Source organism: Monodon monoceros, unplaced genomic scaffold (genome assembly GCF_005190385.1).
Source record: "Monodon monoceros isolate NGI ecotype Baffin Bay Population unplaced genomic scaffold, NGI_Narwhal_1 Super_Scaffold_19, whole genome shotgun sequence".
Classification (NCBI taxonomy): Eukaryota; Metazoa; Chordata; class Mammalia; order Artiodactyla; family Monodontidae; genus Monodon; species Monodon monoceros.
Window position 1 is genome coordinate 25,808,122 of NW_021703775.1, and position 144,179 is coordinate 25,952,300.

At 42.3% G+C, this 144,179-nt stretch overlaps 4 protein-coding genes across 19 annotated transcripts in view; all 4 read right to left on the reverse strand.

Annotated features, from left to right (window-relative positions):
- Positions 1-14,276: 14,276 nt before the first annotated feature.
- On the reverse strand, positions 14,277-50,175 carry DGUOK (deoxyguanosine kinase). Of its 12 annotated transcripts, XM_029232317.1 has the most exons (8): positions 49,811-49,885; positions 37,962-38,074; positions 25,782-25,923; positions 24,993-25,180; positions 21,354-21,501; positions 15,661-15,776; positions 14,963-15,062; positions 14,277-14,517 (listed from the first exon to the last, which is right to left on the reverse strand). In XM_029232317.1, exons 4-8 carry the CDS (start codon positions 25,142-25,144, stop codon positions 14,491-14,493), a joined length of 543 nt encoding a protein of 180 aa, XP_029088150.1. In that variant the 5' UTR covers positions 25,145-25,180; positions 25,782-25,923; positions 37,962-38,074; positions 49,811-49,885; the 3' UTR covers positions 14,277-14,490. The 12 variants fall into 12 exon arrangements, 6 of the variants coding, with proteins under 6 accessions (XP_029088150.1, XP_029088147.1, XP_029088149.1 ...); XR_003794944.1 differs by lacking the exons at positions 25,782-25,923; positions 49,811-49,885 and adding an exon at positions 49,957-50,175 and having other exon boundaries at positions 15,160-15,776; XR_003794946.1 differs by lacking the exons at positions 25,782-25,923; positions 49,811-49,885 and adding exons at positions 16,090-20,896; positions 49,957-50,175 and having other exon boundaries at positions 14,963-15,776.
- A 7,266-nt stretch (positions 50,176-57,441) lies between these two features.
- ACTG2 (actin gamma 2, smooth muscle) lies at positions 57,442-84,375 on the reverse strand. Of its 3 annotated transcripts, none has more exons than XM_029232352.1 (9): positions 84,348-84,375; positions 74,662-74,831; positions 74,124-74,252; positions 68,414-68,524; positions 65,844-65,928; positions 62,999-63,160; positions 61,998-62,189; positions 60,083-60,264; positions 57,442-57,663 (listed from the first exon to the last, which is right to left on the reverse strand). In XM_029232352.1, the coding sequence occupies exons 2-9, from the start codon at positions 74,785-74,787 to the stop codon at positions 57,520-57,522; spliced, it is 1,131 nt and encodes a 376-aa protein (XP_029088185.1). In that variant the 5' UTR covers positions 74,788-74,831; positions 84,348-84,375; the 3' UTR covers positions 57,442-57,519. The 3 variants fall into 3 exon arrangements, with proteins under 3 accessions (XP_029088185.1, XP_029088186.1, XP_029088188.1); XM_029232353.1 differs by having other exon boundaries at positions 84,178-84,355; XM_029232355.1 differs by having other exon boundaries at positions 57,621-57,753.
- A 9,070-nt stretch (positions 84,376-93,445) lies between these two features.
- Positions 93,446-93,779, reverse strand: LOC114900876 (60S ribosomal protein L36a-like). Its single transcript, XM_029232385.1, has one exon. It carries the CDS (start codon positions 93,775-93,777, stop codon positions 93,457-93,459), a length of 321 nt encoding a protein of 106 aa, XP_029088218.1. The 5' UTR covers positions 93,778-93,779; the 3' UTR covers positions 93,446-93,456.
- A 25,977-nt stretch (positions 93,780-119,756) lies between these two features.
- The window catches only part of STAMBP (STAM binding protein), a 34,074-nt gene continuing 9,651 nt past the window's right edge, over positions 119,757-144,179 (reverse strand). Inside the window, exons 3-10 of one of the 3 annotated variants that reach the window (XM_029232279.1) lie at positions 132,169-132,244; positions 131,761-131,856; positions 130,265-130,628; positions 129,095-129,219; positions 128,074-128,211; positions 122,588-122,700; positions 121,922-122,021; positions 119,757-120,417 (exon numbers count right to left, since the gene is read on the reverse strand). In XM_029232279.1, coding sequence (XP_029088112.1) covers positions 120,361-120,417; positions 121,922-122,021; positions 122,588-122,700; positions 128,074-128,211; positions 129,095-129,219; positions 130,265-130,628; positions 131,761-131,856; positions 132,169-132,244 — 1,069 coding nt within the window. In that variant the 3' untranslated portion in view covers positions 119,757-120,360. The remainder of the gene's footprint in view (positions 120,418-121,921; positions 122,022-122,587; positions 122,701-128,073; positions 128,212-129,094; positions 129,220-130,264; positions 130,629-131,760; positions 131,857-132,168; positions 132,245-144,179) is intronic. The other 2 variants (XM_029232280.1, XM_029232281.1) reach the window with 2 other exon arrangements.

Genomic DNA, 144,179 nt, shown 5'->3' on the forward strand with positions numbered 1-144,179 from the left:
GTGGACCATATCTTTAAACATCTTTTATGTCTTCATATTAAAATAGTGCTTTTGAGGGCTTCCCTGGTGGCGCAGTGGATGAGAGTCCGCCTGCCGATGCAGGGGACGCGGGTTCGTGCCCCGGTCCGGGAGGATCCCGCATGCCGCAGAGCGGCTGGGCCCGTGAGCCATGGCCGCTGAGCCTGCGCGTCCGGAGCCCGTGCTCCGCAACGGGAGAGGCCGCAACAGTGAGAGGCCCGCGTACCACAAAAAAAAAAAAAGTTTCTGTTCTTAAAATAGTGCTTTTGAAAAATATTTGGTAATATTGGAAAATATTTACCTTATGAATTAAAAAGAAAATAATCAGTATATATTGTATTATCCACAATTTGTAAGTCAGTATGCACAAAGATTGGAAGGGAATACATAAAAATACTAATAATGGGTCTGTGGATGATTTTTGTTCTTTATACCTTTCTTCTAAAATTTCTACAATAAATGGATATAATTCTTATAACTGAGAAATAGAAAATTGTTTTTGAAAACAGGCAAGTGGAACATTTATGCCTTAAAGCAGGTCCTCGAGAGAGCAGGAAGCAAGTAATAATGATTAACAGAATGGTTTTGACTTTGCACACTGGAGCCACCCTAAAGAACTTAAAGAAGCCATTCCTGGGCCCCACCCTCGGAGATCCGTGCTGGGCAGGGGCCAGGGCATTATGCCCTTGGCAATATCTAGTCACTCTTGGGTGGGGGTATAATGTGCAGCTAGGCTGGGATGTGTTTGCACGAGCCATCACAAGTTTCCCCAGGAGTCTAGGCCATTGTGGTCTGGCAGAGGAGGAACTGCAGGACCTGATTTCAAGCCCCAAGTGGCCTCTCTAGCTGTGTGCTTTAGGTGAGTCATTTAACTGCACTTCAGTCTATCTGTAAAATGGGAATATGTAATGCAAGATTTGGGGTGTGGCTTCAAGGAGAGGATGAATGAGAAAGCGCTGTGTGAAATAGAAAGCATATAGAATGTGCTGGGGTTTTTTGCGGTACGCAGGCCTCCCACTGTTGTGGCCTCTCCGGTTGCGGAGCACAGGCTCCGGATGCACAGGCTCAGCAGCCATGGCTCACGGGCCCAGCCGCTCCGCAGCAGGTGGGATCTTCCCGGACCGGGGCACGAACCCGTGTCCCCTGCATCGGCAGGCGGACTCTCAACCACTGCGCCACCAGGGAAGCCTTGAATGTGCTGTTTTTGAGAACCTGGAAACTTAGATGATAGCAACTGTCTTTGATCAATGAAATATCCTTGGCAACTTGGGAACCCATGCAAATAAACAGGTTTGTTTCTAAGCTGTGTCAGTCTTGTAATTTGATTTGATTCGGAGATCCTGTAGGCAGGTGCTGTCAAATGTAGATGCCTGGGGCAGTCCTAGCCTGAGGGCTCATGGGCAGTGGACAGCAGCCAATAGATCTGAGTTGGTTCAGACCACTCGGTCATCTTGCTTTGAAAGGTGTCTGGCCTCTGGAAGCCAAAACTTTGTTCTCATGAAAATGTGCCTTTGCATGCTACACAAACACCCCAGAATGTCTACTTCTTCTTTTTTAAAAAAAAATAAAAACAACAACAAAAATATTTATTTATTTGGCAGCGCTGGGTCTTAGTTGTGGCACGCGGGATCTAGTTCCCTGACCAGGGATCGAACTCAGGCCCCCTGCACTGAGAGTGTGGAGTCTTAACCACTGGACCACCAGGGAAGTCCCCAGAGTGTCTACTTCTAAATAAATGTTCTTATCTAAATCATCTCCTTGGGAGATTGTGTGGCCATTGCTTAAAATGTCTTAGTAATTCCTCTTTTGAGATTGCCTTTGTCTAAGCTACATTATTTTCTGAGTATTTTCGATCGGTGAATTCATTCTCCATCCTTTGAAGAGAAGCTTAATTTTAGAAAGCAGCCAGAAATATCTTTCAGAACCAAACCTGACAAGTTAGATGGTATTCAAGCCTAGGTTAGACGTTTTATTTTTTAAGCGAAGAGGTCCTTTGTAAGGTACACATGTGTGTCTGTCTTGCTACCCAGTGTATTCCCAGCACCCTGCACAGCACCTGGGGCCTTGAGTGGTGAACAGAACCTGGTTCTCTACTGGGACCCAGATACTGGCTCAAAAGGTAAGTCTGGAAAAGTTTTTGAACAAAGCAGCCTGTTTGGGAGTAATCATTTCTAGCTTGTATGTTGACCAGAAATCTGTCTCTTTCTTTTGGTGTACACCTTGTGCATTTGACTGCGGAGAAGATGATGCAGTTCCTTCCCCTTATTGGGGCTAATACTGGATTGAGTCTCCTAAGACAACACCAATCAGCAACACTGGACAAATCCAGGCATTTCTGGAATTATTTTTCATGCCAACCCAATCCACAAAACATGCAAACATGGTATTGTCCACAAGGACAATACCCAAAACATAATTCACTTTTTCACACAAGAATTTCAAGACACTGACATTAATCCAAGTTAAGACTTGCAAATGAGCCGAGGTCCACAGCTCCAGGCACTAATGAATTTGAGGAGTACACAGTTAAGCAGCTCCTAGCCAGGACTGAGAGCATCCACATGCGAGTCAAAACTCCTGGGTTGATTCTGCTCAGCTGTTAACTAGCTGTGTGTCTGAGGCGCCGGGGCCGGGGGTGGGGGTGGGGGCGGGATTTCACACCTCTCCCCTTGTTCTTTATCCATACAGTGATCTCACACTCTTAAAGCCATCAGTCCTAAGAACAATGAAGGCGGACAGGAAGCAAGGAGAGCAGGTTGTTAACAGAAGGCATCCCGCTGGCGGCCGTGGAGGGAAAGCAAGGTGCTGCTGAAGGAGCGGAGACTCGGGGGGCAGCAGGAACCAGTCTCAGCTGAGACGAGGTCCCTGCTCTGAAGGAAAAAGAAAGCCAAAGACAGAGCTCAACTGCTCCTGGCAATGGAACCGTTTCCAAGAAGGGAACACAGAGGTCATCTGAGGTCAAGTTCAGGGCACGCAGCCAGCAGCCAGGCGGGAAGGAAGTTGCAACGAATGCCCGCCTGCTCTCCCAGCCCTTCGCCTTCTGAGCACAAGTCCCGCGCCAGCCCCTTTGCCAGGGCGCCCCGGGGACTTCAGAGGCTCCTTCCAGACCCCGGCCTTCTGGCTCTGGCCTCGCGGACGCAACCCGCGTGGAGGCGCCGCGGAGAAGCAGGTAGAGTCAGCGAGTCGTTGTGAGCGCTGGGTCGGCGCCGGCCCGGCGTGCCTCGGCCGCTCCGAGCGCTCAACTGCAAACCTTCGAGCCTTCTTCGTCCACTGCCGCCCTCCTCTAGCGTCACGGCCTCCCCTGCCTTAGGCACACAGGACTTTTTCTTAGCTCCCTGGCTTTGCTCTTGGTGTTTACCCCAAAGCTCTGGAAATCCTGCTATCATTTAATGCCCAGCTCGAATGCCATGTGACCCATGAAGCTCCCGTAGGCGGAAGTAGCACCTGTTACCATGTGTCCTGCGTCACACTTAGGGTCATGTTGTCTCTCTCCATTTGGGACCACATTGTATCCATTCGTAACCATCGCATCATGTCTCTTCCTTCCTTGGCCCGTGCTGCCCAGCTGCCTGCACGTCCTTGCCGTTCTGCCGCCATCACACCCCTCACCTCGTCCTTCAAGGCTCAGCTCAGAGACAGACTGTGAAGGACTTTCCCACTCTTACCACCGCTCCACCCAGACAGACATGCTGGCTCCAATTTTTGATCAGCTACTTCTGTGCCCAGAAGTTTATCTCCAGTATTTCTAATCCTTGGAACACTCTTGCAAAGTAGGTGCAGAGTTTATTTCACTTTCAGAGGTAAGAATAGAAGCTCAGAGAGGTTAAGAGTGCCCGCGTTGCACTGCTGGCTAGTGTGGTGCAGCCAGGATTGGAACCTAGGCTTGTCTTACACCAAACCCAAGCCTTCCATCCATTCCATGTGACTTCTTCATTCATAGGGCAAATATTTTGAACATAAGACTGTAAGGACCTTGAAGATTATCTTTGTTTTCAATGCAGGAAACCTAAGGTATCAAGACTTGCCCAAGGTGACACAGTTTCTCCCTACATGCTTTTATCATTCCTCATCTGTCAACTTCAGGTGGTCCCTAGTACCAGGTAACATTCCCTGGGGTCCCCATTTGCAAGCCATCTGACACAACTGCCCTGTAGCAGGGCCCCAAATTAGGCAAGAGAGAATGTTGCAATACCCTCAGAGCCACAGCTGTACATAATGATAAAATCCCCAACGACAGTCACTTTGAGTTTCTTTCTTGCGTAAAAGAAGTCTGAGGAGGGCAATCCACAGCTGCTAATGCAGTTTTACCAAGTCAAGCCCCGGGCTGCTGCTTTCTTCTGCAATTCCCTCCTCAAGGGGCACTCATGGTCCCCAGTGGCTCCAGGTTCACCCGGGGCAGTGGTGCTGCCAGCAGAATCCAAGGGCTCACTGCCCATCTTCTATTTCTGCCATTTACTCTACGGGTCACACAATCACATAATCTAGTCCAGAGGTAGATAAGCTGCTCAGAGCCTAGCTGGGAGCTGGCCTGGGACTTGGCAAGTATGTAGCATGCAGCTGCGAGCATAAGGGGTAAGGGTGTAGGGGACATTTCATTGCTTAGTCCAAGGGGCCCTTCTTTTTCTTTTTTTAAAAAATTTATTTATTTATATTTATTTTTGGCTGTGTTGGGTCTTCGTTTCTGTGCGAGGGCTTTCTCTAGTTGTGGCAAGCGGGGGCCACTCTTCATCGCGGTGCGCGGGCCTCTCACTGTCGCGGCCTCTCTTGTTGCGGAGCACAGGCTCCAGATGCGCAGGCTCAGTAGTTGTGGCTCACGGGCCTAGTTGCTCCGCGGCATGTGGGATCTTCCCAGACCAGGGCTCGAACCCCTGTCCTCTGCATTGGCAGGCAGATTCTCAACCACTGCGCCACCAGGGAAGCCCCAAGGGGCCCTTCTTAAGCTCAGCCTACTTCTTTCCATTTGTTTAATATTTATCGAGCTCCTCACTCGTATGTGCCAGACACTGGAGAGACAAAGAGGAATAAGACTCATTCTGAGCCTAATAAAGAGACAAAGAAATAGATCTTTTTAATGCTATGTGGCAAGTGCAACAATAAGATATATGCCAAAGGCACTCAACAGGAACACAATGACGGGCACCTGACCCAGCTGTGGGGGCGAGGCAGTCAGCAAAGGCTTCTTGAAGAGGGTGCTTGCTGATGAAACAGATATGAGACATATTAGGAGGGCTGTTACTAGCCTCAGATGATTGCCTGGATATTGGGGATGAGTGAGAGGAGGAATCAGACGCTCCCGGTGGCTGCAGGAATGATAGGAGAACATTGAACGCTGGATCTTCTCGCAGATGCCCAGTGCTTTCTTGCCTCAGAGCAGGTGGTCGCTTCCCCAGTGTTGCCTTTTCCATCGCTGCTCACAAAGATGTGAATTTGGGCCCTTCTCACTTTCAGGGTTTTAACCCAGGTACTCTCAGGAGGTGAAGTCCCCCTGACTCTGACCTAGTGAATCAAATATAGGAGCACGGTCTGCACCATGCAACCTCCAGGCCAGACCCAGCTGGAGTTTCCCAAGTGTCACCTGAGCCCGCTGGTGACTAGTGGAAACTTTGGCTCTAGAAAATCCATCTGTAGTGAACATCTCCCACTGTGTGAAGGACCACTGTGTTGGCAGTAGAGCCCACCTCCCACAGTGAAGATGAACTCAGATACTGTTTTTCTCAGACTCCCTTGCAGCTACTTGGCATGTCAAGGGCACGTGGCCTAGATTCTAGGAGTCAGCTATCCCTACCAGAGTCAGGTCTCTGAGAACTTTCTGTGACAGCAACAGTTGCAGGGGGGGGGTCACATTCTCACCACAGCTGTGGTGGACCCTTTGGGGCCTTGCAGATGACGGGCCCTGGGGCTTCATCACGTTGCTTCTCATTGCAGTTTCGGACCATGATGGAGTCTTTGGCTGTCATCAGTCCAGCAGGGGGTGAGGCTAGGGTAAATGTGGGGACCAGGAGAGCACTGCTTGGTTCAGAAGACAGCGAGTTCAGAGGACCGTTGAGCTGGAACAGAGGGTTCTTTCACAGGGGCAGGGGAAGATGAGGCTGGAGGACCCCAAAAGCCCAGTTAAGGAACCTAGTCATCATCTTGCAAGAGGCACTGACATTTTTGAAAAATGAACTTTTATTTGGGAATAATTTTGGATTTACAGAAAAGTTTCAAAAATGGCACGGAGAGTTTCCATATATCCCTCACCCAGTTTTCCCTAGTGCTAACATCTTAACATTATATGGTACATTTGTTAAAACTAAGAAGCTGACATCGGTACATTACTGTTACCCAAACTCCAGACTTGAGTTGGATTTCACTAGTTTTTCCACTAATATCTTTTTTCTATTCCAGGATCCAATCCAGGATACCACTCTGCATGTAGACAGCAACCTTTTTAAAGGAGAATATTAACGTTATTAAAGGTGTTTTAGGAGAACCACCTGATACCAATGGACAGGTTGGTCCAGGAACTGGGATAGGAAGGCACTTGTAAAGGCATTCCAGAACCTTCGAACTTCCAAATACACCCCACTGCCCAGCATCTGAAGGGGCTCACCACCTTGAAGATGCAGGTCCTGCTCAGGGCCCCAGGGGGCCAAAGGTATATTTAGGATACACCTGGGAGCCAAAAAAAAGAAAAAGAAAAACTCCTTCCTCTGGAATTCTCTGGGGGTCCAGTGGTTAGGACTCTGCACTTTCACTGCCAAGGGCCCAGTTTCAATCCCTGGTTGGGGAACTAAGATCCTGCAAGCTGAGTGGTGTGGCAAAAAAAAAAAAAAAGATACACCTGGGAGCCTCCACCCAGCAGTGCTGGTAAGCTAGAAGGTCTTCCTACCCAGGCAACAAAAGCAGGCTGGTAAACCCAGACAGGCAGCCAAAGAAGTACGTGCTTGCCCTCTTTTCTGAAAGTCTAGACTTGTCTCCCTTACAAGTCAGTTTGATGTGGAAAGAGAACAGGCTCTACAGGGGCTCAGGATGGACCAGGGTTTAAGTCGTGGCTCCATCACTTACTGATAGACCATGTGTGAGTTACTGAACTTCTCTGAGCTGCAGTTTCCTCACTGATAAAAACTGGAATATTAAACTTCCTTCATAAGATTCTTGAGAGGATTGATTAACATTTACACAGTGTTCGTGAGGGGCTGGCACACATACAATAGACATTCAATAATCGGCTCCCTTTGACAACACGAGGGTGGGGTCTGGACCTGTAATTTTCTTGCATATCCTCAAAGTGCGTGATATGGAGCTCACACACCCAGTGACCTGAGAAAGGGCAGATCATGACTCCAGTTACAACAGTCATTTATTTAGCAAGTCTCTGTTAGTCACTCACTAAATATCAATAAATAGATACATGTCAGGCACTGTGCTAAGTGACTAAGATGGTCTGTGTTGAGAATGGCAAAGCCCAGGAGGGAGAGGTGCCTCCAGACAACTTTCTTCAGGTCTGATACATAGTTTAATAAGCAGAGGGTCCAAGGCACAAAGCCTGGATGCTTGTGTGAGGGGAGAGGGAAGAGCCTCACACAGAGAGGAGGAGCACACTTGGGAATGGCAGAATAAGTAGGTCTTCCAGTTAAAAAAGAGTGGGGAAAAGGTGAGAGGGAGGGAGAGAAAAGCATCGCATTATGCGGGAAACACAGGTTGTATTCTGGAACCTAGGTTAGTCTTGTGGGTTTATGGAATGAGTGGTGGGAGGTGAGGTTATAAAAACATGGCAGCTGGGATACTTCCACACGGGAAGGGCTGAGGGGCAGCTATCTGGTGGCAGGGGTGTGTCCTGAGACCCGACCTGAAGCTGTTCTTTTGCAGAGCAACCACATGTCTTTAATTCATGGTCTATTTGAGGTATCTCAGGAAAGAGACGATTAGTGGTAATAGTGATGGGCGGGCTTTGGCCGGGGCTTGGCCGGTGAGTGGGCGTTCCAGCCACTCCTGGCTTTGGCCGCCCATACCGAGAAGAGAGCCCTGTGAGCGCCATGACACAGCAGGTAGAGTGAATGAATGCTGGCGAGTCAACCACAATATCCACTACACCTGCAACTAGAGAAACAAAGTGAGGTGCAGAGAAGATTTGAGAGATTTCAGAGATGAAAAGGTAGACTTTGGTGAAAAAGGAGGGGACAATGAGAGCTGGAGGGGCAAAGACGGCTCCAAAGCTTCTAGTGAGCCAACTGGGCAAATGGAGAAGCAGGAGAAACAGACTTTGCCGGCTGAGGTGGGGGTGGGGTTGAGAACTCTGTCTTGTACACACTGAGCATAAGGGATGTCCAGGTAATGACATCCAGAGGTCAATATAGCTGTAGCTTTAAAAGTCATCTTCCTGTCTGTGCTTTGCTTCAAAATCATCTGAGAATGGTGGGTAGGCTATAGATGAAACAAAATTGGCTATGAGTAGATAACTGAAGTGGGTGAAAAAGTAAAAATTAGCTCATGTTCAGGGGAAGAAAAAGCTGCCCTGCCATTCGTCAGGCTGGGAGGACAGACATAGGTTAGGCTAGCTACAAAGTTACTATGAAACAATATTCCTCCTAAGGGCACACTGCAGCTAAAGTATCATAACCACCCCCTTTTTTGTGTGACTACTGCTTTCCGACTCACTGGGAAACCTTGTTCTCTAAAATCATAGACCATCAGAAACTTCGCTGTTTGAAATTTTATCAGTAAAAATGAATCACTCTTCTGTTGCCAGGAGGATCTAAGTCACTTTGATACAGGGAAGCAGTCGTTTTTTGTTTTTTTTCTTTTCTTTTCTTTTTTGGCCTTACCACATGGCTTGCGGGATTTTAGTTCCCCAACCAGGAATCGTACCCATGCCCCCAGCAGTGAAAGCGCGGAGTCCTAACCACTGGACTGCCAGGGAATTCCCAGGGAAGCAGTCTTGATTTGCAAACCAGGTTCAGAGCTTCAGATAAGGGGCTTCTGAGCACAACATTCCATGTTTATCTTAACTTTGCACTTTCTAAGGAAATGAACCTTTCCTTAGTGCAGTTCAGACCAGATGTTGACTCCTGCTTTGCGTTGAGCCTATCAAAACATTGCTTCATTTAAAATTTACCAAAATTCTATCCTTACCCTAAGTCCTATAACTCTCTCTTTGCCTGTTTGGTGAGACACCCATAGCTTCTCTGGTATGTGGTCTCCTTCATTTCAATGAGTTAATAAATCTGATTTTTGTCAAAATACAGGTCTGTTCCCAGTGATCTTAGGCTGATTGATTATGACATGAGCAACAGGGATATGGGAGTTCTCTGTACTATTCTCTACGCTATTGCAAATGATCCACATTTTCCATAACATCTCCAAGTTTTTAAAAGTCCTCACCCCATGTTAATAGTGCACACCTTGACAGTGTTTGAGATTTGTGCAAGGCAAAATGCTTGCCCCATGCCAGAAAAAGTCCACAACCTAATCTCTGGCACCGTGAATGTTACTTTACTAGCAAAAGGGACTTTGCAGATGTAGTTAAGGTTAAAGACCTTGAAATGGGAGAGTATTCTGGATTCTCCAGCTGAGCCCAGTGTAATCAAGTGGGCCCTTAAAAGCAAAGAACCTTTCCTGGCCGTGGTCAGAGAGAGATGTGATGATGGAAGGGTCAGAGATGCAACATTGAAGAGGAAGGGACCACAAGCCAAGGAATGTGGGCAGCATCTAGAAGACAAAAAAGGTAAGGGAACAAATTTTCCTCTAGAACCCCCAGAAAGGAACACAGCCATGTTGATAATTTGATTTTAATCCAATGAGACCCATGGTAGAGTTCTGACTTACAAAACTGTGAGATAATAAGTCTGTACTGCTTTAAGTCACCTTTATGGTAATTTGATATGGCAACAATAGAAAACAAATACAAGACCACAAACAAGAGGAGTGAGTAAAGACAGAAGTGAGCCAAGGGTGCCTGGGGCAACACCAACACTTTAGAGGAGAGGAAACAAAGGTGAGTTAGCCAAGGAGACAGAAAGGGAGACACCAAGTAGTGGAAAAGCCAGAAGAGACCAACAAAGGAACGAGTTCCAAGAAGGAGAAAGTAGGGACTTCCCTGGTGGTCCAGTGGCTAAGACTCCATGCTCCCAATGCAGGGGTCGGGTACAATCCCTGGTCTGGGAACTAGATCTCACATGCTGCAACTAAGAGTTCGCATTCCGCAACTAAAGATCCCACATGCCACAACGAAGATCCCGTGTGCCGCAACTAATGCCCGGCACAGCTAAATAAATAAACACTAAAATAAAAAAATTAAAAAAAAAAAAAAAAAAGGAGAAAGTGGTCCAGAGATTTAAACTGCCTACTCTTTAAAGTGAGGGCTGAAGAAGCTTAGTCTTTCAATTTTAAAATACATGTTATTTTATTGCTTCATTTTCCCAGTGATTCTCGCATTTGTATATAAAACAGCCTCTTTCACCTGAAACTTCACCTTCTCCTTTCATGTTAAAAGTCTGAGAGTTTGAGAACTTTCACAGCCTCAATCCACGTTATAAACCCATTAAGGTAATTATTCTGGTTCTAGAACAGCAGGTTTTACCACATCGTAAGCCGGAAAGAAATGTGGCTGTTTTAATGTGTTAATCCCAGTTATCTGACTCCGGGGGACCGTCTAATCCAAGACTGAGAACAGCCCACCCAGACTGGCCTGCCAGTGCAGACCTAATCTCCATACTTAAACACTTCACCCAGGCCTACCTCCACCCCCATCCTTAAAGTCCCAAACTACGTCTCATTAAATACGTACTCTCTCTCGCCAGACCAGCTCAGCTACCAATTTGGAAAATGGCAAATTATTTCACCCAGGTGAGACTGTTGATAGCTTTGACTATCTTAGAGAACAGTTACATTCTAAAGGCAATATTTACAAATGGAAAGAAACGCTGAATCTGTAGATTTTCAGACTTTAGAAGACTAAGTGGAGAATGTGGAAAGGAGGATATTCTTAAGTGATAAGCTCATTAACCTCATCAAGTTTTGACAGTCTGGGCCTAATGCCTCATTCTCACATGAAGGCCTTGGCACACAACATTTTTCTCTGCCTAAATACCCCACTCATTCTTCAGAATTCAGAATAGATGTCACTTTTGCAGGGGGACTATCCCAGATTATGTTGGCTCCTCCTGTTATAGGCCCCCACGGTACACCTGTACATCTTTTGAAACAGTCACTACACCTGCAATACTTGTTCAGTGTCTATCACCCTCTCCATTAGATGACAAGTTCTGTGAGGTGAGGACAAGGTCTGCCTTCTGTTGTGTTCACTGTTATCTCCTTGGTCCCTAGCATATGGCAGAGAGTCAAATATTTGTTGATGATTGAATAAATGAATGAAGGGTGGGGGCCTAGTGCTCTTACTCTGGGTTTACAGGTGATTTCTACATTAGTGGTTCCTGGAAACTTAAATGGGAATGAAACATTCAGGCCCCTCAAAGCTAAAGGACCAAAACCATTGAGTTTCCAAAACACACCTAATACCCTGTGTTCATCCCTGGTCTTGTCCAAAGCCTGAAGCAGCAAATAAACACAAGAACAAGTGGGACAGATTTTCAACATGTCTTTTCTACAAATGGTGTTGGAATAACTGGATATACACATGCAAAAGAATGACGTGGAATCCCTTCCTTACACTCTACACAAAAATTAACTCAAAATGGATCACATAGAGCTTCCCTGGTGGCGCAGTGGTTGAGAGTCCGCCTGCCGATGCAGGGGACATGGGTTCGTGCCCGGTCCGGGAAGATCCCACATGCCGCGGAGCGGCTGGGCCTGTGAGCCATGGCCGCTGAGCCTGTGCGTCTGGAACCTGTGCTCCGCAACGGGAGAGGCCACAACAGTGAGAGGCCCGCGTACCGCAAAAAAAAAAAAAAAAAAAAAAGGATCACAGACCTAATGTAAGAGCTAAAACTGTACAACTCTTAGAAGAAAACATAGGAGATGTTTGTGACCCTGGGTTATTCAAAACTTTCTTAGACATGGTGCCAAGATAAGTGACAAGAATAAATTTGACTTCAACAAGATAAAAAACTTTTGTGCTTCAAAGGACACTATCAAAATGAAAATACAACCCACAGAATGGGAGAAAATATGTGTAAATCATATACATAATAAGGACTTGTATCCAGAATATATACCCTTACAACTCAACAATAAAAAGCCAAATAACAGAATTGGAAAAAATGGACAAAGGATTTGAATAGACATTTTTTTCCAAAGAAGATATACAAATGACCAATAAGCACATGAAAAGTTTTGCTCAACAAAGTTAGCCATTAAGGGAATGTAAATCAAAGCCACAATGAGATACGCCTTCACTCCTCCTATTAGGATGGTTATAATCAAAATGATAGATGGCAAGGATGTGGAGAAAGTGGAACACTCATACATTGCTGGAGGGAATGTAACATGGAATTCTGGAAGTTTAGCAGTTCCTCAAACAGTTAACGTGGAGTTATCATTTGACCCAATAATTCCGTTCCTCGGTATATACCCAAGAGCAATGAAAACATACGTCCACACAAAAACCTGTATATGAATTTTCATAGCAGTGTTAATAGTCAAAAAATGGAATCCACATGTGCATGAATGGATGACTAGATGAACAAAATGTGGTATATTCACAAAACGAAATATTTAGTCATAAAAAGGAATGAAGTACTGATACGTGTTACAACTTGGATGAAGCCTGAAAACCTTAAAATGAAAGAAGCCAGTCACAAAAGGCCACATAGTATGTGATTCCATTTATATGAAATGTCCAGAATAGGCCAATCAGTAGAGATAGAAAGTAGACTGGTGATTGCCCAGGGTGGGGCGCATGTGGGTGGGGATTGTGGGGGAGTGACAGCAGCTGGTGTGGCATTTCTTCTGAGGGTGATGAAAACATTCTAGAATTGATTGTGGCGATGGTTGCAGGACCCTATGACTATACTAAAAACTACTGAATTGTACACTTTAAATGGGTGAATTGTATGGTATGTGAATTACATCTCAGTAAAGCTGTTAACATTTTCTTACGCAGGATAGGGGCTTCCCTGGTGGCGCAGTGGTTAAGAATCCGCCTGCCAATGCAGGGGACACGGGTTCGAGCCCTGGTCCGGGAAGATCCCACATGCTGTGGAGCAACTAAGCCCGTGCGCCACAACTACTGAGCCTGCTCTCTAGAGCTCGTGCGCCATAACTACTGAGTCCATGCTCTAGAGAGCCCGCGAGCCACAACTACTGAAGCCCACGCACCTACAGCCTGTGCGCCGCAACAAGAGAAGCCACCACAATGAGAAGTCCGCGCACCACAACAAAGAGTAGCCCCCGCGCACAGCAATGAAGACCCAAGGCAGCCAAAAATAAATTAAAAAAAAATTTTTTTTTAAAGTAGGATAAAGAAATGCCATGCGATTTCAAAACATCCCACAGTTGTTAGAAACCAGTCTCACACTCGTTTTCCCGAGCATCAAGGGAAACACAGGTTTCTGTCTCCTGGGACACTCTGGGTCCCAAGCTCATTCATTTTCCTGCGGGCCTGTGCAACTGTCAAGGGCTCAGTGCAGGAATTCCAATCCCGGTGAATCGTGGATCTGCAGTCTTCTTTCAATGAAGCGCTTCCATTCTATAGAGCCATGTATTTTTCTCTCTTAACAATAAACTGTCCTTGAAGCTTGAAGTGCAGCACAAAAAATTATTTTCTTTCTTTCCAGCATAGACAGATTCACTCCATTAAGGTCACCTGAAACTCACCGGGTCAGGTGTTCGGAGCAGGCCAGAGTGCCAGGACGGCCGAACCCTCAATATCATGCTGAGCTTTTAGGCTCACGGTCTGTCCTCTCCCTCCTTCCCTCCCTTTCTTTCATCCAGGTTCTTCAGCTCTAAGGCAAAGGTCTAAATCCCCACCCCATGCCCCAAACCAAGAGTGCTGGATGGGAAGAGACAGAGGAGCTTCCTGGAGTTTGGGCTCCATTTCCTGGCTCTGGGGACTCACACTTGGGCATCCACCCACTCCTGAGTCACTTTACTTCCCTCCTTCATGCCTAAGGCAGAGCTTGGTTAGGGGTCCTAGAAGCAGTTCCCGCCCTGGCATGTCAGAAGGAGCCAGTGAACACACAGGGAAGTCTGGCTGGTGAAGGATTCAAGAAGAAGAAAAGCAAAGACTTTTCTCACGTGAAAATGGCCAGTCTAGAGGGGAGCTCAGAGCAGGCACCAGTAGACACACGCTGAAATAAATGAACAACTGGATAGCAAAATCCACAAAAATGTAGACTTTATTTAAGAAGTCCTTGAGATATAAAGGAAGACAAAGGCAGGGTTCAAGGGTAATAGAAACCTAACCCCTGAATGTCAGAGCACTCTAGGTGTAAAAGGAGATGGGAGTGGGGATGGGAAGGTGGGTGACTTGGTATTCTTCTGGCTTCAAAAAGTCAGAGAGCCCAGATCACAGCTAGAACATCCTGGTACTGGTTATAGATTCTTTACAAAGGTGTTTACCTGTGGGAAAGAGAAAAACCAAAAGTTAATTTCACATTTTCAGGAGACCACACAATAGTCCATCCATAATGCATACGTAGCCAAGCCCATGAGTTTTTGTGAGGAAGGGAAAGTAGGTATGGAAAGGAAATGTGACCTGCCCAGGGTCCTACAGTATCAAGTGGCAGAGCTGGATAGAATCCAGAAGTCTCATTTCCCTAGTTCTAGAATACCTTAGAGGAGGGAGTCAGCTGGAAAGCACATATTACAAGTCAAGTATTTAACAGTTATTGGCCCAAAATATTAGAGAATAGGGATTATATTACTAACTTCTACAAGGCCCCACAGGCTTTGGAGTGTGAAATGCCATTTGAGGCACAATGCACAGGGCCCATACTGAAGTCTGAAGCAATAAAAGTGCAAAAAAGGAAATCTACTAGAAAGCAGGAGTTAAGGTCTTCCCCACCCTCTTCATGAGCGCTTCTTGTTTGGTTACTTCTTCAGAAAAATCATCGTTGACATCCAGTACCAGCACTGGGATGTTCAGCAGAGCCTCAGAGCAGAGCCTATAAGAAGCACGGACATTTAGGGAACAGAAAAAAGATGGCAGGTTTCACACACTCACCAGTCTTCATAATTCAGAACAGACCTAAGGTCACATACCTTCTTAAGGAAATTTCATGTAAACAGTAGTTTAAAAAAAGAATTCCATAAAGTTGGCTGGGAAGATGGGGCTGAAATTCCTCTTTGGTCTTGAGACTGATACTGAAGGTCAGAGCCTCAAACATTTTAAATGGACACCACACCAAGCCTGAAGGGAGGAAAGGCTGAAACTAGGAATGTCAACTTAGTACACTGACAATTTCTCCAAAACGTTTCAGCCCTTTACCCTGAGCCAACTATGTCATCATAATCAATCACCATGGTCAGCCAGGGAGTGTCAGAAACAAAAAAGCTGGAGAAATAGAATCGAATCAAAAGTTTATTGGAATATATAGATTATATCCAATATTAAATTTCTGACTTGGATAATGCTTGACAATTCCAACCGCTTCCAGCACATTCTGAACCTGCTTAAGGGGCTGCATGTTGAACTTCCTGTATTTTAATGACCGGCTGCAGGAAGGCAGGCCTCTGTCCACTGCTGCTCTCTTCTCCACTTACGGGGTTGTTTTGCGGACAAGCCAGGCTTCATGCTGAGCATGAAGCTGCTCAAGATACGCCAACTCAATTCCTTTCTCCTCTTCCCTGGCCCTCAGGTGTAGTCTCTTCAAACAAACCTGAAAGACAATCCCCAGGATCTGCTGAGCAATTTGGTTATTTCAGCTGTTACAAAAGCTGGGGTGCTCTCAGACCCACTTGCCATGTCTATCCTGGGCACTAGCACTACGACTTTGCTTCTGCTGCCTTGTTTTTTTTATTCAATCACAGGTTAATAACAAACATCATCTACCCTGGGAACCTGGAATTAACCTTTTTTTCCCTCCTCCCAGCCGCATCCAGGAAGTCGCCGAATTCTCTTTAATCTCTCTTCAGCTGGCTCTCACCTTGCCTCTCTCACCTCTGCCCTGGTCAGGCCTCATCATCTCTCACCTGGACTACGAGCAAGCGCCTTCTGGCTCCCTGCCTCCCGGAAGCGGTGAAGCATGTGGAAAGAGCACAGGCCCTAAAGTCTCAAAGTCCAGGGTTAAATTCCCGTCTTCACCAGGCAGCAGCGGGGCAAGCTTTGAGGGCTTCCATTTCCTCCCCCTTCATCAATCCCACGGGTCGCTGTGAAGATTTACAGAGGGAGCCCATCAAGTTCCTGGCAAATGCTGTCTTTCCTCCCAGTTTTCCTGCTCAGTCCACCCTTCCAGAGTATTGCAATATACACTTGTCCCTCAGTATCTGTGGTAAGGGGGGGTTGGTTCCAGGACCCCCTGAGGATACAAATATCCAAGGCTGCTCAAGTCCCTTATGTGTATGAAATGACAGTGGGCTCTCCACATCAGTGGGGTCTGTGTCTGCAGATATGGAGGGTTGACTGTAGCGGTATCACTCTCCTTGCTTAAAACACCTCACAGGGTCCTTATCGCCTTCAGCCCGGATTCAAGGAAGTATGAGGAACATCATATTTACCAAAGGGTAAGTAATTTGAAACATCTCTTTCGTATCATATCAAACACTCACTCCGGGGCACAATGCAAATTCTGCATAGGTCAAAGGTAAAGAAGTAAAAAAAAGTGAGGCTTGAGACTAACTCTCCATCCTCCACTCCTTCCAGAGTGTGCATAATTTCACTCTGATCAGAAAGTTTGAAGCACAATGGCTCAGGGAATGTCAGCTTCTCCTTTACTGGTCATACAAGGCCATTCCCAGAGTCTGGCCACCCCTCCTAACTCTCCACTTTCAACTTCCTTAGCTCCTTCCTCCCTTGGACCCACGGCTTCAGCCAGATTTGACCTCCTTGAAAGATCAAGCTCTTTCACATCTCAAAACTTTTGCTCTGAATGTTTGCTTTGCCTGAATTGCCTTCCTTCCTCTCTCTCCCTGGCAAATGCTTTATTATTCAATGTCACCTGTCCTGGGAAGAACAAGTAGATTAACCCACTGATTTAGGACTTCTCTCTTTCAAACATTTAAACTTTATTCCCAAATGTAAACTTTATCCCCAAACGTAGGGTACAATAGCCCTAAAGACGCAGAGTCTTTGCTGTTTCCCTCTTGTCCCATCTTTCCTCTAAGGAAAGAAAATCATATAAACACATTTCATTTACGATCTTATGTCCAACTTTTCAAACTGATTAACACAGATCTAACATGTTGATATTTTTAGCACTTATCCCTTTTCATCTCTTTCCCCTGAATTAAGAACTGCTCTAAACTTAGATGAAGTCCTTGTCCTAGGGATTCTATAATCTAGTTAGATAACAAGTAAAACGACATACACAAAATAGCAAATCAAGTGCTGAACTGGGAGGTTTGGATCTTAAGTGCGGCGGTCAGATAAGGGAGGCAGCAGTTGGGCTTAGGCAGTCAGAGGCGCTTCCCGGAAGAGGCGGGGCTCTGCCTTTATCTCTGGTACCAGCTTACTCAGCACCACTCTGCGAGCCAGGCGCTACACTAGGCCCTGGACAAACACAGACCCCCGGTGGTATTTCAGCTGTATCAGGTGACAGAGGGAGGTCTGCACAGGGTGCTCTAAGGGCACAGTGACTGGGGGAGACCCAGGAGGCAGGCCGGAGTCCGTCTGGTTCAGGGCTGAGCGCAGGGCCTGGTAGAGCAGGTGGTCAATAAATATTTGTTGCACATACTCACTGAACGTTTTCATTTCTGACCTAGTCTACCTCTATCGGCCTTTTGCTCCTACTTGACTCTTTTCCATTTCTGCTTTCCTTCGCTCTGAACCTCCTCTTTCTCCTTCGGTCATCCTGCCCCTACTGGCATCCTCATCACTGACTGCTTCCAGACGTCTCCCCTTGTTCCCCTGCCTGCCCATCACACAGCTTTACACCACTGACTTCCTGATACCCAGTTCTCCGCCCCACTGATGACAGATGTTAGTGACTTGTTGTATACTTTCAGAAAGATTCACGCATTTCACATTCTTAACCCCACCTTTTAAAAAAAAAACCCATACATATAAAAGGTCTCCTACCACGCACTTAGTTCTTATTTTTCTTTACTTAACAATATGTCTTGAAGATTGTTACATGTCAGTATAGTACTTTCTAGTTCTTTTTCATGACTTCAGAATTGATCAGTGCATGGATGGAGCATAATCTATTCAACCGGTCCCTACTGATGACTACTGGGTTGTTTACAATAACTTGCTATTGTAAACAATGTTGCCTTGCACATGAACCACTTTGCCTATGTGGGAGCATATTTATGGAGTAAATTCCAAGGAGCTTGATTAATAGGTCAAAAGTATGTGCACTGCTAGTATACGCTGCCAAACTGCCTCCTTAGAGGCTGACCAATTCACATTCCTGCCAGCAAGGTAGCTTCAGGATTTCTAAATATAGCAAAGCTACCTAGTTTTCCTGAGAGAAAAATATTATCAGAATTAATGAAAATGCGTATTTTTTAGAATGTGGCTTTATGGTTTCAATTATACACAGGGCAGAGCAATTCTTTTTATAAAAGCTATAATTATTCATTCATTGCTGGCAGGCAAACATTGATGCTAAAGTCTCTCCTGCTAAACTGGGCTATCATTTCCCTTTGCACTGTTAATTTGCTTAATAGAGCAAACTTTTCTTCCCTCCAGAAGCCTAGGTAAACTTCTATTTTGAGCATTTGGCATAATTGTTGCTTTACTGATATGGCTACAAGTTCTTTAAAGAAAAAAAAAACCTGTGCAGACAGTGCTTTCGTCTGGTCCCTCTTTACCTCAGTCCTCATGGGGAGGACATACTGAATGTGAATAGGAAAGGCAGTGCCGCTGGAAATGGCAGCTGCCCCTTCATTCCCCTGCCCGCCGCATCCTCACCGCCGGAAGAGCTGCTGTTCGGACTGCTTGAAGTCAGAGACAGCAACTGGACGGTGGCTGCTAGTGGGTCTGGCCGCTGCGCTTCTCAAGCCCAGCATCCAGGTGCCACTTGTTCCCAGGCCTTTGCAGCACGCTGTGTCCGGACTGCAAACACGGCCTGGCTCTTGGAGGCACACGGGCCAGCTGCACTCTCTCTTCCCGATTCCATGGGGCACTGAGGCCCAGCCGTTTCTCTTCTGATTTTTTACTGTTGGCTCGCTTGCTTTTTACAATTTAGGGGAGAGTAGGTGGGAAGGAGCAAAAGGCCCTACTTGAGCCCATCCCTCGAGCTCTAAACGTAGCATCTGCCAGGGGATTGAGCACTTGCACAGCTTTCTACACAGAGATGTTTTCACTTCTGTTGGGCTCTCTCTTAGATATAGTTCCCTCTGAGTCTCACAGAAGAGGTCAGTGGTGACTTCAGGGGAAGGATATCGACATTCCTGGTTCCTGGCTCTAATGCCATCAAAATAGCACCAGAATCCCCAATCAATATCAAAATGAATAAGCCATTTTTTTCTACCATCAAGTTGCAGTAATCCTTCAACCCTTATTCTACCCCAGCTGAAATACCTCAGTTCGTCTCTCCAAAAAGATGTATCAGCCACACCATAAAAATAACAGTCACCACCACCACGGTCATCATCATTGTCTCTTCTCACAAAGTCATTCCAAGTACACAAAGAAGTGAGGAAGACGTTCTTCCTTCCCTTGCTGGGTCCCAGTGTCCCAGCAGGTTAGGTTAGGTTAGGTTAGGTTAGGAGCCAGGAAAAGGCTAGGTCAGTACTTTCAATTCTTCTCTTAATGCTTAGCCCCTCAACCTACTTCTGCTTTCAACTATCCATCCCATGAACTCCTACTGGAAACCTGTCACCTCTTCAAAATCCAACCACGATCTTCACTCAGTTCAAGTCCACAATGCTCTTACTCATCCATGAGCCCTCCTGGGGGCCAGGATTTTCCTCTCACCCTGAACCCTACACTCAGCTACTTCAAACCATCCTTTTGGCAGGGGTCTCCTTTTCCCCTAATCACTGACACCAATCCCTGCCCCTACAGTACAGTCACCCTCATAATTGGCCTCTTCTATTCCTGCTCCCAGGCAATGAAGACTACTGTGCAAGAAGTCATAAATACGCAAGGCAGCTACTTTCAGCTTCATTATTTTCACAGAAGGTTCTCAGCCCTCTGGCTTCACTGCATCTCTAGCTAAGTTTCACTTTAAACCTGAGACCCTATTTACTTCCGTGTAATCTCTTTATTTCCTCCTATGATCTAGCTTCTGCCTCACAATCTTCAGAAGCTCCTGACACAAAGAGCCCCAATACCTGCTCCCTGTCACACCCAAGGCATTCAAACTGGTCAGGCCCTTCCATCCGGTCCTCTCATCTCTGGCTCCTGTGAGCCTGTGCAACTGGGGCTCTCCCACCCATTTTCTGATCAGTCAATCTTCTCTCAGCCTTCCCCCTTCCACAAGACTCAGTCCTGTCTCTAAAAGCACGGCCTCTAGCCTGAAGGGAGCTTTCCCTCCTAAGATAATGTGGTATATCTGGCATTTGACTGTATGTCAGATATTTGTCTAAAAAGGGGAGAACAACACATCCCTCAAAAAATAACCCCTGCCTTGACTCCCACTCCAGAAGAGCCCTTAGAGATCACTAGCCTGAGACACTGGATTTGACAGACAAGGACCCCTCTGGGGAAAGGTTTCCAGGGCCTGAGCACGGTCACTGCCTGTTGGCAGAGCTAAGGACCACTGCTGTCTCCAGAGACTCCAGTGCTGCTGCCATAACATCACCCTACTGTGTGCTGGGCTGGCTCCACGGTCCAAGTCAGAGGGTCATGGGATGCAACTTCCACAGTCCATCTTGCCTTACCAGTGGCACCCTTAAGGTTCAAAAGGAGACTATAAATTAGGATGGTATCAGGATGAGGTGAGGAAACACTTTTCCTCCTCCTGACATGCTATTCAGGAAACCATCAAGACCATCACAGACTCTGATGACCCAGTTAGAGGGAAGGAAAAGCTGAGGCAACTGGCTACGAGTTAGCTGATCAGAGGGTCGAACCTGCAGACCCTGGTGATAAACATAAAGCCCAATTTTCTCTATGTGGTTGCTACATCAAGAAGGACACTTTCTACGCACAGTCATTGGCTTTAGCACTCTGCCCAGAAAGCCTGTGGGTGCTCACGCTAGGATGGGAGGGTACTCATCCACTGCTCTCCGTGCTCCAGGTAATACCCACAATCGACTTTCTCCAACTGGAAAATCAGGGGCTCAGAGAACATCAGCTCTTAAGTTTCATATGGCCCTAAAGTCTAAGGCTTTAAATTCTGTGTTACCTGGGGAGCAGCCTGGAGGTAGATGAAGCCATGTAATCTGAGCCGGCTGGCAAACTCCTGCAGGAGAAAATAATGCCAGTCCTGATAGATATGCCATTCGATGTCACTGAGGGAACCATTTTCAAAAAGAGTCTTTGCAAAGATATACCTGATTGGAAATGTAAGTAGGATGGGGAGAGGGGAGGAGAATGGGAAATGGAATGAAAGGCCAAAGAAAGAGAGAAGCAAAAAAAAAAAAAATCAATAACTTGTTCCATGTCTGTCCAAACCACTTAACCTTTCTAGCACCTCATCAATCTTCTTTTTCTTTTTCTTTTTTAACTGAAGTATAGTTGACACTTAACCTTTCTAGTTCCTCACCCATCTTTAAGAAATCTGAATTCTTCACCTATGTCTCTCCCTCCTTGCTCAACACTAAGATGAGAATAGAATTTAGACTTTAGAGGCCAAAATCACAGTTCTCTGGATGGATTAATCCACTGGAAGAAAAGGAACACTGAAAGAGAATATCATTGGTCGCTAACAATTTTCCCTGCTGGAAACCAGTCAAAACACATAGCAAATGGTGCATGTAAACTCAAACTTGCATGTAAACTCAAACTTTTAAGATTTCCTTATTACTACTGCAAGTAAACCCCCAAACAAAAAGCCAATCTAGTATAAAGCACCCACCACTTTTAATTTAAGGACTCAAGCCTTCTGAGTCTCCAGGCTACTGAGCCAACCTTTTGCCTACTTGAGAAGTAGAGCAGGAAATGTATTGAAATGGTGTCACCTATGGAGCAGTAAATGCACTTCCTACTAACTGCAGTATTACCAAGAAAGCAGACTCTCCTCCAAAGCAAGCACATATAAGCTCTTGCTTCCTCCGCCTCTGAGCTTCTAATCCAGATACAAGAAAGCTAAATCTAAAAATCAAACTAGTTTTGCCCCTTGCTTACTTCTATAACTAAAGGAGGATCTGGTGAATAGGAAATAAGAGTTAACTAGAAACCATCATGTCAGGAGGGTCAGTTCTGCTTTCAAACCTCAGGCATCTTGATACAAAACACAATTTACATCCTGAACAATGAACTCCAGTTTCTAAGGCAACGCTCAGCAACTGGCTACTTCTGGGAAAATGAAATTCAGAATCCTTATCTATGAATGGCTCAGGGAAGTATACACCGCAAGGCTGCGAGTGTTGCAATAAGAGAATGGCTTGCAGAGTCACACTCCTGAGTCTGGCCTGGCTTCAAAATTCACTAGCTGTGTCACCAGGGGCAAGACATCAAACTCTCAGCCTGCTTCTTCCTCTGTACAAAGATAACAGTTGAACGTAACTCACAGAGTTGTGAGGACTGTACGTAATACTTACAAGGTGCTTACAAGAGTGACTGGCACATAGTACTCAAGACACGTTAGCTGTCACTGTAACTACTTCATCATTAGGCTATGAAGGCACTAATTTGGGAGCTCCAGAAGTCAACTCTTCCAGTCTGGAATGGCTTAGCTACAGCCTAGCTGAAGGCAACAAAGAGGTGAATTTCTAATTCAGTATCTTAAAAATGTTTTCAGCTTCTTCACAGGTAACATGGAAATTAAGATCTTATAAAGAGAAAGTAAATATCTGTTAATAAGTCCTCGCCTTTTTTGAAGATGAGCACTTCTTTATTTCTCCAGAGCTGGTGGTGAAGGGGCAAGAGGGCATAGAAGGCCGTGGTGCTGACTGCTGAGGGGAGGGAACCCTGCAGCCCGAATGCAGGGGCTGCAGGGAAGAACCAGCTTAAGGACCTAGGCGTAAAGTTCCCTGCTCTAAAACCACATGCTATTATTTTCTTTCAACTCAAACAGAAAAGATTTAGATTTCTCCCTCCTTGTCATCCACTCTCCCAAACAAGCCATGTTCCTCCTTTGGAACACATATAACACACATGAGCACACGTGCAGTCTCAAAGTTCCCTGTTAGACTAAGGTCACCATGAAGGCAGGGACTGGGTCTGCTCTGCTTACTGCTGCTGTCCAGTGCCTAAACATAGGCGGCATTCAACAAATCTGTGCTGAGCAAATGAATAAATGGATAAATGTCTAAAGGAGTGGAAGTCCCAAGGTCTTGTACCTTCTAAACAAAGTATTTCTATTTTTAAGGAGTCTCTCACATGTCTATCTCACTAAAGGGCTGGAAATCAAAAGACTGATGGTAGGGACTTCCCTGGCGGTCCAGTGGTTAAGACTCAGAGCTTCCACTGCAGGGGACACGGGTTCGATCCCTGGTCAGGGAATTAAGATCCCACATGCTGCACAGCGAGGCCAAAAAAAAAAAAAGATGGTGAATGTTTCCAAGCAGGTAGTAATATGTAATTCATCTTCCTAATCCAAGAGGCATGGCTTGGGAGAGGGGAAAGGAAAATAGGTAGTAGTATATCCAACAGTTGAAAAAGAACTAAAATCTATAGCCCAACCATTTATAATTCACATATTTCGCTTTTATAAAGAGTAGGCTCTCTCTTGGGGTCCACAGAGAAGGAATGCCTAGTCTATAGGGTTTGTTTTACATATCTTGAATGATTTTTAAGTAATGTCTAAAAAAAAAAAAAATCACAATACATTTACAAATGTATCCTTATTTTTTTCCCTCCAGGAGGCTTTATGGGAGCACTAAGGAGCAGAGATAGTTTTTCTAATTTGGAATTAAATGGGTAACCAATCTAGTGTTTTCAGAAGTGAGTGGACAATAAAAATGCAACATTTTTCATTTTGATAACTCAAGGGGCTTAAGATAGACCATCATGCCACCATTTCACACTGACAGAGGTCATTCATAACCTTCAGATAAAAAACCCTCAGTGATGTCCAGATTAAGGCACCCTCACTTCATCTTCAAATGGCTTATACACAAGTCACAGACTGGTTTTGTGGCAGAACCAGGAATTCCAGAGCATAGATGGACTAGCTCCTCTAGAACAGATGGGCTGAATTCCCAAGCTATCTGCTAGCTTTCATTAAAAGTGGCTCCTCATCTCACTCCCTCAGGTGGTCAGGATGATGCTCTTCGTCTGACCTGTAAGAGATTGGATGTCTCTTACAGATTCTGGCCAACAATAAGCCCTGCCACACAACAAAGGGTCAAAAAAGGTTAAATCCAAGATAGAAGCCAATTTTACAAACCTGCTATTTCTACTCAGAAATCCTTTCTTGAAGAATTTAAAAAAAGGATAAATTTATTTCTCCTATCATTTTAGGAACACATTTTAATTCCGACTGCTTTTTTCTCCCAGGTGATAACCAACCACTGATTCATTTGGTTTGCTAGAACATATGCTGCTACTTAAGTGTCTATTCTGTGCCTTTTAGCATGTAATGGTTATACTAGGTAGCTACCCGCCTGCTTCTATGCTAGAAAAGAATAAGGAAACATAATCAGTGCCAATGTGAGAAATTAAATGCATTCAGATTATGAAAAACACAGTCTCCTTTCTTGACATATATGGTAACTGTGAAATTATAAGTCTGAACAAATCTGTATAGTGTTGTCTTTAAAAAGACAATTTTTTCAAGTATCATTTTCAATGACAAGAGCAGTGCAGAGTCTGAGCAAGAGGAGAAAACATGCAGCGCTAAGCACAGAGCCTGTGACTGGTGGAGGGCTCAGGGTCTTACCTGTCGCTGTATACAGACCTCTCAAAGATCTGTACTGCCTTCTTGGCCTCTAAGAGTTTCTCAGGGAAGGGCTCCAACTGTACTTTCAGGCGGCTCATAAAAGAAAATGTCTGGAATGTGTAGCACCATCGCGCTGGCTCCTGGTACATCATATCCAGCAAGTTTCCAAGACTGGGGGCAGTGCAGGCCTAGAGGTAAATTATGAAAGAGGAGAATTTCCTAGAAGGCATATTTACTTCACAGTGTTTACCGCCCTTCTACCCACCCGCCCACAAGTGTAATAATCAATGAGAGATGCAATTACAAAAGTTTCCTTCCACTAAAAAGATATAATCACATCCCTCAGCTTAGTCAAAGCTACATAATCAAGGAAGAGATTTTCCTACCTTACTAGACAAGAACCTGACAGAGGGAGATGACATGCCACCTTCAGCATACCAAAGAACAGCAGAGGAAGAACCACCCATAGAATTAGCACATTCGCTGATTGGTGGGTTTGTGGAGCATGTTGGAGGAGGACTTAACAATCAACAACCATCTGAAACTCTACTTGGAATCAGATATTTCCCCCGTAACACTATGTTGCTTCTCTTTTGAGCTTCCATTTGTGGCTATTTCTTTCTAAAACTTCAACCCAGACAAGAAAGTACCTGATTATTTGAAAATCCAACCAACCAAACCGAGTTCTCTCTTATAGCAAGGCTACAGTTTGTTAAACAAACAAAAACAAACAAATCCCTCCTCCTCGATTCTAGACACTTTATGAAAGGCATGTGAAGACCCACTTACTCAGCATGTGCAGGTGGGAACGTGTCTAAGATACTCAGGAACCCTGGATTCTTTCCTGGGCTCTGCCACTGACTCAACCCAAAAGTGAGTTTTGCGAAAAGCACTCTGATCTGCGTTCATTCAGTCACCATGAACTGAAGGCCTGTGTGGATAAGATGCTACGTGAGCTAGGTGCTGTAAGGGGTACACAAACAAAACTAAGATTTATCTCAATGTTCACTGTGCTATGTTATCTTATTTAATCTTCAAAACAGCATCATGAGGTAGGTACTACGGTTATGCCCATTTTCTTGAGGAGAACATCCACTCAGAAAGGTTAAGGAACTTACTTGTCCAAAGTTTCATGGTAAGTGTTGAATGGGGACTCACACCTGGCTTCCTCTAACTTCTTCATTCTAATATTTCTCCATATAAAGGCAAGCAAGACATGGTTCCCAAACTCAAGTAGCTCATAATGCATACGGAAAGGGGGTGACAAAGATATGGAGAGCTAGACTATAAAGCAGAACATACAACAAAGGGGTGATCACGGTATGGTGGAGGGAATCTGAGAAAGTTTCTGGAAAAAAGTGGCATTAAGCTGGGAAGTAAATGATACATAGAATCTCCACAGATGGAAATGGGGATTAAGAAGAAAGTATTTCAGGTAGAGACAAAAATACATGGGGTGGGGGGAAAGGTTAGACAACCACAAGTGGTCCAGTTTGGCTAAATATCACCCCCGGATTCCAAAGAGGGGTCCTATGCTTTGGAAGCCTTCAGCAGAGTATGTGTGTAGAGCAGAGTGGATCACAAAACAACTTCCCTGCTTTCAATTCTGCAACCCACAAACACAAACCAGCCTCACAAATGGCCCCTGGCTGAGAGCTGGAGGTTGAAGCAGGAGGACAAATTTGAATCTACTCGAGTCTCTGGTGGTGTCACCAGAGACTGGAGGGAGCCCACGGTTACAGCATAGCTCTGAGACTGCAGGGAAGCCTGCTGAGTGGAGTAGGGCACTGCGATGGCAGATGCACTAGGTTGACTGGGGCGGGGATTCTACCAGCAGGCTTTGGGTTACCAAAGGGAGCCTGTTCCAGAATAAAAAACTGTACAGAGGCCTACACAATTTCTAAAGAACCTATTTCAGCTACAGAACATATGCAAATATCCCTTCAAACATATAAACAATAGAGGGACAATCATTGGATACAAAAATATCCAGCAATTCAAAAGGAGTGGACCCATCCGTGTGTTCAGGACAAGCAGCCTCTCAGGAGACAGAGCTATTGCCACAAACAGGAGAAAACAAAAAAATCTCAATGGGACTCGAGACTGCCACGTTGATAAGAACAGGCTATCATAAAAGAGGAACAACTGACTTTCCTGGCAGTCCAGTGGTTAAGACTCTGCACTTCCACTGCAGGGGGCATGGGTTTGATCCCTGGTCGGGGAACTAAGATCCCACATGCAGCGTGGCGTGGTCAGAAAACAAACAAAACGGAGCAATATGAAAAGAACATTCTTAGAGGAGAAAAACGCAATTGCCAAAACAAAACTCCCAATGAAGATAGTAACCAGCACACTGTAAACTGCAGTAAACCTAACTAGTGAATATCATACAGAATATCAACTCAAGAAATTTCCCCTAAACTAAGAGAAAAAAAGCAGAAAATTATGAAAGAAATAAAAAGAAATACAGTTTAGGAGATCCAATATACATTGTTATACAGTGGTAGGGTATTTTTTGTTTTTTCTTTCTTTTCTCTGGAAAGATACATCAAGATGTAATGTCACTTGTGTCCTACCCGACAGCAGTGAATACAATTTTGTATCAAACAACTTTTCAAACAAAGGCTAAAATGATGTGCAACTTCACAGTACCCATATCTCAGACAAAGCTACCTAACCAAAGCAAACGATTTTCCTTCTCATGAGATAAAATTCCAATATAGAATGGTGAAATGCCACCCCCAATAAAAAAAGAGATCAGCAGAGGAAGACCACTACTCATAAGGTCTCCTTCTCATCAAATTTCACCATCACTGAGAATCACTGTCTAGTAGAAACATGACATATCTCTAGGTATTTTAGAACAGAAAGGAAGTTTAAAACCATGCTACAACTAGGAGTTATAGTCAGGGGGAACTGATCAGATGAAAAAGAAGCCAAAATCAAAGAAAAAAATTGAAGAAAATCTCTGAAGATGTGAGACTTTCCACCAGAGAAATTCACTAAGTACCAGAAAGGATTTAATATAGATTTACATATACAGCTTTCACACACACACACACACCCAGACCTAACCTAGCAAGATGTCAGCAATTCATGAAAGCAAAACAAAACAAAAACTTAAGGAGGGGGGAAAACATTAATTACTTATTAAAAAAAAAAAGATCAGAACCATATAACACTTCCCTACAACAGAAACTAAAGACATTTTAAGACAAGCAATCACTCAGAAATTATACCAACCACATTCTGAAAAAAAAAATCCTCTAAAATATATTTCAACCAATTGGAAAATGAATCAAAATAAAGAATTAAGAAATGGGAAGAAGTAATAAGAAGACAGTGGTCAGTGAACGACCAGTAGAACAGTTAAGTATAAAGTAATTATTATGAATGTGGTGAAGAAGTTTACTGCCAATTTCTATAGTTAAAAGAGAAACTTCAGGGAATTTCCTGGTGGCCCAGTGGACTTGGTAGGACTTGGTACTTTCACTGCTGGTATCCAGGTTCAATCCCTGGTCGGGAAACTAAGATCCCACAAGCCTTGTGGCGTGGCCAGAAAAAAAAAAAAAAAAAAGAGAGAGAGAGAGATAAATTTCACTACGTAAAAACATTCTGGATCTATAAAACTATAGATTTCTATACCTGGGGGATGGAGTCTGGAGAAGAAAGTAGTAAAAAAAAAGTAGTAAAATTTATTTTTTTCTTTCATAGAGACCCCATTAACATTGATAAATAGGTTTAAACATTTATATATATATATTTTATTGAAGTATAGTTGTTTTACAATGTTATATTAGTTTCAGGTGTACAGCATAGTGATTCTGTATTTTTGCAATTTATACTCCATTATAGTTTATTACAAGATAATGGCTATAATTCTCTGTGCTGTACAGTATACCCTTGTTGCCTCATCTATTTTATACATGGTAGTTTATACCTGTTAATCCTACATCCCTAATTTGTTCCTCCCACTTCCCTCTCTCCTTTGGTAACCACAAGTTTGTTTTCTATATCTGTGAGTCTTAAACATGTATATTTTTAATTTAAACGTTTCCACTAGTAGAGTAAAAATAGTAAAATTTCCATACGAATGAAGGGGAGATAAATGAAAGAAATATTCAAATACAGCAAAAAGGAAAAAAAGGAGATGAAAGCACAAAATAAGGTGGCAGGAATAAATTAAACATAATCATGATAAAAGAGAAAAATTCCCAGGAAAGGCAAACCCTAAGACTGGGTAAAAGCTAAAAATCCTGTTCATAAGTGAAACGCCTAAAACAAGATGACATACATTAGCTGAAAGTAGAGGGGCAGCAAAATCCACCAGGTAGATGCAAATAAAACGAATGCAGATGTGGCAAAGCTGTATTAAGAAAAAAAAAAGCACTGGGACTTCCCTGGTGGTCCAGTGGTTAAGACTCCACGTTCCCAATGCAGGGGGCCCGGGTTCGATCCCTGGTCATGGAACTAGATCCCGCATGCCACCGATAAGAGCCCACATGCCAAATAAATTAATTTAATTTTTTAAAAAAGTATTAAATTCTACAAGACTAGTAAAGCAATAAAGACTCCACAAAAAAGTCATGAACCTTTTTACATGGAATAATAAAGCACTGAAATACAAAAATATAAAGTCAATTAAAAATACAAGGAGAAATAGACAAAACACAATAAAAGAACAAAACTTTAGTACACTTCTCTCAGAATTTAATAAAAACAGTAGACTCTCAAAATAAGAACTTGGAGGATAAGACTCTTAATCATTATTTTTTTCCACATATCTGAAACTGGGATACATCTTATAATGCTTACTAAACGTAATAGACATTTTAATTATTCCTTAGAAGTGTCACTAAAAGATAATGTCTTATAATCAATGACATCTTGGAATTTATAAAATATGTCACATCAAACTACATATACCTTACAGATAATACATATTCTTCTTAAAAGTCCAAGGCACACTTATCAAAATTGAGCATACATAGTCAATGAAGAAAATCTCAGTAAGTTTCCTCAGTGAGAAACTGTATAAGCCACATTGATCATAACAAAATAAACTCAGAATTAACAAAATAATAAACATACAAAATCTACTCAGAATATGTAAAACACTACAAATAAATCTTAGGCAAAAAATAAATTAAAACTACAATTACAAACTCTTTAGAAATTTCAGTTAAATTCTCATATGTCAAAATCTAGAAGACAGGGCCAAAGCTTATCCCATGAAAAAAATTTCCTGTTGCAAATGCTTTTATTATTAAGGCAGAAAAAAGGGAAAAATACACAAATTAATCATTCACACTAAAGAGCTTTAAAAATGCAAAGAAATTCTGAGAAATAAATAAATTTAAAAGCAAAAATTAATGAATTAGAATGCAAGCCCCAATAGAATTAAAAATTAAAATCCATTAATTGGGTCTTTTAAAAAAGGACAAATAAATAGACAATCATCTATCAAACCTATTCCTCCCAAAATATTCACACAGATAAGCAACATCAGACAAAAGATACAAAACCTCTTGATACAGAAGAATTTAAAGTATCAAAGAATATATGTAATAATTTTACATTATTAAATTTGAAAATCTCAATAAAAGGGCAATTTTCTAGAAAACAAAATTATCAAAACTGATTAAAAACCCTGAATAATAACTGAGGAAGAAACACTAGTCTAATAACTATTCCCCCCAAACAGCACTGAATCCATGTAATTTTAAAACTGATTTCTGTCATACCTTCAAGGAATAGATAATTTCTATGCTAAAAATAATACAAAGCTTCCAATTCACTTTCATAACCCTGATGGTAAAACCTGTCAAAAACTGCACACATAAATATAATACCAATTAAATTTATTAATACACACAAAATTCCAAACATATTAGCAAATTAATGCAACAGTACACCATGACCAAAAGGGTTTATTCTAGGAATGTGAGGATGACATCATTATCCAACCTATGACTAAAACTAAAAGGAAGAAAGAAAAATCCCACGGTTAACTCACTAGATGCTAAAAAAGGCTTTTGATGAAAACTCAACATCTGTTACTGATGAAAACAGTTAATATCCTAGTAATAGAAGTACCTCCTCCACATGGTCTATTGAAATGAATGACAAGCACAGATCTTAACAATGATACATTAGAGGTACTTTCGCTAAACACAGAAAACATAAAAGTGACTACCATCACTGCTATTATTCAATATTGTTCTGGAACTTCTATCCAACAAAAGAAAACAGAAATGAGGTTTGGATATTGGAAAACTCTTACAACTGATTAGAATTTAGAGAAAACTATTATTTTCTAAAACCTCAAGCAAATAAAGCAAAAAAAAAATTAATGTGAGAATTAAGTCACACAAGACATACAACAATCAACTGCTTTTCTTTCAAATAGCAATAACCAGTTTGAAACAGATGAAGGGAAAACAGATCCCAGTCACAATAACAACAAAATATATAACCACTCAGGAATAAACTAAACAAGACTATTACTGGGGATTCAGATAAAAACTTGGGGAAAATCAGACTCCTGTAACTTTTAAAGTCACACAAAGAATAAAACCTTAAAAGCAAGAGAAAGAAAAACAAGTGCCTGTTTTTATAATCTTGGGCTGTAAGAGGTCTTTTTAAACTTTCACGTCAAAGGCAGTAACTAAGAAGAAAACAATAGACTTGACCACATAAAAACTTAAAAGTATTATATTGCAAAATACATCATACAGAAAAGGAAAGAAAAAATGACAAACTGGTGAGAGTATCGACAATATATGACAGAGTTAAGATATATTTTTTAACATCTTTATTGGAGGATAATTGCTTTACAATGGTGTGTTAGTTTCTGCTTTATAACAAAGTTATACATATACATATATCCCCATATCTCTTCCCTCTTGCGTCTCCCTCCCTCCCTCCCACCCTCCCTATCCCACCCCTCTAGGTGGTCACAAAGCACAGAGCTGATCTCCCTGTGTTATGCGGCTGCTTCCCACTAGCTATTTTACATTTGGTAGTGTATATATGTCCATGACACTCTCTCACTTTGTCCCAGCTTACTCTTCCCCCCTCCCCATATCCTCAAGTCCATTCTCTAGTAGGTCTGCGTCTTTATTCTCGTCTTGCTCCTAGGTTCTTCATGACCTTTTTTTTTTAGATTCCATATATATGTGTTAGCATACGGTATTTGTTTTTCTGTTTCTGACTTACTCCACTCTGTATGACAGACTCTAGGTCCATCCACCTCACTACAAATAACTCAATTTCATTTCTTTTTATGGCTGAGTAAAAACTGTATATGTATATATGTGCCACATCTTCTTTATCCATTCATCCAATGATGGGCACTTAGGTTGCTTCCATGTCCTGGCTATTGTAAATAAAGCTGCAATGAATATTGTGGTACATGACTCTTTTTGAATTTTGGTTTTCTCAGGGTATATGCCCAGTAGTGGGATGGCTGGGTCGTATGGTAGTTCTATTTTTAGTTTTTTAAGGAACCTCCAGACTGTTCTCCATAGTGGCTGTATCAATTTACATTCCCACCAACAGTGCAAGAGGGTTCCCTTTTCTCTACACCCTCTCCAGCAATTTATTGTTTGTAGATTTTTTGATGATACCCATTCTGACTGGTGTGAGATGATATCTCATTGTAGTTTTGATTTGCCTTTCTCTAATGATTAATGATGTTGAGCATTCTTTCATGTGTTTGGTGGCAATCTGTATATCTTCTTTGGAGAAATGTCTATTTAGGTCTTCTGCCCATTTTTGGATTGGGTTGTTTTTTATTTTGATATTGAGCTGCACGAGCTGCTTGTAAATTTTGGAGATTAGTCCTTTGTCAGTTGCTTTATTTGCAAATATTTTCTCCCATTCTGAGGGTTGTCTTTTGGTCTTGTTTATGGTTTCCTTTGCTGTGCAAAAGCTTTGAAGTTTCATTAGGTCCCATTTGTTTATTTTTGTTTTTATTTCTATTTCTCTAGGAGGTGGGTCAAAAAGGATCTTGCTGTAATTTATGTCATAGAGTGTTCTGCCTATGTTTTCCTCTAAGGGGTTGATAGTGTCTGGCCTTACATTTAGGTCTTTAATACATTTTGAGTTTATTTTTGTGTATAGTGTTAGGGAGTGTTCTAATTTCATACTTTTACATGTACCTGTCCAGTTTTCCCAGCACCTCTTATTGAAGAGGCTGTCTTTTCTCCATTGTATATTCTTGCCTCCTTTATCAAAGATAAGGTGCACGGGTTAATCTCGGGGCTTTCTATCCTGTTCCATTGATTTATATTTGTTTTTGTGCCAGTACCATACTGTCTTGATTACTGTAGCTTTGTAGTATAGCCTGAAGTCAGGGAGCCTGATTCCTCCAGGTCCGCTTTTATTTCTCAAGATTGCTTTGGCTATTCGGGGTCTTTTGTGTTTCCATACAAATTGTGAAATTTTTTGTTCTAGTTCTGTGAAAAATGCCATTGGTAGTTTGATAGGGAATACACTGAATCTGTAGATTGCTTTGGGTAGTACAGTAATTTTCACAATGTTGATTCTTCCAGTCCAAGACCATGGTATATCTCTCCATCTATTTGTATCATCTTTAATTTCTTTCATCAGTGTCTTATAATTTTCTGCATATAGGTCTTTTGTCTCCTTAGGTAGGTTTATTCCTAGATATTTTATTCTTTTTGTTGCAGTGGTAAATGGAAGTGCTTTCTTTCACTTTCAGATTTTTCATCATTGGTGTATAGGAATGCAAGAGATTTCTGTGCATTAATTTTCTATCCTGCTACTTTACCAAATTCATTGATTAGCTCTAGTAGTTTTCTGGTAGCATCTTTAGGATCCTCTATGTATAGTATCATGTCTCCTGCAAACAATGACAGCTTTACTTCTTCTTTTCCCATTTGGATTCCTTTTATTTCTTTTTCTTCCCTGATTGCTGTGGCTAAAACTTCCAAAACTATGTTGAATAAGAGTGGTGAGAGTGGGCAAACTTGTCTTGTTCCTGATCTTAGTGGAAATGGTTTCAGTTTTTCACCACTGAGGATGAGGTTGGCTGTGGGTTTGTCATATATGGCCTTTATTATGTTGAGGAAAGTTCCCTCTATGCCTACTTTCTGCAGGGTTTTTATCATGAGTGGGTGTTGAATTTTGTCAAAAGCTTTCTCTGCATCTATTGAGATGATCATACGGTTTTTCTCCTTCAATTTGTTAATAATGGTGTATCACATTGATTGATTTGCATATATTGAAGAATCCTTGCATTCCTGGGATAAACCCCACTTGATCATGGTGTATGATCTTTTTAATGTGCTGTTGGATTCTGTTTGCTAGTATTTTGTTGAGGATTTTTGCATCTATGTTCATCAGTGATATTGGCCTGTAGTTTTCTTTCTTTGTGACATCCTTGTCTGGTTTTGGTATCAGGGTGTTGGTGGCCTTGTAGAATGAGTTTGGGAGTGTTCCTCCCTCTGCTATATTTTGGAAGAGTTTGAGAAGGATAGGTGTTAGCTCTTCTCTAAATGTTTGATAGAATTCGCCTGTGAAGCCATCTGGTCCTGGGTTTTTGTTTGTTGGAAGATTTTTAATCAGTTTTAATTTCAGTGCTTGTGATTGGTCTGTTCATATTTTCTATTTCTTCCTGGTTCAGTCTCAGCAGGTTGTGCATTTCTAAGAATTTGTCCATTTCTTCCAGGTTGTCCATTTTATTGGCATAGAGTTGCTTGTAGTAATCTCTCATGATCCTTTGTATTTCTGCAGTGTCAGTTTTTCCTTTTCCTTTTTCATTTCTAATTCTATTGATTTGAGTCTTCTCCCTTTTTTTCTTGATGAGTCTGGCTAATGGTTTATCGATTTTGTTTATCTTCTCAAAGAACCAGCTTTTAGTTTGATTGATCTTTGCTATCGTTTCCTTCATTTCTTTTTCATTTATTTCTCATCTGATCTTTATGATTCCTTTCCTTCTGCTAACTTTGGGGTTTTTTTGTTCTTCTTTCTCTAATTGCTTTAGGTGTAAGGTTAGGTTGTTTATTTGAGATGTTTCTTGTTTCTTAAGGTAGGATTGTATTGCTATAAACTTCCCTCTTAGAACTGCTTTTGCTGCATCCCACAGGTTTTGGGTTGTTGTGTTTTCGTTGTTGTCTGTTTCTACGTATTTTTTAACTTCCTCTTTGATTTCTTCAGTGATCTCTTGGTTATTAAGTAGTGTATTGTTTAGCCTCCATGTGTTTTTTTTCTTTTCGGTACGCGGGCCTCTCACTGTTGTGGCCTCTCCCGTTGCAGAGCACAGGCTCCAGATGCGCAGGCTCAGCGGCCATTGCTCATGGGCCCAGCCGCTCCACGGCACATGGGATCCTCCCGGACTGGGGCAAGAACCCGCGTCCCCTGCATCGCCAGGCAGACTCTCAACCACTGCGCCACCAGGGAAGCCCGTGTTTGTATTTTTTATAGATTTTTTCCTGTAATTGATGTCTATGATATTTAACATACGAGTTCTTATGAAGCCATTACAAAAACCTGCAGATCTCAATAGAGGAAAAAAAAAAAAAGCAAGAGGTTTGAATAGGCAATTCACTAAAGAATACTAATAAAGGCCAATAAACATTAAAAAGTTCAATTCACTGGTAATCAAAGAAATGTAAAATAAAATAACACACCATTCATTTTCTTGCCTCTCAAATCAGAAAGGATAAAAAAAAATAACACCCAGTGTTGCTGAAAATATGAGAAAAATAGTACAACTTTTCTGAAGGAAAATTTTATAAAATATAACAAAAGTCTCAACAAAACATGTTGTTTTTCGACATCAAATTCCAGTTCTAGATTACCCTCAAAATTAGCTATTAAAAAGAAAAAAGATATAGCTACAAAAATATTCATCATTGTGACATTGTTTATTATAGGGAGAAATTAGAAAACTAAGTATTCAAAATAAAAGACTGAATAACTAAATGATAGCACACCATATTATGCAGTATACAGCAACCATTAAAGTGACATTACCTTGTAAAGGTAAAAGGAAGAAGACCTTGGATATCAAGTGACACGCAAGTGACAATCACAATTTTTGTTTTAAAAGAGGAAATGTATGTATGTTCTATACATTTATATAAGTGTATGTAAATATATACATTTTCTCCTTTGTAGATAGAAACCTAAAAGGACAAAAATGTTAACTGTTTTACCACTGGATAATGGGATTATGGGAGTATTAGTTATCTAAGTTTTGACAAAATTTAGTGGTTTAAACAAAAAACATTCATTAAATCCATTTCTGTTGGAAAGGAATTTGGGACACAGCTTAGCTGGGTGGTTCTGCCTCAAGGTTTTCCATGAGATTTCAGTCACGACATTGGCTGAGGCTACGGTCATCTGATGACCTGACTGGGGATTGAAGGATCTGCTTGCAAGACTCACTCACAAGGCTGCTGGCAGGAGGACTCAGCTCCTTGCTGCATGGGCCTCTTCACAGACAGGTATGCTGCATTATATGGCAGCTGGCAACACCAGAGCCAAATGATCAAAACAGAACAAAATGGAAGATACAATGTCTTTTATGACCTACCATAAAAAGTCACACACTGTTAAACCTGCTACACTGTATTCATTAGAAGCAAGTCACTAAGTCCAGGTCACACTCAAGGGGAGAATTAAGGTCCACTTCTTGAAGGAAAGAGTATCAAACCATTTGTGGATATATTTTTAAATCCCCAAAACAGGTGACCTGTGGCATACTCAGAAAAAGATAATTTATTTTCTAAATGGAAAAGTTAATTCACAAATACACACACGCATGCACACATATACACATACACATATGGAGACAGTTTAAAAAACAAATATCCTCAATAAGTATTTTATTTGTCTGCCAAAAAAGGTAACACAATCCTAAGTTGGAATAACACATAAATGGCACCCAGAACAAGTTCTATGATATTCTATACCATTTAGACTACATCCAGAATGTCCTGTTCAGCTCTGAGTACCACTCTTACTAAAATCTAGGTGGAAAACTAACAAACTGGAGCACATCTCCTAGACAAAGTTACTTCAGCATGAGAAATAGTCTGGAGGAAAATGGTATTTGGTTTCAAAGAGAGAAGACTTGAGGGGGAGAAAAAGCAGGCAAATCATTGCCTTAGAAACGTACAAAGGGTTGCCATATGGAAAAGTTAAAAGACTTAACAGGCAGAATTTGAACCAATAAGTCAGAGTCACAGGTATGCAAAGTGGCTCATACAAGAACTTTCTAACAATAGGTTGTAAAAACAAGAGTGAAGCACTCAGTGAATGTTCCCAGGGCTGCAGGAGTCTGTGGAGACTAAGGCATGGTGCTGCTACTCCCTCAGCTACCTCTAGTGTTCACGCTCAAATTGGTTCTTCCCTACTCACACTGATGTGGCTGGTGGTTTGGTGCTCTCCCAAAGCAACATACCTGACACTAGGGCTTAAGCCACGAGACATACATGGAATGTACAGTGCTTGGGATAGCATTGTACATAGTATGCACTTTATATAAACGTTAGCTATTATTTCTGCATTGACTCAAAATGTGACAAGATGCTCTCTAAGGTCCCTTTCAATTTCTAAGACTTCATCAATTAAGTTAAAATCATTATAATTAACTACTAATCCTTATGGTCAGTTTCAGTAATATACTTAAAGGTAGGAATGACAAAATTAACCTTCAAAGCCAGGATGGCTGCACATGCTTTGGGAAACCACAAAGAACAGAGACAGTCACTTATATAGACATGTAAAAACCACGAAAATCAAAACTAAACATATTCAAACAAGTCATATCCTCTCCGGTGTACATGGTCGCTTTAGGCAATGAAGGTGCTGATATTTTAAAAAGGAGATTCAAACTGGACTACTTCACCTACTCAGAGCAAATTAGATTATTACAATTAGTTTATTCACCTATGCTCACCTATGCCTGCCAACGACCCACCACAACTGAAAACTTACGTTTTGGGTGCCAGCAGCCTGGACATTCTGCCATGTTGCTACAGGTTCTGTAGCTACGTGCCACTCTGGGTAAGTTTTCGTGAGTAACTTCACAAAGGTGGATTTTCCCACAGCTGCAATGCAAACAGCATGTATTGGGATGCATCTCAAATCAGGGTTGCAGGAGGCGGCTGCTATTAAACTCTGTCACAAATGCCCAACTCAAGGGAACAAGTACCAGTTTTTCCAATTTCAAAACTCAGCAGCCACGTCACTGTCAGACTAACCAGTCACCATAATGAATGCAGGCAACAGGGAGGAAAAATACCCTTAAGATCTGATTTGTAATTTTAATGTCCCAACCTCTCAGAGGAAAAGAGTATTTAGTAACTGTTAAAAATGGAATAGACTCTCAAAAGTAGATGAAATCAGCTACATGTGTTGTAAAGCTTGAATCGCACAGTCCTATTTATTCGGTGACAGTATAAAAATTACAAGCTTTTCAAGATAGAAAATGAAGACAATGACCCTCATTCATTCAACAAATCTAACCAATATTCAGGGAGTGCTATTATGTGCTCAGACTGTCCGGCACTGGAGGTACAATGATAAACAAAACACAGGATGGATTTTTGCCCTCACAGAGCTTGTACGAGAGACAGATACCAAATAAACACATGAGTAACTAATAACAAATTGTATTAAGTGCTAGGAAAGAAAAATGCAGGATGGCTCTAATGTAGCTCAGGAGATCAAGGAAGGTTCCTCTGAAAAATGTTACCTGAGGTGAGACCTGAAAGACAAGGACTGGTCAGGCCAAGAGTGGGGGAAAGGTTGGGAAAAGAGGAAAACGGCGTACAAGAAGACAGAAGAGGAATCTGTGGCCCTGAAGTGACAGTGTGGTCAAACGAGGGAGAAGAATGGCTCAAAATGAGTGTGGAGAGGCTGGTAGGCAGGCCAGGGCCAGGTCACATGGGGCCCTGTACCATAGTAAAAAGTTTGAATTCTATTCTAAGGGCAATGGGATATCAGTGATGATGGGTTTTAAGCAGGGAAATGACCATGTCATTTTTAAAAGACCATCTCATTTTTAAAAGACCACTCCACCTGCTGTTGCACTGATGTAGAATTAGGCAGACCAGTTAGAAGATAACAGTAGCTTCAACCAAGGAGAGAGCAGAAGAGGTAGAAAGCAGTGATTGCTTTGAGAAATATTTTGGAGATGAAATTAACCTAGTACCACAACATTCAAGTTCTCTTTTCCCATTTACACCAACATCTAGCCCATACCTTCCTGAATTCCAGACTCACTATCTAAGAGCCCTCCAGACATTTCCACTTGGATGTCCTAGAAACAACTCAAAGTCAATATATTCCGTAAATGAACCCATCATCTTCCCCACCAAACTGAGCTTTCTCCCATGTCCCAACCGCAGGGTAAGACAGCACTCTCCACTCAGTCAGGACTTCTTCCTTCTCTGCCAAACCTCAAGTGGCCACCAACTGCTTTTGAACCTGCCTTCTAAAATTTCCACATCTGTCCTTTTCTCTCTATTCCCACCTCCTGCTCAAGACCAGGCTTTCATTTCTTGCCTCTCCAACTCTGGCCTTGCCCTCTTCAATCCATCATTCATACTGCAGCCACACTGAACACAAAGTAACACTGCTTAAAATCCTCTGGCAGCTCCCTATTGCCTTCACAACAAAATTCAAACTCTTTAGCATGGCCTATAAAACACATCAAAATCTGGCCCCTGCATAGACCTCTCTGCCTCATTTCCCTTCAGGCATCCTGAGCTCCCACTGGACCAAACTCTTTGCAACTCTAACCATGCCATGCTGTCTGCTGCAAATGTGACTTTGCATATGCTTTCTCCTCACCTGGCCAACTCCTACTCAATCTTCAGATTCTGCTCAGATACACCTCCTGTGTGAAGGCTTTCAGGACCCTGATGCCTGTAAGTTGGATTAGCTCCTTTGTGCTTGGCCTGGCAATCTGGGTAAGACTCCATCACTGCCATTGTAATTCTGTTTCTCTAAGTAGAAGATGGGGTTCCTTCAGGGCAGGAACCAAAGCCCAGACTAATGACCTAGCTGAATGAATAAAACAAGTAATACATTATTAATTCCACTTCCCTACGAAACCCACATTTGTTAAAAATCAAAACATGAACGATAACAATGTGCTTGGAGCTCAATCTCCCCTACGAGAGGTGATCTTTCTCAAGTGAGTTCTACCCTTAGGAGGAACCCAAATGGAAGGAAGAGAAGGAAGGGGGAGGCACCCTTCCAGTCAATTCTATCAGCCACTCATAGTTACTGATCAGGAGCAAAGAGACATCTCAGCAGAAGAGCCCACACATCCAATATCTGACATTTATTACACACCACTCCAACTCCTCTCTGAACACACAGGGTAAAGAACAAACACATAAATCTGTACATCTTGTACAGTCACACTCATCTCTCAGTCCCACCTCCACCCAACTCCTGTGTGCCTTTGCACATGTGCTCAGCCTCTGCTCCTCCCACACTTCAGTGAACAAATGCCTTTCCCTGCTCTGCTCAGCCTGTGTCTAAATCCCTTCCCCCACTAAGCATAAGGCCCACCTCTTCCGCGAAGTTCAGGACATCTCCAGCTCACACCAAATTCCTACCACACTGGGCAGCTGAATCAAACAAGCAATATTTATTAACTGCCTCTGATACATTTAGCATTTAATTGTTTTGATTGTTTCATGAGCCTCAATTTTGGTTTCCTAACAGGATCTGAATCTCTGAGGTTGGATCACAGGAATCCACATTTTTAAAGCATGCCCCAAGTGATCGTGATGCAGACTTATACTGGAGATTGCTATCTAGAACAATCTGATCACAATCAACAGAGGTGGTTTTTTAAAAAAATGGGTTCCAAAACCACATCCCAGACTACTAAATAAAACCCTTTGGGCTTGTCATGGAGTGCCCAACAGAGTTGCAGGAAATACAAATTGGTTGAATTTGTTTATTATCAGATACCTACCTGTCCTGAATAGTCCCTACTTTAAAATATTTGGCACAGATAGTCAATATTTAGATTGCAGGTTGGTGATTAAGCCTAAAACATGGTCTCTGGCTATGGGCTGAAAAATTATTTTAATTAATATGAAAAGATGAAGGTAACTGATTTGTTAGATGGGTGGGGTTGAATGGTTGTTAGAACTACTTAAATTTTTTAAAAGTTAAAAACAACTACCCAAGGAACGATTGCAGATGGAAAGGAAGGGCCCTGAGGGTTAGGGCGTGCCAACTTCACCTCTGAGATCAGAAGGGCAGTAAGTACTCTGAGAAACCGACTTATGCCATTTAAACACACAAAACCCAGAATGCCAATAAATGAGATGTAATGGGAAATATACAGTTCCAATTACTGAAACAGTCACACCAGGGCAACACCCCCACCTTGCACACCATCCCCCATTTCAAAGCTTTTGGAAATCCAGTTTAGCAATGAGAAGCCAGAGTTTCAGCAAAGAATGACAGTAAATCGTGGTGGAAGGTCCTAGGAGCTTTGCCATCCATGATGCTGTAGGGCTTGGAGAGCCTGGGTAATTTTCCATAGGGCGGCATTTCTTAAAACTGCATTCCAAGGGAACTCAGCTGCGCCAGGCACCACCCACAGATATGGAATAATTATTTTAAAAAATAATTCAAAATTATGTATTTATATTAAAACTAGACATAACTTTTTTTAAAGCTATGATACCTGACTGTAATAGTTTTTTTCTTCCTTTTAAGAAGTTTTGTAAAACAGAAATATAGATCAATGGAACAGGATAGAAAGCCCAGAGATAAACCCATGCACATATGGTCACCTTATCTTTGATAAAGGAGACAAGAATATACAGTGGAGAAAAGACAGCCTCTTCAATAAGTGGTGCTGGGAAAACTGGACAGCTATATGTAAAAGTATGAGATTAGATCACGCCCTAACACCATACACAAAAATAAGCTCAAAATGGATTAAAGACCTAAATGTAAGGCCAGACACTATCAAACTCTTAGAGGAAAACATAGGCAGAACACTCTATGACCTAAATCACAGCAAGATCCTTTCTGACCCACCTCCTAGAGAAATGGAAATAAACCAAAAATAAACAAATGGGACCTAATGAAACTTCAAGGCTTTTGCACAGCAAAGGAAACCATAAACAAGACCAAAAGACAACCCTCAGAATGGGAGAAAATATTTGCAAATGAAGCAACTGACAAAGGATTAATCTCCAAAATTTATAAGCAGCTCATGCAGCTCAATAACAAAAAAACAAACAACCCAATCCAAAAATGGGCAGAAGACCTAGACATTTCTCCAAAGAAGATATACAGATTGCCAATAAACACATGAAAGAATGCTCAACATCATTAATCATTAGAGAAATGCAAATCAAAACTACAATGAGAGATCATCTCACACCAGTCAGAATGGCCATCATCAAAAAATCTAGAAACAATAAATGCTGGAGAGGGTGTGGAGAAAAGGGAACCCTCTTGCACTGCTGGTGGGAATGTGAATTGGTACAGCCACTATGGAGAACAGTCTGGAGGTTCCTTAAAAAACTACAAATAGAACTACCATACGACCCAGCAATCCCGCTACTGGGCATATACCCTGAGAAAACCAAAATTCAAAAAGAGTCATGTACCAAAATGTTCATTGCAGCTCTATTTACAATAGTCCGGAGACGGAAACAACCTAAGTGCCCATCATTGGATGAATGCATAAAGAAGATGTGGCACATATATACAATGGAATATTACTCAGCCATACAAAGAAACGAAATTGAGCTATTTGTAGTGAGGTGGATGGACCAAGAGTCTGTCATACAGAGTGAGGTAAGTCAGAAAGAGAAAGACAAATACCATATGCTAACACATATATATGGAATCTAAGAGAAAAAAGAAAAGGTCATGAAGAACCTAGGGGTAAGACGGGAATAAAGACACAGACCTACTAGAGCATGGACTTGAGGATATGGAGAGGGGAAGGGTAAGCTGTGACAAAGCGAGAGAGTGATATGGACATATATACACTACCAAACGTAAAATAGATAGCTATGGGGAAGCAGCCACATAGCACAGGGAAATCAGCTCAGTGCTTTGTGACCACCTAGAGGGGTGGGATAGGGAGGATGGGAGGGAGGGAGACGCAAGAGGGAAGAGCTATGGGAACATATGTATATGTATAACTGATTCACTTTGTTATAAAGCAGAAAGTAACACACCATTGTAAAGCAATTATACTCCAATAAAGATGTTAAAATAATTAAAAAGTAAAAAAATAAAATATATATAAAAAAAGAAGTTTTGTATTTTTTTTAAGACAAATGTTTTGAAGTATTCCCAGGGGTCTCATAAGAAAGGCGTTCTCTGCTCTTCCACTGCTACACTGGCCTCCTCCTAATGAGCAGAACATCTGTATGCACCAAAGTCTCTCTTCTTCAGGCAGGGCCAAATGACAAATGCCTCCCTGTGGTCTCTATGCTGAGCACTAGCCTCTTTTGATATCATTATCTCAGACTTATCACAATTAAGTTAGATCCCAGCTTAACTGTTCTCTTTCAATATACTTTTTAATATCATGAAATTTGGGAGGTATCAGATGTCATAAGCAGCATTAAATCTTCCTTTAGGGCCTTGGCTATCACTGTACTTTATTATGTGTGCCATGACTTGAGAAAGGGTGGGAGGTACTTTGTTAGAGTACATTATATCAACATGTTGATTTTTATTAGCACCAGGATCGTCATTCCACAGGCTGGATCAAAGAGTTCTATTGTTAACATTCATCTCTTCCTAAATAATAGTTCTTTTCTCCCACAAATTTTTCCATAAACTACAATGCCTGTTATAGCTACATTATACTAAAACCTAGTAGTAAGAAAATAGTATCTGATGTAACACTCAAAATGATGTATTATTTTAAATTAAATACAGTTGTAGTTCATGGCAGCCTCTTTAAATATACCATCATCTTCAGGCATTTTCTTCTGAACAAGATGTAAAACCCTGTACCAAAAAGCAAACAAAAGCAGTAAATATAAAGCTGCCTATCTTTAAACAAAAAAATTCTTCCAAAGAAAATTTAAAGCCTTTATTTCAGGAACTACATTTGATGCTGCATTCATTCATTCAACCAACAGATGTTTACAGAGTAGCCACTAATGGTGGGTACTATAACTAAAATGATGAAGTGAGCTGAGATGCTGCCCTCAAGGAACTTATATCAAGGCTAAGCACCCAGGATCAAATAGGCTCTGAGCCTAAAAGCATTCTGGGAAAAAAAAAATCACTCAGCTGACTTAAAAGAAACTTGATATATTTCAGCCCTGATTACTTTTATCTTCTTTTCATGAGAAAAAAAAAATTTGTTGTTTAAAAAAAAAGTTCCTCACAGCTTCCAGAGTACAACTCAAACTTCTGCGTTTAGCATGAGACCCCTGCTGATCTGGAATGCCCTCACCACCTCTGCCCACCAGTTGATTCATCCTTTCACTGTCACCTTCTCAGTGAGGTCTCCTTGAACTCTCTCCAGCTCCACTTTATCCTTGGGCAGAGTTAATTACTGCCTGCTCTGGTCTACAGAGGCATCACACTGTAATTATTTGTTGACTCACCACTCTCTCTCCCTCTAGACTGGGAGCTCACTCTCTGAAGACAGGGACTAACCTTATTTCCTTTGCAGCCTGAGTATCTGGCCAGGTGCTAAGAATGGAGATGGATGGATGGAATGAGGTGAATCACAGAAACAGAGAATCCAACTTATTCCAAACACTGTATATTGGATACAATGTTTGGATTAAATAGGTCTTTTTTTCCCTAGAATTCTTGCCCAAATGTTTATACTTAATGAAAGTAAAAGATGACATTAGTGACGTTAAATCACTAATTTTGAATGCTGGAGGATATGTTATTTAGGGAAGCTCTCCACTGCTTTACATACAAGTCTCTAGATGGCAAAAGTGAGGTTTCTTCTCTGTTGGGTCTTTGAAAATCAAAATGAAAAAAACAAAAAGAAAAACAAAATAAAACAAAGTGAGACTAGTCTGAGTTGACTCACTGACAGTATTTCCTGCGGCGATCCTTTCTTCAATTTAGGTTTGTAATCATAAAATAACTGGCTTTGGAAGACGATAATACACTTTAGTGATGAACACACTTAATAGATAGGCTAGGTATTTTATTTTTTAGATTTTAAGGGATTCTAGGTTCCAAGCTTTTGACTCTTAATCACACATGGCATATGGCTCATAACACAGGCTAGATGCCCTTACTTGCTACTTCACTGATCCATTTTCCTTACATGCTGCTATCTGCACCCACAGGATCGGATTAAGATTTAGAGCAGCAGGACTACAAGAAAAGCATATCTAACTCTATGATAAACATATCTAACTTCAGCTGGGTCAGGGGTTCACCTTCCCCTGTTCAGGTTTCCTGCATGGATACTCCCATTTGGGGGGATGCCACCTGTGGTTAGAAAACAAGATAACTATTTGATCTGATAGTAAAAGCAGTTTACCGTATATTTCCTCTGTGGACACCAACGACTAACTTCCACATGGATCTCACAGCACAGGATTCAAGTATCTGGTAAACACTGAATGAGTACAATGGGCCAGGTGTGGGTTAGGTGCTGGTGACACAAAGATGAACAAGACACTACGTGGCTAACCCAGGGAAGGTACTGAAGGTGCAGACAATCTCAACAGAACTCAAGTGCTTGCAGCAGTTGAGGGTACAAAATGTTACGTGAGCACACAGAGGAGGAGGTGCCCCATTCTGTCTGGGGAGAGTCATCACAGTGAGTGGGGTGATGGAGAATAATAGGAGACAAAACTAGAAAGAGCCAGATTAAGGTCCCCCAGTCCACTTCTCATTAGTCACACTTTCTTTAGGCAACTGCATTCACTTCCAAGGCTTCAACAACTACCCCCACAAGTCAACAACTTCCACAGCTGAGATCTCAGCTCCAATCTGTCTCTTCACTGCAGGCACTTACCCTAATCTACCTCAGAACATCTATCTCTGTTTGTCTCAGAGGCACCTCCTCCAAGCATCACTCTTACCTCCCCAGACTTCCTCTTCCTTTATTCCCATCCTCAGTTTTCAGAGTCACTGTCCAAATTAAACCTCCTTATCCCTCACCTCCAAGTGGCCACCAAGTCCTGTCAATCCCACTTCCAAACTCTTTCTCAAACCATCATGTCTTCTCTGTTCCGCCATTCTCTCTGTTCAGGCCTACATCTTCCCTCCCTCCAACGACTACAATAGTCACAAAACCTAGTCTGTCTACTCCAAACTCTGTTCCTATTCATACATTCAACAAATTGGATGCAAGGTACGATGGGTACTATAGCAAACGAGACATACAAAGTGCCTGCTTTATGAAGCTTTCTTTTTATTTATTCATTCTAGCCAATTCCCTTTTAAAAATTAATCTGGCCATGGCACATGCTGGCCTTAAGTCTTCCGTATCCTCCCACAGCCTACATGAGAAACTCCTAGCTGTTCAACATCTGGCATATCCTACCCTTCCAAACTCTTGTTCTGCTGTCCTCTCACAGGCCCTTTAAACTCCAGGCACAAGCCTGATATTAAAACTGCATGCTTCTTCAGGCTCTGCGTTGGCAAGTGTTACTTCCTGTGCCTGGAACACTCTTCCCTCTAGGGTAGGAATTCCTACCCCAGAGATTCTGAGTTTCCATGTCCAAACATAGCACTCATCACACAGCACAGAAATTATGTTTAGAAGTCTGCTCCTCCCACTTAGTTGTGAGTTCCTTAAAGGACTGCGTGAGAAAGCAAGAAGGATGCCTAGAAATCTGGAAAGGTGAAGAAGAAAAGGTCAGGAAAATTGGGAGAGGCAGCTCAAACCTCACCTGATGGTCTGTCCAAACCACTTACTTTGTGAAATACTCTGTACCTCTCTGGGCTCTGAGGACAGAGCTTCCTTTAGGGGCATGTTTCCCAAAGTACGGGACAGAACATCTTTAAATAACACCATGAGGCAGGCAGCCCTTCTCATTCCTTTCAATGTTTCTGATTTGGCTGGAGAAAAACACACAGCTGCGGTGACTGGTCTCACTTTAAATTCAAGACCACTAAGTCCAAATGGGTCCTTAACGCAGCCCAGCAATCCTATATTTCTTCTGCTCACTCACCAGACTATTTTTTTTTTTTGCGGTACACGGGCCTCTCACTGTTGTGGCCTCTCCCGTTGCGGAGCACAGCCTCCGGACGTGCAGGCTCAGTGGCCACGGCTCACAGGCCCAGCCGCTCCGCGGCATGTGGGATCCCCCCGGACCGGGGCATGAACCCGTGTCCCCTGCATCGGCAGGCGGACTCTCAACCACTGCGCCACCAGGGAAGCCCTCACCAGACTATTTCATGTCTTTCCTCTCTCCTCACACTCACTCTTGGCTGATCTTTCTTCTTATTTCACTGAGAAAACAGACACAACCAGAACACCTTCACCAAGTTCCTGCCACGCCTGCTAGAGTCAGTAATCATTTATGTTGCCATTCTCCCCGTTATTAGGGATAAACTGTGCTCCTAGGTAAAGCCAACCTCTCTCCACTTGGGCAAGAAATTCCATTCCTTCTTGCTTACTAAAATCACTCTGGAAAGTCTATCCTCTCTCCTGTTTCACCAATCTTTTCCCTCTCTACCAGCTTATAAATATCATCTAATTCCTCTTAAAAAAGAAAAAGAAAAAAACAACCCTTTCAACCCTCTTCCCATTTCAGCTACCACCCCACGTCTCCCCTTTCTAGGAAAACTTGCAAATAGTTGTCTTAACCCACTGTCTCCAATGCCTCACCTCCCATTCTTCTGGAACTTATGCAATCAGACTTTCACCCCCCCCCCCAACTCCTATAAATTGCTCAAGTTCACCAAAGAGCTCCATTACTTAAACAGCATTACACAGTCAATCATTCCTTCCCTGAACACCTTCGCTTGGTTTCCAGCATATCATTCTTTTTGGCTTTCCTCCTATTTCAGTGGTCATTCCTTCTCAGTCTCTTTTGCTGGTTCCTTCCTATTGCTTCAATCTCTCTAACATTTGCGTGCCCAGGACGTGGTCCTTTTCATCAACACACACAGGCTCCTGGCTTTAAATACCATCTACATGTATAACTCCAGTCCAGGGAGACTCTCAACTCTGGACTCATATATCCAACTGACTATTCAACAATCCTACTTACATATCTAGTAAGCATATAAAAACCTAACATGCCTAAAACCAAAAACTTGACCCTCTGCCCCCAGGCTGTTCTTCCCACACTTCTCCATCTAAGAAAACTGGAACTCTGTCTTTCAAGTTGCTCAGGCCAAAATGATTAGAGTTATCACTGACCCCTCTTTATCTTATACTCCACATCCTCCTGTTACCAAATCCAGTGCACCCTGCCTTAAATGAAAGTAGAATCTAATCACTCCTCACCACCTCCACTGCTACCATCCTGGTCCAACACATCATAACTCATCATTGCAACAACTTCCTGACACCTTCTATTTTCAACATATCAGCCAGAGTGATCTTTTTATAATCTAAGTCATATCATGTCACTTGACTGCTCAAACCTTCCAACAGTTTCCCATCTCAACCAGAGTAAAAATCCATAATGGACTATACAGTCTATACAATCTAGCCACCCCTTACCAACTGACCTCATCTCCCCCCACCTTCCCCCTTGCACACTCCACTCCAGCCACAACGACTTTCCGCCTGTTCCCTGAACACGCTTCCCACCTCAGGGCCTTTGCACTTGGTCTTCCCTTTGCCTGGAAGATTCTTCTCCCCATTATCCACATGGTTCACTCCTTCACCTTCTTCAGGTTTTTGCTCAAATGTCACTTTCTCAGTGAGGCCTGTCTTGATCATTCAATTTAAAATTGCAACTTCCCTCAATCCCTCATCCCTGAATTTTCTCCATCACACTCATTATCTAACATACTGTTTACTTTGCTTACTTTATATTGTTTATAGTCTGTCTCTCTCTACTAGGGTTCCCTGAGAGCAGAGACTTTTATTTGTTCTGTTCATTCCTGCATCCTCAGTGCCAGGAACAGTGCTGGAATATGGAAGTTGTTCAAAGGGCTATATGTTTAATTTGTAAACTGAGAAATTCTCAGTCTGCTGTTAGAATGTCTTCAATACTTAACACTTGCTAATCCCTTTTTAGGGCTCAGCACTTTAGCAGGTAAAAGCCTCAAGTAAGAATTTAGTAACATTAGAAACATTTAGTAACACTGAAATGTTTTGCTTTCATTTTATTTTAAAATTATATTTATTTAAGGTACTGGACTTCTATTTTCTTATAACAGTTATTTTTAATTTAACACACGTTTTTAAGTTTAAAAAGTGAGCTGCTTCTAAGAAAAATGCTAAGAAATTATGGTGGGAACAGCAAAGAGACATGGCAAAAACAGTGAAAGTGGTATCTGAATGACTGGAGTTTAGGAACTCTCTTAGGGTAGGGTTGCCAGATAAAATAAGGACACCCACTTAAATTTGAATTTTAGATTGTTTCTTTTTAGTGTATGTTCCAAATATTGCATAGGACACAAACTAAAATATTATTCGTTATCGGAACTGCTATTTTAAATGGGCAGCCTCTTTTTCTCCCCTAAATCTGGCAACCTTACTTTAGGAGAACAAAGAAATTGCACCCTGCTCCTTGTCGCTTCCATTTTTCTCTACCAAAACAAGCTAGCTCTTGTCCTATCTACGGACTGCGTGGCTTTTATGCCTCAAAAAACCTGTCCCTGTGGGAGAGTACTGAGGCCTGACGTCTGAAAAATCCAACTGGCAAAGGCCCACAGCGCACCTTTAGAGGGGAAAGGTTTGGCAGCTCAGAACAAGCAGTCCGGCCGCATCTGCTCGAGAGGGAGGGGGTTCCAGGCCCCCTTTCCCAACCTCTCAGGCACCTGCTCTGCGGAGGCCGAGGCTTGGCAGCTACTTTCCGGCCCTTACCAATGTTGCCTTCGATGGAGAGCCTTCTGGGCCCGCGCCCCGCGTGTAGACCCCTGGAGGGGGGCACACCCTCGAGTGGGCGCTTAGCCATGGACTTGGAGGATGCTCGCAGCAGCCTTAGATAGAGCCGGCCGGCGATCATCCCACCGATGATTCACGAAGCGATCACTTCCGCCGAGAGCACTTCCTCCCACGGTATTCACGCGCTCCGGCGCGCCGCTGACGTCAGGGGAGAAGTGGGTGGGTTGAGTTGGCTTGAGGGGAGGGGCCAAAGGAACTACCCTGTTCTCGCGATGTTTGTAATAAAGAGTTGCAAAAAGGAAGACTCCTGATGTGGGGTTACGGGAGAGTTTAATGACAATTGGAGTTGGTACTGTGAGGTTCGCCCTCTCCGTTTCTGCCCACCGGACAAACAACGTTTAAAACGACACATAAGTCAAGAATTCCATCACCTTTGCATTTTTGTATCGCTTTAGAATAAATTTCATAACTAAAGACAAATAAAAGTAATTGTAATTTTAAACGAGTTTTTTTCCCCAAGTGTTTGTTGTCCGGCTTTTATTCTAACATGGGAAAAAATTGGACAGTTTTAAGTAGGAAAATGATGCAATCTGATGATTTACACAAATTAACTTTTTCCCATTCTCTGTATCTTGCACCACAATGCTGGCACCTTATTGAATAAATTAACAAATTAGTTTGTCAATTACACCCCACCTCTTATTTTGCCTCTTGAATAAAGTTCACTCAATCTATTTGCATAGTAGCCAAAAATTCCGTAAGAATAAAGAGGGTGGAGGCTTAGGGACTATGTGTGGAACTCACTTAAACCAGATAGATTGGGTTCTGTGGGGTTGAACCATGGCGGGGTGAGGAGGGGGGCGGGGTGGCTGGTGGGGATTCAGAATAGGGTTTGTAAAGGCTTGAGAAGAGCAAGGGTAGAGAGAGATTTGCTGGTGTATAGAACTGGAGTCTAGCTGTTGGTGGAGAATTGTGTTCCGCAGAGGGACAGGGACAATTCTGAGCTGCTGCCAGACTGGCTTTTTCGTGCCACACTCCATGGTCATAATGACTTCAGAACTAAGGATTTATGAAATATTGTCAGAGGGTGCGTCCACCTTCCCCGCTTGACTTCCACAAGAGTCAAACCAGGAGTTAACAGGCAATCCGGCATTCGGGCAGCACTCTTAGACATGGGAGTTTTTAGGAAACCAATCTGATTGCCAGAAGGTTTGGGGAGGGGCTGGTGGCTGGGACTGTTGTAGGAAAAAATGGGGCACGAGAGGATGGTCATATCCCAGGTCTCGGGTGAGTCCCTGGGACAGGCTGCCAAGTGAGGGTCCTTGACTTCTCGCTGGAAAGAATTCAAGAGCGAGATATAGTAAAGTGAAAGGTTTATTTAGGGAGATACCCACTCCGTAGAGCGTGGGCCATCTCAGAAGGCAAGAGCACCAGAGGTGCGGGGGTGGTTAGTTTTTAAGGGCTGGGTAATTTCATAGGCTAACAAGTGAGAGGAATATTCTAACATCTTGGAGAAGGGGTGGGGATTTCCAGGAATTGGGGCACCACCCACTTTTGTGCCTTTTTTGGTTGGCCTTGGAACTGTCATGGCCCCTGTGGGTGTCATTTAACCTGCTAATGTATTACAGTGAGTGTGTAATGAGTCTCTAGGTCTACTGGAAGTCAACTCTTCTGCCATCTTGGGCCTAGTAGGGTCTAATCGGCTTTTGTGGTATCCTATTCTTCTTAATGGTTGTGCCATTCTTTTAATGACTGTGCCCTGCCCCCTTCCTTCCTGTCTCAGGGTAACTGTTTGCAGAGCAGGCACAGGACCTTTTTCCTATATTGTTGTTTATATGGGATGGCTGAAGTGACATTTGTATATCATATTAAGCACAATCTATTAAAAAATAGATTGCAAATTTAGGATAAGCTGGGTGGAGCGCTAAAGGATATTGGAGCAGCTAAAGTCTGTCCCATCCCCCACTCCCTCCCCTGCAGCCACCTCTCTGTAGAAATACTACTTACATTTCTTTATCTATGTAAACTCTGACTTGGGAAAATATCCATCGAAAAAAGTTTGAGAGGCTGTCTGCACCCTTATGGTTTCCCTTGCCTTCATTGCCCTCAGGGTCACTGTGAAGGGTAAATATGGAAGTTGTTGGCAGGTTTAGGTGCAGACAGGAAACTAATCTGTTCCTAAAAGTTAGAGCACCTAAAAGTCATTTAAAATTTTTTTTACAGTGAAGTACAATATATAGTGAAGAAAAGAGCATGTATTGTAAGTGTACAGTTTAGTGCAATTTTCACAAACTGAGCACACTCTATTACCCAGATTCGGATCAAGAAACAGCATTACCAGCAACCCCAGAATCCATTTCCCCTACCAGTTACTACCCCCAAAGGTAACCAATAACCTGACTTCTAACAGCAGACATTAGTTTTGCCTGTTCTTTACATACCTGAAATCATGTAGTAAGTACTTCTTTCATTCAACATAATATCTGTGAGATTTATATATGTTATATATGTAGTTGTAGTTCATTCGTTCTCACTGCTGTATGGTATTCCACTATGTTGTTATACCACAATGTGTTTTATCCATTCTACTCTTTTCTTTTTTTAAAAAAATTTATTTATTTATTTGGCTGCGCTGGGTCTTAGTTGCGGCATGCGGGATCTTCGTCGTGATGTGTGGGATCTTCTAGTTGCAGCATGCGCGATATACTTCCCTGACCAGGGATCAAACCCGGGCCCCCTGCGTTGGGAGCATGGAGTCTTAACCACTCGACCATGAGGGAAGTCCCCTTATCCATTCTACTCTTGATGGACATTTGAGAGTTTCTAGATTAAAGCTATTATAGATACCACTGCTATGAATATTCTTTTTTCTTTTATATAAATTTATTTGTTTGGTTGGTTTTGGCTGTGTTGGGTCTTTGTTTTTGTGTGCGGGCTTTCTCTATTTGCGGCAAGTGGGGGCCACTCTTTGTTGCGGCATGCAGGTTTCTCGTTGTGGTGGCTTCTCTTTGCTGTGGAGCACGGGCTCCAGGTGCGTGGGCTTCAGTAGTTGTGGTGCGTGGGCTCAGTAGTTGTGGCTCGCTGGCTCTAGAGAGCAGGCTCAGTAGTTGCAGTGCACGGGCTTAATTGCTCTGCAGCATGTGGGATCTTCCCGGACCAAGGCTCAAACCCGTGTCCCCTGCATTGGCAGGCGGATTCTTAACCACTGTGCCACCAGGGAAGTCCCGCTATGCATATTCTTGAATATATCTTTGGTAAAGTTAAGTACACATTTCTCTTGGGCATATGCCTACAAGTGGGATTGATGTATGCTGGGCTTCAGTAGACATTCCCAAAGAGTATGCAGTTCCACAGTGTTTGACTGTACCAACAGGCAGTGCCACCATCAGTGAGTGAGTGCTCTGGTTGTTCCACATGCTTGCCAACAATTGGTATTGTCAGCTTTCTTCATTTTATTCATTCTGCTGTAGAATGGTGTCTTGCAGTTTTAATCTGCATTTCCCTGATGATTAATGAAATGGAACATTTTTTCGTATGTTTATCAACCATTTCAGTAACCTCTCTTGTGAAGGAGCTGTTTAAGTCCTGTGCCCATTTTTCTATTGGCTATCTGTCTTTTACTTACTGTTATTGTTCTTTGTATATTCTGGATATGAGTCCTTTGTGAATATTTTCTCTCACTCTGTTCCTTGCTTCTAAAAGCTTTTACATTTGGGGGATGTATAGTGTAAAGTAAGAAACTAAAATGTCTTTTGCCTTTTAGTTATCCCACTATTATTGATGATCCTTCTACTCCTCTGTATTTCTTTATGCTTGTTTTATTATGTTTACCATGCATCAAAGTTCAATATCTTTCTTGATCTTAATTCCAAATTTCCAGGAGAGAGACTCTGATTGGCCCAGCTGTGGCCAAAAGGTAAGTTTTCAAGGAACAAATGGGAGTGTTGGAGCCCCACCCCAATGTGCACGAGGAAGGAGGGCGATTAAAGGAATTGTCCGGAGCAAGGGAGAAAATAAGGTGGTGATCAGTTCTTCCTGGAAAACAGCGGTATGTTGGTGAGCAGAATTACGTCCCACTTGCCTGGAGGAATAATGTCACTTCCTGCTCCTGCTGGATTGTCAGATATCTGCTGGAGTTTATGAGTAAAGAGTTGATGTTGCCCCACGGGGACTCTAGTCCTTCAGCATCCATTCCTTCATCCAATATTTGCTGAGCATCTGCTATGTACTAGACACTCTGCTTAGTCCTTAGAGAGAGCTCTGAAGTGCTGCTGACAAGTAAACTGATCCGTGTTACCAAAACGCTATGCAAAACGCTATGCAAAAATGGGGAGATAAACATACACAAATGTGACCCTGACTTTCTTCAGCAGCTTGGTGTCTGGTCAGTTATATTCTCATCTACATCAAAGATATTCTAATGTACTGGATTGTGCTAACTCAGTTTGGTTAAGCTGGGAAGTACGCTTCCAGAATCTCCTTCCTGACAGGACTCTGAGTTCGAGTTGATCAAAAGAGGACCTGGTGGAGATTTGGAAAGTAGAATGGGAGCCTCAGCCGCTCTGAGGAGATCTCTGTTGTCAGACACTGTGACAGACAGATGTGCCCACAGATAGATCCCAGCAAGTTCTCAAGGCCTAGTGACTCCTCTCTGATCATCCCACAGTTCCCTTCAGACCTTCACTTCCCCAGCTTGTCCCACTTTGGGGCAGTCTCATTCCTGTAATAACCCCCTTATCCCCGTAATATGCATGGTGGCTCTGCTCACCTGAATGAACTCTGACTGATAGACCTAATCATAAAAGGAGGCATATAGGGAATGGTTAAGAGTGTGGGCTCTGGATTCAGACAGCCAGAGGTGAGGATTAAGAAAGATAATCCACGCGCAGCATTTAACACACCTGCCACACCGTTACCAACCAATAGGTATTACGTAATAAGTAAGGTAATGCTAACATTACTCAGTGCCTGGGATGTTATTTCTATTTGGTTGACTTCCTATTGAATTTACACTCTCCTCAAGCCACTGTAACCCATCCATGCTCTCCTCTCTACTAGCATATAACTTGACTTCCCCTGCAGAATTCTAGGACAGCACTTATTGAAGTGGGGTAAGATCAGGTGGGGTAGGGAGGGGAAAGACGGGTCATCCTCCCCTTCTTGCCCCACATGGAGATTCTGCCGTGCCCCTCCACAGCAGGGAAGGTCAGCTCTCCACACTGCCCTAGCGGCATCTCTGTGCCTGGGCATCCTACCGCCTCTTCCCTGTGCTTTCTCTCCCAATAGGCTGTGCCTGTGGCTCTTCTTTGCAGGACTGCCCTCAGCCTACTGGAACACTTTTCCTGCACAGGAGGAAATCCTGGGACTTTCTGTCCCGCAGGAAGTACCTTCACTTATCACTGATATGTGACCATGAAAGCCTGGCTCATTGCCTGCAGTAAGGTTTATACTCCAGGGCTCTCAGGGGACCAGGCAGAAGCCACCATTCTCTGTCCTGCCTCTCCCACTCTACTCACTGATTTCTACCGAGAGCACTTCCTTAATAAATCTCTTGCGTGTGAGTCCTCATTTCAGGGTCTGCTTCTGGGAAACCTGTCCCAAGACATAAATCCTCTAGGGGTTTTTGAAAGTATGCTTCTTGGGGCTTCCCTGGTGGTGCAGTGGTTAAGAATCCGCCTGCCAGTGCAGGGGACACAGGTTCGAGCCCTGGTCCGGGAAGATCCCACATGCCGCGGAGCAACTAAGCCTGTGCACCACAACTACTGAACCTGCGTGCCACAACTACTGAAGCCTGCGCGCCTGGAGCCTGTGCTCCGCAGCAAGAGAAGCCACCGCGATGAGAAGCCCGCGCACTGCAATGAAGAGTAGCTCCCACTCGCCGCAGCTAGAGAAAGCCCGTGTGCAGCAACGAAGATCCAATGCATCCAGAAGTAAATAAATAAAATAAATACATTTATTAAAAAAAAAGAAAAAGAAAATATGCTTCTCTACTGCACCCCCAGAGGGCAAGTGCAGGGATGGTGGAGGAAGAATGTCTGACATTGAGGTCTGTGTGCTTCCACTGGGCTCCACTGTCTCCAAATGGGTGTGTCTGGGAAGACCAGGTGGGTTCTGTTCAGGAGCATCAAGGATGGGACCTGGCCAGGTGGCAGGAGCAAAGGGCACACCAGGCAGAAGTAAGGACTTAGTTCTGCCAATAACTAGCTGGGAAACCTAGTTAACTAGTAAACTAGCTATAAAATGAGAATGACACTAGTACCTGCCTCATAGGGCTGTGGTGAGGATTAAATGAGAAAATCCATGGAAGCTCTTAACCTAGTGCCTGGCATATTATAAGCATTCAGTCAATGTTAGCTGTTATTATTATCCCGTATTTTCTCATAGTATTTTGTGAGGGCTTCTATTTCACCTCAAATCGTTGTCTTATATGTATGTGTCTGTCTCCCCCTTTATGCAGTGTGACCTTGATGGGCAGGAATCATCTTTGTGGGGTACATAAATCCCATTTGGCCTCATCCAGTAATTGTAGGTGCCAAAAATTCAGTAAATACTTGTGAAATTAAACAGACTTGACCAAGGGCAGGGAGTGGGTAGCAAGTAATGAGAGAGAGACAGAGACAGAGACAGAGAGAAAAGGAGAAGAGGGAGGGGGAACAGGAGTGCAGGAAGAGAAAATATTCTTCCTTGGGATGCTGCTCCTTTCTTGATTAGCTTTTGGGACAAAATACAACTTAGTCCTCAATGACAAAGGACCTCATAGAGATCTCAAGCCCACTACGACCATCCTTCACCTAAGTTTAAATAACATTGTGTTTGAACCACTCACATGTTACAGCCTATAAGCCCTGCGTTTCCCTTTCTGTTCACAGTCTCTAGTGCATCACCTTTGAGTACAAGGACTTACATCTATGAAAGCCCTTGTTTCTTTCTGTTTTTTTTTTTTTGTTTTTTTTTTTTTTGCGGTACGCGGGCCTCTCACTGCCGCGGCCTCTCCCGTCGCGGAGCACAGGCTCCGGACGCGCAGGCTCAGCGGCCATGGCTCACGGGCCCAGCCGCTCCGCGGCATGCGGGATCTTCCCGGACCGGGGCACGAACCCGTGTCCCCTGCATCGGCAGGCGGACTCTCAACCACTGCGCCACCAGGGAAGCCCAAAGCCCTTGTTTCTTAACCCTCCTCCCTCCAAGAGTCATCTAGTCCTCATTCTTACTAATGTTCAAGATAAAGGAAATAAGGTGGTATAGCAGAAGAAGCTCTAGGTTTTAGCGTCACATACACTTGGATTTTAACCCTGGCTCTGTGTGATCTTCAGCAAGGTGTTAACTTCTATAAGCCTCAATTTCCTCGTCTGTAATAATAGAACCTACCTCTCAGGGTCATTGTGTGGACTAGAAATAGGTGTGAAAAGCCTTTAGCATTGTGTGTGAGAGTCAGCCCAGGAAAATAAAGAGCCACACACGGAGAAGTAAGGCTTGTAGGTTTTAATGTTTCACGATTGTTAACAGAGCAGTCTCAAGGAGACCCCCAGAGAACCTGTTCTGACTTTAGAAGCACTTCCTGTGGACGATGGAGGGCCCTGCCTCATCATACTCTGGCTTGCTGATCCACATCTGCTGGAAGGTGGAGAGAGAGGCCAGGATGGAGCCTCCGATCCAGACTGAGTACTTCCGCTCTGGGGGAGCAATAATCTGCAAGGAGCAAATGTGGTGAATCATGATCAGTCGCCAAGGAATAGGGAAGGTGGTCCAGGAACCATCTCACCGCACTGCCAGACTGTCCTGGAAAAGAACAGCCTCTGTGGTCAGAAAGGAACAGGAGAAACCTTGTGGTAGATTAGACTATTGCTCAGATTGTCACTCTTCCTCCCGCCCCATCCCCCTGCCCCTGCATGAGAAGAGTTCAGTGTTCCACCCTGTGACTTTGGGCTGGGCTCTGGATTTGCTTTGGCCAGTGGGATGTCAGCAGACTTGACACAGGGGCTAGAAATGTGTTTCAGGCATGCAGGTAGGCACACTCTCTTGTGTCTCTGCCATCTTCATGAGAAGAATTTCCCTTGAAGAGCTACTGGACCTTCAGCCTGGGCCCCACAGTGAGAGATGTGCACCTGACCAGAGCTGTCTAGCCAAGCTTGACCTAGATCAGCTGACTCCCAGCTGACCTGCAGATGCATGAGCAATAAATGCTTATTATTACGTGCCCTGAAATTTCATAGTTGCTGTTACCCAGCAATGGCTAACCAATACAAACATCTGTAAGGGGAGTGCTGTTCTGTTCTTGCCTAGAGTTTGGATGCATGGGCAGCTTGGGCTGGGATTCCTCCATTCCTGAGTCTAAGCCAGTCTACTCAACAGTCTCTTGTATCTGAGAAGTTCTCAAATTCATACATGCCGCTGGGATTCCTGAGCTTGGCCTTGAGAAATTGGTTGTCATGTCAGACAACTTTGAATTCCACCTAAAAGTATATCTCAAAGGACCATGACTCTTCAACTAATTCCTGTTTCTGAAGGGACTAAGAATTTAGTGCTAGAACAAACCAGACATGAAATAGATTTTTTTGTCTCCTAAGAATCTCCCTACATATTTCCTAAATTGCAGAGATCATGGAATAGCTAAATAAGTAGGGTATTTAGAGGTTATCTTATTCAGGCAGACAAAAGTCACCCCATTGCTCCTTTGACAGATACCTCAGGGACTGGCACAGCCACTAAGAAGGTAACAGATTTTACTGCTGGGCAGTTCTAGTTGTGAGAAAACTCTGGGTTGTCTTGGGCTGGAGGCCCTAAATCTCAGCCCCATTCCCACCATACTCCATATCCTTCCACACTTCCATATCCTGGAGCTTGCCTCACCTCCCCCAGTCCATTGTGGCTGGGGTGTTTGTACCTGCACACATCCCCGGGCATCTTTGCTTACTCACTCTCTTTCCCCTGCCTGCAGTGTGCTTTCCCCTCCTCTGGTCTTATTTAAGCTGTTCTTCCATTGATCATGTCTACAAATCAGATCTTAAACTCCTGGAAGGCCGGCAATGTTATTGAGCTCAGGGCAGTGGCTCATAAATCGGAATATGCATCAAATCATTGGTGTCCATTTATAAGTGTAAGTGATGGGGGCACCCCAGACCTGCTGAACCAGAATCAGGTGTGGTATCCTGACACATCGTCCTAGTAAAAAGCCGCTGCCCCAGGCCTGGCACATTGCCCCCCATGTGGCAGACCTCAGTAAGCGTGGCTGCTCCGATTGGCTCTGGGTGAGAAGAGCCCGCTGCTCACCTGTTTTCTGGTGGCCTGCTCTGCTTCCCTGTGCCAAGCACCATCTGCTAGGCAGGGGGAAAGCCTTTGTGAAGAAGGTTTTACAATACTGACATAGAGAACACACTTCCTCAGATCAGGCCTACTCCCCAGAGACCAACTTTTTTGTGACTTTATTGTAACCTTCAACCTATTTGTTATCTCTATTTTACTCCTAACTCTTTCTAATCCTGTAGTAGCAAAGTTCCTAGAAGCCCTAAAAGTGTCTGTCTGATTGCTTGGGGACCAGAGGCTGGGGAGAAGTGGTAAGACAGGTGGGCTCCCGTTCTGTTGAGGCCTATGCAGTGAGAAGCATTGTGTGGGAAGACTGTGACCAAGATGGGACAGCACATCAGAGGCTGTCCAGGAATCAAGGAATGTTCCTGTGAGTTTGAACCAGCAGCCTGTCCTATAGCCAACATTCTCTCTTTGGAACTTTCACCCTCCTCTGGGGTGACACCCAAGTCCTTTTTAAAGTTTAAAGTTTAAAGATGGTGTGGTGTTGCCTCCTTCTTTTCTTTCCCTCTTTCCCTCCTCATTTCCTCCTCAAGCCCCTCAACTTCTCTCCATTCCAAATTCTTTCACCTCCTTCTCATATGGGGTCCATGAAATTGTGTTTGAGAACCCAGGCTAAATGTGTCTCCCGCTTATGAGTGCCCAAAGAACATAAACCCCCAAGGTGAAATCTGTCTCGGGCCAGAATGATGGAGCACCCAGGCGGCCACCAAGCTGTAAGCCTGGCAGCCTGACTCGGAGCATCTCCCAAGTACACAGGTCTTTGTACAAAGAACAGGATGGAGGGAGCGAGGGCAGGACCCACCTTGATCTTCATGGTACTGGGGGCCAGGGCTGTGATCTCCTTCTGCATTCTGTCAGCAATGCCGGGGTACATGGTTGTACCCCCAGAGAGGACATTGTTGGCGTATAAATCCTTGCGGATGTCAATGTCACACTTCATGATGGAATTGTAGGTTGTTTCATGAATTCCAGCTGACTCCATGCCTAGTAGAGATCACAGTAGCTAGTCAGCATCCACCACGTCACACCTACAGCTCCTCAGGTGACCCTTTTGTTGATGCAGCTACCCTGGTTCGCCTCAGTCACCTCCCTAATGGATTATAAGATCAGACTCTCTAACTGGTCATCGCCCTGCCTTGAGTTTCCCCCAGTTCTGACTGATCTTTCACACTGTTCCCTGATGAATATTTCTAAAGGAATACTTTCATTGTATCACTTTTTTCACAGATTTATTGAGATATAATTCATGTACCATAATATTCACCCCTTTAAAGTGTATAGTTCACTAGTTTTTAGTGTATTCACAGAGCTGTGCAACCGTCACCACAATCTAATTTTAGAACATGTTTAATACTCCCCAGATGAACTCCATGCCCATTAGCAGACACTCTCCATTTTCCCCTGCACTCCTTCCCCAGCCTTAGGCAACCACTAATCTATTTTCTATCTCTATAGATTTGCCTATTCTGGACATCTCATATAAATGGAACCATACAATATTTGTTCTTTTGTGTCTGGCTCCTTTCACGTAGCATAATGTTTGCAAGGCCCATCCATGTTATAGTCTGTTATAGCCAAATAAAATTCCATTGTATGGATATAGCCATCATATCATCTTTGCCTATTTGTTGACATCTAGCTACCTTAGTCTGGCACCAAGATCTTCCACAGTAAAAGGCCCTGCCTGCCATACCAGCTCATGCCCACTTACCTGGGGTCCCCCATCTCCAGTCTTTTCTCCATGTGATATAATTCCACACTGTAGATAGAGGAATCTTCCTAAAGTGAAATACTGACTTTGCTACTCTGCTGTCTAAAAACTTCCAGGGGCTCTACATTGCTGATATGATTAACCCCCATGCTCTTTGTGTGGTCCAGTGGCTCTCTCGTTTCCTCTGTGTGCAAACACACATACACACAGACACACACACTCACACACACACCTCACCCATCATGTCCCAAATAGAATATGACTTGTCACTCCTCCACACTTTGCACATACCTTTCCATTTGCCTTGCATGCCATTCCCTACCCTGCACTCCTTCCATTTCCAGATACCATAAAATGATACTCATTCTTCAAGGTTCTATTCAAATATTCACCTTCTCTGAGAAGCCTTCCCTGATTTCTTAGGCCTATAGCGCTTTGTCCAGTTTGCTATTTACCACTACACTATATGTCAACATTTGCTTACAGGTCTTTCTCTTCTCTTTCTCTCTTCTCAAGAAAGTAGCTATCCTTGTATTAAATATTATCTTATTTCATCCTTGTGGCAACCCTATCTAGTAGGTACTATCATAATTTCCACTTTATAGATAAGAAAACTGAGTTTTGAAGAAGGTAACATGTCCAAGGTACAGCACTTGAACGAGCAGAATCAGGATTTAAAACCAGGTCTGATCCCCAAACTCACCCTGTTTACTGCTATAGGTTTCAGACCCCATGATTTAAATGTTGAGGGATCCAAGAAATATTTTATGTTTTAATCTCATTCTTAGTTTCATGTTTATATTCCCATCCCACTTTTCCTTTATTTTGATTTCCTTACCCTTATATTTAAAATTAGATTTTAATCTAGTTGTATTGTTTATGTATTTTTGGTCCTTCCTGGAGAAATATAGGCTAAGTATAAACAATAAACAGTGTGAGTGACTCCTGGTGTTTCTCTTTCCATCCCTGCCCTCCTAATTGGCCAGGACTACAGGCCGAGCCTCACCAATGAAGGAGGGCTGGAAGAGGGTCTCGGGGCAGCGGAAGCGCTCATTGCCAATAGTGATGACCTGCCCATCTGGCAGCTCGTAGCTCTTCTCCAGGGAGGAAGAGGAGGCTGCCGTGGCCATCTCATTCTCAAAGTCCAGGGCCACATAGCACAGCTTCTCCTTGATGTCTCGCACGATTTCTCGCTCGGCTAGAAAGAGTAGAAATGACAGAGAGTAGATACTCAGCTCTGTTAGTTTGGTTGTCCCATTTTGATCTCCATGAAAACTTCTTCCTTCTCTTTTGGGTTCAGTCTCAAGATGAATGTTAATGTTTTCATTCCTCTTTCTAAAGTGAAAGTTCAAAATCTCGATTCCCAAGCAAAACTTTTTATGTGCTTTTGTCTTGCTCTCATCACTCAGCCCTGACAAAGCTGCAGGCCTTCCTGAGGGCCTTTCAGGACACATTTCCCATCTAGATGGAGGCTTATATGCTGGGATTGTACAGAATCTAGGAAGACTCCTACCCAAAACCTCTTCCTGCCCAGGGGGCCACTTCCCCTTAGAAATTCAGACCTTACTTATTCCATTTGTCCTCAGACAAACCATAAACCCCCTAGGTAATGAAATGTGCCACCAGATTCTTACCACCATTCTGCCAAATAAAAACTAGCTCTGATCCTGGTGTGGACATGGACAGAGGTAGCAGGTCCCTGGGGAGCGAAGGAGTGCTGTGAAAGCACACTTAAAAGAGGGAAAAGCCAAGCGCTTTTTAGGATGAGTAGGTCTAAGCCTTGTCTCCCTCCCCAAGGTGTCTTGGTTGGGAACATTCCTCCTTAAATAAGGCTGCCCTGACTATCTGGTCTGGTCTAGGGGCCCAGCCCCAGCCTAGGGCCTCCCTGTTTACCCTAAAAGAGTTTGAGGACACAGGGCCACTGACTTCTCATTAGTCATGAGAATTTCTGGTCCTAGATCAGATTTGGTTCTGAGCTCAAGTCAAGTCCAGAAAGAGGCTGGGTACCTGTGGTCACAAAAGAATAGCCTCTCTCTGTGAGGATCTTCATGAGGTAGTCTGTGAGGTCGCGGCCAGCCAGATCAAGGCGCATGATGGCATGGGGCAGTGCGTAGCCCTCGTAGATCGGGACATTGTGGGTGACACCGTCCCCTGAATCCAGGACAATGCCTAAGGACAGAGAGGATAAGACCTATGAAAACCTTTAGTATTTTCTTTCATCTGTCTCTTTCTGGGACCTGTTACCAAAAGATCTTCAACTACCATATTTTTCTTTAGCAGCTAGAAAATTCACCCATGGTGAGAATTATCAATCATATTTTTTGTGTACATCAATTTGTGTGTATGTCAGTTTGTTTTCCCAGATGAGACTGGAAGGCAAGTAAAATGTCTCCTCTTCTTATATTCCTTGAAACACTTTCACAAAAATGCACACGTCAATTGGCATCTAGGCTGCACGTCCTTTAGCGAGACTGGATAATGTGCATATCCTTCAGGCATCAAACTAACACATAATGTAGTGCTAAAAGGACTATAGAAAACAGCTTGAAAAAAAATAACATTCTCTACTGATGAAACTTTTAGTAAACCATGAAAGGAAATAAGTTTTCTCAATGTGATAAGAAATCTCTCCTGATCCAACAGCCACATAATTGATGGGGAAACACTACAATATTGTTACTGTATTATTATTATTTAATATTGTCCTGGATGCTCTAGCCAATGCAGTATGACAGAAAATACACCTAAGAGGTACTATCATCAAAAGGGAACAGAATCATCATTATTTGCAGATAACGTGGTTGTATACTTAGAAGACCTAAGAGAACCAACTGAGAAACGATTAGAGTTAATCGGATGATTCAGTAACAGCCAGATCCAAAATAAATATCCAGGGATCAGCAGCTTACTCTTATACAAGGATGTTGGTCACAGCATATTTTACAATAAAAAATAAAAATTGGAGACAACCGAAAGGTCCTGCAATAGAGAAATGGTCAAATCAATCCATCAATCATGGAACCATCACACAATGACTACCGTGTGGCCACTGAACATGACGTTCACAGCATAAAACCAAGCGCAAAGCACGGGATACAGAACTGCATATACCTATATTTCCCCATCACCATCCTTATCACCTGCAGTGAAATTATCCTTTACTTTTATCTCTCCTCCACTAGGCTGTTAGCTCCATAATGGCTGGTCTGTCTTGTTTGACAGTGTGTGCCCATGGCCTGTAGTGTTTGGCACATGGTAGGGAGTAATGGAAAATATTTGAATGAATGAATAAATGGACAAATCAATGAATACATGAATGAATGTTTGAAAGATGTTCAGAAGCAACTGACAAAGGATTAATCTCCAAAATTTACAAGCAGCTCATGCAGCTCAATAACAAAAACACAAACAACCCAATCCAAAATGGGCAGAAGACCTAAATAGACATTTCTCCAAAGAAGATATGCAGACTGCCAACAAACACATGAAAGAACGCTCAACATCATTAATCATTAGAGAAATGCAAATCAAAACTACAATGAGATATCATCTCACACCAGTCAGAATGGCCATCATCAAAAAATCTAGAGACAATAAATGCTGGAGAGGGTGTGGAGAAAAGGGAACACTCTTGCACTGCTGGTGGGAATGTGAATTGGTACAGCCACTATGGAGAACAGTTTGGAGGTTCCTTAAAAAACTACAAATAGAACTACCATATGACCCAGCAATCCCACTACTGGGTATATACCCTGAGAAAACCATAATTCAAAAAGAGTCATGTACCACAATGTTCATTGCAGCTCTATTTACAATAGCCCAGAGATGGAAACAACCTAAGTGTCCATCATCGGATGAATGGATAAAGAAGATGTGGCACATATATACAATGGAATATTACTCAGCCATAAAAAGAAACGAAACTGAGCTATTTGTATGAGGTGGATAGACCTAGAGTCTGTCATACAGAGTGAAGTAAGTCAGAAAGAGAGAGACAAATACCGTATGCTAACACATATATATGGAATTTAAGAAAAAAAAATGTCATGAAGAACCTAGGGGTAAGACGGGAATAAAGACACAGACCTACTAGAGAATGGACTTGAGGATATGGGGAGGGGGAAGGGTAAGCTGTGACAAAGCGAGAGAGAGGCATGGACATATATACACTACCAAACATAAGATAGATAGCTAGTGGGAAGCAGCCGCATAGCACAGGGAGATCAGCTCGGTACTTTGTGACCGCCTGGAAGGGTCGGATAGGGAGGGTGGGAGGGAGGGAGACGCAAGAGGGAAGAGATATGGGAACATATGTATATGTATAACTGATTCACTTTGTTATAAAGCAGAAACTAACACACCATTGTAAAGCAATTATACCCCAATAAAGATGTAAAAAAAAAAAAAAAGAAAGATGTTCACGCAAGCTGTCAAGCCCCTAATAAAAATCACTTTATTTTGAAGTTCCCTCTGTTTCCCTGAGCTCCTTTCTATACCAAGGCCACATCGTACTTACACATCCAACATAATAGGTTCTGCCATTGCTGCTTCATGAGCAGAAACATTCTAGCATTGTTGGAAAGGGTGTACAAGCTCCCAGACTAACTACTGTGAGGGAAATGGCCCTTGCAGGTTGTACTAGTCATGGTTTGTTCATGTAAATTCTTTCCAGCTATACTGGGTAGACTCGCATCTGCATTTTACATGGGCTTCCCTTCTGTTATCCCTAACCAAGGTTTTCCTTGGACTTTGACTGTCCCACTGATTCTTGTGAACAGGAATCTCTGCAAGAGCCCAGCTTTCACTTCCTCACTCTCAAGTCAAAAAGGGAACGGGTTACAGGGCTACTCACCTGTCGTGCGGCCAGAAGCATAGAGGGAGAGCACAGCTTGAATGGCGACGTACATGGCAGGGACATTGAAGGTTTCAAACATGATCTGAAAGAACAATGCAGAATAGAAGACTATCTGGCAGAAATCACAGCACCTCTTGGTCCACAAAATGGTTTGTAATTTTATTAAGGGTAGGAACTGTGCTTATTTACCCCACTCCCACCTCTCTTAGGTTCTGGCATGGACTACAAACAGAGCAATTCTCAAAAAAATTCTGTTGCCACTCTCACCACTGTTATTCAACATAGTTTTGGAAGTTTTAGCCACAGCAATCAGAGAAGAAAAGGAAATAAAAGGAATCCAAATCGGAAAAGAAGAAGTAAAGCTGTCACTGTTTGCAGATGACATGATACTATACATAGAGAATCCTAAAGATGCTACCAGAAAACTACTAGAGCTAATCAATGAATTTGGTAAAGTAGCAGGATGCAAAATTAATGCACAGAAATCTCTGGCATTCCTATATACTAATGATGAAAAATCTGAAATTGAAATCAAGAAAACACTCTCATTTACCATTGCAACAAAAAGAATAAAATATCTAGGAATAAACCTACCTAAGGAGACAAAAGACCTGTATGCAGAAAATTATAAGACACTGATGAAAGAAATTAAAGATGATACAAATAGGTGGAGACATATACCATGTTCTTGGATTGGAAGAATCAACACTGTGAAAATGACTCTACTACCCAAAGCAATCTATAGATTCAATGCAATCCCTATCAAACTACCACTGGCATTTTTCACAGAACTAGAACAAAAAATTTCACAATTTGTATGGAAACACAAAAGACCCCGAATGGCCAAAGCAATCTTGAGAACAAAAAAAGGAGCTGGAGGAATCAGGCTCCCTGACTTCAGACTATACTACAAGGCTACAGTAATCAAGACAGTATGGTACTGGCACAAAAACAGAAAGATAGATCAATGGAACAGGATAGAAAGCCCAGAGATAAACCCACGCACATATGGACACCTTATCTTTAATAAATGTGGCAGGAATGTACAGTGGAGAAAGGACAGCCTCTTCAATAAGTGGTGCTGGGAAAACTGGACAGGTACATGTAAAAGTATGAGATTAGATCACTCCCTAACACCATACACAAAAATAAGCTCAAAATGGATTAAAGACCTAAATGTAAGGCCAGAAGCTATCAAACTCTTAGAGGAAAACATAGGGAGAACACTCTATGACCTAAATCACAGCAAGATCCTTTCTGACCCACCTCCTAGAGTAATGGAAATAAAAACAAAAATAAACAAATGGGACCTAATGAAACTTCAAAGCTTTTGCACAGCAAAGGAAACCATAAACAAGACCAAAAGACAACCCTCAGAATGGGAGAAAATATTTGCAAATGAAGCAACTGACAAAGGATTAATCTCCAAAAATTACAAGCAGCTCATGCAGCTCAATAACAAAAACACAAACAACCCAATCCAAAAATGGGCAGAAGACCTAAATAGACATTTCTCCAAAGAAGATATACAGACTGCCAACAAACACATGAAAGAATGCTCAACATCATTAATCATTAGAGAAATGCAAATCAAAACTACAATGAGAGATCATCTCACACCAGTCAGAATGATCATCATCAAACAATCTAGAAACAATAAGTGCTGGAGAGGGTGTGGAGAAAAGGGAACACTCTTGCACTGCTGGTGGGAATGTGAATTGGTTCAGCCACTATGGAGAACAGTATGGAGGTTCCTTAAAAAACTACAAATAGAACTACCATACAACCCAGCAATCCCACTACTGGGCATATACCCTGAGAAAACCATAATTCAAAAAGAGTCATGTACCAAAATGTTCATTGCAGCTCTATTTACAATAGTCCGGAGACGGAAACAACCTAAGTGCCCATCATCGGATGAATGGATAAAGAAGATGTGGCACATATATACAATGGAATATTACTCAGCCATAAAAAGAAACATAATTGAGCTATTTTTAATGAGGTGGATGGACCTAGAGTCTGTCATACAGAGTGAAGTAAGTCAGAAAGAAAAAGACAAATACCGTATGCTAACACATATATATGGAATTTAAGAAGAAAAAAAAATGTCATGAAGAACCTAGGGGTAAGACAGGAATAAAGACACAGACCTACTGGAGAACGGGCTTGAGGATATGGGGAGGGGGAAGGGTGAGCTGTGACAGGGCGAGAGAGAGGCATGGACATATACACACTAACAAACGTAAGGTAGATAGCTAGTGGGAAGCAGCCGCATGGCACAGGGATATCGGCTCGGTGCTTTGTGACCGCCTGGAGGGGTGGGATAGGGAGGGTGGGAGGGAGGGAGACACAAGAGGGAAGAGATATGGGAACATATGTATATGTATAACTGATTCACTTTGTTATAAAGCAGAAACTAACACACCATTGTAAAGCAATTATACCCCAATAAAGATGTTAAAAAAAAAAAATCTGTTGCATTGATGCATGAATGGGAGAAAGAATCTGGCCAAGCAGCCATGTTGTGTTCTTGTGCCAGTGCTCAAGTCTTCCCGGCCTCTTACCTGGGTCATCTTCTCCCTGTTGGCCTTGGGATTTAGGGGGGCCTCCGTGAGCAGGGTGGGGTGCTCCTCAGGTGCTACCCGCAGCTCATTGTAGAAGGAGTGGTGCCAGATCTGGTTGGGACAAAAGTCAGATCAGTCCAGCAGACTCCCAGTGGGCTGGAGACTTCCTATGGACATGCCCACGCTGGGGGAGGATGGCACAATGTTCTCAGAATGGACTGGATCTGGAGAGGAGGCCTGTCAGCCATGGGAATTTCAGATTGCTCTTTAGAGGTTATATTCCTTCTCAACAAGGCCCCAGACAGGACTCAGACCTGGGGCCAATATACTTAGTGTGTTGATTATTTCTGTCTGACCTTGGCTCCTATTTACACCTCTCCCTTGTCTCCCCTGCTTTGTGCCCTGAGGGACAAGGCCCTCTGCAGCTCTCTGGCTTCTGGCTGTGCTTGGCTGATAGAAGATACCAGCAAGAGGTTGGAGAGTGGGAGCGGGGGAGAAGGGCAGGGTGATTTCCCGGCAACACTGTGGCCTCCCTGAGAACAGCTCCTGTTGCGCAGCCCCTCCTCAGGCTCCAGCTCTCACTGAGCTCTAGTCACGCTGCTCTTGCCCTTCAGCCTTCCAGCTGTAAGAGCTTCCCTCTGTTGCTGGTACTTGAGCGCCTTTGCATCCCTTTCCGGTTCCCTAACCCTGCTCACACCTCTGTAAGTAGTCCTTCCTTAAATTAATTTCAGAACCCCAGCTGAGTGTATACTGTCTCCTGCTGAAGCCTGACAGATATGCATTAACTGTCAATGTCTATTATTGACCAGGCTGTTCTTTAAAGCAGGGTTTCTCAACCTCAGCGCTTTGACATTTTAAGTTCAATAATTCTTTATTGTGGGGGGCTGAAGTGCATTAAGGGATGTTTAGCAGCATCTCCGTGTTCCACAAACTAGATGCCAGTAGCACTTCTCCAGCTGTGAGGGGCAAAAGTGTCTCCAGACATTGCCAAATGCCCCTGGGAGACAAAATCGCCCCAGTTGAGAATCACGGCTTTAGAGGAAGTTACTTCTTCCCGCTGTGTACTGTTCCCTCTTTAGTGATCCAGGACAGCAAACAGGAGCCTTTATTTCAGAGGAATTTGGCAAAGAGTGGCAGGGACACAGGGCTTTGATTTCTTCAGAGGTGAGGCACAGGGTCCTCTGATTCCATTGTACCCATGTATTTAGGGACCCCTGGCTTTGTGCTAGGATGGTGCTAAATGTGATCTTAGTTTCAAAGTCTGGAGGGGAGAAAGGCAGTCAAAAAGACAAAATACAGGACATGTCCATATTTTAATGAAGGAAGAGGCAGGAGAAGTTCGTTTTCCAGGAGATTTGAGTAGGCCCTGAAAGCAAAGCAAGGTCTCCAGAGACTGAGGAGGGCATCTGAGGCAGAGCAAATGGCACAAGCAGAGGCCCTGGGCTGTGGAGGTGTCACAGGAGACATGAAGGAGATGGCAATTAGGCTTAATAATGTGATGTCAGTATTTCCTCAAATGTGGGCCCCGGAGGCTTTGGGATAATTGTTATAGGTGCAGGTTCCTAGGCTGTATCCCAGGCCCACACGTCAGAATCTTTGGGTGGGAAGGGAAAGCTGGGAAGAAGTGAGAGAGTGGCATGGACATATATACACTACCAAATGTAAAATAGATAGCTAGTGGGAAGCAGCCGCATAGCACAGGGACATCAGCTCGGTGCTTTGTGTCCACCTAGAGGGCTGGGATAGGGAGGGTGGGAGGGAGACTCAAAAGGGAGGGGATATGGGGCTATATGTATATTTATAGCTGCTTCAGTTTGGTGTATGGCAGAAACTAACACACCATTGTAAAGCAATTATACTCCAATAAATATGTAAAAAAAAAAAAAAAAGATTCTTTGGGTGTTGGGCCCAACCATCTGCACTTCATCTTACTTCATTTTCGGAAGCTTTTATAAAGTACTTTAAAAGTTAAGGATGTTGACAATTTTTAAATTAGGAAAATATTTTTAAGAGAAATAAAAATTTCTCATATTTCCATTACTTAATAATAAATAGTTAACACTTTGGCTTTTTTCTTCTCCCTAATCTTTCATCTTTATGTATTTTAAAATTTATTACTACTACCATTTATTTACTTCATGTGCTCTCATTTATTTATCATTTACTACTCTTACACTTCTATGTTCAATTTTGTTTCCTGTCACTTTTCAGTTAATATAACAGAAAGAATTTTCTTTTCCATAGTAAACATTTACTTTTAATAAATTGAACTAAAAGTTTTTAATGTTTATACAACATTTCATCATATACCATCATCATCATATATTTAATCACATTACTATTCACGGTATCTTTGATTTTTGTTTATAAATAATCTTGTGAAAACTATCTCTGTACATATTACATTTTATTTTTTCTATTCAGGATGTTTTCCAAAGAAAAAAATTCTAAGAATGGAATTACTGAACTAAAGAGCATGGCAATTGGAAAACTTTTTGGTTTCTATCGCCCACAAAGAGGCTAATTTTGTCTTTACTTCAAAATAGAAATTGCCTGTTTCACTCTTAAGTGCATTCAGTGTTCTCACTGTTAATATGAAATAATCTGATAGATAAAATTAATACCTAGTTGTTTTACTTTGAATTTTTAAATAAGTTTTTAAATAATTTTTCAAATACATTTAAACTTGTTCAGATTTTCAACTTTTGATAATTTCTGTTTGGCCAATTATCTGGTAATGTCCCTTGATTATTTGTCTGGTGGAGACTTTGTGTTTTTAATTATCAATTTACATTAGTTGTTTGTATTAATCCTCTTTTGCACTTGTGAATATTTTTTGCAATTTGTTGTTTGCCTTTTAAATTTGGTTTTGTTTTTCACATACTAGAAGTTATGATTTTTAAGAAGTCACATTTGTCATTCTTGGGATTTTTTTTTTTTTTTTGCGGTACGCGGGCCTCTCACTGTTGTGGCCTCTCGCGTTGCGGAGCACAGACTCTAGAGGCGCAGGCTCAGCGGCCATGGCTCACGGGCCCAGCCGCTCCGCGGCATGTGGGGTCTTCCCAGACCCGGGCACGAACCCGTGTCCCCTGCATCAGCAGGCAGACTCTCAACCACTGCGCCACCAGGGAAGCCCTTACATTTGTCATTCTTTTTCTCTGACTTCTTTCACCAGAAATGTGATAAATACTCACACTTACTATACTGTATTTTTTATCATTTGAATTTTTATATTTAACTTTCATATTCAATTGATATGTGTTTGATGAAATTGTATGAAGTAATGGCCATAAACAGATTCCCTATGCCCCAAATAATGAATCGGTTGTCACAGAATAATTCATTGAATTACTGAATCCTTCTCTACCCTCTGGTCTTGGAAGTTTCATTTACCATGTATTTCTTTTTTACCTCTGTATTGGTACCAAATTGTTTTAATTTTTATAACTTTATATTATATTTTACTATTTGGATATAGCAAGTCTCCTCTCATAGTTTTTCTTATTCATTTTATTCTCATAAGTTTTGTCTTATTTATTTTTCCACACTTTATGATCTTGCATAATTAAAACTCGTGATATTTCTAGTCAAACTCATAGAAGCAGAGAGTAAAACGGTAGCTACTAGGAGCTGTGGGAAGGGAAAAGAGAGGCTATCTTAGTCAAGGCATACGAAGTGTCAATTATGTGGGATGAGTAAATTCTGGAGATCTAACATAATATATTAGCATGGTGACTAAAGACAGCAATGCTGTCCTGTATACTTGAAATTTGCTAAGAGGGTAAATCCTAAGTGTCCTCACTGCAACGGAAAAAAAAAAACCCACGAACTATGTGAGGAGTAGATAGGTTAATTAGCTTGAATGTGGCGACTATTACATAATGTAAACACACACCAAATCATCAAGTCGTATACCTTAAATATATACAGTTTTTAAAATTGTGAGACTTTTGTTAGAATGGCAATGAGCCTATAAATTAATTTGAGAAGATTTGACAGCTTTACCCTATTCAGTTTTTCTTTTAAGGCACAGAATATACTTTAGGGGTTTCTTTAAAGAGTTCATATTACTACTGTGAATAAAATATTTTGTCTATTATGTTTTCAAATTAGATATCATTAGAAATATAATAATATGTGCCACGTATTGAGCATTAAGTATGTTCCATGCCTTGGGATTATACTAAATATTTGCCTACTTCAACCTCCAAAGCAACCTAATGAAGAAAGTATTTTTATTTCCACAAATAAGGAAGCTGAGGCTTAGAGGGAGGGATTTGCTCCTAGATCTCCCTGCCACTGACTCCAGTGTCTGTGTTCTTAACCATCCCACAGAGTGAAGCAAGAGCTATTGTATTTTTGTCTATTTATGTCACATTCAGAGTGACTGAATCTAGGGTTTAGAGAAATTGAATCTAGGGTTTAGAGAAAAGTATATGTGTACTACAGCTTTCAAATCAGCTTTCTTTATTCCCAGTTGCAGTCTGCTCAATAAGCCCTCTATTACATTTCAAAAGACAGTCATTGCAGAAACAAGAATTCTCAGACAACTGTCAGTGGAATTTATCAAAAGAATATTCGAAATATTGTACAGCAACTATACTTCAATTAAAAAAAAGAATATTAGAAAGGCTCTATTAGCATTTTGCACGTGATTTTGTGGAACACAAACTACCATTTAAAAATTACCCCCCGGGCTTCCCTGGTGGCGCAGTGGTTGGGAATCCACCTGCCGATGCAGGGGACGCGGGTTCGTGCCCCGGTCCAGGAGGATCCCGCATGCCGCGGAGCAGCTGGGCCCGTGGGCCATGGCCGCTGAGCCTGTGCGTCCAGAGCCTGTGCTCCGCAACGGGAGAGGCCACAACAGTGAGAGGCCCGTGTAGCGCAAAAAAAAAAAAAAAAAAAAAAAAAAAATTACCCCCTACGTCTTCTTTTTTAAAAATATTTTATTTTCATTTATCATTTACAGGTGGTTTGTTCCTGATGTTAATATTTCCTAGGTATCTAGTGAGAGTTTTATCTTTTTTTGGGCGGGGGGCACGTGGCATGCGGGATCTTAGTTCCCAGACCAGGGATCGAACTCCCGCCCCCTGCAGCGGAAGCGTGGAGTCCTAACCGCTGGGCTGCCAGGGAAGGCGCCCCCTCAACATCTTCTGACATGAAAAAAGCTTCTAGAAACCGGTAGAGATTCCTATTTAAATTTTTCACTAGAGAAGCATCATACTAATATAGCATCCACGCACCTATCTGAGGTTCCATAAAGGGGAGAAAGCTGTTTGCCTTTCTGGAAGCAGCAGAGCATTTTAAAGAAGGATAAGCACTGCGCTGGAGTGAAAGCTGGAAAGGATAAAGCTGGGACTTCTGCGGGACCAGGTCCTCAAACGCCAGACAGTGAGTTAGGAACCTACTGCTGGTTAGTGAAGAGTCTGAGGAGATGAGTGACATGATCTGGTCTGTTTTTAGAAAGACAAGCTTTGCAGAAGTTCAGAGAATGAATTAGGTGAGTGAGGCAGGAGACAAAGAAATCAGTCAGGAAGCCATTGGAATCGTCTAGTGAGAGATGTTGGCAGCTGAGGCTGGGGAATGCCCAGGGGGATGGACAGGAAGGAAAGAAGGATGTGAGAAACATTGCAGAGGAAGAGTTGACAGGGCAGAGGGTGGGTCTTGATGATGTTAAAATGAGCACACTAAAGGGGGAGTCCACCAATACCTTCTCCATGTCATCCCAGTTGGTGATGATGCCGTGTTCAATGGGGTATTTGAGAGTTAGGATCCCTCGCTTGCTCTGAGCCTCGTCCCCCACGTAGCTGTCTTTCTGGCCCATTCCCACCATTACACCCTGCAATGCAAAAGAGAAGGAAGGAGAACAGAATTGGCCGAGAGCTCCACTTAGAGGGATTCAGGTATTGGAGGGTCTCTGAAGAAGGTTAAAGATAGGGAAAATGTCCTTCTTCCCCTGGAAACCGGACTGAAGGAGACAGGGCGAGGCAGATACCAATGAATGTGGAGATGGCAGGAGGGAAGGCAGAGGATTTCTTGTCTCTCTTCTCTGTCCTAAAACAATGTCATTTTCTGAGAGAACAGGGCCCATCCATACACATCTTCCTCTTACCTTACCTTACTTAGCACACACACACACGCACATACGCACACGCACACACGCACATACGTGTGCAGCTCAGCATAGACTCCACGGTGCAGTGCGTCCTCCTACTAACTCAAAGCCTTGGGTCCAGATGAACATATACCTGGTGGCGAGGACGACCCACAATGGAAGGAAAGACAGCCCGGGGGGCGTCATCTCCTGCAAAGCCAGCCTTGCACAGGCCAGAGCCATTGTCACACACGAGCGCAGTTGTCTCCTCTTCACACATGGCGGGTCTGGCCGAGTGAACCAGGGGCTAGAGCACCTAGGGAACTGGGGAGAAGAGAGGTAATTGGCCACTTGTCAAAATCATGTCGGAGACAGTATTCTTGGCTGTCTTGGGGCCTGACCCCTTCGGCGACCAGGACCTAGTTCCGGGAGGGACAGGTGTGGACCTGGCCCCTTACTCTCTGGCATTTGGGCTTCTTCCCTCTACCCTACTGTTTTGGGCTGAACTGTTTACTTCCCAGTTTCTATGTTGAAGTCCTAACCCTAGTACCTCAGAGTGTGACTGTATTGGGGGATAAGGCCTTTAAAGGGGTAATTAAAGTAAAATGAGGTCATTAATCCAATATGACTGGTGTCAAATATGCCTAATTCAATAGAACAGGTATCTTTATAAGAGGAAATTGGAACACAGACACACACAGAGGGAAGATCATGTGAAGACACAGCAAGAAGACAAATCATCTACAAGCCAAGTTGAGAGGCCTCAGGAGAAACCAGCCCTGCTGATACCTTGACTTCAGACTTCTAACCTCCAGAACTGTGAAAAAATAAATTTCCCTTGTTTAAGCCAGTCTGTGGTCCTTTATTATGGCAGCCCTAGCAAATTAATCCACCTGCCTCTCGAAGACCTGAAATGACTACAAAGCATTAATCCAATGGAAAGAATCTCTAAAGACTTGAAGTTTAGAAAAGGAATTGAAAAGATTTGCAGTAAACATAATTAAGGGTTACTATTTGCTATATAAAAGAACTCCTACAAATCAATAAGAAAGAAGTAAATAGCCCAAAAGAAAAAAATAAAAAGACTATGAATAGATAATTGACAAAATGAAATGCAAACACCCAACAATTACATGAAAAGATGTTCCGCTTCACTATCAGGAAATGCAAATGAAATAAGACCATTTTCACCCATCGTATTGTTAAGATTCAAAGTTTTATTAGAGGTGTTGGCAAAGCTGTGGGAACACTGGCACTCTTTAATCAGAGAAACACACCAACACACAATCTGGTACTACCCAAAAGTTCCTTGTGGGATACCGTACTGAGGTTAAGAGAAGGGCCAGGCAGATCGACGTGGACCAATGTGGATAGATTTCGAAACCATTCTGCTGAGTGAACAAAGCAAGTTGCAGAATAGAATGTCCAGCATAAAACCATTTATGAGTTCTTTTTAGAGCACAAAACAATATTGTGCATTTTCCATAATTTTCTTTTTGTGTGGATGGGAACACATAGCAAAAAGTTCTGGAAAAAAAAAGTCTAAGACTGATCATAGTGGTTACCTGGAAGTGGGAAGGGGACTGAGAGGAGAAGTGCCGTAATGTTTTAATTGTTAACAAGGAGACTGTATCCATGTATAGTTTATAATTAAAATCAATCATACATATCATTAAGGAAAAAAAGATGCAGGTGAAAATGTACAATCCTAAGGGTAGGAGCCCCTTGAGGAGGACAGGGCAGCCTGAGAGGAGAGAGGAAAGTGAGAGAATTCGTGATGGGACTCACTGTCTCTGTTGCTTCAGATGGAGAAAAACAGAGAAGTCCTTCCTCCAATTATCTGAATTGGGACGACTGCAAAGTGACGACGGAATGAATTTTTCTAATATCTGTTGCCGAAGGGTGTCTGTTGTCTGTTGTCTTTGGGTGAGGGGCAGTGTAAAAAGACCACACCCGACAAATTCTTGGCACTTGGTGAAGCAAGAGAAGCAATGGCAGCTCAGGAGGTGGTGTGCGGATTGCCTTGCAGCCTGAGAAGCCCCTCAGTGGGGCAGAGTGGAAGTGGGGAGGGTCCCAGCTCCGGGGGAGGTGGGAGTCCAGAGAGGAGAGGCATGGAGAGAGAAGGTAGCTGCAGAGGACAGCCCACCAAGCTTCATCTGGAACGAGCGGCAGGAGGGGAAGAAGAGAGCTGCCCTAGACACCTGGGACGCTGGTCCTCCAACACCCTTACGTGGAAGGAGGACAGCAAATACCATGACCAAAGCAAAGAGGAGACAGAATCACAGCCTGAGAACGGGAGGTCAGAAAGCCTACCTAGAGACTGAGCAGAAGCTTATTCACACAGTTTGCAGGCTAAAAGGAAGCCCTTGCCTGTTATATTCAAAGCAGGGTGCACACTAGGGGAGAGGCCTACTGTGAATTCTTGAATCCAGCTCTGCTTGTCCTTGCTGATCCTCACGATCACCCATGGTCAAAGTGATAAAGTCCCAGTTCTCACACTTGGCCTAAAAGGCCCAACAGGGTCTGGCCCCTGCCTGTGTCTCCAGGCTCATCTCCCCCCGGCCCGCCTTGGCCTTCTCACTCTGGCTATGTGGAGTTCCTTTCCATTCTCCGAATGTGTCATCTTGTCTCCCTTCTGGCCCTTTAGACACAGGGTCTGGAACACCCTTCCCCCAACCTATTTGCTACTGACTCCCATCACCTGTCAGACCTCTGCATCAACACTGCATTTTCAGTCTCTCTGGCCCACCGGTCTCAGTTAGTGGCCCTTCTTCTTTGCCCCACAGCACCTTGAACTTGTCCCAGCAATGATCAACTCTGCACATCTGTAGCTCTGTAAAGGCAGGAGCTGGGCCTGTCCTGTTCTCCAGTGATTCTTCTGTAAGCCTAGCACAATGTCTGGCACAGGGTGGGCTCTTAAACCTTTTTTTATCCAGATGAATGAATGAATGAGTCAATGGATGTCAAGGAGAAGGATTTTCAGAATAACAAAGGTAGAACAAACACTGGTGAGAGGACACTGGTCTGAGATGAGGTGGAGATTGAAGGAAAGTACTTAGTTGTTCAAAACAATGTTGTCTCTGGTCTGAACAGTTTCTGGATTGCAGGGAAGATCCCTAACCTTCTGCCATGTTAGACCAATGGAGAAATGGAGAGATGTCAGGAGATGGAGATGGCAAATGTTGTTCCAATATTCAAAAAGGGAAAGAAGGCAGATATCTAAAACCTCAGATAATCTTGATATGCAAATTAGGCAGGTTTCCAGAAGGTGTTATTAAAGAAAGCACTATTAAAGAAGCAGTGGGCTTCCCTGGTGGCGCAGTGGTTAAGAATCTGCCTGCCCAGAAATAGAGACACAGATGTAGAGAACAAACATGTGGACACCAAGGGGGGAAAGTGGCGGGGGTGAGGGGGTGGGGGTGGTGTAATGAATTGGGCTATTGGGATTGACATGTATACACTGATGGGTATAAAATTGATGACTAATAAGAACCTGCTGTATAAAAAATGAAATAAAATAAAATTCAAAAAAAAGTAAGCTTCTTCCAAGCAATTCAGAGGGAAATAGAATATAAAATTTTAGAATTTTAAAACATTTTTTCCCCCTTCTGTTGTTTTCAAAGGCTTTGGGGGTGGCGGGGGGAGGTGGTGGTAGTGGGATATTGGAGTTAGAATAGCCATAGCATAAAAACAGTGAATTTTACTAAGGAAAGTGAATCCCAGGAATTCTGTTCAAATAGGATAGACTCTTTTGTTGTGCTAGAGGTGTCCTGGAAGTTAGTAGGCTATATGGGAGTATTTGTCTAGAAAAGAAAAAAAATATTAATTGGTATTTTATTGATGACAATAAAGTTGGAATATGATAAATAAAAAAATTAAAAAAAAGAAGAATCCGCCTGCCAACGCAAGGGACACAGGTTCAATCCCTGGTCCGGGAAGATCCCACATGCCGCGGAGCAACTAATCCCGTGTGCCACAACTACTGAGCCTGCGCTCTAGAACCCACGAGCCGCAACTACTGAAGCCCGTGCGACTAGAGCCCGTGCTCCTCAATAAGCGAAGCCATCACAATGAGAAGCCCACACACCGCAACGATGACCCAATACGGCTAAAACTAAATAAAATAAAAATAAATAAATTTAAAAAAACGAAGCAGTGATTTCTTGTAATTGATTAGGGTTTACCAAGAACAAATGTTGGCAGACTGACAGCTTCCCTTTTTCCACAGGACCCCCTGGCTGGAAATGCAGGAGAAGGCGGGAGACATTGAGCTTCACTTGATCTTGGCATCTGACAAATTCTCCCGTGATATCCCTATTGATAAAGCCATGTGGGCTGAACAATAAATCAGTTAGGCATATTTACAGCTGCCTGAGTTATTGTCACTGAAAGGTGTTAATTGATAGGTCACTGTCAACCTGGAGGCAATGATATGCCTCAGAGCTCCACTCTCGATCCTTTCTCATGTGACATGTTTATAAATGAATTGGATGAAAATATAGAGTACATGCTGATCAAATGTCCAGATAAAACACACATGTTGGCTGGAAGAATCGAAATCCGAAAGATCTCAAAAAGCAGAGAAAATGAACTGAATCCACTAAGATTAAATTTAATAGGATAAATATGAGGGTGCGGATGTGAGTCTAAATAACCAAACTGTGAAAGCTCTCGTTCAGCCTCTGTGAGCAGGACCTGGGGTCTTGTCGACAGTCTGCAGTGTGCTGGAGCCGTGATAAAAGCTAGCCCCACCTTCGGCCAGAGCGCTGTGTCCGGTTCTTAGGGCCACCCTTGCCAGCAGAGCTGTGGGAAGGTGGGCCCCCGTTCACGGCTGACAGGGCAAATTGTACTACTTTTCTAAAGGGGAATTCAAAAATACTTATCAAAAGCCTTAAAAGTGTACATATCTTTTAACTCCACAAAGACACTTCTAGGAATTTATCCTTGGGAAACACTCATGGGTGAGTGCAAAGATTTGGCCAACTTTAATGCGAAAAAAAGTTATTGAGTAATAAATAAAATGGTTTCTAAACTAGGTTCCAGAAACCTCCCTACGACAGAGAGAGCAGAATATTTAATATCCTGGAAAAAGTGCAAGCTGCTTTGTTAGGTGAAACACAACATGTTCTGTGGTTCCATTTTTGGTAAAAATGTATTTTTAATTTTTAAAAATTGGGAGCCTTTCACATACATTATCTATTTAATCCTCACAAAAGCCCTGAGGGAAGATATTTTTAGTTCCATTTTACAGATAAGGAAACCAAGTCTCAGAGAAGTGAAAGGACTTAGCTCTCCGGCTCCTCACTGGGAGAGGCAGGGCTGGCCTCAGCCCAGGACAGGCTTCGAAGCCTGGGCTTGCACCTTCCCCACCACCTCAGTGAAACCCTCACAACTTCTCCATGTTTGGTGTTTTTGCTTCTGCCTCTCTGTCTCTCTAGCACTGTTGGCAGCAAAAGTCCTAAAACAAAAGGGCCTGTGTTCTTTTCTCTCTCTGAGCCTCTGAGCCCCTCCTATGCCATGCCTAGGTCTAGATTTATGTTTACAGCCCCTGCATCGGTGTTTAGCACATAGTAGGTGCTCAGTATATGTTGGACGGCAATCCCACCACCTTCCTGGCCTTCCCCTGACAATCTGCTCTGCCCCTGTCCCTGCAAGCTGAGCTTGAGTCCCCACAGGCCAGTCTCAGGGCTGCTTGGTCATGTGGGCCTGACTTAGAACCACACAGGGACAGTCTTCTTCACAAGCTGGTCACAAAGAGTTGTGTTTCCTTTTTTCTAGCAGGTGGTCCACCTTGAGGAGAAAACAACCTCGAAAGTTAGAAGGTGGCCAAGAGGCAAAGCTGCACCTCTGTGACTGTCTCCCTCTGGGGTCCCCTCTCTCTTGTGACTTATAGTTCAAGCCTGTCTGGCTTTTCAGTGAACCCTTTTGTCTCCCCTTGAAGTTCCCCACCCATAGTAAGAAAGAACGTTGGACTTTGTTTCCCAGCAGCTGAGACAGCCGGCCTGGAGTGGAGCTTGGCGTGGCCCGTGCCATGCTGCCCGGGGAGAAGGCTTGGGCCCTGGAGCCAGGCTCTCCTGGAATGTCTCTGCCAGGGGAAATTCTAAACTTCACTCAGCCACTTGCTGGTAATTTGTGGCTAGACTTGAGCGTGTCAACTGAACCAGAGCCAACGTCACTGTGGTTTCCTGGGTCACACCACTTTGCACTCGCAGAAAGCCGAGTGCACTGTTCTGGCTCTTTCAGCACGTACTACATCTGGGCTTCATTGAGGATTTCACAGAGTTAGAAACACAGCTCCCCGCTCCTCTCTGAAAAGTGGCCAAAATCCAAAGACATAATGAGCACAAAGAATTTGCTCACCCACGCATCCCCCTGGCCACCCCCAAGCAAACATGAGGACAAGATGAGAGCCCCCTACCCTTACTCTGAAGGAGAAGGGTTTGGCTTCAGAGTTCTCTCCTGCCCTTCCTTCTTTGCTCTCCTCCCTCTGGGCACCCCTTCCCATGGCGAAGTCCCACGGCTCCCTCTTTGGCCTCCAGTTTCCTCAACTGTAAAATGGAAATGGTGACATTTATTTCCCACGATAATGGATCAAATGAAATAATGGAAATGAAGTGCTTTATAAATTGGAAATTAATTTAAATCAGGGAAATCAGGGTCAGCAAACCAACGCCTGTTTTTGTGAGGTCCGCGAACTAAGAATGGTTTTGACATTTTTTAATGGTTGCAAAAACGCCAAAGAATAAGATTCTATGACCCAAGAAAATTATATGAAAATAAAATAATAAATAAAGTTCTATTGGAACGCAGCCACACCCATTCACTACATACTGTCCATGGCTGCTCCGGTACAATGGCAGAATTGAGTAGCTGTGACAGAGACCTTTAGACTCACAAAGTCTAAAATATTTACTATCTTGCCCTCTACAGAAAAAGTTTGCCAGCCCCATTTGTAAAGGGGCTGCAAAAATAATAATTCTTATTATCTCTCTTACTCTTCTCCGTTAGAGCTTGCTCCCCGGATGAAGCCTACCATACCGGAAGGAGATGAATTGATCCACTTCACCAATCAATGATTATTGAAGGGAAGGTTAAATTTATGCCAGTTCCCAAGGACGTTTTCCTTTTAGGGGAAAGTTTGAGTCCTAAAAGGAGGGCCTCTCAGATAGTGAGATTTCAAATACTAGTTGGGGAAACATCTTGGAGTGAGGGCTGCCTCACTCCAAGACATATAACAGCTGCCTGTTATAATCTGCAAACACATATATCCATACACGGACTTCACAAGAAACACTCCTATGGTGGAAAATTCTAGCAGCGCCTCTTATTAACTTCGGGGTATCTCGACTTGATTAATATACACTAATTAAATTAAAAATGGCTTCTGGGGCTTCCCTGGTGGCGCAGTGGTTGGGAGTCCGCCTGCCGATGCGGGGGGCGCAGGTTCGTGCCCCGGTCCGGGAAGATCCCACATGCCGCGGACCGGCTGGGCCCGTGGGCCGTGGCCGCTGGGCCTGCGCGTCCGGAGCCTGTGCTCCGCGGCGGGGGAGGCCGCGGCAGTGAGAGGCCCGCGTACCGCAAAGAGAAAAAAAAAATGGCTTCTGGCTAGCAATATTTCTGATCCTCAGGAATCTGCCGTTTGGAACTGCTCTTCTGGCTTTTACCTCGGCCACTCACTCTCTCCCCCTGCTCAGCTCTAGTCCCAACCCCTCTCCTGAGCTCCAGAGCCCATGGGGCATCTACACCCCATGCCCTGGCACCTCAACTCCACCTCTGAGACTGCTGTCCTCATCACCGTCCTTTGACTGGAATGGCCCCTCAGAGATCTGCACCACCCACCCAGGATGGAACCCAAGCCCAACACCCTGACTGCTTCCTCCTCCCTCCCAACCAATCCCCAGGCCCTCTTATTTCTGCCTCCATGCAGCTCCAGCCACCAACTTGGGACCACTGCACTGCTGTAGCACTCTTGCCCTGTTCAGTCCACTCCCCTCACAGCTGCCCGAGCAGTCCCTTTAGAGGGCAGACCTCTTGCTATCATCCTTCTGTTGTGCCCCATTGCCCAATCCCTAGTAATCTGGCCCTGCCTGCCACTCTGACTGACCTTAGCTTTCCCTGCTTCCTGCCTTGAAATCAATATTCAGTGGAGTTGAGCTCCTTAAAAAGTCCCAAAGACCATGCTCCCTCTGTCCTGGAACTACCCCTACTTCAGGACCCAGCTCAGGTACCCCTTCCTCCAGAAAGCCTTTCCTGATAACTTCTGGGCTGGGTGAGGGGCTCCTCCTGTGCTTTACCGCTTTCATATATTTATCTTCTCCATGGTTCTCATCTATCTCTCCCAGTGATTGCAGAAGCCCCTATCACTGTCCCTAAGGAGCAGAGACAGTGCCTGGTACATAACAAGTGCTCAATAAATGTTGTCAGAATGAACAAAGGGAAGGAAGAAAGAAATCTAGCTTCAAGGTCATGATATCATTCTGCCAATCTTGGTTTCCCAGGCATAACATGTAGAATCTCTGCTCATTAGAGTTTCTCTAGTGCCCATGCATCTCTGTCACAGGAATCTCTGTCTTGCTGCAGCCCAAGGGCTAACCTCAAGGTCTAAACCCATTCAAATAATAAAAGCAAGTGCTACAGCTTCCCTATGCAAAGTGTGGTCCCAGACCAGCAGCCTCAACATCACCTGGAAGTTTATTAGGAATGGAAATTATCAGGCCCCACCCCAGTATACTGAGTCAAAATCTGGGGTGGGAGGCAACAAAGCAATCTGTGTTTAAACAAGTTGTCCAGGTGATTTTTAAAGTTTGAGCACTCAGGGCCAGGCCCTGACAGTGTTGACCTGAGCACTTTATACATATATTATCTCATTTAATCCCCACAACAGCACTGCCAGATAGGTATTATTACCATTACACCCATTTTACAGGTGAGGAAATTGAGGTCACTTAGTAACTTTGGTAGCTGGGGAGTTTGCCTCCAAGGCCTGCATCACTACCCCAGCCAGCCTCAGCTGTAAAGAGATGTTAGCAGACTCTGTTTGCAAAAGCGGACACAGCCCCTTGGTCTATTTTCCTCTTAATTATTTATGCTCTTGTGTCTGTGTGTGTGTCATTGGGGGAAGATGATGGCATTGGTGGGTGGTTTCACAGCCAGGTGTGGGTCTTTTGTACAAGTTGCTTAACTTCTCTCAGGCCTCAGTGTCCTCGTCAGAGAACGAATTAGATGGTTCCACTTCCTTCCAGCCCTAAAACCTCATGATGCCCCAGGACACTTACTCCACTCCACTCCACCTTTTGCATCCTCCAATGACCCTGGAGCCTTCAAGGGTGAGAAAACTCTTAGCCAAGTATGAATCAGAGAGACCCGTGGGGGTCTGAAGAAAATACTCACCCATCCCCAGTAGACACAGACACAGGGGCCATAACTGGTTTGGATTTAAATGCCCCGAGAAGAAGTCATTTCTCTGAAAAGCGTCTGTTCCCCTAAAACAGCCTCCCAGACATTCTGAGCCACGACAAAGCACACCTCGTGGGTGTAGATCTGCGCTGGCTCTGATGAGCAGTGAGAGCAGAGACCGCAGGTGACACATCCCACCCACCACCCAGTTAGGAGGGCAGGGAGTCCCGTTCCAGGCTGTTCCTGCCCCAGGATGCCCCATGGCCAGAAATACCTTTTCCTGGCAGGCAGCAGTGTGCTTGTAGGCAGAGTTGCACACCGAGGGTCTTGACGTGTGAACTGGGCCAGCGTCACAGAAGCCAGGCCAATCTGGAGGCGCCTCCTGCACCCAGGGGTCCGGCAGCCCCAGAAAGACAGAGACGGCAGAAGCTGTACAGTACTCACCGAGTGTATGAGAGGTCCTTCTCCCAGTGACTGAGGGCTGGTGTGTCTTTGGCATAAATACCAGAGCAATATAAAACCCCAGAGGCGGATCTTCTTTAAGCAGAGTCCCTAAAAAGGCCAGCTGACGGTGTGTTAGCAGTATTACCATATAAGGTGCTTTTTTCAATAAATCGGCCTTGTGGGGGGGTGGGAAGGGGGCTGGGTAGAGTGAATTATCATTTGAAAAATGTATGCAAAAGGACTCGAGAGGCAGCAGCCTCGGTGCTGGCAGATTTGTTCCTTTTACGCTGCACTTGCATAAACAAAACTCACACCAGGCCTTATAAGCTGCCCAGAGTGAGGCCAGATGGAGCTCTGTTCCTGGAGAGAGAACCATACCAAGAATGGCAGTGGGCCTCCTCCCTCCACACCTCCCTACTTAGGCCCTGATGCCCGCCACCCCTTGGCAGTGTCCCCAAAATGGATACAATTGTGCCTGGTCTGGTGCAAGCCCAGGACAGCTAAAAGCCAAAGGGAAAATCCATCCATACCTGGGAAAGCAATCCTGTGTGCCCTCCTCACCTGGTGCCCCCCCCCCCACCCACCCACCGCAAGCTCCTAACCCCTGGGCTGAGTCACCTGGGGACCCAGGACAGCGGAAGCCTCCTCTGGAACCTCACTGTCTCCTTCCTTTCTCCTTTCCTTCCTGGATTCCCTCTGCCAGTCCCTGAACATTGGGAATACAGCCCAAGGTAGCTGCTTCAGTGTGGAGGCACACCTAATAAGACTCACAAGCTTGTAGGCTTGTCCACGGTCCTGAGGTTCCTGCTCTTCTCATGTCCTCTTCCTGAGTAGCTGCTTCATTTCCCAAGCTAGCTGCTACCAGCTCTAGGGCAATTACTCTCACCTCCACATTCCCACAGTCCCAATGCCTCATGCCTGATCCAGACTAAAATTACGGATTGCTTATTGGACATCCCCACCCAGATGACCCTCCAAAACAGAATCCTCGTCCCCTACCCTCGATGCTGCTGTGCCTCCTGGGTTCCCTACTTCAGAGTCCTTCCCCTCGGTCCTTCAAGCTAGAAACCTGAGTTGTCTAGACCCCTCGCTCTCCCTCATGCCCACACCCACCTGGACACCTTTCTGGTGCCCCTCCCCTCAGAAATGCTCTGCATCCTCCCTGCTATCCCTGCTGGCCCTGCTCTGCTTCTGGCTCTGGTCCTGTCCAGCACAGCTTCCTGACTGGTCTTCCTGACTCCACCCCATCTTCAAACCCAGCAGTTCCCAAAGTATGGTCCCCAGGCCAACTGGAAGGCAGCGACAGCATGATCTGGAACGTGTTAGAAATGCAGATCCTCAGGTTTCACCCAGATGGGCTGAATCAGAAACCCTGGGGGTAGGACTCAGCCATCTGTGTTTTACAAACCTCTCCCCTCCCACCCAGGTGTCCAGGATACCTACCCTTCACCAGAAGAATCGTGCGTTGAATACCTGCTTACGCTGTCCTGGGCCCCCAGGTGACTCAGGCCAGGGGTTAGAAGCTTGTGTGAGGGGAAACAGGTGAGGAGGGCACATGGGATTGCTTTCCCAGGTATGGATGGCATTTCCCTTCGGCTTTTAGCTGTCCTGGGCTTGCACCAGACCAGGCTCAATTGCACCCACTTTGGAGACACTGCATGGAGTTCTCAGTGGGCTTGGGTGTCATGACACAATGGCTAGGTGTAGGTCTGTCTTGCCCATTAACTAAGGACTGAGGCAGGCAAAGGTATGGGTAAGGAGCGGCCACTGCTTAGAGAACCCAGAGGAAAGAAGTAGGGAAGGCTTTTCATGGAGGCTTGTGATTGCCCCTGTAGAGAAGGGACACCGTAGCCATCATGAGATATACTTACTAATCTTTTGACCATTGGCCTCAGTGCTTAGTACCAAGTCTAAATTCCAGGCCCCCTGGGAAGCTTCCCTGAGTCTTTCTGGTCCCTAAAAAAGCCCTCGCTGTGGATGGTGGGGGGCATGCAGGGCAACAGATGAGGTGGGAAATGTCCAGCAGGGACACAGTGCTGTCAGTCCTGACTGGGAGGGGCTGCTAAGAGCCAGTGCCCAGGTCGTGTGCTACCCGCTAGTCTCCCTCCTTGGGAGACTCCATTCTCTTCTAATCATTCTGCACTGTGGCCAGGGTGAATGTTCACACCTTGGTTGGCACAATCAGCTTATAAACAATAAAGAGCCTATAATCAAAGGGAACTGGTTGTGGTTCAGGGTCCAAACAGTCCAGAGATCACAGAGGAAGGCTATCTGAATAAACTGAAGCCCTTAGGAAATGCTTAGGGAGGTGGAGTCTGCCTTGACTTTGATAGAGAGAAAAGAGGTGGAGGAGGCCAGAGGTTAAACCAGGCGCCAGAGGTACTCAGTTTTTTATAGTATGAGGAATCCCACCCTTAAACAGTTATTTCTTTATTTTTTTTTCTGGTTTCAAAAATAATGCAAAAAATTCAAAGAATACAAAATTGTGTATCGTTTCCAACAATTTCATACAGACCTGAGTCAGAGATGGCTCAGATATGCTTTCAGTATGATGTGTATTCTTTCAGATTTTTCCTAGATTTTTTGAACTAATTTTTATATTATTTTATAAAAACAGGATTATGTTATAACATATGTTTTTACAACTGTTCTGAAACTTCCCATGTTCTCTTAATAATACTTTTGGATGGCTGTCCAAATCAGTTCATATAATTTTTTAAACCCTAACATAGTTTTCCATAGTAGGGATATACCATAATATATATATTTTAACATAAAATTTTTAACCAATATTCTATTGATGTGCTCTTGAGTCATTTCCAATTTTTCACTTATGCAAACATTGCTGCAGTTAATAAAACTTTATATATTGTGCCTTTCTGTGTGTGTGTGAGTATATCTACATGGTAACTTTCCTAAAGTGGAATTGTCTGATCAAGCACGAACGTTTGAAATATTGATGGAAATGGCCAAATTGTCCTCCAAAAAGGTTGTACTAGTTTACACTCTTGCCAATAGTGTATGAGAACACTTCCTTCTTCATACTCTTTCAGACCCTGAGTGTCAATGGTTTTTTTTGGTCCATTACATTTGTTTATTACCTTTGGAAACATGCTAATTTTCATGTGACTCACCACATAAGAATTGGTTTAGTTTTTTCCTCCCGATTATAAAAGGAATTCATTCAATGGTTTTTTTTTTTTTAAAGGAAAATGTGGAAACAGGCGTTTGCATCTTAAGATGTTTGTTTCGGTGGACAGTTGGTCAACTGAGCATCTTTGCTTCTCTGGCTCTCTTTGTGCCCAAAAGAACCATGTGGCAATTAGCCATCTTTTAAACATTTCCTAATCCCAAAGGAGAAACTTAGCACCTTCTTGTTTTAAAATTAAAATTCTAAATTATTTGGTAACTCATGAGAATGAACATGTTTGGCAGTTATTAAACTTTTTTGGGGTGGGATCCTTCTCTGAGAATGGCTGGCTCACGTCTTTATCTATTTTTCCATCGGATGGTTTGCCTTTATCTTCTTGAGTTTTAAGAGTTCTTGGTATATTTCATTAGTGATACCATTAACCTTTTGTTTATCACAAGGGTTGCAATTATTTTCCTGCCAGTTTAACATTTATTTGCCTTTTGGTTTTGTCTGGTAGCATTTGCCTTATTGGCGTTTAATCAAATGTTTTCCCTTTTTGGTGTCTGTGTTTCATAACATCCTTAGTTCTTTTATTTTCTATTTTATTTTTAATTGTGGTAAAATACACATAACATAAAATTTACCATCTTAACAATTTTAAGTGTTCATTTCAGTATTAATAAGTATATTCACTTTGTTGCGCAAACAATCTTCAGAACGATTTCATCTTGCAAAACTGAAACTCTGTACCCATTAAACTACAACGCCCTTTTCCTCTTTACAGCCACCATTCTGCTTTCTGTCTGGATTTGACAATCCTGGGTACCTCACATAAGTGGAATCATACAGTATATGTCTTTTTGTGACTGGCTTATTTCACTTAGCATAATGTCCTCAAGGTTCATCCATGGTGTAGCACATGTCAGAATGTCCTTTCTTTTAAAGGCTGAGTAATATTCCATTGTATGTATGTACCACATTTTGTATATCCAGTCATCCGTTGAAAGACAGTTGGGTTTTTTCCACTTCTTGGCTACTGTGAATAATACTGCCATAAACATGCATGTACGAACACCTCTTCAAGACCCTGCTTTCAATTCTTTTGGGTATATACTCAGAAGTGAAATTGCTGGACCACATGGTAATTCCATTTTTAACTTTTTCAGGAACTGCCACACTGTTTGCCCCAGCGGCTGCACCATTTTATTATATTCCCACCAACTGCTCACAAGTGTTCCAATTTCTCCACTTCCTTCACCAACACTTTTTGATAGTTGCCGTCCTAATGGATGTGAAGTGGCATATCATTGTGTGTGTGTTTTTTAAACTAAACAGACTTTATTTTTTTTTTAATTTTTATTTTCCGGTACACGGGCCTCTCACTGCTGTGGCCTCTCCCGTTGCGGAGCACAGGCTCCGGACGCGCAGGCTCAGCGGCCATGGCTCACGGGCTCAGCCGCTCCGCAGCATGTGGGATCTTCCCGGACCGGGGCACGAACCCGTGTCCCCTGCATCAGCAGGCGGACTCTCAACCACTGCGCCACCAGGGAAGCCCCAGACTTTATTTTTTAGAGTAGTTTAGGTTTACAGAAAAATTGAGCAGAATGTACAGAGGGTTCCGTATATCCCCTACAACTACTCATGCATAGCTTTCCCCGCTAGCACACTCCCAACTAGAGTGGCACACGTGTTAAAACTGATGAACCTATTGATACAATGACATATCATTAACCCCCAAGTTTACATTAGAGTTCACTTTTGGTGTTGTACGTTCTCTAAGTTTAGAAAATATATAATGTCGTGTATCCATCATTATAGTATCATACAGGACAGAATCACTGTCCTAAAAATCCTCTGTGCTCCACTTATTCATCCCTCCCCACTCTCCAAACCCTGGCAATCACTGATCTTTTTATTGCCCCCATAGTTTTGCCTTTTCCAGAATGTCATATAGTTTACATTGTATAGTATGTAACCTTTTAAGACTGGCTTCTTTCACTTAGTCACATGCATTTAAGGTTCCTTCATGTCTTTTTATGGTTTGATAGTTGATTTCTTCTTTTTTTAAATTAACTAATTAATTAATTTTTGGCTGCATTGGGTCCTTGCTGCTGCGCACGGGCTTTTCTCTAGTTGCGTCGAGTGGGGTCTACTCTTTGCTGCGGTGTGCAGGCTTCTCATTGCGGTGGCTTCTCTTGTTGTGAAGCACAGGCTCTAGGCACATGAGCTTCAGCAGTTGTGGCACATGGGCTCAGTAGTTGTGGCTCGCGGGCTCTAGAGTGCAGGCTTAGTAGTTGTGGCACACGGGCTTAGGTGCTCCACGGCATGTGGGATCTTCCCGGACCAGTGATCAAACCCATGTCCCCTGCACTGGCAGGCGGATTCTGAACCACTGTGCCACCAGGGAAGCCCCTGCTTTCTTTTTAGTAGTGAATAATATTCCTTTGTCTGGATGTACCACAGTTTATTTATCCATTCACCTACTGAAGGACATCTTGATGCTTCCAAGTTTTGTTAATTATGAATAAAGCTGCTCTAAACATCCTCGAGCAGGTTTTTGTGTGGACATAACATTTTCAACTCATTTGAGAAGATCCCAGGAGTGTGATTTCTGGATCATATGGTGAGAGTATATTTAGCTTCGTAAGAAACTTCAAACTGCCTTCCAAAGTGGCTGTACCATTTTGCATTCTCACCAGCAATGAATGAGAGTTCCTACTGCTCTGCATCATTGTGTTTTCGATTTACATTTGAGCACTTACTATTTTTTTTATTTTATTTATTTATTTTTTTTACATCTTTATTGGAGTATAATTGCGTTACAATGGTGTGTTAGTTTCTGCTTTATAACAAAGTGAATCAGTTATACATATACATATGTTCCCATATCTCTTCCCTCTTGCGTGTCCCTCCCTCCCACCCTCCCTATCCCACCCCTCTAGATGGTCAAAAAGCACCGAGCTGATCTCCCTGTGCTATGTGGCTACTTCCCCCTAGCTATCTATTTTACGTTTGGTATTGTATATATGTCCATGCCACTCTCTCGCTTTGTCACAGCTTACCCTTCCCCCTCTCCATATCTTAAAGTCCATGCTCTAGTAGGTCTGTATCTTTTTTTTTTTTAACATCTTTACTGGGGTATAATTTCTTTACAATGGTGTGTTAGTTTCTGCTTTATAACAAAGTGAATCAGTTATACATATACATATGTTCCCATATGTCTTCCCTCTTGCGTCTCCCTCCCTCCCACTCTCCCTATCCCACCCCTCCAGGCTGTCACAAAGCACCGAGCTAATATCCCTGTGCCATTAGGCTGATTCCCACTAGCTATCTACCTTACTACGTTTGTTAGTGTGTATATGTCCATGACTCTCTCTCGTCCTGTCAAAGCTCACCCTTCCCCCTCCCCATATCCTCAAGTCCGTTCTCCAGTAGGTCTGCGTCTTTATTCCTGTCTTACCCCTAGGTTCTTCATGACATTTTTTTTTCTTAAATTCCATATATATGTGTTAGCATACGGTATTTGTCTTTCTCTTTCTGACTTACTTCACTCTGTATGACAGACTCTAGGTCCATCCATCTCACTACAAATAGCTCAATTTTGTTTCTTTTTAAGGCTGAGTAATATTCCATTGTATATATGTGCCACATCCTCTCCATCCATTCATCCGATGATGGGCACTTAGGTTGTTTCCATCTCCAGGCTATTGTAAATAGAGCTGCAATGAACATTTTGGTACATGACTCTTTTTGAATTTTGGTTTTCTCGGGGTATATGCCCAGTAGTCATATGGTCATATGGTAGTTCTATTTGTAGTTTTTTAAGGAACCTCCAAACTGTTCTCCATAGTGGCTGTACCAATTCACGTTCCCACCAGCAGTGCAAGAGTGTTCCCTTTTCTCCACACCCTCTCCAGCATTTATTGTTTCTAGATTTTTTGATGATGGCCATTCTGACTGGTGTGAGATGATCTCTCATTGTAGTTTTGATTTGCATTTCTCTAATGATTAATGATGCTGAGCATTCTTTCATGTGTTTGTTGGCACTCTGTATATCTTCTTTGGAGAAATGTCTATTTAGGTCTTCTGCCCATTTTTGCATTGGGTTGTTTGTTTTTTTTGTTATTGAGCTGCATGAGCTGCTTGTAAATTTTTGAGATTAATCCTTTGTCAGTTGCTTCATTTGCAAATATTTTCTCCCATTCTGAGGGTTGTCTTTTGGTCTTGTTTATGGTTTCCTTTGCTGTGCAAAAACTTTTAAGCTTCATTAGGTCCCATTTGTTTATTTTTGTTTTTATTTCCATTTCTCTAGGAGGTGGATCAAAAAGGATCTTGCTCTGATTTATGTCACAGAATGTTCTGCCTATGTTTTCCTCCAAGAGTTTGATAGTTTCTGGCCTTACATTGAGGTCTTTAATCCATTTTGAGCCTATTTTTGTGTATGGTGTTAGGGAGTGATCTAATCTCATACTTTTACATGTACCTGTCCAGTTTTCCCAGCACCACTTATTGAAGAGGCTGTCCTTTCTCCACTGTACATTCCTGCCACCTTTATCAAAGATAAGGTGTCCATATGTACGTGGGTTTATCTCTGGGCTTTCTATCCTGTTCCATTGATCTATCTTTCTGTTTTTGTGCCAGTAGCACACTGTCTTGATTACTGTAGCTTTGTAGTATAGCCTGAAGTCAGGGAGCCTGATTACTCCAGCTCCGTTTTTCGTTCTCAAGATTGCTTTGGCCATTCGGGGTCTTTTGTGTTTCCATACAAATTGTGAAATTTTTTGTTCTAGTTCTGTGAAAAATGCCAGTGGTAGTTTGATAGGGATTGCATTGAATCTGTAGATTGCTTTGGCTAGTAGAGTTATTTTCACAGTGTTGATTCTTCCAATCCAAGAACATGGTATATGTCTCCACCTATTTGTATCATCTTTAATTTCTTTCATCAGTGTCTTATAATTTTCTGCATACAGGTCTTTTGTCTCCTTAGGTAGGTTTATTCCTAGATATTTTATTCTTTTTGTTGCAGTGGTAAATGGGAGTGTTTTCTTGATTTCACTTTCAGATTTTTCATCATTAGTGTATAGGAATGCCAGAGATTTCTGTGCATTAATTTTGTATCCTGCTACTTTACCAAATTCATTGATTAGCTCTAGTAGTTTTCTGGTAGCATCTTTAGGATTCTCTATGTATAGTATCATGTCATCTACAAACAGTGACAGCTTTACTTCTTCTTTTCCGATTTGGATTCCTTTTATTTCTTTTCCTTCTCTGACTGCTGTGGCTAAAACTTCCAAAACTATGTTGAATAAGAGAGGTGAGAGTGGGCAACCTTGTCATGTTCCTGATCTTAAAGGAAATGCTTTCAGCTTTTCACCATCGCGGATGATGTTGGCTGTGGGTTTGTCATATATGGCCTTTATTATGTTGAGGAAAGTTCCCTCTATGCCTACTTTCTGCAGGGTTTTTATCATAAATGGGTGTTGAATTTTGTCGAAAGCTTTCTCTGCATCTATTGAGATGATCACATGGTTTTTCTCCTTCAATTTGTTAATATGGTGTATCACGTTGATTGATTTGTGTATATTGAAGAATCCTTGCATTCCTGGAATAAACCCCACTTGATCATGTTTTATGATCCGTTTAATGTGCTGTTGGATTCTGTTTGCTAGTATTTTGTTGAGGATTTTTGAGTCTATGTTCATCAATGATATTGGCCTGTAGTTTTCTTTCTTTGTGACATCCTTGTCGGGTTTTGGTATCAGGGTGATGGTGGCCTCGTAGAACGAGTTTGGGAGTGTTCCTCCCTCTGCTATATTTTGGAAGAGTTTCAGAAGGATAGGTGTTAGCTCTTCTCTAAATGTTTGATAGGATTCGCCTGTGAAGCCATCTGGTCCTGGGCTTTTGTTTGTTGGAAGATTTTTTTTTTTTAACAATCTCAAATGTTTATTGCCTTCATAACAAAACAAAATATGAAGCTCAGAACTGGATCACTTGGCCCTTTCTCTTCTTATCTCCTCCCAGCTCAAAACGCTTGCATCTCTTAATAGCCAGCATTCTCTTAGATCTGCAGTTCGGCTCAACACATTCAAGCCTCAGCACAATCTTCTTTGTAGTTTTAGCCTTTTTCTGGAAAATCTGCTTAGTCTGCCCACCATAGCCACTCTGCTTTCTGTCATAACGCCGCTTTCCCTGGGCATACAGAGAATCCTTGCCCTTCTTGTACTGCGTCACTTTGTGGGGTTGGTGCTTGCCACACTTCTTACAGAAAGTCCGGCGGGTTTTAGGAACGTTCACCATGTTTGCGACAGCGCTATCGGCACTGCTGTTGGAAGATTTTTAATCACAGTTTCAATTTCAGTGCTTGTGATTGGTCTGTTCATATTTTCTATTTCTTCCTGATTCAGTCTTGTCAGGTTGTGCATTTCTAAGAATTTGTCCATTTCTTCCAGGTTGTCCATTTTATTGGCATAGAGTTGCTTGTAGTAATCTCTCATGATCTTTTGTATTTCTGCAGTGTCAGTTGTTACTTCTCCTTTTTCATTTCTAATTCTATTGATTTGAGTCTTCTCCCTTTTTTTCTTGATGAGTCTCGCTAACGGTTTATCAATTTGGTTTATCTTCTCAAAGAACCAGCTTTAGTTTGATTGATCTTTGCTATCGTTTCCTTCATTTCTTTTTCATTTATTTCTGATCTGACCTTTATGATTTCTTTCCTTCTGCTAACTTTGGGGGTTTTTTGTTCTTTCTCTAATTGCTTTAGGTGCAAGGTTAAGTTGTTTATTCGAGATGTTTCCTGTTTCTTAAGGTAGGATTGTATTTCTATAAACTTCCCTCTTAGAACTGCTTTTGCTGCATCCCATAGGTTTTGGGTCATCGTGTCTCCATTGTCATTTGTTTCTAGGTATTTTTTGATTTCCTCTTTGATTTCTTCAGTGATCACTTCGTTATTAAGTAGTGTATTATTTAGCCTCCATGTGTTTGTATTTTTTACAGATCTTTTCCTGTAATTGATATCTAGTCTCATAGCATTGTGGTCGGAAAAGATACTTGATACGATTTCAATTTTCTTAAATTTAGCAAGGCTTGATTTGTGACCCAAGATATGAACTATCCTGGAGAATGTTCCGTGAGCACTTGAGAAAAATGTGTATTCTGTTGTTTTTGATGGAATGTCCTATAAATATCAATTAAGTCCATCTTGTTTAATGTATCATTTAAAGCTTGTGTTTCCTTATTTATTTTCATTTTAGATGATCTGTCCATTGGTGAAAGTGGGGTGTTAAAGTCCCCTACTATGAATGTGTTACTGTTGATTTTCCCTTTTATGGCTGTTAGTATTTGCCTTATGTATTGAGGTGAGCACTTATTTTTAATGTCAAAAAATGTCTCCCATTTCACAGTTGTTGATGTTTCAATTTCTCTGAGGGAAGGAAACAGCATATCTCATTTATCCAGACACTCTTTAAAATAAAATTTTTTCTTTTTATGTTTTGTCAAAATAGAAATTCATTGATGTCTTCTGCTTTAAAAGGAGTTCAAAACATTTCAAGAAAAAAAAAGAAAACGTATGAAATGGAAGATAAAAATCCCCACCATCCAGACAACCATTATGAACAGATATTTTTCAATACAAATACACATTTATAGTACTGTACACACTGCTTTATATGCTACATAATTTATTTCACTTTTTATTATCTTTCATTTGCCACTAGAATATCAACTCTAGAAAGGCAACAAGTTCTTTTCTTTTTTGCTCATTGCTGTATCCCCCATGACTACAGGAGGGCCTGACACATGTGGGCCCTCAAGAAACATCTGTTAAATGAAGAAATAAATAAATCCCACTTTTAATCACTTAACAAAATATCTTGGAATTTCTTATTTTTTCTGTGTCCATAAACATAGATTTTCACCATTATCTATTTTATTGGCTGCATATATTTCAATGTATTTATCAAACTAGCCCTTTACTGATTGACTGTAATAATTAGTTCCCACTTTGTCACTATTATAAACAATACTGTGATGAATATGCTCTTACTTATGTGTGGGTACCTATGGGATTATCTCCTTAGATCATTCCAAAAGGAGAAATTTCTTGGTTAAGTAGAATACACATTTAAAAATATATATGAGCTTCCCTGGTGGCACTGTGGTTGAGTGTGCCTGCCAAGGAAGGGACACAGGTTCGAGCCCTGGTCTGGGAGGATCCCACATGCCGTGGAGCAACTGGGCCCGTGGGCCACGGTTGCTGAGCCTGCGCGTCTGGAGCCTGTGCTCTGCAACAAGAGAGGTCGCGATAGTGAGAGGCCCGCACACCGCGATGAAGAGTGGCCCCCGCTTGCCACAACTAGAGAAAGCCCTCGCACAGAAACGAAGACCCAACACAGCCATAAATTAATTAATTAATTAATTAAAAAAAAAAGAAAACACAAATAGTTACAAAAAAATAAGATAATAAACTAAAGATGAAACATATTAAAAATCATAATTGTAAAAAATATATATATATATATTTATTTATTTGGTTGTACCGGGTCTTAGTTGCAGCATGCCTGCAAGTCTTTTAGTTGTGGCATGCGGGATTTAGTTACCTGACCAGTGATTGAACCCGGGCCTCCACATTGGGAGTGGAGTCTTAACCACTGGACCACCAGGGAAGTCCCTAGAATACACATTTTAATTAGAAATAATTTTGCTAAGCCAGACCTCCAGAAAGTCATTGCAATTTATTCTCCCACTAAGGTATGAGAGTGCTCATTTTCCTGGAACCTAACTAGAGAGCATCAAACCTTTTTTTTTTTTTTAAATGCTTTACCCAGTTTAAATTATGTCAGAGATTGCATCATCTTCTGCTTGTTTACAGCTAAGAGCTTCAATGAGCCAAACCACCAAGGGGAGCCAAACAGCTTTTACTCCTATTCTTAGAGCATCCTCTTTACTGTAATTATTATCCAATGTATTTCTTTTTTTTAATTAATTAATTAATTATTGGCTGTGTTGGTTCTTCATCACTGAGCACGGGCTTTCTCTAGTTGTGGCGAGTGGGGGCTACTCTTTGTTGCGGTATGCGGGCTTCTCATTGTGGTGGCTTCTCTTGTTGCGGAGCATGGGCTCTAGGCGTGCAGGCTTCAGTAGTTGTGGCACACGGGCTCAGTAGTTGTGGCACATAGGCTCAGTAGCTGTGGCACACGGACTTAGTTGCTCCATGGCATGTGGGATCTTCCCGGGCCAGTGCTCGAACCCGTGTCCCCTGCAGGCGGAATCTTAGCCACCGCACCACCAGGGAAGTCCAGCCAATGTACTTCTTTAAGTTTAGTTTTTAAAAAACGCTATCTTTACTTTTGTTTTTACATATAAACATTCATTTTTAAATACTGAGTCTCAAATCCAAGCATTTTTGAGCACCCTAATCACATACTCCTACCATATCTAGTCCACATCCTGGAAGTATTATTTTCTGTTAATTATTCACTTTGTACAGTTAGAAAGAGGAAGGACAAGTAAAGAGATGGTCTAGAAAGGCCAGTCAATCCAGTTGCTATTTTCCCTGGTCTTTAAATTTATAGTAAAGGCTCAGAGAAGTCCTAGAGTACAGTAAACACTCAGAATTTCCCAACTGATTTGCCCATCGAACATTTTGCAAAATAGAGTTCTACAGATGACCCGCTTGAAAACACAATTAGTTGTAGAGTCCTGGTCTGGGTTTGAATTACAGCTCTGCCCCCTACTATTAACTTTAGGCAAGTTAACATCTCTAAGCTTTAATTTTCTCATCCATAAATAATATTTCTTCAGATGACTATTGGGAGGAATAAATGAAATCATGTGTGTAAAGCTTCTGGCATGTAGTAAGTGTTCTGTAGCAAGTAAGTGGAAGCTGCACTCTTACCATATCAGGGCTCTCACCTAATCAGGCCATTTTATCAGGCTCTACCATTGATTTCATCAAGAACTATGTCCTACACCCTGAGAAAACCATCATTCAAAAAGAGTCATGTACCACAGTGTTCATTGCAGCTCTATTTACAATAGCCAGGACATGGGAGCAACCTAGGTGTCCATCGACAGGTGAATGGATAAAGAAGATGTGGCACACATATACAATGGAATGTTACTCAGCCATAAAAAGAAACGAAATTGAGTTATTTGCAGTGAGGTGGATGGACCAAGAGTCTGTCATACAGAGTGAAGTAAGTCAGAAAGAGAAAGACAAATACCGTATGTTAACACATATATATGGAATCTAAAGTAAATAAATAAATAAAAAGGTTCTGAAGAACCTAGAGGCAGGACAGGAATAAAGACGCAGACGTAGAGAATGGACTTGAGGACACGGGGAGGGGGAAGGGTAAGCTGAGACGAAGTGAGAGAGTGGCATGTACATATATACACTACCAAATGTAAAATAGATAGCTGGTGGGAAGCAGCCACATAGCACAGGGACAGCAGCTTGGTGCTTTGTGACCACCTAGAGGGGTGGGATAGGGAGGGTGGGAGGGAGATGCAAGAGGGAGGAGATATGGGGACATATGTATATGTATAGCTGATTCACTTTGTTATGAAGCAGAAACTAACACACCATTGTAAAGCAATTATACTCCAATAAAGATGTTTTAAAAAAAAAAGAAAACTATGTCCCACTCACTGTCTAGATCACCTAGGTTAGATTTGGATTATTCCTAAAACTGATACCATACATTTCTTGGTTTGTATCATTTCTGTAGATGGCTGATCTAATTAATGTTATGATTCTTAACTGCACTTTGGGAGTTAGCTTGCAGTTACCCTCTTGTGACTATCAATACCTTCCATACCTTTCATTAAACTGAGGGACAAATTATACTAATGCCCTCACATTTTATTTCACCATTTTAATTTTAATCATTAGTTTCTAGAATTAGTATTAAGGCCTCTTTGGGGACCAGAATTTGGTTTGCCACTTCTTATACTTGATATCTTTCTTCTACAAACATGTTATTGAATTTTTGTCACCACCCATTAGAGGATTTTACTGATTGTCGGGGTGATTTTGTACTGACTGACATTCCCTCAGTTTTTATTCCAAACTGCCATTTTTTTAGTGGTGCCAGTATGGTGACTTCTGGGTTCTTAGAGCTCATTCTTACATCTATTCAGTTGTAGCCATAGGATCTCAGATAGGGAGGTATACTGGCTGCCCACCTTGGGCCTCTTGTAGGTGCTGTGAGGATCAAAATCCAGAATTCTGTCTACTCACACTGAATTGACTGGTTTGCTGATCACATTAGCAGTTGGGTGATTGATGTTCTGTTCCATGTATTACTTGGCAATAAGTATAAACTACTGTTGATATTGTTGACAAACCCAAATTCTCTTTAAAATGAAAGGAATATTGTTCCCCATCTAGACCACAGGTTGGCAAACTACAGCCCTCAGGCTGGCCACCTGTTTTTGCAAATAACGTCTTCTTGGAATTCTGTCATTCCCATGTTTATGCACTGTCTCTGGCTGCTTTGTGCTACAACAGTAGAGTTGATTGGCTGTGACAGAGACCAAGTGGCCTGCAAGCCTAGAATATTTACTGTCTGGCCCTTTAAGAAACAGTTTGCCAACCAACCCTTGATCCAGACTATCAGAAGTTGCCAGATAATCACTGTTTCACAGCAAGGGGAGTTGGATGTGTTTAAGGGATAGTTTAATCAAACTATGCCTGAAACCTTCTTCACTTTAGAATTATACCTGAATTCATTAGAATTCTTGAGTCCTGTTAGATCTAGGTTTGGAGCTCTCTTTTCTTAAAATCTTTTTATGGCCTTTGTTTTAAAGTCTGTTTTGTCTGATATGAGTATTGTGACCTCTGCTTCCTTGTCATTTCCACTTGCATGAAATATCTTTTTCCATCCCCTCACTCTCAATCTATGTGTGTCCTTTGCCCTAAAGTGGGTTTCTTGTAGGCAGCATACTGTAGGCTCTTGTTTTTTAATCCAATCTGCCACTCTGTGTCTTTTGATTGGAGTATTTAGTCCATTGACATTTAAGGTAATTATTGATAGATATGTATTTATTGTCATTTTAAACCTTGTTTTCCAGTTGATTTTTTTATTTCTTCTTTGCTCCTTTCGGTATCTTTTTGTTTTTCCTTTTGGTTTGGTTTGATTTGGTTTTGGTTTGATGATTTTCTTTTGTATTATGCTTGCATTCTCTTTGGTTTTTGTGAATCTATTGTGTTTTTGATTTGTGGTTACCTTGTTTTTCAAGTATGTTAACCCACTACTATATCTACTTGCTTTAGACTGATAGTCATATAGGCTCAAACACATTCCAAAAAAAAAAATCGTCTATGTTTTCTTACTCTCATCCCTTACATTTTATGATTTTGATGTCCTCTTTTACATTTTCATGCTTATCCTTTTGCTATTCATTTTGGTTATTGCTTTCACAAAAATTTATTTTATATATTTTTTTAATCTGTATACTGGCTTATTTAAGTGATTTACTTTCCAATTGTGATTTTCTCTAACCTATAGATTCTTGCTTCTTTTCTATTTTTTTTAATAGATCTTTATTGGAGTATAATTGCTTCACAATACTGGGTTAGTTTCTGTTGCACAACAAAGCGAATCAGCCATATGCGTACACATGTCCCCATATCCCCTCCCTCTTGAGCCTCCCTCCCACCCTCCCTATCCCACCCCTCTAGAAGACTTTTCATTACTTCTTTTATGATAGGTTTAGTATTGCTGTATTCTTTTAGTTTTTGCTTGTCTTAGAAATTCTTTACCTCTCCTTCTATTCTAAATGATAATCTTGCTGGGTAGAGTATCCTAGGTTGTAGATTTTTCCCTTTCAGGACTTTGAATATACCTTGCCACTCCCTTCTGGTCTGCCACATTTCTGTAGAGAAATCAGCTGATAGCCTTATGGGGGTTCCCCTGTAATTAACTCTTTGTTTTTCTCTTGCAGCCTTTAGAATCCTCTCTTTAACTTTGGCCATTTTAATTATAATATATCTTGGTAGGTCTGTTTAGGCTCATCTTTTTTGGGACCCTCTGTGCTTCCTGTACCTGAATATCTGTTTCCTTCTTTAGGTTTGGGAAGTTTTCAGCCATAATTCCTTCAAATACATTTTTGATCCCTTTCCTCTTTGTTCTCCTTTTGGGATCCCTATTATGCATAGTTTGTCACACTTTATATTATCCCATAGGTCTCTTAGACTGTTTTCATTTTTTTCTTTTGTCTTTGTGTTCTGATTGGTTGATTTCCATAATTCTATCTTCCAGATCACTTATTCATTCTTCTGCATTATTCAATCTGCTATTTATTGCCTTTAGCTCAGGTTTTGTCTTGGCAAATGAGTTTTCTACTTTTTTTGGCTCCTCTTTATAGTTTCTAGTTCCTTTTTTTACAGCAATCTGCATTTCTGTCAATAGCTTTTCTTAATTCCTTCAGTATTTTTATTATCTCCTTTTTGAACTCATGTCTATTAGACTGAAGAGGTCTGTTTCATTTTTTATTCTTTCAGGGAATTCTCTTGATTTTTTAATTGGGAGTGGTTCCTCTGCTTCTTCATTTTGCTTATATTTCTCTTATTCTATGAGTTTAGGAGAAACAATTATCTCCTGTGGTCTTAGAGGGCTATTTTTATGTGGGAGCATCCCTGTGTAGCCTGCGTGGGTTTTAATATTTTTGGTGAGAGGACTGTTTTATGGATGGCTGCTGTCTCTTTCTTCAGTGTGGAGCATCAAACCTTTTAACCTTCACAATCTAATAGGTGAAAAATAGTGCTGTACTGGGTTTAAATTTGCATTTATTTGGTTATTAGTGAGTTATACATATTTTCTTGTTTATTGTCAATTTGTATTTCTTCTTTCATAAATTGCCTGTGTTTTTTGCATTTTTATTAGCGTACCTAATCATTTCTTATTGATTTATAATAATTCTTTATATACTTAAGATATTAATTAACATTTTGAATGCCATGAATGTTACAAATAGTTATTCCTAGTTTGTCGTTTCTTTTAAAATTATTTTCATAGTATCTTTTTAAAAAAGGAAGTTTTACTTAAAGTTTTTTTAAATTGAAGGATAACATACATTTAGAAAAGTACACAAATTTTAAGTGCTCAATGAGTTTTTATACCCGTATAATCATTACCCACATCAGGTTTCCATGTAACCTCTCCCAGTTGATAATCCTCCCAAGGTAAACACTACTCTGATAAAGCTTTAACTTTTGATGTAATAATATCTGTTTATCCTTCATGGTATGTATCTTGGGGCCACGTTTAAAAAAAAAATTCCTCTACTCATAATTATATATTCACCTACATTTTATTCTGGCACTTTCATTATTTCATTATTATATTGAAATCTTTATTTAATCCAGCTGAAATCTATTCTAATGTAAACAAGAGATAGGGATCAAACTCCCCTATCTTCTCTCTTCCTTCAAGGCTATTACCAGCATTTTGTTAACTAGGCAACATCATTTATAAACCAGTCAACACCATCTCCATGATTTAAAATATTCTCTCTTTCTATATTCTACTGTCTTCCTTTATTTGCCCATTTCTGCACCAGTATCTCAGCATTTTAAATATAGCTCTAAGTTTTAATATCTGCTGAAGTAAATATTGCACTGTTATTCTCTTTCAAACATTTCTCTGTTATTATTGCTCATTTATTCTCCAGAAAAACTTTAAAGTCATTTTGTGAAATTCTCTCACCATATCCCCTGAAAGAGTTGAGATCCTAATTGGTTATATTGAATTTACATATTAATTAATTAATTAACATATTTATGTATTTTTTGCTACACAGCATGTGGGATCTTAATTCCCCGACAAGGGATTGGATTGAACCCATGCCCCCTGCTGTGGAAGCGTGAAGCCTGAAGCCCTAACCAATGGACCACCAGGAAATTCCCTACATATTAATTTAGAAAACATCTATACCTTTACATAATTGTATGTATTTCCATTTATTCAAAACTTTCTTTATGTCCCTTAATAACATCTCAAGGTTTTCCTCATATAGACCTTGCACAGTTCTGTTTTTCAAACTAGGTTTTTACGTTTTTTGATGCTACTATATTAACATTTTTGTTATATTTTCTATCTGATTACTGACATATAGGAAACTTGCATTTTATTATATACATATATAATATATTATTATACACACATATCTAGTCATCTTGCTAAACTATCTCATTAGTTTGACGGGTTTTTTTTTTTTTGAGTAGATAGCATATCATCTGAAAATCGTATTTATTTAAACCAATATTTCTACATTTTATTTAGTTTCTTATTTTTATTACACTATTTAGAACTTTCAGAACAATGTTTAATGTTTTGCTCTTACAACTGGCATCCTTGTCTTTAATGAGAATGCCTCTAGTTCAGTGTTCTTAACCATCCCTACAACCCTCACAAGTTCTAATTCATTAAATCTGAGGTGGCACCCAGGCAACTGTGTTCTGTTAATTACACAGATAATACTGAAGCATGTTCCCAATATGTCATTGAGGATCATGATCTAGCATTTCCCCATTAAATATAATTCAATATAATATGCATTATTTTACATATTATGGAAGTATTGTTCCACCAAACATTTATTAAGAGTTATTAATTGGGAGTTGGATTTAGTAAAATGTCTTCTCAGCATCTCAATGATCCTCCCCCTAGGATAAAACCTGAAAACACCTGTTTGAAGGCACCAGTGAACTACCAAAATAGGACATAAGAGGTCAGGTTTCTGGAGAGAGAAAACTCATTCTGGTGAACTTGATATTCTATGCCATTTTCCTCTTGAGACATCTTTCAGTGTTTAAACAGCATAGGGCGGAGACCAAGAAGTTGAGCAAGAAGCAGTAACTGAGAGAATGGGAAACTTATCAGTACTTTTGGCAGACTTATGAGGCTAGGGAGAAAAACACTGGAGTTCAGAGCCCACTGTGGAGGAGGGGCACTGTCAAACACTCCAGGCTTTCCACTGGGACCTGTGATGGTTAACTTTATGTATTAACTAGGCTAGGCCACAGTACCCAGATAATTGGTCAAATATTAATTGAGGTATTTCCGTGAAGGTATTTTTTAGATGAGATTAACATTTAAATCAATAGACTTTGGGTAATGCAGATTATCCTGCACAATGTGGGTGGGTTTCATACAATCAGTAGATGACCTTAATAGAAGAAGACTGATCTTCCTGGAAGAAGAAATTCTGTCAGCAGACCACCTTTGAACTCAAACTGCAATTCTTCCCTGGATCTGCAGCCTGCTGGCTGTATGCGCTCTCCCTCTCTCTCTTTCTCTCTCTCTCTCTCTCTCTCTCTTTTTGGTTCTATTTCTTTGGACAACCCAAACTAATACTGTCCCATAAAAAACTACACTCTAGAGAATAAGGGCAAGCCAGAAATAGACCAGGCCTTACAAAGACTGAACCCAGCTTAAAATAAGTTCAATTCCAGGGCTTCCCTGGTGGCGCAGTGGTTGAGAGTCCGCCTGCTGCTGCAGGGGACACGGGTTCGTGACCCAGTCCGGGAAGATCCCACATGCCGCGGAGCAGCTGGGCCCGTGAGCCATGGCCGCTGAGCCTACGCGTCCAGAGCCTGTGCTCCGCAACGGGAGAGGCCACAGCAGTGAGAGGCCCGCGTACCGAAAAATAAAAAAAAAAATTAAAAAAAAGAAGTACTGTGTATCCCAAGTAGGATAAATACAAAGAAAATCATTCCTAGATACATCATAGTGGAACCATGGTATGCAGGGTGGTGGTGGGGGCGGGGTGTGGAATATTAAGATAAAAAGAACAATTTAAAAGCAATTGGGTGGGGACTTCCCTGGTGGCACAGTGGTTAAGAATCCGCCTGCCAATGCAGGGGACACAGGTTCGAGCCCTGGTTAGGGAAGATCCCACATGCCGGGGAGCAATTAAGCCTACGAGCCACAACTACTGAAGCCCGGGTGCCTAGAGCCCGAGCTCTGCAACGAGAAGCCACTGCAATGAGAAGGCTGCACACTGCAATGAAGAGTAGCCCCCCTTTGCTGCCACCAGAGAAAGCCCACATGCAGCAACAAAGACCCAACGCAGCCAAAAATAAGTAAATAAAATAAAGATTAAAAAATTTGGAGGCTTCCCTGGTGGCGCAGTGGTTGAGAGTCCGCCTGCCGATGCAGGGGACGCGGGTTCATGCCCCGGTCCGGGAAGATCCCACATGCCGCAGAGCGGCGGGGCCTGTGAGCCATGGCCGCTGAGCCTGCGTGCCCGAAGCCTGTGCTCCGCAACGGGAGAGGCCACGGCAGTGAGAGGCCCGCGTACTGAAAAAAAAAATTTTTTTTGACTGCATATTTGATGATATTAAATCAACAATAACCAACACTGCTTATAAGAGATACGCCTTAAATGCAAGGATTCAGTAAAACTGAAAGCAGCACTAATCAAAAGAAAGTTCTACTAACATCAAAGGTTTTAAGGCAAGGAACAGTCCTAAAGATAAAGAAATGTTTTATAATAAAAAAGAGTCAGTCCACCAGAGGATATAGCAATTCCACACTTATATGCACCTAACACACACACACACAGAGCAAGGGCAAAAACTGACCAAACAAAAAAGAGAAAGACACAAATTTGCAATCACGTTGATAGATTTTTAACACTGAGAAAATTCTCAGTAACTGATAGGACAAGGAGGCAAAAAAATCAGGAAGAATTTAGAGGATCTGAACAACAGGATTAACTCTTATCTGTGTACAGAATGTTGAGTGAACATTTTTGTTTCCCTGAATCGTTACTATGGCCCCAACTGCAAACAACAAGCTATAGGAGATGGCCAAAAAACGGAGCCTAATGTCTCCCCCAAGGCTTACTGAGAGGCAGCTCAACCCCCTACTTTCTGGGAGCAGCGTCCCTGCCCCTCACTTGGAGTCCCCAGACACCTACGTGAGAAAGCTAGAGAGAGAAGGAGACTGAGTCTTCCCAGTTGGAGCCCTCAGCCTTGGAAGGAGAGCAGTGTTATGGTGAGAGGGAATTTTCTCCTTTCTCTGTGGGGAGGGGAGGGCTTGCTAATAAGTAACCCCTGCCAAGTGAGTGGGGATTCCAAGAGGACCTTTGGAAGATCCAGGTGCAATAGTTCTTTCTCCTTCTGGGTGTCTGCCAGTGCAGAGGCTGTATTAATCTGCCCTGAGCCCACCTGAAGGGGTTTGGAGGAAGGCAGTGAGACAGGGCAGACAGTGGGGAAGTCTGTGGAGCAGACTGGACACCCCCCATTTGGGGTGTCCTCACAGGTCCAATGGGCACAGGGAAGGTGGGTGGGTTTCAGCCTTCTTGCCAATATCTAAGCCAAGAGCAAGTCTGTGGGTGCACCCCTGGAGGGTGTATCCCTAGAGTGGGGCTAAGGGAGGGTAAAAGCATTTGAACTAGACCAGACTTCCCATATCAAGGAAGTGTGCAGTTTAGGTGGGGGGCACTGTTTGCACAGAATATACCAAAAACCCCACGTGTGATCGCTATGAGATAGCCAGCACTTGGACAGTCAGTGCTAAATGGAGAAGTGACAGCCAAAGGAAGAACTCTGAAACCTATCAGCCAGCTAACTAAAAAGACACATGCCCTTTTCCTGCCTGCCCTCAGGGATGACCCCAACTCTGGAGGAGCTCGAAATGGACATCACACCCCTTTCCTCTTTCTAGGAGTCCTGAGTCTTGGGCTGACCTGGAAGGTGTCCCAGGATCCCCGTTCCCTCCCTTACTTATTATCAGGCAGTTCCCTCCCCCATTCCTGCCTGCATCCTTCCTGGCAAGCCTTTGTGATGTAGTGCCCCAGGTGGCTATTTTCAGCCTGGGAGACAGGAGAAGCTAGAGGGATGGGATGGGGGAAGGGGGACTAGAGGGCTTTAAAAGTAGGGCTGGTAGCCTCCCTGCTGGATGGTTCTTTTTTTTATATATATAAATTTATTTATATTTTTATGTATTATTTTTGGTTGTGTTGGGTCTTCGTTGCCGTGCGCAGGCTTTACTCTAGTTGCAGTGAGCAGGCGCTACTCTTCTTCGTTGCGGTGCGTGGGCTTCTCATTGCGGTGGCTTCTTTTGTTGCCGAGCTCGGGCTATAAGCGTACAGGCCTTAGTAGTTGTGGCGCACGGGCTTAGTTGCTCCGCGGTTATGTCTTCCCAGACCAGGGCTCGAACCCGTGTCCCCTGCATTGGCAGGCAGATTCTTAACCACTGCGCCACCAGGGAAGCCCTGCTGGATAGTTATCTAAAGGTAAAGCTTTATCTGACACTTCAGGCCTGCCCACAGAAGGGTGGCTTTTAATGAAAGACACGCCGTGCCCCCCCTTCATTTTGTGATTAAGTGCTCTGGTTTCCCTGGGAAAGGCCTCAGCATATAGGGACTCAGCTGAGCCCGGGCTGTTAGGATCCTCTGTCCATCTCTCTAGAAAGGCAAGGATGCTCCTCTGAAAGACGAGAGCCCGCAAAGTGTGATTTGGAGCAAACTACTGGCCTTGGGCCTTATTATTATTATTATTACTATTATTGATAGCTGCTACTTATTGACTTGGGTCTATGTGCTACAAACTGTATGCATTCCCTTATCTAAATGTGGTATTTTCCACATTTTAGAGAGTTGAGGACTTTGAAGCTGGGGAGGGTAAGGCACTTATTGAAGTGACATAGTCAGCAAGTGAGGGAGCCAGGAATCCACCCCGGGTCAGTTTAGCTTTGGAGCTGGCTCTTAACTGCAGCGTTACGTCCTCCCCTAGTGCTGAGGGAAAAGATATATTTGCAATTTGGTATTAGCTGAGGACTAGTAGTGTTCTGAAAGTGAGGTTCCCCCATAACATAATGCAAATAACTTAGAATCAGCCTTAATTTTCAAAATGTTCTTGGGTAGCCAAAATAACCGTTAACAAGTCAAATGAAAAAGTTGTGAAAAATCAAAATAGTAAGAGACCACTCAGGACTTCACAAAAGTTAAGGTTTAGGATACATTTTTTCACTGTCTTCAAATATTTTACTTTGAAGGGGAGGAGAAAAATAGGTGAGGGAAGGTAGAGGTACAAACTTTCAGTTACAAAATAAATGAGTCAAGGTATGAAATGTACAATGTGGGAAATATAGTCAATAATTATTTAATATCTTTGTATGGTGCCTGATGACAACTAGACTTATCATGGTGATCATTTTGAAATGTATAGAAATATTGAGTCACTATGTTGTATACCAGAAACTAACACAGTGTTATAGGTCGCTTATTCTTCAAAAGTAAACAAATGAACAAACTCATAGAAAAAGAGATTAGATTTGAGGTTACCAGAGGGTGGGGAGGGGGGGAATCGAATGAAAGTGATCAGAAGGTACAGACTTCCAGTTATAAGATAAATAAGTACTGCAGAAGTAATGTACAACATAATAAAGATAATTAACACTGTTCTATGTTATAAATGAAAGCTGTTAAGAGTAACAACTCTCCAAAGTAACTCCTAAGAATTCTCATGACAAGGAAAAGAATTTTTTTCTATTTCTTCAGTCTAACACTCTCCCAAGTGAGTTATTTCATCTGCCTATATGAGATGACGGATGTTCACTAAACCTACTGTGGTCATCTTTTCACGTACATAAGTCAAATCATTATGTTATACACCTTAAACTTATATTGTGCCATACGTCAATTATATCTCAATAAAACGAAAACATATATTTTACTTCAATAATATCTTGTGGTGAGAATGGAATCTGGCAACAAGGGCAGACTCCAGAAGAGTTTTTTGAGTGGTTACCCTGGAAAGCGAGTTCGTGTGGGACAAAACACTGAATAACACCTAGGAAGTTCATGGGCCAGAATGGGGGGTAATTTCCTGAGGGCTGATCCAGGCTGAGTTCTGACACCAGTACTTTTCCACTCATTAAATAAAAACCCAAAAAAACCTGATAGTATCTTTGGATGAGTTAGTTGCATAGCCCCTTGCTACAAAAAAAAGAAACGGAGATACCCTTTTTTATTCTGATGATATGGCTTTATATATTTTTTTGGAAAAGGAATGGTCTGTATACACAACAGTCTTTATTAGTAAACTATGGACAGAAAAGGGCTACAGATCAAAATTATTACCTAGGTAGGTAGTCCCATGTTATTCCCAAGTTCATAAATGAGGAGACAACCATATTGTTCAAAATTTGATTCCCCAAATTTGCTGTACAAAATCCCTTTGTGGTTACTGCAAGTACCTTTTCTGCTGTAAAGTGGGAATCAATGTACTAAGTGGGCCCGTGGGCTCTCTTACTCCACCTTAGTGAGCTGTGTTAAAAAAAAAAGTTTGAAAGTCAACAGCCTTGGATCTTACTTAGCTGCCAATAAAGAATGGCAGTTATGGGGGCTTCCCTGGTGGTGCAGTGGTTGAGAGTCTGCCTGCCGGTGCAGGGGACACGGGTTCGTGCCCCGATCCGGGAGGATCCCACATGCCGCGGAAAGGCTGGGCCCGTGAGCCATGGCCGTTGAGCCTGCGCGTCCGGAGCCTGTGCTCCGGGAGAGGCCACAACAGTGAGAGGCCCGCGTACCGCAAAAAAAAAAAAAAAAAGAATGGCAGCTAAACTCCAGGTACTTGCCAAAGATTACAATTCCAAGTTCACTGTCACTAAATATTTATTAAAATGTCACCAAAGAGAAACTTGGAGTTGTTTAAAATCCATGCAGTCCACCCGAGCTCTCAGATATTACAAAATACATCCCTAGGTTAAACCAGATTTACAGAAGTTAGGTATCTGAGCTGAACTATGCGGCCTGCCCCCACTCCCTGCATTCCAGTAGAATTACTTTTACTACATATTGTGCTGTAGTGAGATGCCATCTTTTATATGGAAAAACATAACCCTCTATGTGCTGTTTGGCTTTATTATACAAATGTTTATATTATTTATGACATCACATATCATGTGGCCTATCCATGGTGGGAATGTAAGTGATCATGGTTTACTTTTTTGCTCTATTACTGAATCTGCTTTGTTGTATCCTTGTATTCTATATTCCTTTGCCTCTACATTCAATTTATTTTCTCTTTGTAGTATTTTACATATCCTGGAAAATGTTTCTACTAGGTATCCAGACTCTAGCATGGGGCTTGGCACTTAGTAGGTATACAGTTAATATTTGTTGAGAGAATTAAAAGTGGAATACAAAAAAATTACAGAGTATAAATTAAATTACCTAAGTAGAGTATAAATAAATTAAGAGTATAAATAAATTAAGATGAAAACATTCATTTCTCCTTAACTTGGGTTCCCTCAGTACTCACGCACAGATTTGGTGTTCATTCTGTGTACGAATCGATACGAAGAAATTGGTCTTGTGCTAATTCATGGGAGTATAGTTTCTTTATCTTATTCCATTATTTTCTCCCTGAAGACAGAGAGTATAACATTTACTTCCTGTGTATTTTAAAGAGTGCTCTGCACACAGTAGGTGTTCAATAAATGCAAATTAAATAAATGACCCATGGTCTGGATGTATGACCCACCTTTTGGGAAGTGAAAGGGTTACTACCCCATAGTCCAGCTGCTGTTATCTAAAGCCAATAGCACTTGGTGTTTTCATTTGCGTTTTATTAGCTTGCTCACTTTGGGTCATTGTGCCCACAGTGGTGATGGTGCCCTAGCTTTTTCTTCTAGGCACTTATTGTAGATATCTGTTGCTTTTGCCTGCCCAACATCCATTCCTCCCTTTAATGCCATCAAGATTTTTCTTTGGAGAATGAATGTTCCCCCACTCCTAGTGCATATAGTTCAGATGGGGTATAAATATACAACACAGGCCTGGCCAATCAGAGCATTCCATCCCCTTGGCCACAGTGATCGGTCCAACGATGAAGTCATGACCAAAGTCATGACCCAACAACTCAATGCCAGGACTTGTTGGAACTGTTGGACATAGAAATTCTCTTTTTCCTGCTGGATTTACCAAGACAATAGGATATAAACCTATAGCTGTCAAAACTACCATATTGGAAAAATGTAATTAAATGAACAAATACTGAGTATGTAAGAGCTGAGAGAAGAACACAAAATGAGCCTTGATGACAATGGGCACTGGATTCAGCTGTGCCTGAACACCAGTTTGAATTGAGTTTTCCATAAGCACAATGAAAAGAATTCAAACCAACACAGGATTCTGTTCTCATTATATGGTCTCTTCCTAGGCCACGTTGAAGCTCCTAGGGCCATATCAGAGGCCTTGTGCTTGCAGAGCAACACTGGGACTGGGAAGTAAAATATTTGTGTGAACTTATCCTGAGTCTACTATGGTTCAATTAAAAATAATTTAAAACCCCTAAGCCAATGGAAAGGTATAGAAGACTAAGCTGGGTGAAAGAAGTTATAGACACAGATGTTTAAGCATGGTAGGCAGGGGTGTTAAGAGCTGTTCAAGGTGGCAAAGGGGTCAATGCTATAGATGGCATGAACCATATCTTAATGGAATTGTGCTTTGGTATGTTGCTATTGGCTTTTTTTAAGGCAAAGGGAGATGAAGAGAGGAGACAGAGGGGTAGGGAAGCTAACTACAGGGAATGACTGAGGAATATCTAAGAATAGTCTTACTTCCTTTAGTTTAGGTGAGGTTTCCATTTCTTTCACCCATCAATAACCCACTACTATTTGTCCAGCACAAGTAACATCCTATATTCTCACTCAGGCTCAGGAAAAAAAAAACAGAAATAACCCTTGGGCCTCTGTGGGAGTTCTTTTTTGGAGGAGGGCGAGGTGAGGTAAAGTAATCCTTCCTTAGGAACTGAGCACAGGGGAGATCTGCCAGTAAGCCAAGATGGATGCACAGGAGTTCTTCAGGACAAAGCCCGGAGGTTGTCTTCTTTAGGTCAATTCTTTCTTAGCTTTCCATCCTCCAGGTTTTGTCCAAAGATCTCTGCTGCTAGCCCTTGCAGCAAGGTTTATTTTGAATGGGTTCCAGTGGTGAGGTCACCCTCATGGAAGGTTTCCATATATGACATGCCTCTGCTGCTGTGCCCAAGAGCATTCCTAAGGCCCTTTCACTGATGCCGTCCAAGAATAAGGTCTTGGCTTGATTCTCACATTGAAGGGGCAGTGGAGCTTTGGTTTCTGAAAATAGTAGGCATTGTCCTTTCTGTCCAATATAAAAATGATTCATGTTCTCTGTAGAATAATTGGAAAACTCAAAAAAGTATAGAAGGAAAAAAAGAGAGCAATCATGCCATAATTCTATCACCTACAGAAAACTACTATTAATATTTTGGTGTATTTCTTTCCCATAGTTTTAATGAATGCATATATCTATACATATTTTAGGAAGGCAGTATCGCACCGTGGTTGAGTGTGGGTTGGGAAGTCTGACACCACTCATTTGCAGTTCTGTGGCCTTCGGCAACTCCAAAAAAGAACTCCCACAGTGGCCCACGGGTTATTTCTGTTCTTCTTCCAAGGCCTGAGTGAGAATATAGGATGTTACTTGTGTTGGACAAATAGTAATGGGTTATTACTGGGTGAAAGAAGTGAAAACATCACCTAAAGAAAGTAAGACTATTCTTAGATATTTCTCATTCATTCCTGTAGTTAGCTTCTCTACCCCTCTGTCTCCTCTCTTCACCTCACTTTGCCTTGAAAAAAGCCACTGGCATCATACCAACACCAAATTCCATCAAGATACGGTCCATGCCATCTACAGCATTGTCTTACCTCCTTGAACAATAAAGTTTGCTAATTCTTAACCTATTCTTCCACCAGTATGCTATTATTTTAACTTATAAGTTTATAATAAGAATTACCTGGTAATAAAATTTCCCCCAACACTCTTCATCTTTCAATTTTGAAAAATGGTTATTTCACTTATTCCAGATTTTTATTTTTTTTTAATTTTTAAAGTCATTTATTTATTTTTATTTTATTTATTTATTTTGGTTGCCCTAGATCTTAGTTGCAGCAGCCAGGCTCCTTAGTTGCGGCTCACAGACTCCTTAGTTGTGGCTTGTTGGCTCCTTAGTTGTGGCATGCAAACTCTTAGTTGCAGCATGCAGATGGGATCTAGTTCCCTGACCAGGGATCAATCCCACATCCCCTGCATTGGAAGGTGGATTCTTAACCACTGCGCCACCAGGGAAGTCCCAGTTCCAGTTTAATTTTAGAATATTTTCAAGTTAAAAAATAAAGTTTTTGTAGACTTGCATTTAAATTTATGGTTTAATTAAAGAATTAACATCTTTAAAGCATTAAATCTTCCCTTCATGGAATATAGAATATGTCTTTCCATTTATTTTCTTCATGTCCCTCTGTACAGCTTAGTTTTATGTAAGTCCCGAACATTTTCTGCTAATTTTGTTCCAAGGTATTTCATAGTTTTGGTTGCTAGGGTGAATGACAATTTTTTTTTTCCCAATCACAACTGGCTATTGCCTGTACTAGAAAGCTACAAAGGTTTATTGAGATATATATATATATATATCTTTTAGTGGACAATTTTGCTGCTCTTATTAGGCCTAACCATTTTTAATGATTGATTATCCTTAGGTTTTTTTTTTTTTTTTTTAGGTACGCAGGGCTCTCACTGCCGTGGCCTCTCCCGTTGCGGAGCACAGCCTCCGGACGTGCAGGCTCAGCGGCCATGGCTCACGGGTCCAGCCGCTCCGCGGCATGTGGGATCTTCCCGGACCGGGGCACGAACCCGTGTCCCCTGCATCGGCAGGCGGACTCTCAACCACTGCGCCACCAGGGAAGCCCTATCCTTAGGTTTTTAGGTAGATACTTAGTTTGCAGCCAAAAACTGTGTCTCTTTTCCAGTAGTATACTCTTTATTCTGCTTCAGTACATTGGCTAGATTATCCTTTCAGAACACTGTTAGATAACAGTAGTTAGAAAGGGTTTGTCTTGTCCCTAACATTATTTCTTTATTAAGAATGATGCTGGGTGTTGTTTCAGAAGATATACTTTATCGTTAACAAAGCTTCCTTCTTTCCTAATTAGGGGAGTTTGAAAAATAAAGAATAAATGTTGATTCTCATGTCTAATACTTTATTATTATCTATGAAAGAGTCTTGGGTCTTTATTTTCTTTTGACCTTCTTCTGTGAGGTATTATATTAGTAGACTTCTTTTGTGGGGACAACGTTACCTTCTCAACAAACTCATCAAATACATCATGGGCTCTAGGGTTGGGCAGACCTGGGCTGCCATCCTAGCCCACCACTTACTAGCTGGGGGGTCATGTACAAGTTCTAAATGGGGATGCACAACAAATGCTGGCAGTTATGATACATTATTCCTTCACTAGATTGAAGAATTTATTAATGCTTTTGTTTAGGAAATTTGCATCTGTATTGTTGAGGTTGATGTGAAATATATGTGTATATGATTTATTAGGTTGTGTTCACAAAAATGAAATATGCTTTTTTTATTTTCCTATGCTCTGCAGCAGTTAAAAACAGCAAGAGATATTTATACACCCATGTTCACAGAAGCACTGTTCACATTAGCTAAGAAGTAGAGGCAACCCAAGTGTCAACTGACAGATGAGTGGATAAACAAAATGTGGTACATACATACAATGGAATATTATTCAGCCTTAAAAAGGAAGGAAAATTTGACACATGCTACAACATGGATGAGCCTTGAGGACATTATGCTGAGTAAAATAAGCCAGTCACAAAAAGACAAATACTGTATGATTCCACTTATATAAGGTATCTAAAGAAGGCAAATTCATTGAGACAGAAAACAGAAGGGTGGTTGCCAGGGGCTCAGGGGAGGGGAAAAAGGAAAGTTGTGGTTTAATGGGTACAGAGTTCCAGCTTTGCAAGATGAAAAAGTTCTGGAGATCTGTTTCTTAACAATTTCATTGATATGCAAATTCATTAGCTTAGTTATAATAGGACTTTCCTATCCCTTTGTTCACTTCTAATTTTGTATATATTTTTCTTTTTCCTCTTTGTCTACTTTAGTTTTTCAAAGAATAACACTGTGAATTTATCTACCAAGATTCCTATTTATAAATTCAGCAATATCTGCTATAATACTCCTTTCCTTCCTCCTGCCTTTCTTAGCATATTTTGTTATTCTTTTCCCTAATTTGAGTCAAATGCTTATTTCATACCTTTTGATTCTTTCTTATTAAATATTAAAGCATTTAAGGTTCTAAATTTCCTTCTCTGTATAATTTGTAGAAAGTTCAGAAGTTTCAATTTGTGATACTGCATTATCACTCATCTCTAAATAAAGACAAACGGCTACATATGTAGTTTTTATTTTCTCATATGCTTTTCTTCTTTTACCTTCTAAGAGGTAACCTTCTATAATCATAAAAGGTTAAACAAATTAACTTTAATTTACTTAATTAAAATAAATTAAATTTGTTAATTTTTAAATTAAATTTTAAATCTTTAAAATTATTATTCAAACTGCGTGCATATTTATTGCTCTGTTCCTTAAAAAACCAAAGCTGTCCCACTTATTAGCTGGTGACTTTGGATAAGTCTGTGCATTTATTCCTATCTTATGGTCAGGCACTGTTCTGGGAGCTGAGAATACAAGAGTGAACAGGACAAAAGTTGCTGTTTTCACAGAGTATTCTCTCTCTCTCTCTCTCTCTCTCTCTCTCTCTCTATATATATATATATATATATACACACATATATATATGCTAGAAATAAACAGGATGATTTTAGCTAATGACAGTATGCAGACAGTAAAGAAGATGTGGTAGAGTGATGGGGTGGAGATGGTTTTTTTGGTTTTGGTTTTAGATAGTTTTTTTTTTTTTTAATTTGGCTGCATCAGGTCTTAGTTGTGGCATGCGGGATCTTCACTGAGGCATGTGGGATCTTCTGTTGTGGCGCGCGGGCTTCTCTCTAGTTGCGGTCCGTGGGCTCCAGACCGCGTGGGCTGAGTAGTTACGGTGCACGGGCTTAGCTGCCCTGCGGCATGTGGGATATTAGTTCCCTGACCAGGGATTGAACCCGCGTCTCCTGCATTGGAAGGTGGATTCTTAACCACTGGACTACCAGGGAAGTCCCGGGGTGGAGGTGTTTTAGATGGGGTTGTCAGGGAAGACCTCTGCTAACTGCTAGATCCCATGGACTCATCTTGGTCCTTAGCCCAGAAAACCTCTCCTGAGCCATTTGGTACCACTCACCTCCCCCTTTTTTAAACTTCTGCTTTCCTTGGTTTCTGTGACGAGATAGTAGTGACTTTGTCACCACTGTCTCTTGGTTTCCTCCTATGTCTCTGACCTCCGCCTTTCAGACTTTAGTCCAGGCACATCTTCCCCCGCCCACCCTGTTGGGCAGCACAGTCATCTGTCCTGGCAGCTGGAAGAAGAGCTCAAATGCTGGCTCCCTCTTCTGAGAGCTCTTGCTTGTATTCAGACCTTTGGCACAAGGTGACACTGGGGTGGCGGCACAGGTTCAGGATACAATGTCTGAGTCAAGGCAGTAAGATGGCTTCCCAAAGGCAGAGGTTAGGGCACAAGTCCACCTGGCTTTCTAACACATGGCTCAACACCACGGACATTATTTCAAGGAAGGGCTCAGCAAAAGAAAGTAAGGAAGTACTGTGCTGACTGAAAGGCACTCAACACAGTGCTAGAAAGCAAACATGGTCCTATCCTTACATGACATGAGGTTACATGACAGTTCAGTGACCTGACTCACATAAAACAATAAGAAAACACTGCAAAACAGCAAAAAAACACACATACCAAATTGTGGGAAACAGGCCACAAGTGCCACTGGAGCTCAAAGAAGGAAGCCCTGAGTGAATTTATCAGTTCAAGAAGACACTGACAGTAGAACTTGAACCAAGCCCTCAGGGAAGCAGGTTTAATCACCAAAGGACACAAAAGTCCATGGTTATTCAGTGCGACAGGGCTGGATTCTGGATCCAACAGGCACAATGAATGATGCTGGGCTTATCCTGTAAGAGTAAGGCCCACTTCTAACCCCAAGTAGGCAAAGGTTAACAAAAAATTCAACCCTGGACTAAAGAATAAAGACTTCTGTGAAGAGGATCAAAGTTCTCTTCCTATTCTTTCACCTCAAGAAATAGTTGGAACAACAAAAGTGGGAGGTTCAAACAAGAGTGGGATGGAACCAAGGGTTAAAAGATACGGTGCAATCTCTTTTGGTCCTGGCTCTGCTCTGGGTCTTAGGGGAAATGAGTAGAAATTTGGAATGTTTCTTCTGATTCTTGAGGTTCTCAGTTTTCCAGTTCAGAACATCAGGGCAGACCAGAAAAGATATTTGGAGCTGAGGCTCTGTTAGTGATAAAGAATGTGAATCTATCTGAGGAGTCCTCTAGCTGGAAGTTGGAGGAGGTAGAGGTCTCGCAGGTGGAAGTAATGGCACCTCAACTCTAACACTTGCAGAGATACAAATAACAAGTAGCTTAAATCTTTATATTGAATAGCATCTTTACAACTCTCATAGTTGCATATGGAGTTCATTCTATCTTCATTCGAGGTAGGTATATTAGACTGATCCCACTTCACAGAATTTTTAAAAAGTTTGGGAAGTTAAGTGACTTCCTGGTGAATGAACAGTTGAGCCTAGAAGCAAAGTCTTTAATGTTCAGTCTGGCACTTCCTCTCAAGAGGATAATGTTCCAGTGTTCCAAACAGGCCTTCTCAGTGCCTCAAGCAAAGCTCCTCACAAAAAGAAATGAGCCTTGCCTCTGAAGTTCCACTCTGGGCTCACACACTTGAAAGATCCTTGAACAAACTGGTCTCCAAACCCAGGTGGGGTTAATATACTGAGATATAGTGGGGAGGGGCTGGGAGGCACAATACAAACTGGACTGTTTTCTAGGGAACAACATCTGGTCTGATCCGAAAACTGTTCTCAAAATCCACTTGAAGCAGACCAAAGTCACAGGATTCACTGGGCCCTCATGTCATTGAGGCTTTGCTCCTAGCGGTCTCCAGTCCTGTCAACCCCCACATGAAAAGCTCCTTCCACTGGGGTAACTGAAACCCAGAGGTGACCAAAGTCAAAGGGGATAGGCATTATGATTTTAAACTCTGGGGTGCCAAATGGAAGTGGAAACCCTTGCTTCTCAAACAACAAGTATCCACCATGACACTAGGGAATGATTCCCCCCACTAGTGAATGCTTCCCACCATGCCTTTTAAGGTGTCTGGCACCCAAGAGAGCATTATAAGGCTTAAGTGGTTTTTTTCTTCCTCTTTGGTGGTATTCAATTAGGAGTACGTGGAAGTAATCAGCTGGAAAAACCCAGGCCTGCCCTGACCCCCAGCAGAGTCTTCACCAGCGTCTCTGCCCCTGGCCCACGGCACTTTGGAGGGTCTGTGCCTCTGAGGCCAGCTGGGATGCAATCAGATACTGCTTCTCTCTCCCCACTCAGTCCAGACCAGTAAGTATCACACTTGTGTGGCTTGGGAGAGTGGAAAGGCTTTCAGGAGCCCAGAAGTCAGTCTCTTTACCGAGTAGTTGTTACCCTTTCAATACAAGCTTCTTTCCTCAGGTTTTGTGGTCTGACTTCCTTTTATTCACAATATTCCTTTCCTCCTTTCCCTACAGTTCTGGCTCCTTTTCTCTCACTGCCCTATCCAGTCTCCCTGCTTCCTTGTGAGCTGGCTTGATAGCATGTCTCTTCCACAGATGTAGGGTGAAGTGAGACACTAAAGCTGGCCTGTGCAAAGTACCACTTTCGTGGCTAGACTGTAGCAGGTCTGAAGAGGACAACTGCAGACTGATTTCCCGCACCCATCCATTTACTGAGATTTCTTCTGCACAGGTGTGGAGGCAAGAAAATGTGGCGATCTGGTAAACAGTAAATGATCAATGTGGTTGCAATCTATGATACAGTTCACTTTGGTTCAACAAACATTTGCTGAATGTCTATGATGTGCAGAGACTGATGAATCAGTTCAAAACTCCCCAGTATAAATGACTAATACAGTGGTTTTCAACCCTGGCTGCACTTGAGAATCCTAGCAGCTTAAAAGACAAAAACAGAAACAAACAATGTCTGGGGTCCCTCTCCAGAGATTTGGATTTCACTGGTTGGGGGGTGGTGGAGTGTGAGTATCAGTATTTTTTAAAAAGCTCCCCAGGTGTTTGAATGTGTAGTCCGGGGTAAGAGCTTTATGTGGCCATATGTAGAAAGTTTGGAATAAGGGCTAAATTTAGATTTTAAGCAGTGGAAAGCTATTGTAGGTTTTTGAGCAAGTGAGGAAACATGAGGATGGCTGTAATGTGGGAAACTTCTCCTGACTGTACTGGGCAGAAAAGACTGAAGTCAAGAAACACTAAAAACAAAGAGACCTGGTAAAAAGTCTACTGCAATAGTTCAAGTAAGGGGTAATAAGATCCTAAACTAAGCAGTAGCCTTGAGAATGGAAAGAAGGGGTGAATTTCCTGGAAAGTGCAGGGCCAGGCAATTGTAGGACTGTTAAGGGCAAAAGGGAGCAGTCCAGGCTGCCTCTGGGGCTACGGCAGGAAAGGAGGGCAGTGACCAGAGAGGTTCTCTTTCCCTTGCCCAGACCCACCTACCTCCACATTCCCACCTACTCTGAAACTGCAGAAGAAAGAACTTCTAGTATCTTTGGAGTTAAGAACTTATGAGAGGAACAAGAATATAGACACTTGGCTTTCAGGGGAAAAGTTCAAGGTCTGCTAACCTAAGCAATAAAGACTGAATATATTCGGGACACAAAATTTTAAGATGAAGCAAAACTTCATATATTTGCAAATTTTCTTTACCACAGAATTTTGATACAAAAAGAAATCATTCTCCTATCCAAGGCACTTACTCTCCTGCCCTGACCAGAGAGGACACAAACAATACCATTAATTTCTGGGCCACCTTATAACACTAGGCTCAGCTCATAGAAAAAATACAGAATCAACTGCAGCTTCAAACATCTTCCTAGATGTTGCCTAAGTCAGAAAGGAAGAGCCAACACAATAAAACTAGTAGGGTGGGGTGGCATGGGAATATAATCATTTATTTGGAGTGTAACCTGGTACTCCAAACAAAGGCTCTATTATCCTCAGCTGAAAGCTTTTAGGGCGTAAGGAGGAAGTGAATGGGGTGACCGACTTGAGATAGCACCAAAAGAACAGAGATGACTTCACAGTCCTGGAAGATGGCAAAAGGCAGAGAGAAAAGACTGAACAATTAAAAGTGAACTGGGACATACCTTCAATGTTGGTACATCTCAAATTCCATTTTCCCCTCACCTTTCCCCAAATAACCAGACCATTTAGTTAACCTCTCTAGACAATGCTTGATCCAACAGATCATTCTAGAGCACAAAAAAATATATAGTTGTTATTTTATTGTAGAAGAAAAAATATTCCTAAATATTTGTTAAATAACAATAACTCCTGACAAAATCATTCTTCAGGGTTCTTGGGCCTCACCATCTGGTCAAACACAGCAAGCTCTCCCTCAGCTTTATGATGAGCTTCATTAATAATGCCATAAACCACAGAAAAACCCAAAGATTTTCTAAATGGCTTCCAAATGTCTGCATAGATGCCCTTAATTAGTCCAAAGGTAAACAGTAAACAAGTTGGCAGAGAAATTAGAAGGATCTCTGAGAGGGGAAAAAATGTTAACAATTGGTGAGTCTAGAACAAAGGGTATATAGGTGTTCATTACAACATTTTTTCGACTTAATTTTTTAGTTACAGGCAGACTGAAAAGTTGCTTTAGCATGATCATGCTATTTTCCAGATGTGCCTAAAAAACATATTCAATTATTTCTTTTCAAACCAGAAATAGAAAATCAGTTCTCCCCAAGGTGATACATTCTATTCTGTTTAAAAAAGCTTCCAGAGCTTTCTGGAAAGTTTAAATTAAGGGGCTACCAGTACACTGATATGGTTTTATAGTTCTTGGGAAGTGTCTGAGTCAAACTCTCATCGAAGGTCTGTGATGGTCACTGCTCTGTCCACAACAGTCACGTGGCTGCAGCTCTGCAACAGGGAAAAAGAAAGAAAGGGAAAGTCCTGGAAAATTCTGGAAAGTCATCTTTAAAACTCCTTACTTGTTGAAGTCATGGAAGATATCTTTTACTTAACTTCCTGTGTGTTTTCTTATCTTTGAAAAGCAAGTTTAAAAGCTATTTACAATAAGCAGTTCACTGCCTAACTTCTTATATCTTTTGTATATTGTCATGATATATAAATATATATGTTTTAAAAAACCCCAAACAAACAAAACTCCTATTTACAATGCTTATTCTGGCTAGTGGTTCCCAGGCTGGCAGCCAGACTGCTACTTAAATGGCTGTTATGGTACGGGGTCTGGGAATTATTACTTCCACCAACACAGAATCAATAGGCTGTAGCCTGAATCAATGTGGGCCCATATACCTTCATTTATTTTTCAAATGTATGTATATTCTAGAGTCATTCATTAAATATACATTTATTTTAAATAACTGCTGGATTCATTGCAGTTTTTTGGGTTATTATGTCAACCAGATAATAAAGTACACCTGCTCTCACATGGGGAATACTCCCTCTTGGCATGCATAAGGGTTCATCCTAACTGAAAGCCTAGGCATTTCTGGGGGATCGTATAGCCTCTGTTTCAACATCCTGGTACCTAGACATTTATTACAGTCCAAGGCAGGCTAACCTATTTGTGAACAAGTCTGTCAGAAAGTTCTTTCTCATACTCAGCTGAAAACTCTCATCCCACAGGGTCTTAAGTTTTAGTTCTGGGAGTCACACCCCATACCTTTTTATACAACAATTCTTCTAACATTTACAGTCAGTTCTCAGATGCTCCCTGGGGTTCTCTCCTAAACATCCCCAGTTTCTTTTATGTGACAAGGGTCTGACTCCCTTTTCCATATTGGTCACTTTCCAGGGAACCCAAAAGAAATAATAACACTCCATGGCCAGCGCGGAGTGAAGCAATACTATCACATTAGATGTGAGGGGAAAAATTGAAACATACTTATCAGCAACTGAAACTTTTTACTCACGGAATACCACTTGGGGAAAAAAACTTTCTAATAAGGTCATAAAAATCCCTGTTATCTAAAATCAAATGAAAAGCAAAATTCCACAATTAAATATACTTAAGTGGCTTTTTCTTTTGAATTCAAACCTCTTACTGAAGTGCAGGCGTAGCAAGTGATGACGATGAAGGAAAAAACCTGACATTTAATAAGCAAGCTACTGCACTTGGTACTTTCTGTGCATCACTTCATTTAATCCTGTCAATAACCCTATTCAAGTATGTATTACTATTATTGTCATCTGCATTTACAGATGAGAAAGCTGAGGCCCAGGAAGGCTAAGTAACTTGATCAAAGGCACACAGTCCTTAAGTAGCAGAGCTAAGACTCAAACTCCTTCCTATCCCACACCGCTTCTATGTGTGTCACAAAGGACAATGTGCCTCAGCAGCTCTTCCTGTCCTCCCTGGTTAAAGCACAGCTCCGATTTCTTCTACATAGATACATACACAGAAGAGAGGTGGATCCTTGCTGTGTGGATGAAATCCTTTCTGGCGACAGGAAGAAATCTCCTCTAGTCCGTGGTCAGTTAGTCTAAAGAATCCAGTTCTGAAATAAGAAAAAGCAGGTCTAGAATCAAGCAAAGGTGTCCCCTCAATCTCACACACACACACACACACACAGAGCAGTGAAGAGCTCACTTTGAGACAGCTTCAAAAGTATGCTGGCTCATAGGTCTCTTCTCTGGTGAATGAATCAGTTAGAGAATGACTCATCACCGCCACCACGCTACTTTTACTGGGAGAATTCATAGTAAATAACAGGATTTAGAATGAAAAAGAAGTTAACTTTTGGAGATAATCTGTTGGATTTTGAAATTTTCTAATCTGATATCAATCTCTTGAAATTCCTACTGCTTCAAGTCAAACACTTCAAATTTTTTATGTCCTTTTCTTATAAAAGCATCTAGGTTGTTGCTTGGATACTTTTGTAAACAAGTTAGAGTAGGTTTATCAGGATATAGGACTTAAAAGGAAGCCTTTTTAAAAAGCCAATCAATACCACAATCTATATATTTTATAGAGAACAAGGTCTTAAGAATGGAGAACGTTTCCTCTGAGGCTTTTCCCCGGCTATCTCCTTGCAAAACCCTGAACCACACCCTATGTACTTACTCCTGGAACTTGGGGGAACAAACAATGGCTATCGACTCTGGCAACATCATCTGGTAGGAGCAGTGAGTGTGTAGGTCAACACTGGAGAGGAAGGCGGTCTGCGTGGGATGAGTCTGAGAAGAGAAAAAAAGGCAGGGACCCCTTCAGCGAGAATACACAGTCAAGCCTGGCCCATGAAGGAAGGTAGAGCCAAGTAATTCTCAATAACTTGCCATGATCTCCTTACGTACAAAGCCATTAGCAGCCATGAGGAATATGCCTGAAGTTCATAATAAGTAATGAACCTCCTTCCCAGCACTGTAAACGAGTATAGTGTAACATGAGTATGTGAAGAGACTCAATTTCTAATTGACCATCAAGACTTATCTGGCTACTCACAAGCTCTCTCAACACAATGGCGTCTCCCATACTGGATCAGACAGTACATGCTGCCCAATACAACAACCTAGTAGAAGTCAAGGACTTAACAAAGCACAGTTAGATGAATGATTCTTCTTCCTGATGGAGGGGTTAAAAGGTCAAGCATGAGTCTGGGGCTCTATAGGCAAAAGTAGCAAAAGCTGTCCTGTGGTTAAAGCATATCTTTCAAGGGTATGAGAGGCAGAGGGTTACTGGGATTTCAGAAGGGTAGTTAAATCACACAAAGGACCCTGTCTTATTTGAGAAAAAGACCAAGATATTGAATTTTGAGGGTAATCAGTTAAAGCACCATCTAAATTACATTCAGTTTATCTCATCTGTTTTCAGTTACTTAATGGTTTTTTTTTTTTTTTTGGCCACGCCTCGTGGCTTGTGGCATCTTAGTTCCCCAACCAGGTATTGAACCTAGGCCACAGCAGTGAAAGCACTGAGTCCTAACCACTGGAATCCCACAGTTATTTAATGTTTCATTGATCACACTCTTTGTACACAAATGGACCATATAATGACTTACGTTCATCTCAGAGGGGGTGTGAGATAACAAGGATGGAAAAAGAAAGACCCAATATGACTCAAAAAGACCACCAATCTTTACTGACAGAAAAGCACAGAAAATAAATATGTGCCCTTGACCAGTGTTTTCAACCCTGTTGTGCAAAAAATGAAGCTTCTGAGGAACTTGTCAAAAGCACAGGCTCCTGCACCCCACCCTGGAAATATCCATCCTGAGAAGGAAATTTTTTTCTTTAAAGCTCATTAAATGATTCTTATGTGCAGCCTCATCTGAGAAGCACAACTGCATAGAATGCTGTGACCAGCTCATTGTGGAAGAGGTCTGCAATACAGGAACATGTTAGCTGAGTGCTGACAGTAAATCTACACACAGGTCTGCATGGGGAAGGAAAGAACTTTCACGACCACAAGGGAGAAACAGTTTCTACCTAATAAGAATATGATCCTATAGACTGTTAGGGACAAACGGCCTGTGCCAACACCCTACACCCCATGGTTACAGCCTGAAATTTTAACTGAGAACAAATAAGACCTACACAAGCTGATGAAGGCCTCCAATCTAAAGTTGGGTTAGCTAGAAAGATGATATACAGATACATAGCAGGGGATCAATAAATAATTGTTAAACTAAACCAAAAAAATCTTGTTTGAGCCTCTGCTCCCCACTAACTACTGCACCTTCTCTCCTTCCCTTTACAGTCAAGTTTCTTGAAAAAACAGTTATGCTCACTGTGTCCACCATGCTGGTGACAGAGGCAGGCATTTTTATGAAGAGAAAACAATACACCAAAGGAGCAGAAATAAGTGAGGAGAGTGAATGCTCAGGGCAGCCTGGGTGCCTGGATGAGTAGGGCAGCCACAGGAGAGCAATGCCAGGTAAGACAAGGTGAAGGAGTGCCTTGAATACTGAGTTGGGGGTTACACAATAGTTGGTGATAAACATGACCATACAAAGTTTTTGACCAGGGAACCTGATTTATAGCTGGCAAGGTACAGAAGGAAGAACTGACCTTTTGCCTTCTCCTCTTGCCAATTTTAAGATCTGAGCAAACGTTATGGTCTGCTTTTGTTTGCTTTCAATCCCAAGTTAGGAAGGAATGCTACAGAAATATCATGGGGAAAAAAAGCTGGAATACTATCAATTTAGGCTCTAAATTTCTTCCTAGCTAGGCCCCCACTGATATTAAAAATCCTTTTACTCATTTGTGGCTAAGATCTACCTGAAGTCTAAACAGAAATTATTCCAAACTTTCCCCATCTTCTCCAGTTTTTAAACTTACCTGTCTCCTCCTGCTGGGCAGTGGATCTAGACTTCAACCTTGTTGATAGCAAGATCACCTAAAATGAGTTCCCTCAACCCCTCCAATTATAACCTCAAAAATCTCTCGGTATCTTTCTTTCTTCCTTCAATTCTGTCTCAGAGGAGTGAGTGTTTTCTCCCCCATATGAAGATGACTCCCTTTTTGTACTTCTGATTTAATCTTTCCTATCTTCCATTACCTTGTCTCTCCTGACCTCTGACATCTGCTGCACAGGCTCCACTATACTCCACCAGCTCACTGGGTTTAAAAACATGTTCAGGGACTTCCCTGGTGGCGCAGTAGTTAAGAATCCGCCTGCCAATGCAGGCGACACGGGTTTGAGCCCTGGTCCAGGAAGATCCCACATGCCGCGGAGCAACTAAGCCCGCCTGTGTGCCACAACTACTGAGCCTGCGCACCTAGAGCCCGTGCTCTGCAACAAGAGAAGCCAGTGCAATGAGACCATGCACTGCAACGAAGAGTAGCCCCCGCTCGCTGCAACTAGAGAAAGCCTGCGCTCAGCAACGAAGACCCAACGCAGCCAAAAATAAATAAATAAATAAATACATTAAAAAAAAAAATGTTCAGACAACTATACACAAGAATGCAGATGAACCTTAAAAACTGAGTAAAAGGGCTTCCCTGGTGGCGCAGTGGTTGAGAGTCCGCCTGCCGATGCAGGGGACACGGGTTCGTGCCCCAGTCCGGGAAGACCCCACATGCCGCGGAGCGGCTGGGCCCGTGAGCCATGGCCGCTGAGCCTGCGCGTCCGGAGCCTGTACTCCGCAACGGGAGAGGCCACAACAGTGAGAGGTTCGCGTACCGCAAAAAAAAAAAAAAAAAAAATTGAGCAAAAGAAGCCAAGTACAAAAAAATACATATTATATAATTCTATTTACATAAAGTTCAAAACCAGGCAAAACTAAACTATTGAGTTTAGGGATACACACTTAGGTGGTAAAGCTATAAAGAAAAGCAAAGAATTTCCAGAAATGTCAAGTGAGGGACTATCTATACCAGAGAGGAAGGGTAACTGGGCAGGATATGGAGGTGGGAGTGTGCTTCTGGCAACGCTCTATTTCTTGACCTAGGTAATGTGTGTGCACAGATGTTTGTTTAATGATTCATTAAAGTGCACATTTATTTTATGTACTTTCTTATACACATTTCAAATATAAAGGTTTAAAAAAAAACCAAAATAAAAACAGAACACATTTTCACACTAAACCATAAATCAAGCAAACTCTCTCAACCTGGCTATTCCTTAAGCCACCATTCCATCTCTTTCCTTTCCTTTAGTCAGTGCTAAGCTCTTCAAAAAATCAGTATATATTTTACTATCACCACAACCTCAATACCCATTACTTCTTAAACCTTTTTAATCTGCATAAAACCCACTAAATTGAGGTCATCAATGACCTCATCAAATCCAAAGGGCTCATACAAGTCTTCATCTCTCTGCAGCATGTGACATAGTTAACATCCTGAAGCTTCTTCTTAAGATGTTCCTCCTCCTTTGGCATCTGTGCCTTAACACTCCCCTCACCTTTCTCTGACGTCTCCTTGCTTCATGACTGACTACTCCCTACGCTCCCCTAAGTGGCCTGTCCTTCAAGCTGCCAGTGAATCTCTTCCTGTTCTCCACCCTCCTCCAGTTCCAAGGCTTCCAAGGTCAGCTGTATGCAGAGGTCTCCCGGTTCTCTTTCCCACCTAGACCGTGTTCCCAAGTTCCAACTGCCTGATAATTACCTCCACCAATATAATGTCAAATCCTCACAACAGAAGACACCATTTGCCCCACTTCCAAGTAAGTTCTCCTGCTGGAGCCTCTGTTTCTGCTTATGGGATGATTAATCATTGCCACCCCCATGAGTCAGGCCTGAAATCTCTAAGTCATCACTTACTCATCATCCTCTCTTACTCATTCCCCACATCCTCTGAAATCCTACATTTATCTCTTCCTTCCCAAATGCACTGCCATCACCGTAGCTCTCATCATTATTAGATTTTATCATCACATTAACCTTTTAAATGATCTCCCTGCTTCAACCTCCTCACTAAAAAGCAGAACTATCCTGCCTGTCCACCCAAAACCCTCCAGAACACTGCTCCTAAAGTATCATGTGAAAGCTTACCTACAACTGTTTCCTGATATGAACCATAAGCCCCAGAAAACTGGACCACTCAATGCTGCAGGATCACAGTCTGCCTATTCCAGTGTTGTCCCCTCCATATGGAACTCTCCCTTGGCTCACCTTGTCAAAATTCTAGAAAATCACCCCAGGTGTGATCCTTCCCTCCTCTGAATTCCACAGGGCTGTTTGCACCTCTTGAGGCACCTGACACATTCTGCCTCACATGAAGAGTTATGACTTGTCTATATGTCAGTCTCCTTTATGAGACTAAAATCATATCTTACTCAAATTTGTATCCCCTGGCGGATAAGGTACAAGTTTTCTACTCCCCGTGTACGATAATGGGGGACACACAATAAAAGGCAAATATTTATGAAAGGACAGAGGCACACTGACTGCCTCACAGGTCAGTATTTCCCAAATTCTAACATACAAGTGTGTGCAATCTTCCCAAATCTAGAAATGAGCTGCCTTGTTTTTATGTAACCCTGTCACACAATATGGAAAACAGCTTGGTCTATGAGAATGAGGGGTTGAAAAGGAACAGAAAGAAAAATTAAGAATTAATCTTTAGGGATGGAATTATATTTTACCTGAATATTACCAGAAGACTGTTAAGACATGCAGACACTTGAAAATCTCCTATATTCGTGGCCCTTCTGATTTATGTAAAAGTATAGGCTGCTTTAAGAAAGACCAGGTGGAGGCATCTGAATTAATTTCCTTGGCTCATTTAAAATATTTTGATTTATATACCTTTCAGGAACATCATTTGTACGAAGTAAGGCATAGCCTCTACCGTCAAGGTCCACATATACCCTAGGCTAGCATCCTATCACTGTTCATGCTCACAGGGGAATTGGGACTTTAGGGAAACAAGTTCATTTCCATTAAAAAATTTTAAGTTAAAAAGCCCTAAGTAATGCCCGGAAATCAATACTGTGGTGCAAGCAGTTACGTATGCTAGGGAAGTCAAGTCTGCATCCAACAGAGGGAAATACAACCATCTAAATAGTCTGGATACAATTCACTCTGCTCCAAGAAAAAAATAAGCAGTGTGTTTATAATATCATGTGAGAAGAGGAGACGAACCCCTGGAGAGCTCGGAATTGCTTACGTGAATCCAGCCCAGTGTGATGAGACCCTGCTGATCCTGTATGAGGAAAAGCTCTTCTTCGTTCTCGGTGTTGCAATAATCAGACCCAGCACTTTGCTTGGGGATGAGGACATGGGTAATGGTAAATTCATTCCTCATCTGTCAAATGAGAAAACAGCTCATCACAATTCCCTGGCACTTAGGCAACCCCACTCTGTCACAGCAGTGGAAAGTTAAAACATCTATACAAGCGAAGGCCCGTCCCCCCAGCATGAGTCTTCTAAGTGAGGTGAGTTCCTTATGTCAGTCATGTTCACAACGCTGACTGCCCAAGTACATTGCTTGGGGCCCTCTGCAAAGCCACAGATGCCCACAGCCCTGTGGGAATTCCCTGCTGCAGCCAAACAGGTCTACTCATGATTCTTAAGAAGCTCTGGGTATGGTACCATTTCTCTTCCTTTGTTCATGTCTAGAGTAGTTTCCTTTTACTATTTCTCTAAGCCCTTCCCATCCTTTAAAGCTCAGTTTAAGTCTATTCCACCTTACATGTTTATTTATTCAGCAGTTAGGAATGGCTTCTTTAAGCACCTCCATTTAATGATACTTCTTTCCTCATAATTCCTAGTGCTTTTATTGTACATACTAGTCAGCATACTATCTATCTTTTGGTGTATATCTCCCATCTCTCCAAAGTGCTTGGGTACTTTTTGCGGACACATGCTCCGTGCCTTACATATTTCATATTCCCAGGTCCTGCCATAAAGTCGGTGTTCAAAAGCTAATATACAGGATCTTCCTACCAAGTTTAGAATTAGGTATTTCTTACCACTGGCATTAAAATAATCAGTTCAGTTCAAGGGACTTTGAAAATCAATCAAATACAGGGTCACTAAAATCAAGGTGACATTGCATTACGCTGCCCATGGCTCTTTGGCAGAAGGATTGGCACAAAGAGTAACTGACCCTGGATATCTTCTCTGAGAGTCACAGGAGGCCAAGGGGGAAGAAACAGTCTCAGCTCAGGAAAGCATTTGTCTTTTACCAGTTTTCCACAGAGAATTCCACATGTCTCTACTCCCCGGGCAGTGTTGGCACTGGCCAACTGGAGAAACCGTGGGCAGAGCTTCCCAGGCACCACCACGTGGCGCAGTCCATCGATTGTAGGAGCTGTAATGGAGAAAGAAGAAACGTCTGAGATCATGGGGCACAGCCTCCCCAAGCAGACCTCAGAGTTGGCAGCCCTGGGAGAGCAATGCTAAATCACTGGGGTCCCGCAACTGTAGGTAGCGCATGGGGATCTCATCCTTATGGTGGAAGAAAAAGGGCTGTAAAGTCTCTTCTCCAACCTCTTGCTACAGCCATTGGGAGTATGTTATTTCAAGAAAAGAAAAGAGGCTGTAATCATTCAAGTTAACACAAAGGTAAACTACTGCTTAAAAGAAGTTTCTGAGCTATTCAGGAATAATAGTGAGACAATCCTGCCTAGTACATGGGGAGAAACCCTGAAGGCCAGGCTTCAAGAGTCCAGCACCCCTTGCCCACTGTTACCTTGTCCTTTTAAGTGGATCTTCTGCGAAGCTGAACTCCTTACATGACTACTTGAAAGACAATTCCTAACAAAAAGATCTATTCTAATAATCAAGGCATACTCATCATTTTGCCGCTATTGTTATTTTCTCAGATAGCCATACATTGTTGAGAGGAGGAAAGACTCAACAGTTTTTTATGGCTAGACTGAATTATCACTGACTACATACAATACTTACCTTGACTAAACTCCTTACCAATTAGGAACATTTGCAGGGCAAGCACAATTCAGTAGCTCTTTTTTATTATTTAAAGGTCAGTGGTTGAATTGTAAAGTGGTACTATAAATGTCAAATTTCCTTTACAAAAGGTCAACAGTGGTCTCTAGTTCACTGAACATTTCAAATCTCTGTATAACCCTTAAAAGCTGAGGATATGACTTTCAAGGACGTTATTAGCTCTTCAGAAAATCGACCTGGCCCAGGTAAACTATATGTCTTAAGCAAAGTCCACTTTATAATATAGCTGTGATAGAACACAGTATGGTAATACTAATCAAATGGATTTCTGTGACCAGAGCCTAATGAGTGGTATCATGGAGGTAGTTGTAGCTGAATCTCCTGGAATGACACCCTGTTTGGTTGCAGCTGAGATAGAAGAGTACAGAAGCAAATGAATTCACTACCTTCTGAGTTGCTCAATGCTCCAGGTTTCAAGGATCTATCCACTACAGGTGGCTTGGCAGGCCTTACAGTTGTATTATAGTCCGAAGGCTGTGTGTATATAACAGGTGCCGTGGGGAACACATCTAGGGAGGGCTTCTCTAAGTCAGGTACCAGTGGGCCGTCCAGGCCAGGGTCCACCTTCCCAAACTCCTGTACAATTTTCAGTCGTTCTTTTTCTAGTTCCTGGTTCCGGATCATCTCCTCAAAGGCATGGAACTGTTCCTGCTCCAACTGTTGCTGCTTCTGTTGTGCCACCCTCTGTCTTTCCTTTTCCAGCTCTTGCTGGATGGCTACGTTTCGGGCAAATTCTTCCTCTTCCTTCTTCTACAAAGAATGAATACGAGTTAGGCTAACACTTTATACTCAAGTGACTTCACATCTTAGAAGGACAAGGCTTTTCAGCAGGGAGATTGCCCCAAATGTACTTCTGCTCTAGCGTGAGTTCCCAACACAGAATTCACGCTTCCCTTAGTACCTCTACACCCATGGAACAGCTGCCGCTCCTGTCTATCTAACTACCATACACCTATTCTTCAAAAACAGTTAAAGTCCTGATCCTGTTGGTACCCTTTCCCAATGACTTTAACTAATGCATTTTCTTCTTTACCAAAATCTCAAGGCAACTTACTGTCTGCACCTCATAATCTGTATCATACAATTTTAGCCTCCGGTGTGCCATGTATACATTCTGTATCCCAAGTAAGGCTGTGAAACAGAACCAAATCTAAACTTACAACTGCCATGTTGGGGGTCTCTATTGAATTTTGACCCTGAATGAAGCCTCTGAAATTTTTCTGGTGATTGGTCCAATATAGAGTGACATTTTAAACTACTAAGAAACATCAAGGAATAATCTCCTTCATGAAGGTTTTCACTCACTGGGTACCTTAGAAGTACATAGCTGTTCACCTCTCTGCTGATTTTCAACATCAGAGTCCAGAACAGAATTCAGTAGAGTGTACAAAAGAATGTGGAAGTGCTTGCAGTGTGTGTTCTCACCTGACACAGACCAATGACACTGTCTCAGAGCTTCTCATGTGTTTTAACTGACTCTTCCTAACAAGAATCATTTGAAAATAGCTTGAAAAAAAACCCCCAATTATTATAAACAGGTATATCCTATGTTGGATATAATCAAATGTGTATCAAATATCCCAAATTCTCTGATCTAAAAACCTTATACTTTAGTGCGATTTTCATTGTTCTTAGGTTCTAGCTCTAGACATAGCAGACAAGCAATAGATATTCTGTCCCTCAAGTCATCCTCTTAGATAAACAGGCTAAATCTGTATTAGAATCCTCAGCCTAAACACCTTTTTTGAGTTTCTGGTCTTTGCCAATAAAGTAAAATATCACATTAAAATCACAAGATCTGCTGAAATAACTATTAGAATCCTAGGTCACAGCCTAAGAAACCAAAATAATTTCCTTTTTTTTTTTGCTATTACATACTCACTTTTTCTTCATTATAGTCTATATATTCTTTGGTATATCGTTTTAACAGTTCTGCTTTCAGCTCTTCTGCTTTGGGAAATGCAATCTCCTTTAATTTCTGAGACACAAAATCAAAAACTGGGAGTTAGAACAATTGCCAGCTAATTAAGCAGAGAAGTAAAAAGACTGAAGTCAAGTTGGCAATGGCAACAATGTTTCTAAAAACATTTAAATAATAATTTAAGTTTAAATAATTTAATTTAAAATACTCCCTACCGTACCAGATATTTTGTAACTGATCTAGTGAAATGGCCTCATCTCCTATTTGCAGGATATGATGCTCAGATGCAGATACTGCTACATATATTTTGGAGTTAGTTTGTGCTTCTCTGAAGCTTTTAGATGGGCAAAAGTTAAAGTGAAGACCCACCTTTACTGTGTCTTTCTTTTCAGGAATGACAGCCGATTTGTAATCTCGATGCTTTGGTAGTTTCTCAATAAAGAGCCTAAGGGAACAGATCAGATTGACTGTGATGCAAAGAAGATGTCCAAATGTCCAAAAGACTCTGAAGCAATGCAACTCCCTTACCCTGCAGAGACTACCTGATGGGTTTCCAGGCATGCAGGGATAACAGGAACACCCTGACAGGCCATGTTCCCCACTCATCTCTAGCCCTGTAAAGAGCAACAGAGTGTTTCCCTCTTCTCCCAAATCAGATGTGCAGCAGCACCAGACTCCTACAACAAAAATGATGGGGAGGAAAAAGCCTATCCTGCACCCCAAAATACACCTCCAGAGAGATTCTTTTCTTGTTGTGACAGTAACAGGCTTCCAAAGGAAAAGGCCTCTCGCAAATCATTCTTCAGAGAACAGTTTGGCAGCCAAGGACAGGAGGCTAAGAGAAAACCCACATTCTATTACTACTTCTAACTCTGTGTGACCTTTAATGCTGGCTTTTCTTCTTTGGGATTCATGTTCCGTCAAAGAAGAATATTCCTTGCACCAGATTAAGCACTGAGATGCTTAGACAGTTCACGTGTTATATGTGTGTAATATGTGCACGTTACATGTGTAACGTGTATTATGATCTCTGATGAAAAGTGCTTAGAGAAACATTAAGTGCTAGATTTCCTCTTTCAGTTCTTGTCCTTGGCTGTAAAGCTCAGTGGGAAAAATAAACTGAATCAATTCATAGACCTCTAACATTTATGATGTCTACTTGGGGACGGTGAAAATAAATAGAAGTTCAGTAACTTGTCACAGCCAAAACGGAGGGTTCAGAATTCAATGCCAGCAGGCCAGTTCCAGAGTCTACTCTTTCAACCACTATATCGTACTGCCTCCTCATGGCTCCTGGAATGTCCAGAACTGTTGGAGGGGTTCTGAACAAAGATGTCTTTCAACAGAATTAGGTTGTAATAAACACAAGCTGAGGCCCAAAACAAATAAACTGAGGGTAGCTTGCCCACAGCCACAAAACACTGTTATGTAGTTGGGATTAACTGACTCTTTTTCACTTTCTGCCCATGGGTAGGAGGAAACAAAGGAGGAAGACTCAGTAAAGGGAAAAGAAGATCCCCACCAAAACACACCCTCTATAGATGAGCCATCCTCCTTCTGTTCTAATTAGGCACATGAAAATTTCATTTCAATCCAATTTCACAAGACCCCTCAGGCAGGGATGAACTCCAAAATCAAAACAATTCTAAAAATTGTCCTTTGGGTTCATGAAAAATGAATTAAAAGTTTCCTTGAAGTCTATACTTAAAACAAGCACAGATTCACTTTTCAACCATAAAGTCCTGAAGAGGATATTAGGATAAATAAGGCATAGATCTTGTGCTCAAGAGACCTATTATTCAGTAACTCGAAAGACCAAGGTACACATTCACTACCTTCAGCAGGCTAAGTGTGCTTTGTATTGAAGCCTCAATCAGTCAAGAAAGTAACATGTCATATAAACACCACACTTTATTTTTATTTATGCTCTCAGCCTGAAGAACTGTGAAGTCCCTGAGGCCAGAGATTTCTGTTTCATGCTTCTTTGTATGTTCCTCTAAAGCCAGCACAGTGCCTTGTACAAAGAGGCACTGAAAAAATATCTGATGAATAAAATTGTCTTAAAACCTTTGGATGAGCTGAGTGAAAAAACAAAGTGCAAAAAAGTATAAATAACATGCTACCTTACATGTAAGAAAGGGGAAAATTATATATAGGCACACCTCAGAGATATTGAGGGTTTGGTTCCAGACTACTGCAATAAAGCAAATGTTGCAATAAAATGAACCACATAAGTTTTCTCATTTCTCAGTACATAAAAAAGTTATGTTTACACTACAGTGTACTCTATTAAGTGTACAATAGCATTAGGTCTAAAAACATATACACTTTAATTTAAAATACTTTATTGCTAAAAAATGCTAAGAATCATCTGACAATGCAGGGTTGCCACAAACCTTCAATTTGTAAAAAATACAGTATCCGTAAAGTGCAATAAAACAAGGTATGCCTGTGTGCATGTATATATATTCATTTATTTTGTTTATAAGTATATAAAGTAACACAGGCAGTATATACAGAAACTAGCAAAAATAGAGGACAGGGGAAATAGAGTAGATGAGACAAGAGTGGGAGTGAAAATTTTCACTATATACCTTTCATTTTATTATTTTGATTTTGAACCATGTAATGAAAACTAACTTATAAGATAAAACTCCCAGACTTGAACATGAATACCTTTCTCTTGTTTCAGTAACTGTAGTCAATTTTCTGAATAGGGACATATGGGCAGAAGCATCTCCTGAAAACAGAATGGGCAGCATAACCCACTGCCCACACTGGAGGCAACAGAGCTTGGTGGTTAGGAGGGCAGGCTCTGGAGCCACCCTGCTTAGGTTCAAATCCTGGCTTTAAGCACTTACTAGCTGTGTGATCTCCAGCACTATCCCTCAGTTTCTCTCTATGTATAAATTATATATACAGAGACAAACTAGTACTACCTGATAGGGCTGCTATGACATTAAAATAGATTTTTAAAAATAAATAAAATGCTGAGCACAGTGCCTAGCACATAGCCAACATCTGCTATATGTTTATATGATTGTTTTTACTAATAAATAAAAACGTGAGCAAGAAGAAGAGATGAAGATGTTAACACCAGGGTTAGAAATTTTCTAGGCAGAGAATAGCTGTGGCCCAGATGTATACTGTTCTCTGGGTTATATCTGGTTGCAGCCTACAGACAGGAAATGTACCAAAGCAAACAAAGATGCGTTGGCGAAACACAAGCAAAACAACCTAATGGAACAATAGAAAAAAAGAGGTACACAGAAAAGTAAATAAAAAGGTAAATAATTATATAAAATGGTACTCAACTTTACTTACATATGAAAGAAATTCAAATTAAGATGAGATATCATTTTCATCTATCAGATTGGCAAAGGCTTAAAAGTTGATTACAATCAGTGTAGGCAAGGGCATAGAGAAATGGGTATCCTTACACACTCTTAGCAGGACTGTAATTTGATAATACCTTTTTCCTTAGGAGAGGAAGGGGAGTGGGAGACAAGTATTCAAAATTTAAAATGTGTATATCCTAGGGCTTCCCTGGTGGCACAGTGGTTGAGAGTCCGCCTGCTGACGCGGGGGACGCGGGTTCGTGCCCCGGTCCAGGAGGATCCCACGTGCTGCGGAGCCTGCGCGTCTGGGGCCTGTGCTCCACAGCAGGAGGGGCCGCAGCAGTGAGAGGCCCGCGTACCGCAAAAAAAAAAAAAAAAATGTGTATATCCTTTAAACTCACAACTCCACATCTATGAATTTATCCTATAATAATACAAAAATATATGTATAAGACTGTTAAATACAGCATTGTTCATAAAAGTAGGGCAACCTGAAAACCTAAATGACCATCAGTAGGGGATTATTTAATAAATTATGGTGTACCCAAATGTGGAAAAACAACATAACCATTCACTCTTTCCTTCAACAAATATTTACTGAGAATCTACTGTGGGGTCAGGAATTATTACAAAGGCTGGCAATTTGGCAGTGAATGTCACAGTCACAAATTCCTCCCCACCAGAGAGTGTACATTACAGTGGGGGAACAGACAATAGACAAAATAAAAAGTATTATAGATAATCAGTGCTAGGAAAAAGTCACTAATAGGGAAGGGGAATAGAAGTGACAGGGAAGGGATTGAGCTTTTAGATAGGGCAGCTAAGGAAGGCATCACTGAGAAGGTAGCAGTTAAGTAAGGACTGGAAGAGTAAGCCATGACGATATCTGGGATAAGTCTGTTCCAGGCAGAAGAAACAGCCCTAAGGCAGAATGAGATGCTGGATCAATGTGTCCTGATGCGGAAAGATATGACTGTTAAGAAAGCAAACTGTAGAAAATAATATATTGTATGATCTCATTCAGGCTTTAAGAAAAAAGGATAAAGACATGAGCCCATGTGTTTGCATGGGCATATTTTCTTAACAAACACATAAACACACAAGAAACATAACAGTGATTACCTCTGGCGGATGGGAATTTTCTTTTCACTTTAATATTTCCCTTGCTGTATGGTTTGAAAAAAATTTGTTTTAATTAGGAACAAATATTACTTTTGTGTAAAAATAATTTAAAAAGTCAAGCAGAAATTCTATAACATGGATGTATTAAGGGCTCTAATTTCTTCCAATCTTAAAAGTTAGTCAGCAAAGTGAGCATGAGCACAAATGAAAACCCTCTTCAGCCCATAAGCCCCAATCCTGGTGGTAAACATTTTCAACACAGGTGACAGGCCATTTTCAGAAAGCAGGTCTGTGTTGTAGGGGGCTCACACAGCAGACAGGAATATCCTAAATCCTGTGTAACTCTCTTCTATGCAGCCTAGTCGATGACCATAAAAAGCTGCGAAAGAATCCACCGCCTGGATTACTGTCTGTGCTCACCATGAAAATATGCACTGATTTAATATGTTGAAGATCCTTCTTCTATACTGGGGTCTGCAAAAGGCAAAGCATTCCTACAGTAGGGGAAACCTCTGAGGGGGGAAATGTGCTTGAGATAATTAAGACGCCTGAACTGCTCAAGGGAAAAGAACAAACATGCCTTTAAAATCCTGAGTTAAAGTATGCAAAAGGTCTAGAACAATGACTCAATAGTGGGGGGGAGGCAGAAGAGTGGTGAGGTAGAGGCCTACCCTCTTCCCTCCTCTCTCCTCAGTGTAATAACTGCCAAAGTGAGCCATTGTTAACTGACAGGAATATACCAAGTAAACTGTGGTAGAAAAACTGACCAAGAATACTGAGCTAGAAGTTTTTTTGCAACTCCTAGGGCTTGTCAGTTCACAGAATCAGAGTTAGGGCCTAGAAGATATCTGCAGGAAAAATGAAGGTAGCTACATTTATTGATCCTGGTCTAGCCAATCCAACAAAGTCCCAAATTAAACCCCAAATCTAACAAGTTAAGTAATACATTCTACCCTCCTCTCACTCAACTCTCCTCTAGGCCTAGTTCATCATGTTGAATGGTCCTATAAGCAGAACACCACATACAGGAACAAACTCCCCGTATCGGTCTTGTTGTTAACACTGATATTCATATCACTCAAAGTAACACCAAATCACAGAAAAAAAACAACTTCTTAAGCATCCGTGTACCATTAATCCTACTCCCTCTTGCCTATATAAGAGTTTATTTCTACACTGAAACTCTCTTTTCTGTACCGTTAGCCTCTCCTTCTCCACAGTATCCTTTCCATCAGCAAAAAGTATGCTCTAGAATCTCCGATCTTAAAACACACACACACACACACACACACACACACACACACGCACACACACACGCACATTCATGTACTCCTTGTCCCCTTCAATTACTTCCTCAGTTTTCTACTTTACTTCCTGTCCAACTTCTCCAAAGAGCTGTCTATGCCAGGGCTTGGCAAACTACGGCTAGCGGGTCAAATCTAGCTCGCCATCTGTTTTTATAAATAAAGTTTCATTGGAACACAGCGTCACCCATTCATTTGTGTATTATCAATGGCTTGCTTTCACACTACAAAGCAGAGGTTGCAACAGCGATCAAATTGCCTGCAAAGCCAAAAATATTTACTGGTGTTGGGTGCAGCCACTTTGCCCTAGGAACTCTGGTCTGAAGTGCTGGGGTCAAGACCTCTGCACGGGACACCCTGTGAGCAAATGAAACTAGATTAAGCACGAAGGAAAAGGAAACGAAGTATCGCTGACTGAAAAGCTACTGACAGGGAGGACCCTCAAGATGGCAGATCACCTTCCTCCCCACAAGTACATCAAAAATACATCTACCTGTGGAACAACTCCTACAGAACACCTACTGAATGCTGGCAGAAGACCTCAGACTTCCCAAAAGGCAAAACTCCCCACGTACCTGGGTAGGGCAAAAGAAAAAACAGAGACAAAAGAAGAGGGATGGGACCTGCACCAGTGGGAGGGAGCCGTGAAGGAGGAAAGGTTTCCCCACACTAGGAAGCCCCTTCGCGGGCGGAGACTGCAGGTGGCGGAGGGGGGAAGCTTCGGAGCCGCGGAGGAGAGCGCAGCCATGGGGTGTGGAGGGCAAAGCGGAGAGATTCCCGCACAGAGGATCGTTGCCGACCAGCACTCACCAGCCCGAGAGGCTTGTCTGCTCACCCGCCGGGGCGGGCGGGGGCGGGGAGCTGAGGCTCGGGCTTCAGGCTTCAGGCTTCGGAGGTCGGATCCCAGGGAGAGGACTGGGGTTGGCGGCGTGAACACAGCCTGAAGGGGTTAGTGCGCCACAGCTAGCTGGGAGGGGGTCTGGGAAAGAGTCTGGAACTAAGAGGCAAGAGACCATTGTTTCGGGGTGTGCGAGGAGAGGGGATTCAGAGCACCGCCTAAACGAGCTCCAGAGATGGGCGCGAGCCGCCGCTATCAGCGCGGACCCCAGAGACGGGCATGAGACGCTAAGGCTGCTGCTGCAGCCACCAAGAAGCCTGTGTGCAAGCTCAGGTCACTATCCACACCTCCCCTCCCTGGAGCTTCTGCAGCCCGCCACTGCCAGGGTCCCGTGATCCAGTGACAACTTCCCCGGGAGAACGCACGCCAGCCTCTGCCACCATAGGCTTGCCCTGCATTCCGTACCCCTCCATCCCCCCGGCCTGAGAGAGCCAGAGCCCCCTAATCAGCCGCCCCTTTAACCCCCTCCTGTCTGGGTGAAGAACAGACGCCCTCTGGCGACCTACACGCACAGGTGGGGCCAAATCCAAAGCTGAACCCCGGGAGCTGTGTGAACAAAGAGAAAGGGAAATCTCTCCCAGCAGCCTCAGGAGCAGCACATTAAATCTCCACCATCAACTTGATGTACCCTGCATCTGTGGAATACCTGAACAGACAACAGATCATCCTAAAACTGAGGTCGTGGACTTTGGGAGCAACTGTAGACTTTGGGGTTTGCTGTATGGAACAGACTAGTTTCTGATTTTTATGTTTATCTTAGTACAGTTTTTAACGCTTGTTATCACTGGTGGATTTGTTTATTGGTTTGGTTGCTCTCTTTTTATTACTTATTATAATTTTTTACTTTAATAATATTTTTTAAAATTATTTTTTATTTTAATAACTTTTTAAAATTTAATTTAATTTTATTTTTCTCCCTTTTCTTCTGAGCCATGTGGCTGACAGGGTCTTGGTGCTCCAGCCGGGTGTCAGACCTGAGCCTCTGAGGTGGGAGGGCTGAGTTCAGGACATTGGACTACCAGAGACCTCCCCGCCCCATGTAATATCAATCAGCAAGAGTTCTCCCAGAGATCTCCATCTCAACGCTAAGACTCAGCTCCACTCAATGACCAGCAAGCTCCAGTTCTGGACACCCCATGCCAAACAACTAGCAAGACAGGAACACAACCCCACCCATTAGCAGAGAGGCTGCCTAAAATCATAATGAGGCCACAGACACCCCAAAACACACCACCAGACGCAGTCCTGCCCACCAAAAAGACAAGATCCAGCCCTATCCACCAGAACACAGGCACCAGTCCCCACCACCAGGAAGCCTACACAACCCACTGAACTAACCTTACCCACTGGGGGCAGACACCAAGAACAGCGGGAACTACAAACCTGCAGCCTGCGAAAAGGAGACCCCAAACACAGTAAGTTAGGCAAAATGAAAAGACAGAGAAACACACAGCAGATGAAGAAGCAAGGCAAAAAACCCACCAGACCAAACAAATGAAGAGGAAATAGGCAGTCTACCTGAAAAACAATTCAAAGTAATGAGAGTAAAGATGATCCAAAATCTTGGAAATAGAATGGAGAAAATACAAGAAATGTTTAACAAGGACCTAGAAGAAATGAAGAGCAAACAAACAATGATGAACAACACAATAAATGAAATTTAAAATTCTCTAGAAGGAATCAATAGCAGAATAACTGAGACAGAAGAACGGATAAGTGACCTGGAAGATAAAATAGTGGAAATAACTACCACAGAGCAGAATAGAGAAAAAAGAATGAAAAGACATGAGGACAGTCTCAGAGACCTCTGGGACAACGTTAAACACACCAACATTCGAATTATAGGGGTCCCAGAAGAAGAAGAGAAAAAGAAAGGGACTAAGAAAATATTTGAAGAGATTATACTTGAAAACTTCCCTAATATGGGAAAGGAAATAGTCAATCAAGTCCAGGAAGCACAGAGAGTCCCATTCAGGATAAATCCAAGGAGAAACATGCCAAGACACATATTAATCAAACTATCAAAAATTAAATAACAAGAAAACATATTAAAAGCAGCAAGGGAAAAGCAACAAATAACATACAAGGAAATCCCTATAAGGTTAACAGCTGATCTTTCAGCAGAATCTCTGCAAGCCAGAAGGGAGTGGCAGGACATATTTAAAGTGATGAAAGGGAAAAACTTACAACCAAGATTACTGTACCCAGCAAGGATCTCATTCAGATTCGAAGGAGAAATTAAAACCTTTACAGACAAGCAAAAGTTAAGAGAATTCAGCACTACCAAACCAGCTTTACAACAAATGCTAAAGGGAACTTCTCTAGGCAGGAAACACAAGAGAAGGAAAAGACCTACGATAACAAACTCAAAACAATTAATAAAATGGTAACAGGAACATACATATCAATAACTACCTTAAATGTAAATGGACTAAATTCTCCAACCAAAGGCCCGGTAATGTTAACAAAGATCCTGGGAGTCTCTGCTTCTGACAGGATCACTGTATTCCCATGTAGGGAGCACCAGAAGCCTGGGAGCCACCAGGGCCTGCACTGCTCAGTGCACCTCTCAGGGCAGCAATGCCAGGCTCCCACCTCACTGCTCCATTCAGCTGCAAGCCTCCCCACTGGGTCCCATCATGCCTTTTTAAAAAGCTTCTGTATAATGAGTGGAGAGCAGAGAGGTATATTTAGTGGCCTCACTCAGCACTCCAGAATCATCAATATGGAGCCTCTGGATCTCTCCCAGATGCCAGCTCCCCCCAACACCTGCACTCGTTCTTCTGTTACAGTTAGAATTAGGGTCAGGATGGGGGGTGTTAGGAGGGAGAGCATTCTGACAGAGTGTGAGTAAGGTCCCATAGTGAGATGCAATATGTATAGGACTGAAGGAAGGCCCAAGTGGCTAGAGCACAGAAAGCAAAGAGGTGAGTGCACGAGCTGAGGCTAAAGAGCCTGGTAGGAGCTACCCTATAAAGGACCCTATGCACCAGAAAAAAAGGGGTTCACATTCTTAACCTAAAATCAGTAGGAAGACTTGCAAAGATTTTTCAGCTGAGTGTTGACATGATTGCATTTGAAAAAGACCTCTGGATACTCGGTGAAGAAAAGATTGCAGGGTTTTTCAACCTCAGCACTATTGACACTTTGCGATGGGTAATTCTTTGTTGTGGGGGGCTGTCCTATACATTATAGGATGTTTAGCAGTATCCTTGGCATCTCCACGCTAGACGTATCCACACATGGAGTTCAGACAACCGAAGTCTCCAGACATTGCCAAATGTCCCCAAGGGGCAAAATCAACCCTCATTGAGAATCACTGAATTAAGGAAGAGCAAGAGAGAATGACGGAGACAACTGCTGGTTTCACCGTAGCCCAGGTAGCAATTATGGTAGCTTAGAATTGAGGAGGTGGAAAAGGAAGGAAGTGAACTGATTAGGGTTAGGATTAGGGATTAGGGAGATATTTAGGAAGTCAAGTCAATGATATAGGTTGCTTGGTTGAAATGGAAGGAGAAAGTGAGAGGAATTAAGGAGAATGAGTGATTCTGGCCTAAGCATACAGGGAGGTGCTTAGTACCATGAGCTAAGATTCCAGGTAGATCCTAGATTTTGAGCCAATGTAAAAGTGGAACAAGACTTTTGGAAGTAGTGGGATATGTGAGTATAATTGTATGTGTAGGAGGAACATAAATCATTAGAGACCAAAGGGCAAATTGTAGTATTCAATTACATTGGTAGCCCCCAGTGAACCATGCCTCCTGGCATTCATGACCCTGAGTAGTCCCTCCTCTTGAATCTAGGCTGGCTCTGTGACCTTTAACTAATGGAATATGGCAAGAAAAACATTCTGAGACTTCTGAGCCCAGGTATTAAGAAGGCCTGGTAGCTCCCACATTTGTGCCCTAGGGTGCCCATTTAAGAAGTTAGTGGCCATTTAAGAGGTCTAAGTACACTGAGACCACCATGCTGTGAGAGGCCCAACCTTGCTATTTGGAGAGGCCATGTGGAAGATAAGTGAAGCCCCTTGCCAGTGGTCCCAGCTAAGCTTCCAGTTTACAGCACCAATTTGCCAACCATATTTATGAGGCCACCTTGGAAGTGCATCCTTCAGCTCCAGTCAAGCCATCTATGTGAGCCGATGTGCTGGCCCCATCAAGCCCTGACCAAATTTCAGAATTATGAGCAAATAATTTGTTGTTTTAGGTCGGTAACTTTGAGATGCTTTGTTACACAGCAACAGATAACTGAAAGAGCCTCTCTAAGGCTCACTTTTGCCTACTGTAAATTAGAAATAATAATAATACCTACCTCAGATTTATTGTAAGGGTAAGTTAAATAATGCCTTGAACTAGAAGTACTCAAATATTGTTATCTTTATTCTTGCAGGCACCAAAAAAAGTACTTAATAGTTGATAATTTTATTGCACAATATTGATTAATACTGTTAATATTAACAGAGCAATTGTCACCTTCTCTATCTGCCCTATATTGAACAGAACCTCTCAGTCACTCTGCTCCCTTCTTTGCTTCATAGCACTTAATACCACTTGAAAAATATATTTTTATTATCTGTCTTCAACACTAGAATAAAAGCTCCATGAGAGTTAAGACTTCGTTTTGTTCATTGTAATATCCCAAGTGACCTGTCACATATATGGTCAATAAATATGTGTTGAATGAGTAAAAAAAAAAAAAAAAAAAAAAAACCTCCAACCAAAAGACACAGACTGGCTAAATGGACACAAAAGCAAGACCCATATATATGCTGTCTACAAGAGACCCACTTCAGACCTAGGGACACATACAGACTGAAAGTGAGGAAAAAGATATTCCATGCAAATGGCAATCAAAAGAAAGCTGGAGTAGCAATTCTCATATCAGAAAAAATAGACTTTAAAATAAAGACTATTACAAGAGACAAAGAAGAACACTACATAATGATCAAGGGATCAATCCAAAGAGAAGATATAACAGTTGTAAGTATTTATGAACCCAACATAGGAGCACCTCAGAAAGTAAGGCAAAGGCTAACGGCCATAAAAGGGGAAAATCGACAGTAACACAATAATAGTAGGGGACTTTAACACCTCACTTTTACCAATGGACAGATCATCCAAAATGAAAATAAATAAGGAAACACAAGCTTTAAACGATATATCAAACAAGATGGACTTAATTGATATTTATAGGACATTCCATCCAAAAACAATAGAATACACTTTCTTCTCAAGTGCAAATGGAACATTCTCCAGGATACATCATATATTGGGTTACAAATCAAGCCTTGGTAAATTTAAGAAAATCGAAACCATATCAGGTATCTCTTCTGACCACAATGCTATGAGACTAGATATCAATTACAGGAAAAAACTGTAAAAAATACAAACATATGGAGGGTAAACAATACACTACTAAAAACCAAGAGATCACTGAATAAATCAAAGAGGAAATAAAAAAATACCTAGAAACAAATGACAATGAAAACACAATGACCCAAAACCTGTGGTATGCAGCAAAAGCAGTTCTAAGAGGGAAGTTTATAGCAATACAATCCTACCTCAAGAAACAAGAAAAACCTCAAATAAACAACCTAACCTTACACCTAAAGCAATTAGAGAAAGAAGAACAAAAAAACCCCGAAGTTAGCAGAAGGAAAGAAATCATAAAGATCAGATCAGAAATAAATAAAAAAGAAATGAAGGAAACAATAGCAAA

What these genes read in the sequence shown, in the direction of transcription:
- DGUOK (XM_029232312.1), bottom strand. Translation starts at nt 50,098, where the DNA reads ATGATCGCCGGCCGGCTCTATCTAAGGCTGCTGCGAGCATCCTCCAAG. An exon ending in AGGTCTGTATACAGCGACAG is followed by an intron (nt 21,502 to 24,992) that starts GTAAGACCCTGA and finishes ATTTCCAATCAG; the next exon opens with GTATATCTTTGCAAAGACTC. An exon ending in CTTGTCCGCAAAACAACCCC is followed by an intron (nt 15,063 to 15,660) that starts GTAAGTGGAGAA and finishes TGCTTCTTATAG; the next exon opens with GCTCTGCTCTGAGGCTCTGC.
- ACTG2 (XM_029232352.1), bottom strand. Translation starts at nt 74,787, where the DNA reads ATGTGTGAAGAGGAGACAACTGCGCTCGTGTGTGACAATGGCTCTGGC. An exon ending in ACAGGGAGAAGATGACCCAG is followed by an intron (nt 65,929 to 68,413) that starts GTAAGAGGCCGG and finishes TTGTTCTTTCAG; the next exon opens with ATCATGTTTGAAACCTTCAA. An exon ending in TGCTTCTGGCCGCACGACAG is followed by an intron (nt 63,161 to 65,843) that starts GTGAGTAGCCCT and finishes CTCTGTCCTTAG; the next exon opens with GCATTGTCCTGGATTCAGGG.
- LOC114900876 (XM_029232385.1), bottom strand. Translation starts at nt 93,777, where the DNA reads ATGGTGAACGTTCCTAAAACCCGCCGGACTTTCTGTAAGAAGTGTGGC.